General features: G+C 42.7%; 3 protein-coding genes and 1 long non-coding RNA gene across 8 annotated transcripts; 2 read left to right on the forward strand and 2 right to left on the reverse strand.

The window, feature by feature from the left end:
• Positions 1-21,971: 21,971 nt before the first annotated feature.
• atg10 (ATG10 autophagy related 10 homolog (S. cerevisiae)) lies at positions 21,972-27,690 on the reverse strand. 2 transcript variants are annotated; one of them, XR_006011398.1, is made up of 8 exons: positions 27,568-27,690; positions 25,005-25,111; positions 24,812-24,931; positions 24,593-24,737; positions 23,519-23,616; positions 23,350-23,447; positions 22,695-23,114; positions 21,972-22,581 (listed from the first exon to the last, which is right to left on the reverse strand). XR_006011398.1 is itself a non-coding variant. In XM_041993611.1 (7 exons), the coding sequence occupies exons 1-7, from the start codon at positions 27,629-27,631 to the stop codon at positions 22,985-22,987; spliced, it is 762 nt and encodes a 253-aa protein (XP_041849545.1). In that variant the 5' UTR covers positions 27,632-27,690; the 3' UTR covers positions 21,972-22,984. The 2 variants fall into 2 exon arrangements, 1 of the variants encoding a protein (XP_041849545.1); XM_041993611.1 differs by having other exon boundaries at positions 21,972-23,114.
• A 4,446-nt stretch (positions 27,691-32,136) lies between these two features.
• Positions 32,137-70,954, reverse strand: fam110b (family with sequence similarity 110 member B). Of its 4 annotated transcripts, none has more exons than XM_041992709.1 (6): positions 70,839-70,954; positions 59,870-59,988; positions 49,819-49,916; positions 45,765-46,264; positions 40,821-41,227; positions 32,137-33,670 (listed from the first exon to the last, which is right to left on the reverse strand). In XM_041992709.1, exons 4-6 carry the CDS (start codon positions 45,885-45,887, stop codon positions 32,767-32,769), a joined length of 1,434 nt encoding a protein of 477 aa, XP_041848643.1. In that variant the 5' UTR covers positions 45,888-46,264; positions 49,819-49,916; positions 59,870-59,988; positions 70,839-70,954; the 3' UTR covers positions 32,137-32,766. The 4 variants fall into 4 exon arrangements, with proteins under 4 accessions (XP_041848643.1, XP_041848644.1, XP_041848642.1 ...); XM_041992710.1 differs by lacking the exon at positions 49,819-49,916 and adding an exon at positions 64,043-64,224; XM_041992708.1 differs by lacking the exon at positions 49,819-49,916.
• Positions 70,955-95,099: 24,145 nt separating this feature from the next.
• Positions 95,100-98,106, forward strand: LOC121644748. Its single transcript, XR_006011307.1, has 3 exons — positions 95,100-95,230; positions 96,386-96,457; positions 96,627-98,106. It is a non-coding gene; the product is annotated as an uncharacterized LOC121644748 (long non-coding RNA).
• Positions 98,107-99,237: 1,131 nt separating this feature from the next.
• LOC121645280 (tissue factor-like) lies at positions 99,238-113,332 on the forward strand. The gene is made up of 7 exons (XM_041993707.1): positions 99,238-99,428; positions 99,875-99,986; positions 106,543-106,632; positions 108,474-108,568; positions 109,776-109,954; positions 111,001-111,166; positions 113,005-113,332. The coding sequence occupies exons 1-7, from the start codon at positions 99,362-99,364 to the stop codon at positions 113,145-113,147; spliced, it is 852 nt and encodes a 283-aa protein (XP_041849641.1). The 5' UTR covers positions 99,238-99,361; the 3' UTR covers positions 113,148-113,332.
• The last annotated feature ends 3,136 nt before the right edge of the window (positions 113,333-116,468 follow it).

The raw sequence follows: 116,468 nt of genomic DNA on the forward strand, positions 1-116,468 counted from the left end.
CCATTAACGCTGTGTTCATTCTCAAGTCCATCCATAGATTCACCCGGCTGATCTTTCCCATCGTGTTTCCCACCGTCATAACAGGGAAATGATGGATGTATGGGGCGTGTCCTGCCGCTCATGCTTTAATAATTTTAACGCAGTTAATTACATAAAGACACTGTGGAGTTTGCAAGTTGTCCCCGTGTATGAGTGGGTTCTCTCCGGGCACTCTGACATGTTAAGTTAATTAGTTACTCTAAATTCTCCCTAGGTGTGAGTGGTTGTTTGTTTCTGTGTTAGCCCTACGATGTACTGTGACCTGTCCAGGGCCTCATTTATAAAGCTGGCATAGGTACAAAAACCGGCGTTTGCCAAATTTAGTCAACTTTTGGTATTTATAAAAAACCAAACTTGGTGGGTGAATGTTCCAACCTCCATGAAACATTCACCAGTCGGTAAAAGAACATGTAAAAAATAAGCTTTGGTCATTTATTCTGAGATCTAGTAGAGTGGGACACACTGGAGCATCTAGAAGTGATGCAACGCTTATGAAATGCACAAGAGATGGATTTCCTTTGTTTATGTATTTATTCTTACACAATCCTTTTGTAATTGTTGTCCCAATTTCCGTCAAGACGGTCTCCATTTCCCGCATCTCCTTGGCCACCTGGTTAATGGCGGTGATGGTGTCCCTCTGCACCTGCAGGACTTCCTCTGAGGACACAGCTGCTGCGGTGCTTGCATGGAGTCTCTGGCCTCACCCTCTCCAATCACAGCTGCAGCACCACCCATCCAGCTGGAGCACCCAGGAACTATAAGAAAAAATTAACACTTCTTTTATTATTTAACACTGAATAAACTGCTACCAATCCCAGATGTATCTGTGCATATTTATTTTATACATTAAAACAAAAGACTACATTACTGGGATCATTTTGCAGATGCTTTTCTCCAGAAGGGTCAAACTGAGCCATTAGCTGAACATGACACAAAAAATTTCCATTGCATGGTTCATAAAGTTTATCAGAGTGGTCACAGAGAGGAAGGTTTCTTTCTATTTTTCTTTCTTAAGGTGATGTAAAAGCTGCTGCCAGCTATCAGCTTTTTGTCTGTGTTCTTTAGACCTTTCATGGCTGATTAAATGCATTACAAAGTTTTTCCAGACCATTTAATCCTTCTTCACTCATTTGTTTTTGTTTTCCAAAAAGGCAACAGCAAAAGCAAAAATCACAGTCTGCACTTTCACTGTAAACTAACCAAGATTTATTCACCCTCTCCCCATTTTTCATTAATGTGGAATAGTTTGCCTTGTGAAAATGAGATCCTTTTCATTTTGTGGAAAAGTGGCTGAATAATTAGGATTTTTCTGTAAAAATAATTTAAAATGTTCTCATTTGCTGCGAGGGATAAAAGGAAGCTTCCCTACTAACAAGCTGTCTCCTACATCAACAATGTTTTTGTCAAGTTTTTCTCCTTGGTATTTTATGTTGGCAAAAGAGCAGCAGCATGCAGGTATGGAAGCTGGTAAAAGAAGCGGACCAGAAATAGTTTCAGAAAAAGCTAAAAAGCCTCGGCATCCTGCTGAAAAAGCAAACAACCAAAAATGGAATAAAATGAGGATCAATATTAGAGAATCTTTTGAAAGGTGGAGAAGTCTGAGCTGGAAAAGTTTCTCCTCCACAGCTAAGCAGTGGAATTTTGCTTAAATTAACCGAAAGGTTCATCTTGATTTACAAAGATTTTAGTCTAATTTATTTCTCAGCACTCATTAAATGAATGTGTGTGACTGTATGGATGTATTAGTGGAGTAAATGGGTGGCCTTAGTTAGTTAGTTTACAACAAATGTAATGATGTTTGGGCCAAGTGAATACTGTGTTTGTCCTTATAAACTTATTAAATTACTATCAAATTGCTGCGTGGCATTTGTTGATTAATGTAGCGTTTGTTTACACTCTTTTTTATGCTAACATAAATTTGCATGTGAAATTAGTGCTAGCATTGCAAAGCATAGCAACCTACTGTGTGTGAATCATCTTTGCTCCTCATCATGATGTTTGCTCTGTTCTCCGTCCTTCATAGACTGTATAAAAAGAGCCGACCTCTAAAACCGGCAACCTGCGCGAAACTCTCCGAGGGGGAGGTGGGGGAGGGATGAAGAACGCTCTCCATGTTTTTCTCTTTCGACTGCAGTTCTGATTTGAAACACTAGGTGTCAGTGCTACTTATTTTGCCTTTAACTTGGACTGGCCCCATTTCCACAGCTGGGTGTCTACCAGCGAGCAGCTCGGGTCAGAGTGCTGGGTTGTCCTGCTGTCATTGAGGAGGGAGAGAGGGAGAAATGCTGCCACTCACCATAACTTGTGCATCATCTTCTCCGTCAGTTTGTGCATCGCTGCTGGCTGAGCCGCTTGGATTGACAGGAGGACTGTCATCGGTGATGGGAGGAGCTTTAGCTGCAACGTTAGCAGCAGGGAGAGCCTGGTTTCCCTAATAGCACGGCCCACCTCTGGGTGTAGGTGCTTTGTGAATTCTGCTTGCATCGCGGCCGCCAACAGTCCCGCTGCTACGGTTCTGGTACAAATCTAGATAGCTGTGACAGCTTTGAAACGAACTGCTGCCTTTGGTCCCTCTTTTTTTTTTTTTTTTTTTTTTGCGAACCATTTTCGTATGTCCACTTAATTTCAATTTCTGTCTTTTACTGTTTGTTGTTTGTATTTTGACTTTTCACGACGTAATTATTTCCGCATACATGCGGCATGATATGTAATATGGAACAGTCCATGTAGTGGAGATTGAAGAGGTGTGCGGTTGTAAAAAGACCGTCAAAACTTGAGTAATTGGTCAATTTAGACATTCCAATGCTACTTTTGTGAAGACATTTTGGTTGAAAAAAAGAGTATGGTGAAAACAGCATGAAGAAGGCATTTTGGGGTGCCCATGGGTCTTTTATGGGACTGGTGCTCCAGGCGAATGCCTAGAATGCCTAAGAGTAAGTAATTGCACCTCTGGGTATTGGTGCTTTGTGAATCTGGCTTTCCATCTTGCCAGTGAGCTGAGCTGCTGTCTGTCAATCATATCTGCCTGTGTATCCCGACCAAGCGAAAACCTCCGGTAGTGAAATGTGAAACTTATGCAGAAATGCAAAAACTTGCTGTTCACCCCTCATCCACTAGGGGCTCCAAAACAGAGCACATCCTCATAGACTCCCATGTTAAAAAGGCCAACTTCACAGCAGAAATAAACATGTTTAAAGCCTAAAATTCATTTTAGGGTTAATAGGTCAAGTTTACCATCATAACAACTGTGAGGGGGGGAGGGGGATTTTTTTCTAACTCATCCATTTGGATGTTATTTAATCTTGAAATTCGGCATAATTAGGGGCGTGTTCTATTGATTGACATGTATCCAATATCCACAGCAAGAAGGGAGAGTGCAGCACAACCACATTTTTTAGCTGACTTAAGGAGGACTTACCTTCCTCCTTACCTTCGGTAGCTGGTTAGCTCACAATAGATCAAAGTTGGCTCAGTTAGCTCTTAGCTACAGGCAGCTCGGAGTTTGATAGACGTCAATCATCCACCCCCACGCTCACAGCCCCCCTCTCAGCTCCGCCACTTTGCCCATTTTTGTATTTACTGGAAACGATGGCAGGCGTGTTGCTGCCAAGAAAGCGGTGGTAGGAACCACCCAATGAGCTTCACTTTTGCTCTTCAGAAACCTACAGGTGACGTCACGGAGGATCTGTCTATTTTTTATATACAATCTATGATCCCGACCCATCCACTCTCCGCCCCCTGATCCCCCTACACCTCCCACCCCAACCCCTGCAGTTTCAGACATTTTTCAAAATCGGCAGTGGGCAAAAAGTAGGGGGTGGAGTAACACTATACACCGAGTCACAACTGAGTGACACACAAAACATAAAAAAAAAAACAAACGGGACCAGCCTCACCCCACACAGTGGGTGAAAAACCAAATCCCCTACAAGAAAACCCAGAGGCAGCAGAAGAACCAAGCAGACGGGTTAGCTAAATAAATAAATGGGAATGAACCACCAATAAAAACAGATGTAGGCCTACTACAATGTCAAGGCAGTTTAAACAAAATATAAAAATGGCAAAAAACAATAGCAGTCTAACCTGTAAAGCAAATAAAAGCGTTAGTCGCTGTAAACAAAAAATATTAGAGTCCAAATAAAATAAATGAAAAAAAAAAAAGTATTCTACCTCCGGTTCGTAATATTAAATCCTCTGGCTGATCACATTTAGATACAGTAACTGCTGCCGGCAGGCACGGCTTATTAAAATCCCACAACTTAACCAAACCCGGGACAAGCAGATATCCTACCAGAGACATCCTGTTCTACTCAGTGTTCTGATTCTGGACCCAACACGTACATCTAGATCTAACCTGACATCAAGACCCAAAACAGAATGCTATCATTTACCAGATGTAATAACTCCCAGACTACTTCTATGACCACCCAATCAGAGTAGAACCTTCAGTTATCAGACCTCTCTAATCACCCTGTTAATCACTGCCTTAAACTAGCTCTGTTCCTGCTGTTTCTAAGCATGCCGTTGTACAGCCACTTCTACAAAAAATAGCCTTAACCCAATGGTTGTCTCTACTGGCCCATTTCAAAATGGCCTTTTCTCTCAAAGGTTCTGGAGAAAATTATCTTTCAACAATTTTTGACTTTCTTGGAGGAAAATGTTATTTTAGAAGTCTGGTTTTAAATCCCATCACAACACTGAGATAACACTTTTAAAATTTTAAATCACTTGCTCCTTAGTGTTGATGCTGGTGATGCTGCTGTCTTAATACTTTTAGACCCGAGACCAGAGTATTCTGTTGACCAACAGTTTCTGTTTTTGAATGTGCTTTTTAAAACAAAGGTGCCTTGCCTCGCTGTGGAACCAGCTCCCTCTATCCATTCAGATCTTCTAATCCGCCATCTTTCCTTCCTGGTTCTGGTTCTGATGAAGGTTTCACTTCCTGGTTCTCGTTCTGATGAAGGTTTTCCTTCCTGGTTCTGGTTCTGATGGAGGGTTTCACTTCCTGGTTCTGGTCCTGATGAAGAATTTTACTTTTTGGTTCTGGTTCTGATGGAGGTTTTTCTTCCTGGTTCTGGTTCTGATGGAGGTTTTTCTTCCTGGTTCTGGTACTGATGGAGATTTTTCCTTCCTGGTTCTGGTCCTGATAAAGGTTCTTTTTTTTCTGGTTCTGGTTTTAATGAAGGTTTCACTTCCTGGTTTTGGTCCTGATGAAGGTTTTTACTTTTTGGTTCTGGTTCTGATGGAGGTTTTCCTTCCTGGTTCTGGTCCTGATAAAGGTTCTTTCTTTTCTGGTTCTGGTTTTAATGAAGGTTTCACTTCCTGGTTTTGGTCCTGATGAAGGTTTTTACTTTTTGGTTCTAGTTCTGATGGAGGTTTTCCTTCCTGGTTTTGGTCCTGATGAAGGTTTTTACTTTTTGGTTCTAGTTCTGATGGAGGTTTTCCTTCCTGGTTCTGGTCCTGATAAAGGTTCTTTATTTTATGGTTCTTGTTTTAATGAAGGTTTCACTTCCTGGTTCTGGTCCTGATGAAGATTTTCCTTCCTGGTTCTGGTTCTGATGGAGATTTTTCCTTCCTGGTTCTGGTCCTGATAAAGGTTCTTTTTTTCTGGTTCTGGTTTTAATGAAGGTTTCACTTCCTGGTTTTGGTCCTGATGAAGGTTTTTACTTTTTGGTTCTAGTTCTGATGGAGATTTTTCCTTCCTGGTTCTGGTTCTGATGAAAGTTTTCTTTCCATATACTGGTCCTGGTGGAGGTTTTCCTTCCTGGTTCTGTTTCTGATGGAGATTTTTCCTTCCTGGTTCTGGTTCTGATGAAAGTTTTCTTTCCATATTCTGGTCCTGGTGGAGGTTTTCCTTCCTCGTTCTGGTTCTGATGGAGGTTTTTCTTCCTGGTTCTGATGAAAGTTTTCTTCCCATATTCTGGTCCTGGTGGAGGTTTTCCTTCCTGGTTCTGGTCCTGATAAAGGTTCTTTTTTTTCTGGTTCTGGTTTTAATGAAGGTTTCACTTCCTGGTTTTGGTCCTGATGAAGGTTTTTACTTTTTGGTTCTAGTTCTGATGGAGGTTTTCCTTCCTGGTTTTGGTCCTGATGAAGGTTTTTACTTTTTGGTTCTAGTTCTGATGGAGGTTTTCCTTCCTGGTTCTGGTCCTGATAAAGGTTCTTTATTTTATGGTTCTTGTTTTAATGAAGGTTTCACTTCCTGGTTCTGGTCCTGATGAAGATTTTCCTTCCTGGTTCTGGTTCTGATGGAGATTTTTCCTTCCTGGTTCTGGTCCTGATAAAGGTTCTTTTTTTCTGGTTCTGGTTTTAATGAAGGTTTCACTTCCTGGTTTTGGTCCTGATGAAGGTTTTTACTTTTTGGTTCTAGTTCTGATGGAGATTTTTCCTTCCTGGTTCTGGTTCTGATGAAAGTTTTCTTTCCATATACTGGTCCTGGTGGAGGTTTTCCTTCCTGGTTCTGTTTCTGATGGAGATTTTTCCTTCCTGGTTCTGGTTCTGATGAAAGTTTTCTTTCCATATTCTGGTCCTGGTGGAGGTTTTCCTTCCTGGTTCTGGTTCTGATGGAGGTTTTTCTTCCTGGTTCTGATGAAAGTTTTCTTCCCATATTCTGGTCCTGGTGGAGGTTTTCCTTCCTGGTTCTGGTCCTGATAAAGGTTCTTTTTTTTCTGGTTCTGGTTTTAATGAAGGTTTCACTTCCTGGTTTTGGTCCTGATGAAGGTTTTTACTTTTTGGTTCTAGTTCTGATGGAGGTTTTCCTTCCTGGTTCTGGTCCTGATGAAGGTTTTCCTTCCTGGTTCTGGTTAAGGTTGTCCTGTCTTTTAAAAGGTGTTAAAGTGTCTTGAGATGAATTGTTGTGAACTGGGTCTATATAAATAAAGTTTCATTTAATTAACTACGTTGTATGAAGAAGCAAATGAATCTGGGGGAACTCGGATGAAATGGTTGCTTTAATAAACCATTAATGAAAGAAATCAAACTTCTTGATCAGTTATAATCCTGTGTGTGGGATCGATGCAGACGGAGTCACCTTGCAGTCAGGCATCTTTCAAGTATCTGTCTGAGAGGTTTCCAGTTTTCCTGCTAAGCTCCAAGGACATGAAGCTCACACAGTGTAGAAACCTGAAAAGCTCCAAAGAACGTGTTTGTTGTCATGACGTGAACTCATCCATCTGCCTGAGCGTCTCAGTAAGCTGTCCAGCTGTCCAGCTGTCCAGAGCAGCCTGTGTGTTTAAAGCCTCCTGCTGGATGGCCAGAGTCTCTCCAACACCTCCAAGAAATCATGGAAAGCAGAATGCTTGTTATATGTTTGTTATATATATATATATATATTACATGAAAAACTAGTTATTTTTCCATAAAGTAGATTTGTGTGGCTGAGATTTTATTTAAAGTTGAATTTGTGCTACAAAAAAATCGCACAGGTTCCAAAACCTTTCTCTGTTTTTCTGTTCACTTTTCGTTCTTTTCCCCATAAAAATAGTGACATGATGTCATCAAACAGGCATTTAAAGGGTTAAAGTAAGTTGAAAAATGACATATTTGGTAGCAGGGCTGGACAATATAGCTTAAAAATAATATCTCCGGTTTATTTCTAGCCAAATCCGATTAACAATTTTAATATATATGTATTTTTCCTTTTCTTTGTAAAAACATATTAAACTAATTAAAAATGTTTATTTATTTGTATGAAAAAATGCCAGCAAACAGAAAGTAAATAGCTTCATAACTTTTCCACCATATACATGGCTTCATATCTTTTTCCATCTGGATCCTCATCGTACGGGATCCACTGTAAAAATAATTCCGCTGGTCTTGGTCGTCTCTCAGCGACAGTTTGTGAGCTGAAGTCGTCTTCTGCATCTCGTAGAGAGCAGTATTTCTCACTAAAATAAATAAATCGCCACTAATAGAAAATTAGATTTATCGATTTTATTGATTAATCGCCCAACCCTGTTTGGTAGTATTGACAATGACACAAGTTGATTGAGGGATTTGAGCAAAAAATAAATGAATTAAAGGTTAAAAAAATATTAATCTATAGGTTTTTTTTAATAGCAGTTTACATTGTTGTCTCTATTAGCCTAGAGATAGTGAATTATAAACCTGACACTGCGAAATGAACAAAGGCAACACATCAAAATCAGTTTTGTTTTTGTGACATGATGTAATTAAACAGGCATTTTAAAGGGTTGAAATGAAGAAAATAATTACATATTTGGTAGTTTTTTGCTATGCTTGAATTTATTCAAGGAATTTGAGCTGAACAAGGCTGTCCACAGGATTTATGCACATGAAAAATAAAGTAATCTGGATCTACTTCATGCCTTTAAATCCATAATATATATTATATTCTTTCTTTGTAATGGCAGACGTATGGTTAATCTGACAGTATACTCTGTGGAGGTAATGATGGATGTAACCGGGCACAGAGCCAGGAAGCTGAGAGCAGACCAGAGAAAAGAGGAGAGAAGCATTTGGAGCTGTGGGATGAGGGAGGATGAGGACTGTGCATTGTTCTGTGTCAGTTGAAGGGCTTTCTCCATCACGTGCCAGCGTCCTGTAGAGAGAAACCTGCTGACGGCAGAAAGATCCTCCCAGCTGGGTCAGAGTCTCCACATTTCCTGCAGACTCTGTCACAGCGCGCTAAAGACTGATGGCTGAAATCACCAGGAAGCAATGTGGTGTGAAAACGGAGCTGTTTAGCCTCAGTAGCATTAGAAAGCAGACTACAGGTCACATCGGAGGGATGAAGGCTGTCAGATGTCCTAAAAGCCAGTTTACTGGTCTGGTCCTGGTAATTATTATCATCATCACTTTGTTCAAGCTGATCTCAGTGACTGGATTAAACCAGTTTGATGTGACTCTGAATTTGACTTTGCAGAATGCTGCAACATAAACATGAAAACCTTGATCCTCTGAGGAGCGAACTGAGATATGTTTTGATCCATTGATGAAATATTTCAACCTACAACTGCATTAAACATTAGACTGTTCGGAGTTGTTATAGGGACAAACCGATTCCAAAAAGCTGGGATTCTGTGTAAGATGCAAGTTAATAACAGAAGACAATGATTTCCTAATCTCATCAACTCATATGTTTACCTGATAGAAGATAAACTACAGATAAGATAATGAAACTGAGACATTTTACTATTCTATTCTATTCTACAGTCATTTAGCAGACGCTTTTATCCAAAGCGACTTACATTTGAGAGGAAGAACAACACAAGCATGAATTCAAACAAGATGGGACGTCATAATTAAGTGTTAGTCAGACCGCTTTTGAGTCCAGTTGGACCCAGGTGCTGTCATGTAGTGCTAGTGCAGTGCATATAATTGTTTTTTTTTTTTTTGTTTTGTTTTTTTAATACAGGATCACGATTTCATCACACAATATCAACTAGGTCATAAGTGCATGATTTCATCACATAATATCAACTTGTGCATAAGTGCATGATTTCATCACACAATATCATCTTGGGCATAAGTGCACACAGCTTCTTCAGTACTTGATTGAGCCAAAAAGCTGGACAAATCTTTCTGACTCATTTAGTTAAGCTAAATGTGGAAATGCTCCTTAAACAACTGAGTCTTTAGCTTGGTCTTAAAAGTGGATACGGACTCTGCGGATCGGACGGAGTTTGGTAGATCGTTCCACCACCGGGGAACAACAGAGGAGAAGAGTCTAGCTACTGATTTTGCGCCACGTTGTGGTGGGAGCACTAGGCGTCTTTCACTGGTAGAGCGTAAGTTTCGAGAGGGAGTGTAGCTCTGGATTAAGGAGTGAAGGTAGCCCGGAGCCGTTTGGGTTATTGTTTTGTAAGCCAGAAGCAGAGCTTTGAATTTGATGCGTGCTGCAACTGGAAGCCAGTGAAGAGCAATTAGCAGCGGAGTGACATGAGCTCTTTTGGGCTGGTTGAAGACCAGACGTGCTGCTGCGTTCTGAATCATCTGCAGAGGTTTAACTGAGCATGCAGGCAGGCCAGCCAGTAAGGAGTTGCAGTAGTCAATGCGTGAAATGACCAGAGCCTGGACCAGGAGCTGGGTCGTGTGTTCAGTCAGGTAGGGTCTGATCCTTCTGATGTTGTAGAGAGCAAATCGGCAAGACCGGGAAACCGAGGCAACATGATCTTTAAAGGTCAGCTGGTTGTCTACCATGACACCAAGATTCCTGGTAGAAGATGTAGGGACTAGTGTGATTGAGTCTAGCTGCACACTTATCTGTGGTGGTAAAGAAGGACTGGCTGGGAAGACAATAAGCTCAGTCTTGGACAGATTTAGCTGAAGGTGGCGATCCTTCATCCATGCAGAGATATCAGCAAGGCATGCTGATATTCGCATTGAGACGGTTGTGTCATCAGGTGGGAAAGAAAGGAAAAGCTGAGTGTCATCTGCATAGCAGTGGTAGGAGAAACCATGAGAGCTAATGACTGCACCGAGTGAGGAGGTGTATAGGGAAAAGAGAAGAGGGCCGAGCACCGAGCCCTGAGGCACCCCTGTTGTCAGCCCATGTGATCTGGACACGCCCCCTCTCCAAGATACTTTGAATGATCTCCCTGTGAGGTAGGATGTAAACCACGAGAGGACAGATCCTGAGATGCCAAGCTCTAAGAGTTTGGAGAACAGTATATGATGGTTGACAGTGTCAAAGGCAGCCGACAGGTCCAGCAGTATAAGGACTGAGGATTGACCAGTGGATCTGGCAAGCCGTAGGGAATCAGTAACTGACAGGAGAGCAGTTTCAGTAGAGTGACCTTGCCTATATCCAGATTGATATGGATCTAACAGGTTGTTGTCTTGGAGGAACTGTGAGACCTGACTGAAGACGGCACGCTCTAGTAATTTAGACATGAATGGAAGCAGTGAGACCGGCCGGTAGTTTTCAACCTGGGCTGGGTTGAGTGTGGGTTTCTTCAGCAGTGGGGTAACCCGAGCTTGCTTGAAGGCAGAAGGAAAGACAACGGATTTAAGAGAGGAGTTGATAATATGAGTTACTGCAGATTTGACTATTTGATGGAAAATCTAAACTAATAGTCAATCTGATGGCAGCAACACGTTCCAGGGTGATGTTCAGCACGGTGTAAAAACTAGTTCCAGGGTGATGTTCAGCACGGTGGAAAAAGTAGTTCCAGGGTGATGTTCAGCACGGTGTAAAAAGGAGTTCCAGGGTGATGTTCAGCACGGTGGAAAAAGTAGTTCCAGGGTGATGTTCAGCACTGTATAAAAAGTAGTTCCAGGGTGATGTTCAGCACTGTATAAAAAGTAGTGCCAGGGTGATGTTCTGCACAGTGGAAAAAGTAGTTCCAGGGTGATATTCAGCACGGTGTAAAAAGTAGTTCCAGGGTGATGTTCAGCACAGTGTAAAAAGTAGTTCCAGGGTGATGTTCGGCACGGTATAAAAAGTAGTTCCAGGGTGATGTTCTGCACGGTGGAAAAAGTAGTTCCAGGGTGATGTTCTGCACGGTGGAAAAAGTAGTTCCAGGGTGATGTGCTGCAAGGTGGAAAAAGTAGTTCCAGGGTGATGTTCAGCACGGTATAAAAAGTAGTTCCAGGGTGATGTTCAGCATGGTGTAAAAAGTAGTTCCAGGGTGATGTTCAGCACGGTGGAAAAAGTAGTTCCAGGGTGATGTTCTGCACGGTGTAAAAAGTAGTTCCAGAGTGATGTTCTGCACGGTGGAAAAAGTAGTTCCAGGGTGATGTTCAGCACGGTGGAAAAAGTAGTTCCAGGGGGATGTTCAGCACGGTGGAAAAAGTAGTTCCAGGGTGATGTTCTGCACGGTGGAAAAAGTAGTTCCAGGGTGATGTTCTGCACGGTGTAAAAAGTAGTTCCAGGGTGATGTTCTGCACGGTGGAAAAAGTAGTTCCAGGGTGATGTTCTGCATGGTGGAAAAAGTAGTTCCAGGGTGATGTTCTGCACGGTGGAAAAAGTAGTTCCAGGGTGATGTTCAGCACGGTGGAAAAAGTAGTTCCAGGGTGATGTTCAGCACGGTATAAAAAGTAGTTCCAGGGTGATGTTCAGCATGGTGTAAAAAGTAGTTCCAGGGTGATGTTCAGCACGGTGGAAAAAGTAGTTCCAGGGTGATGTTCTGCATGGTGGAAAAAATAGTTCCAGGGTGATGTTCTGCAAGGTGGAAAAAATACTTCCAGGTTGATGTTCTGCATGGTGGAAAAAGTAGTTCCAGGGTGATGTTCTGCATGGTGGAAAAAGTAGTTCCAGGGTGATGTTCAGCACGGTGGAAAAAGTAGTTCCAGGGGGATGTTCAGCATGGTGTAAAAAATAGTTCCAGGGGGATGTTCGGTACGGTGTAAAAAGTAGTTCCAGGGTGATGTTCAGCATGGTGTAAAAAGTAGTTCCAGGGGGATGTTCGGTACGGTGTAAAAAATAGTTCCAGGGGGATGTTCGGTACGGTGTAAAAAGTAGTTCCAGGTTGATATTCAGCATGGTGTAAAAAGTAGTTCCAGGGTGGTGTTCAGCATGGTGTAAAAAGTAGTTCCAGGGTGATATTCAGCATGGTGTAAAAAGTAGTTCCAGGGTGATATTCAGCATGGTGTAAAAAGTAATTCCAGGGTGATGTTCAGCATGGTGTCAAAAGTAGTTCCAGGGTGATGTTCTGCACGGTGTAAAAAGTAGTTCCAGGGTGATGTTCAGCACGGTGGAAAAAGTAGTTCCAGGGTGAAGTTCAGCACTGTGTAAAAAGTAGTTCCAGGGGGATGTTCAGCATGGTGTAAAAAGTAGTTCCAGGGGGATGTTCAGCATGGTGTAAAAAATAGTTCCAGGGGGATGTTCGGTACGGTGTAAAAAGTAGTTCCAGGGTGATGTTCAGCATGGTGTAAAAAGTAGTTCCAGGGGGATGTTCAGCATGGTGTAAAAAATAGTTCCAGGGTGATGTTCTGCACGGTGTAAAAAGTAGTTCCAGGGTGATGTTCAGCACGGTGGAAAAAGTAGTTCCAGGGGGATGTTCAGCATGGTGTAAAAAATAGTTCCAGGGGGATGTTCGGTACAGTGTAAAAAGTAGTTCCAGGTTGATATTCAGCACGGTGTAAAAAGTAGTTCCAGGGTGATGTTCAGCACGGTGGAAAAAGTAGTTCCAGGGGGATGTTCAGCATGGTGTAAAAAATAGTTCCAGGGGGATGTTCGGTACAGTGTAAAAAGTAGTTCCAGGTTGATATTCAGCATGGTGTAAAAAGTAGTTCCAGGGTGATGTTTAGCATGGTGTAAAAAGTAGTTCCAGGGTGATGTTCAGCACGGTGGAAAAAGTAGTTCCAGGGTGATGTTCTGCACGGTGGAAAAAGTAGTTCCAGGGTGATGTTCTGCACGGTGTAAAAAGTAGTTCCAGGGTGATGTTCTGCACGGTGGAAAAAGTAGTTCCAGGGTGATGTTCTGCATGGTGGAAAAAGTAGTTCCAGGGTGATGTTCTGCACGGTGGAAAAAGTAGTTCCAGGGTGATGTTCAGCACGGTGGAAAAAGTAGTTCCAGGGTGATGTTCAGCACGGTATAAAAAGTAGTTCCAGGGTGATGTTCAGCATGGTGTAAAAAGTAGTTCCAGGGTGATGTTCAGCACGGTGGAAAAAGTAGTTCCAGGGTGATGTTCTGCATGGTGGAAAAAATAGTTCCAGGGTGATGTTCTGCATGGTGGAAAAAATAGTTCCAGGGTGATGTTCTGCATGGTGGAAAAAGTAGTTCCAGGGTGATGTTCTGCATGGTGGAAAAAGTAGTTCCAGGGTGATGTTCAGCACGGTGGAAAAAGTAGTTCCAGGGGGATGTTCAGCATGGTGTAAAAAATAGTTCCAGGGGGATGTTCGGTACGGTGTAAAAAGTAGTTCCAGGGTGATGTTCAGCATGGTGTAAAAAGTAGTTCCAGGGGGATGTTCGGTACGGTGTAAAAAATAGTTCCAGGGGGATGTTCGGTACGGTGTAAAAAGTAGTTCCAGGTTGATATTCAGCATGGTGTAAAAAGTAGTTCCAGGGTGGTGTTCAGCATGGTGTAAAAAGTAGTTCCAGGGTGATATTCAGCATGGTGTAAAAAGTAGTTCCAGGGTGATATTCAGCATGGTGTAAAAAGTAATTCCAGGGTGATGTTCAGCATGGTGTCAAAAGTAGTTCCAGGGTGATGTTCTGCACGGTGTAAAAAGTAGTTCCAGGGTGATGTTCAGCACGGTGGAAAAAGTAGTTCCAGGGTGAAGTTCAGCACTGTGTAAAAAGTAGTTCCAGGGGGATGTTCAGCATGGTGTAAAAAGTAGTTCCAGGGGGATGTTCAGCATGGTGTAAAAAATAGTTCCAGGGGGATGTTCGGTACGGTGTAAAAAGTAGTTCCAGGGTGATGTTCAGCATGGTGTAAAAAGTAGTTCCAGGGGGATGTTCAGCATGGTGTAAAAAATAGTTCCAGGGTGATGTTCTGCACGGTGTAAAAAGTAGTTCCAGGGTGATGTTCAGCACGGTGGAAAAAGTAGTTCCAGGGGGATGTTCAGCATGGTGTAAAAAATAGTTCCAGGGGGATGTTCGGTACAGTGTAAAAAGTAATTCCAGGTTGATATTCAGCATGGTGTAAAAAGTAGTTCCAGGGTGATGTTCAGCATGGTGTAAAAAGTAGTTCCAGGGTGATATTCAGCATGGTGTAAAAAGTAGTTCAAGGGTGATGTTCGGCACGGTGTAAAAAGTAGTTCCAGGGTGATGTTCAGCATGGTGTAAAAAGTAGTTCCAGGGTGATGTTCAGCATGGTGTAAAAAGTAGTTCCAGGGTGATATTCAGCATGGTGTAAAAAGTAGTTCCAGGGTGATGTTCGGCACAGTGTAGCATCTCCTCTTCTTCTAACAACTATCTGGAAAAGTCTGGGAAGTGAGGAGAGCAGTTGCTGGAGTGTTAGGAGAGGAATGTTGTCCCATTCTGTTCTGTTGCAGTATTCTAGCTGCTCTACAGTCCTGGACTTCGGTTGCTGGATTTTTGTAAATTAATTATAATTAACATGTAAAAACCCTCTAAACGACAGGTAAAGCACTCAGCTCAGAGGTGACTTAAGTAATCCTCTCTGTATCACCAATGTCATCTTAGACAGCGGTTCGCTCTTTGTTTGGTTGGCTCAATTATTGCTTTCATTAATCTTTGACAAGCAAACACCCCCTTCTGGTGGTCATCACAGCCCACTACAAGATCTTTAGTTGGTAAGTCTGCAGTCTTCAAGCTGTCAGTAATGCCTCTTCTCTCACATACTATCACCTTCTTAATACTAGTGATGGGCAGGTGAAGCTTCCCGAAGCATTGAAGCTTTTCATCAAGTGGGCTCATTCAAGGGCAAAGCTTCTTATAATAATAATAATAATAAACCTTTATTTGTATAGCACTTTTAAAAAACAAGGTTTACAAAGTGCTGAACAGCACAAAGCAAAGTAAGGTAATAAAATCAACAATAAAAAGATGCATGCACGAGTACATTTTGAAAATAAATAACGTAAATAAAAATGTTATAAAAAAGCCAGTCGATAAAAGTGTGTTTTAAGAAGTGACTTAAAAGATGATTCATTTGCTCTATTAAGTCATTGAGTGGACAAAAGATTTTACAGTTCAAGCTAACACAAAGACATCAGTAATTTACTGAATAAAATCAAATTTACTCTCCATGATGTTATGGGCATCTATTTAAGAAAAGTGTGCATTGTTTTTGTTGTCTGTGCTGTATGATTTCTACGGATTCTTAAAGAACAACGCTTTCAAGGGAAAGTGGAAATAAAGTTTATGGTGAACAGTGAACATTGAGTTGTGGGGCAGGAATGTGCTTCTGTGACTTGGGGAAAATACATTTATTGATTTTTATTTAGAAAAAATAATTTGTCAACAATTTTAGGAATCAGGTGATTCCTTTTTTTTAAGAGTATTTCTGCAACTTCAGATATTGATGGTTGTGATGACAATGAGGAGGAGGAGCTCTGTTACATGACTGCAACACATTCAGTTTTTAACGTCTTTACTGCCCTCTGCTGTTTTCAAAAATACATCAAAAGACATCAAAATGTCAGTGAGCAGTTAAGAGTCAAAGTGCATACCTTGCTGGGAGAAAGCCAATCAAAATAATCCCAAACATGGGACATCCTCTTTTTTCCTGCTGGCTTCATGAGCTCAGAGTAGAGATGTAAATAACGATCCACAAATCAGTTTCACTAGATGATGAGAGCTCCAAATGCAGGGGCCTCCTTTCTGTGTGGTCATGTGGTACATTCCACCGTCATCATCTATGTCATCAAATCACGTTTCTGGGATTACTCTGCGTGCGCCCCCGGCACCTCAGCATTGCAAGTCACATCACTACTACACTATCTTTGACGTACATGATCATTTCCCAGTTTTAGACTGAAACAGGAAGGACTGCCTTTCTTCTTCTGGCTTCTCAGGTGGAGCTTGACATTTTTAGTGTTCAGATGCATGGAGAGTTCAGCAGCTACCTAGATATCAGGGTGGAGGTCTTCCAGCATCTAAGCTAAAAACTTTACTAAAATAACTGTAATGTTTAAAATGAATCTTAGCATTTACATCCATTCACTGAGTCCACAAACATGACAGCTGCCACCATTTTTACTATGGTGTCTCTAAAGGGACAAAAAACTGTGTGTGGCGCTATAAAACTGCATTAACAGCTTTGTTTGATAGGAGTTAGAGCATCGTTTGGTATAAGCAATGCCTTAAAGCACCATAGAAGAAGACAGTACACATGTAGTGCAGTTATTGCTGAATTTGAGGCCACTGGATCCACCCAGAGATAAAAACATGTCTATGTCTGGAATATGATTGACCACTGCAGGCCACTGTACAATCACTGCTGATATATACCCATTTTCACCACTAGATGCCAGTGATTCTTACACACCGGACCTTTAAGGTGATTTACAGCAATGTGTCCTGCAGCCTGACTTGTCTTTTAGAAATGTCATTTATAGAAAATGTACACAGATTAAGCCTAAAATTTACTCACTGTCAGTTTTCTAATAAACAGTGCAATATTTAGGAGTTGGGAAAAGGATGGTGGGTTGAAGGAAGACAACATTTCTCACAACAGAGTAGTTAAACACACTACCATTGGTCAACAGGAATAACCTAGTTGTAAACATCAGCTTCTTTCAGTAACTTAGTAGAGATGAGGTTTACAGTTCTTGCTGTGTGTTCTCAGAGACTGCTGCTATCTTCTGTTGGAAAGTCTTGGTGTTTTAGACTATTTTAAATTAAGCCATATTTGTGTATTTGTGGGACGAGCAGCTGAGCTGAGTGTAGTTAGTACCCATGAAAAGCTCGTGTGCCAAACAGCTGGTTTTGCTGTTAATGTGACAAGCTGATACCAGACTGGACTCAGCTGGAATAAGAAGACAAGCACCACAGCTACTTCATCTGCAGCAGCTCTGTTGAAAATCAATTTTTTCCCCGACATTATTGATAGATGTGATAAAGATTTTCTTGGCTTCATTGTCAGCTCGCATATAATAAATTCCTTATTGATGAATAAACAAGTCCATCACTTATAAAAAGTAAAACTAATGTAGGCTGGTAAGTAACAACAAAGCGTCATTTCCAAATCATTGATAACAGTGATCCTACTGGTCAAACATGGACTTTTAGCTAGTGAGTTATTAATTTACTTTCTCATTTACACATGACATGCATTCACATTAACAGTCATGCCGTTTGTGCTTTGCAGGACTGAACACATCAACACGGAGATGCTGTGGTTGAGCTAGCTGCTAACAGCTAATAAAAACAGTTTAAAAACAGAGAGAAAGTCTCCCAAAACATTAACCTTTCAGTCAGCAACTACAAAATCATTTAACACTGAGCATGAACACATGTTTCCTACCTGGAATGGGAAGATATTCTTCCTCTGCAGCAGCTCTGGTGGAGATGAAGCATGTACAGAGCTCCCCCTCCCTGCAGGCACGAGCAGTCCTATCTGGATCATTCCTCTTACTTAACAGGTCACTGATCATCTAGAACACTTCATTTTCACAGATATAAGACATATCAGATGGTTTTACTGATCAAAAATGAAATACTTTTAATAAATTCACCTGCTACTGTCATGATTGTAGTTTTTCTTCTTCTGTGATTTACTTAGTTTTCTAGTCTTTTGTCATTTTTGAGTTCTGTCTTGTTTCTGCTTTTATTTTGTAGAGTTGTTTCCCTCTGTGTATTCTTCTTTACTTCCTGTTTCCTGCTTCTGGTCATTAATTGTCACAACTGCTTCTCTTCTTGTAATCAGCCTCTCTGAATATATGCTCCAGGTTTTCCTTTATTCATTTCCACTTATTGTGTGTGTCACCAGCCTGGTTCCCCCTCCTCATGCCTCCACCACCCTGGTACCATCTCCTGGTACCTCCTCCTTATGCTGGTCACCAGCCTGGTCACACACTGCTGTGGGATGGCATCCCAATCTTAAACCAGCATCTGTCACCAGTCAGACGGTGTTGTTGTGTTGGAACAGTGACACACAGTGGGGAGTGAGGCGGTGTGATGCTGGAAACAAGTTTACCTCATCAGACTGCATCTGACACTACAGACAGTCAAAACTTTCAACGCCATGCCTTTAAAATATTCGCACCCTTTGAACTTTTCCACATTTCATCACTTGAAGGGATTTCCCTGACAGAATCACACAACGCAGAGCAGAAGTATGAAGTGGAAAGACAATGATTGATGGTTTTCAACATTTTTTACCAATAAAAATCTGAAAACAGATCACCCGTGTGTAATTTGTCCTCAGTGGAAGTCCAGCTGTTCTGTCAAGGCTTAAGAGGTTTGTTAGAGAACATCACTAAAAAAACAAAAAAACAAACAAACAAACACTGTTGCTGCTCCTTCTCAACCTTCTGGGCTTTAAAGGTTTCACAGACTGCTTTAAACACTGTTGAGTCTCAGCTTTCTTTACAAGCTCATATTATAAATTTGGTCAGCAAACTAAAGAAGTTTGGCTCCTTCTGTTGGAATAAATCCTGTTTTCCATCAGAGATCCAAACACCTTGTCACAGCTACCTTTATGCAATTTGTTTAACATTAGAGTTTAAATTTATTCCTGATTGTAGTTGTCTCACTTAACCAAGGTGACGTCTACACAAGCCAAGTCGTCCTCTTTGAGTTCATTGAGGGACACCCACCGGTTGTTACTGACAAATGAGCTCTTCTTGGACTGTTTCCATCTTATCTGTCTTCTCTTTATTTATTTATTGATAACTGATTCTCAGTTTTCAAGTCTTACATTTAGATTTTCTTCCATCATCCGGTGTCCAGAAACGAGGCTGTTTTATCGGGTTAGGAGCTCCGCTCCGCTCGAGAAAAACTGGGATAAAGAATCAGATTTCTGTGCTTTGAAACGGCTTCAACCAAAGCAGCATATGTGGCTCTTTCCTGGATTTTTCCTGAACTCCACGTCTCACTGGGATTTCTGAAGCATGACATCACTGGGTGGCAGTGGTGACTTGTCTTACCTAAGCTGCCCTTCTGTCTGGCTTTACTGCCAGACATGCACCACACACACAACGCTGCCTAATTATTAGCTTCACTTAAAAGCTTTGCTCCACTGAAGTTAGTGTCTAGTTTAATATCCTAAGTGCCGTTGCTGTGTCACAAAGTCCCAGAGGGGCCATACCCAGAGTTTCAGTCAATACAGGCTGACAGACGCCTCGCTGTCTGTATGCCATCGCTGACATGTTTTTATGATTATGACACAAGATTCTAAGTGGAAACCTGGAACATCTGAAATGAAATCTGTGGTGGAAAACTGAATAAAAAAGAACGTTTAATTCCAGCTGCATCAGTGGCCACCCTGAAACCATCTTCCCCGTCTTTTATCAACAAAGCATGCGCAGCTCCGTCCTTCATACAGACACAAAACGAGTGTTCATCCAGTGAGCGGGTTCCCTTCAGCAAATGAGAAACATCAAGCAGTTTCCAAATGTTTTATGCAGGGTTTAAAGATCAGAGCTGCATAGCCCAGGTTTCTACATGGTCAGCCTCACCGACAACGTTACTCATATTTCTTATGTCACTCTTAAAACACATGTAAGGAGGTGCATCTATAAAACCTTTTAAAATCCACGTTTTAATATCACAGGCAAAAAGAAAAAAAGAAAAATAAAACATCTGAGGCAAGAATAAAAAAAAACAGTAAAGAAATTTAAAATGTAAAAACATTTTTCAGTTTATTTATTTAGCACCAACTATATAATCCACATTAGTCCAATTTATAATAACTGTTTTCATGTAAAAGGAGCATTTCAGACTTACAAACACAAAATCTATCTATCTATCTATATATATATATACATATATTAAGATTTTGTGTTTGTAAGTCTGACTTGAGCTTTTAAATTTGTTTTCTTTTAGGAGCCTGATTTTGTTCCATGGTTAGTAACATAAATCCTGTGATTCAATCTCTGGGCACATCATCAGTGATAGTTCCTGGCGTCATGGGGATTTGCAGGTCTTTCAACTTCAGACCCTCTTACCCAGGTGACCTGACCTGGAGAGATCACTTTCTGACTTGTGCCCTAGAACCATTTGCCAACTGTTTGTCCCTCTCGATCCAGAGCCGTCATGTGGCTGTCTCCACAGCTTCGACAGCTGAACTGATGGCTCTTCTCTTGCGGGCTCGTGATGCCCAGGAGACTGTAGGCCCTGCAGAGTGACTTTCCTGCAAAGTCCCTACCCCCGACTTTAATGGGCAAGCACCGTGCCAGCCACGCCCATTTTCTCCAACAGCTCTCAATCTTCTCCTGCTTCCTCTTACTAGCTTTCTCCATTTTCTCCTCCCAAGGCACTGTTAGCTCCAGCAGACTAGCCTCCAAAATGTTTTCAGGAAATCTCAGCTGCATCCCGGGTCCACCCCCAGCTGCCACTCATTTGCTGTTCCCAGGAGGCCTGGCTGGACTTTTGGTTGGGGAGGTGGGCGCACACCTTCGCTTATGAATAGGATTTGATGCCTTGGTGGTTGTAACCGCTTGCTCTGGTCAATGGTCAACAACAGAAGAGATTCGATGGGCTGGGCAGGACATCATAGACAGACTGGATCAGGAATTTAATGTAGTGGGGTTCAGCTCTCCACAGCTCAGGCCATGAGATCTTCCTTTCCATGGCTTCTTTCCATCTGGTCCATGCACCCTGTTGCTTCAGTCCCAACATCTGGCTTGCATGCTGCTCCTTAACCCCAGTTCTCACTTCCTTTGGACTAGGTCCCACCTTTCCCTGCCCTCCAGGTTGCTGCAGTGGGCTGATGAAATACTTCCCAGTCCTACACGGTCCCACCAATCCCACAAGCTCTCTGTGACGCAGCCATGATTCTGCCTGGTCCACAGCCTCCTGTCCACTCCACTTTCTCCACAACTTCTCACCTTAATGGCAGCTTGAGAGACTTTTGGGTCCTTGGATTCCCCTGTACTGGAGACAGCCATTGCTCTGGAAACCATGAACTCCTCAGTAAGTCTACTGAGAGGGAGTGTCAGCTTGTTTTTGTTGCCATAAAAGGCAACACTGCTAAGGCTTCTTGGCAGATCCAACCAACTAACCAACCAAAAAAAAAAAAAAAAAACCATAGCGTGCATTTTTTTTCCTACATATTTTGTTTTTGTTGCACCACAGTTAAGGTTTGCATATGGACTCCACTTTACCTTCGCCCAGCACTGGTGACATGGATCTGGTTGACATGAGACTGATAAATGTTGCCTATATTTTCTAGCGTGTCCAAACACAATTTTGGCTAAATATGTGCTGGTATGAACCATGAACTGCAAGTTTCCTCCTCACCTGAACGATAAACAAAGAAAAGCTGATCAAACTGTAATGGTGGGGGCTATGGATGGATGTTAGGGTTATGTTTGACTAGATAAACTTTTGCAATGGCATGTGAAGTGACCAGGTGAGAGCACACTTCGTATTGCCAAGGAGGACAAAAGCAGGACAAATGTCCAATAAGAAATTTATTACAAACTATTAAAATAAAATGCCCACAAAAAGTTAACTACTCATCCTAAAACTCAACCTTACTTTTGACAAGTAAACAAAAATAAGAAAAGATAAATTAGTTATACAATCTGGTCTTTGATATACTTGTGTTCTTGGTATCTGGTATGTTACAGCAGACAAAAAAGAACTACAAATAAGTTTCATTGTCTTAATTCTTAAAAAATATTATTTCAATTATTTAGAACAAAAACCATGATAAAGGTTTATTGCTTGAGGTCACATGATGCAGGACAAATTTAACCCCTGCCCACAAGTCAGATCAATCATCATGACCAACAGTATCAAGTCCTCCAGAAGATCATTGGCAACACTGAAAATTGTTTAATTATTCTTCAGTTTCTAACACTTCATGTCTGAAATCCTGGATGAGAACTTGAGCTTGGAGACGGGTCAGTAATTCACAGACAAACTGGCTTTCAGATGAGGTTTCTTCAGAAAGGGGTCGAACTGAGAGAGATCCAGGGACACTTCCAGTTCAGGGAGACAGCAGGGATGGTCCAATAACTCCACCAGTCTCTTCTGGAAGCTCAGAGTGAAGTCATAGTAAGGAACTATAGTAAGTAACACATAGTAAGTGTGTCAGTGGAGGTTCAGAAAGAGGGTGAGGAAGGCTAGAAGGGAAGTGGAATTATCATGTTATTGAGAAAAAAAAAAGATTAAATACCCTGAAAAGTCTTCTAGAGACTGGGTTACATCAGAAGACATCACATGGACTCTCATGCTGAAGAACAGGAGTGCGCAAACCATCCTCTGGCTTCTGCTCCCGAGAGTCTGAGGACACTTCAGGTACCAGAGCCTCATGTAGGACATCCCAACATTTACAAACAGATTCACTCTCATCATGGAGGTAAAACAATTCAGATGTTCCAGAATCTTCTCTGGCTTTACATTGTTCTATTGTACCACCAAACACCAAGAAGACTTTCCATGAGATGAAGAACCACAGCTGTGTCTTCAGTCCGCCTCCATGCTGCTGCTGCTGGGTGAAGCTGCAGGATGGAGCTGGGTGGAGTACTGCAGAGGAAGATCCAGACCCACCACAGGACCCACCGCACTGAGCCACGACAGCACGTAATTCACTGGCCTTTACACGCACGCACGCACGCACACCACACACACACACACACACACACACACACACACACACACACACACACACACACACACACACACACACACACACACACACACACATCTTTGTAAGTGTATCCTCCTCAGTCCAGTGAGACAGGATGAATGTTAGTCTATATTTTCTACAGCGGAGATCCTTTAAAACCACATTACTGCTTTTCTACATGTAGATAAACATCCATTGATACCTGCTGTGGTTTTGAGCTGCCTCCACCACGGGTCTCATGAACTCCTCAGTTCTGCAGGGGTGGAGGAAGAAGAAGGGCTGACCCAGCAGAGGATGCTCCTGACACACAGAGACCAGATCTGAGAGGAGTTTCGGACAAAGATGGTGATGATGAGCACAGCCCTGCTTACCTGCTGACTGACTGCGTTCAGAGGACAGCTCTGGAGATGAACCCTGAAGCTTGGATGGATGGAGCTCCACACCTCCTCCAACGTCAGACTCCTTCCCTCTGACAAAAGAGAAAAATTAAAACCAGCTCTAAAGCTAAAATACTGGAATGTGAACAGTGACATGAACAGGTTATTTAGCAGAGATCTCAGGACCAGAGGACGTTCCTGAGAGGAACACGGAGGTCCAGGAGGGCAGGACTGTCCTTCTGAGTTAACCAACTGCTGCAGAAACACAAGTCAGGCGGAAGAAGGAGCTCCATGGAGGGTCACGTGACCCATCTGGCTGGTGGAGCAGCAGAAGGTCTGCTGGGTTCAGACCATCTGTAGGGGTTTCACTGTAAGAAAGAACCATGGTCTGAACCAGGAACTGGTTTTATCATGTTGAAAAGAGACAGATGAAGGAGTAGGCGTTTGGTGAAGGCGTGGCTCAGCAAGGCCTAAGGGTTGCCGGTTCGATACTCGGCCAAGTCGAGTTCATGTCGAGGTGTCCCTGAGCAAGACACCGAACCCCTAATTGCTCCTGATGGGTCGTGGTTGAACGCCTTGCATGGCAGCTTCCCGCATCAGTGTGTGAATGTGTGAGAATGGGATGTATCATGTAAAGCGCTTTGAATATCATTCCAAGTACAGTAAAGCGCTATAAATACAGACCATTTACAAGGAGAACCAGTCATCAGAGGAGACCTGGATGTGGTCCTGATTTGTATCACTTGTGTTCTGGAGTCCAGGCAGGAGCAGTGTGGTGGTGGGGTGGGCTGCTCCAGGTGTTTCGCAGCTTCTAAAAACTCATTTCAAACATTTCCAACACTTAAATGGACTTTTGGTGGTTGACACCAGATTTTGTTTTCGTGGTAGAACAAGAACCAGAACAGAACCACCCTCCTGATCCCAACCTCTGAATGAGTGGTTCCACACATTCAGCCACCCTGGTTTCATGCTGCCTCTGGTTACCAAACTGTTCACTACACCAGGACCAACACAAAGGTGAGTGTATGCATGTGGTCATGAGAGCGTGCACGTGATCATGTGACTGACCCAGTGTGGAGGCTCTGAAGTACAGAACAGGGACAGCGTAGCTGCAGGAGTACAGGATGTGGTACTCGTACTGGAGCTGCAGGCTGCTGCCATCCTTTACCGTGCAGACATCTTCATCTTCTTCATCCTCTCTGAGGCTGCCGGGCTGTGGAGGAGGAGAGACGAGGAGTTCAGCAGCTTTCTCATATCTGTCTGCATCCGATGGAATCTGACTTTTACCTGCTCCGTCTCCTGTTCCTGTGTTTCCAGACTGAAGAGACGGGAACCTCTCTGAGGAGCCATCCAGTCAGCAGGAACTGACCTGACCATGGTCTTCCTCAGGAAGCCTTCCTCTGACCCCTGAAGCCAGATGAAGATAGCAGCATGAAGCTATGAGCATGTCTTCAGGCTGTGACAGGACCCCCCTCCTCACCTGGACCGCCTCCCAGCTCCATCCATCTCTGAGCTGCTCCGACTGCTGCAGGAGGAGCCGGCAGCACCAGCGGAAACGCTCCTCATCCAGGAAACTACAGCTCATCTCTGAAACCATAACAACTTTATTTATAAAGCACTTTCCCACAACCACAGCTCAAACAAACAACTGTACATCACTAATAAATTAAATCTAAAAACATGACATAAAACAACAAAATACAACTAAAACAGAAGTCAAAGTCCTGCAATAAAAACCATAAAATAAATAAAATCAATGCCTCATACTGGGTACTGGGTGTCTCATACTTGAGTAAACGTAGGCTACAGAGTGTCCTCCGTAGTCTACACACTTCGAAGTCTGCTTAACGTTTGTGAAATGGGACAGCCTACCTAGTCAACAAGAATTTCCCATAGCAACAACACAGGTTGCTGAATCACTTAAACCTCTGAAATTACTCAAAGGACACTTCAGTGGACGTTAGAACCGACCGGTAACCACCCCACATCATACACACCACACATAGGGCTGGGGGGTCCCCACTGCGGGATCCCCCGGTGGACCCCTGCAACTGCCTGCCCCACTAGATTTTAATCACAACCTAGACACCAATATACATTTAGGACTTCGCGGGGGAAGGTCCTCACTGGTATTTTTCCAGTTCTGTCATCTCTCTGATGACTAGGATTTCTGCCTGCTCTGGAGTCCCATTCAGTTTTATGTATACCCTGCAACCTGAAGTCCTGACTGGATGTTTGTTTTCTCATTAGTGGTGCCTGTCTTGGGATGTCTGCATGTTTTCTTGGGAGGTGTTCGTTTACATAAACATTTGTTCCTTTCAGCTTTCTTCCTTGTTTAAGCAGTTCTTTTTTTGTTTTCTATTAGTAAAGCAGATAACGATGCCGTTTTTTTATTTTTATTATTCATTTTCATTTTAGTTTTAACTAAAAAACTTATGGCTAAAAGCCTAACACCCACTCACTGTCCACTCTTCTAAAACATGGATCCATCCTGCCTTGGGTCAACGCTTCAGGCTGATGCTGGTGTAAGTGGGGGGCAGATCTCAGTCCAGTAGAGCAGCTTTGGGATGTGGGGATGTGGTGGAACGGGAGATTCTCATCATGGATGCAGCCGACAGAATAAATAATAATAAAGTGGCTGCTGGGTGTAAATAACAGGCTAATTTTAATCCATAGAACCATAAATGACTAATAAATCCTCAATCTCTTTGTTTGTCTTTCTTTGCGACAGATTTTTCATTCATTTATTATTTACTGATTGCCCCATAGACTAATACGTTCACTTATTTATCGTTTTAGTTTTATAGTGCCAGGTTGCTCTGAGAATAAAGGAACTGAGACATTTGAGCCAAATACTGATCCTGACTCAGAGCAGATCAGTTTCCTTTATCATCAGAGATAAATGAAGACACCCAGAGAGAAGATTTTAATTACTGTTTTTTTTTTAATTGTTTTTAATATGCAAGAATTGCTTTTTTTTCTAAAGCACTTTGTGTTGCCTTCAGCATGAAAAGTGCTTTATAAATAAAGTTGGATTTGATTTGATTTAATGGTGACACATGGTGGTGAAAAGGTAAGTCAGCTGACATGAAGATATTTCTCTGGAATGCAGATGAAATATTAACGTCTGATACAAAACATATAAAAGGTTCTGATGAGTGAAGGACTGAGGATGAAGAAGGTCTCTGTTGTGATGAAGAATCGTGTCAGTTAATTAAAAAAAACTGTTTTGTTTGTTTGTGATCAGAAAGCTCCATTAAAAAAATGACATGGAGACACGAGGACTTCAGTGGACAATGACCACATGTTCCGATTTAAGGTGTGGAGGAGGATCCGGTCCAGGTCTGACCGGGAACGGTTCTGAGATGGACCTGGTCTAAGGCTGCTGAGAAGCGAAATGGCTAAGAAACAGAAACTAGACCATTAGTTCAGTCCAGAACTGACAAACTGGGCCTGCCCTCAGGTGTTGTGGATGCTGTTTGTTCCATTTCTTTCAGAACCGGACTCATTCTGGGTTTAATCAGAACACCTGTATCCATACAGACTTTTATGATTCTGGACCTGCAGGTTTTCATGCGTCATCAGTTCAGTTGTCCTCTTTCTCCTGGAAAGACACCAGTACGGTTTAGTTCTGAAGTCCAAACAGAACAGTGCTCATGTAGACCTACGTTCAGGGCCCAGTTCGTTTAAATCAGGGGTGGCCAAAGTCGGTCCTCACGAGCCACATTCCTACAGGTTTTCCATGCATCCCTGCACCAGCACACCTGACTCAAATTAAATGGATCCAACAGCCTATAAGAAACTGCACAATGACTCATTAGTTTAAGTCAGGTGTGTCAGTACAGGGATGCATGGAAAACCTGCAGGATTGTGGCTCTCGAGGACCGACGTTGGCCACCCCGGTTTAAATGGCGTAGGACGTGACAAACTTCAGCGTTGATACAACCGCAGAGTGTGTGGCCTCGTGATTACGTCACTGTGACGTATATTGTTTTGGTTATTATTATTAACGTGACTAACATTGCTTCCGGTTCCCATCCTACCTGCTGTGTGAAGTTGTGGAAGATTAAATGTTCCCGGTGGGTTCTGAAATTCGTTGATCAGCATGAACAGACGGCCATGTTTTTCTTCCGGGTTTCCTACACCACGTGACCAAGACCGTGCGCATGCGCTGTCAGCCTGAACGACCCCATTCCATTTTTCTTTTTTCTTTTCTTTTCTTTTCTTTTCTTTTCTTTTCTTTTCTTTTCTTTTCTTTTCCTGATAACGGTGAAACAGAAGGAAAATATATTGCGGCACATTTTGGAGGTGATCACAAAGAAACTAAATTAACTAAAAACAAGTAGTTTGATATAAATAAATTTTGTTAAAATTTGATTAAACCAAATTTTAAGATAAATACAGAAGTAAAATGAATCATTGTTAATGTAAACTCTAAAAGAATGAATGAAATTAAATTGACAGTGGACCACAGAATCTGCTGGAGACAACATATTAACTATGTTCGGGATAAGATGGTAGGAGATGCTGTCCTGGGGAAAACAAGGCACAGAGTACTAAATCCGAGAGAATTATGTATTATAATGTATTATCATTTAAATATTACTAATATAATAAAATAAATTATTATATGTTTAAACTAAACATGTAAGAAATAATATACACACAACCGCTCAAAAGTTTGGGGTCACTTAGACATGTTGTGATTTTTTTTATAAAAAGCTGCATTTTCTTCAATTAATATAACATGAAATTAACCAGAAATACAGCCTAGATATTCTTAATGTGGTGACTGACTGTTATTGCTGGAAACAGCTGTTTTAAGTGGAATATCTACATAGGTATACAGAGACCCATTTTCAGCAACCATCACTCCTGTGTTCCATTCTGTTAGCTAATCCACGTTTATCATGTTAAAAGGCTAATTGATCATTTGAAAAGCCTTGTGCAATCATGTTAGAACAGCTGAAAACTGTTGCTGTTGATTATATATATATATATATATATATATATATATATATATATATATATATATATATATGATCATGTCATTCTGTAGCCTTAGTTTTAGTAGCCTAAATATTGATTGAACATAACTACATTGTGTGTGTGTGTGTATTCATATGAAAGTCCATGGTTAAAGCTCTGCTCTAGAATCTTTGACTATAATTATTCATTATCATTATTCACAAGTATTATAAGTATGCATTGTCATAGCTACATCTCTGGCATCTATAACAAACAAACCCAAAAAAGAAATCGCTATAAAACTGAGCAAGTTAGGGTTATTTATAAAGTGGATGTCTTCTCTGTGGAAAACTGTTCTGTGGTCAGATGAAAGAAGATGTGGACTAGTTTGTGGAAAGCATGGACGGCGTGTCCTGCAGACTAAAGAGGAGAGGGATCATCCAGCTTGTTATCAGTGGACAGGTGAAAAGCTGCATCTCTGATGGGATGGGGCTGCATTAGTGTCTATGGCGTGGGCAGCTTCCACATCTGTGAAGCTCCATCAATGCTGAAAAGTACATGGAGGTTTTAGAGCAACATCTGCTCCCATCCAGACAACGTCTCTTTCAGGGAAGACCTTGCAGATTTCAGCAAGACGATGCTGAACCACATCCTGCATCCATCACAGCAGCATGGCTTCACAGGAGAAGAGTCCGGCTGCTGAACTGGCCTGCCTGCAGTCCAGACCTTTCACCAATACACAACATCTGGAGCATCATGGAAGCAGGAATCCAGCAACCAAGGTCCAGGACTGTAGAGCAGCTAGAATCCTGCATCAGACCAGAATGGGACAACATTCCTCTCCTAAAACTCCAGCAACTAGTCTCCTCCCTTCCCAGACGTTTCCAGACATGTTAGAAGAAGAGATGCTACACCATGCTGAACATCACCCTGGAACTACTTTTTACACCGTGCCGAACACCACCCTGGAACTACTTTTTACACCGTGCCGAACATCACCCTGGAACTACTTTTTACACCGTGCCGAACATCACCCTGGAACTACTTTTTCCACCGTGCCGAACATCACCCTGGAACTACTTTTTACACCGTGCCGAACATCACCCTGGAACTACTTTTTACACCGGGCCGAACATCACCCTGGAACTACTTTTTACACCGTGCCGAACATCACCCTGGAACTACTTTTTACACCGGGCCGAACATCACCCTGGAACTACTTTTTACACCGGGCCGCACATCACCCTGGAACTACTTTTTCCACCGTGCCGAACATCACCCTGGAACTACTTTTTACACCGGGCCGAACATCACCCTGGAACTACTTTTTCCACCGTGCCGAACATCACCCTGGAACTACTTTTTACACCGTGCCGAACATCACCCTGGAACTACTTTTTACACCGGGCCGAACATCACCCTGTAACTACTTTTTACACCGTGCCGAACACCACCCTGGAACTACTTTTTACACCGGGCCGAACATCACCCTGGAACTACTTTTTACACCGTGCCGAACATCACCCTGGAACTACTTTTTACACCGTGCCGAACATCACCCTGGAACTACTTTTTACACCGTGCCGAACATCACCCTGGAACTACTTTTTACACCGGGCCGAACATCACCCTGTAACTACTTTTTACACCGTGCTGAACACCACCCTGGAACTACTTTTTCCACCGTGCCGAACATCACCCTGGAACTACTTTTTACACCGTGCTGAACATCACCCTGGAACTACTTTTTACACCGTGCCGAACATCACCGTGGAACTACTTTTTACACCGTGCCGAACACCACCCTGGAACTACTTTTTACACCGTGCTGAACATCACCCTGGAACTACTTTTTACACCGTGCCGAACATCACCGTGGAACTACTTTTTACACCGGGCCGAACATCACCCTGTAACTACTTTTTACACCGTGCCGAACACCACCCTGGAACTACTTTTTACACCGTGCCGAACATCACCCTGGAACTACTTTTTCCACCGTGCCGAACATCACCCTGGAACTACTTTTTACACCGTGCTGAACATCACCGTGGAACTACTTTTTACACCGTGCTGAACATCACCCTGGAACTACTTTTTACACCGTGCCGAACATCACCGTGGAACTACTTTTTACACCGTGCTGAACATCACCCTGGATTTTCCATAAAATTATAAAATGTTTCAGTTTCAACTCATGTTGCTTGTTTTAGGAAAAACCAGCTGAATATCAGTCGCTGTAGCTCCACTTCGTTTCTTCCTCCTCCAGAAGTCTGGACTCAGTGTTGAATGGTTGAAATTTCACCTTCAGCTCCTCTGGAACATCTGATACAGAATGTTTCTGGACTGCTGTGTTTGTGTGTGAAGATGGTTTGTTGTTCTCGGCTACGCATGAAAAAGACACAAGACTGCACTCATCTGTCTGCTTTTTAATGTAGATCTTTTTTTTTACAGATGCTGTTAGCATGAGAGGAGAAGTGAGGAGGTATACATAGCACAGCCACTTCTAAGTCCACCCACTGTTCATCATCTCCACAGAAGCTGCAGATTTCACCGCCTTTACTGGTTCACAGAGTGAGAGAACACGGATATGCACGTGGAGGTAAAATCATATACCAAACCAACAGCTTCTCACGTTCATCCTCAAACAACACTAACTTATAAAGTGATCAAACAATAATATTCTGAACCTCAGCAGACATGTATGACCCTCTTCCTGTGCAACTGGATGTGGTCGTAAGCGGGCCCAGCAGGACTCTGGTTGCTGCTGTAGTCGCTGGTTTGCGTGCAGACATTTCGTCTCATCTAGAAACAGCGAACAGAGACAGCTCTGTGGCCAGTATTAAACCCCACCACGCTCCTGTGGCTGCTTTCTGAACACACCGAGGTCCAGCAGAACCCAGGTGACCCTGTTACTGTATGAAAAAATAAAACATACATTTATCTTTTGCTGGACAGGTCACTTTAAAAACAAACAAACAAAAATAAATGGGGGTAGAAATGATTACATCCACGTCTCCCGGCACCAGGTTGCTATCCTGGATGAGGATATCGTTTTAATTATCCAGCTCATCTGTTACCGAGGAAACAGGAGCAGAGCAGCAGGTCTGATCAGGTGGGTGATGATTGGAGGACTGAAACCAGGCGACACATCATGGAAATGTCTTTTTATCTTCCTGCGGAACTTCTTGCGAGTGGTCTACAAAGATGCTCACATACACTCAGAGTTGGTTCATAATGATTTAAACCTTCATTTTTCACCAGCCGACCGACGTGGTCTTCCCCAGTCGTAAGTCTGTAAGGGGCTCACACGCTAAACCTCACAGCCATGCACTGGTTTACAGACAGGAAGTCCCATCAGAATGAAATAATAATAAAAATAAATCAACAAAGACGTGGGCGGTTCATTAAATAAATTAAAAGAATTTCTAAAAGAGAATAAATAAATTCATTAATTTATTTTTTATTTAGCTAACTATTTATTTAATAATTTATTTGTTATCTCCTTACAGAAAAACATTGGAATATAAAAAAAAGAGGAAATAAATTAATAAAAAAAAATGAAAAAAGAAAAAAAAGGGAGGGGGTCAATAAATGAAAGGAAAAAAAAATCATTTTATTTTAATCAATCAATTTATGATATTTATGATATACAGCACTTGACCCATTTTTTCTTGCTTTACTTAACCATTATTTAAAAAAAAGGGGGGGGGGGGTGTTAATTTATAAATATTAAAAACAAGGAAAAAAAGGAAAAAAAAGGGGGTAAAAGTAAAATTAATGAAAAAAATGATTTATTCAAATTTATCAATTTTTTTTGATAAAATACAGCACTTCACCAAAAATGATTTATTTTTTCATTTATTTATTTGTATGATTTTGTTTTTATTTTTATTTAATTGTGATGTTGTCGCTGCCACTCAGCTTGTACCTGGGAGTGAGACAGGTGTGTGAGTCCAGCAGACCCTGGCCCTGATGAAGACCAGATCGGTTGCCATGGTAAAACAAAAGCTTTGAATCAGCTCTGAGGAGCCTCTGATCAGCATTTCCTGCATGAAGACAGAAAGAAGTCAGACATCTGATGAGCCTGATCTCCTTTTGGGTCCATGGATGCTGCATTGCTCTGCAGACTTTATGTACACCTCTCTAAGTTTTTATGGTTCTGAACTCAGAGGATCCCAGCCCGGTTCTCCTCTGTCCCTCGATGATCAAGTGATCGTTGTGGTCACATGATGCACCTCCCGTGGATTCAGATTGTCCATCATGTGACAGGCCTAAACGTGGGAGACCTTCTGTGTCTCCCTCGCCTGTTTGATGCTGTACAGCCATTTGATGACCCTGGCGTTGCGCTCCACGGCTGAGATGCCGTAGGGCACGCGCTCCCCTGCCTCCTCCTCCTCGTCTTCGCCCTCGTCGCCCTCTGATACTCCATCATTGGAAGATCGGCGTGAGTGGTCGCAGTCGGAGGAGATCATGGAGGCCGACCGGAAGTTCAGGCTGACGATGTCCGAGTTGGCCCGCGCAAAGTTCTCTGGCCCCACGGCCTCCAGCTCCTCGGGGTCCAGGCCACAGTAATTAAAAAAGCGCTCCACGTCGGCGCCCGCTCGGGCGTAGCGGTCCGACAGGTCCGATTTAGATCTGTGCAGAGAGGAGCGCCGAGCCACAGCCGGGCCCAGCTCTGGCTCTACGTTGGAGTCAGCTGACATGGTGGGGGGGTCCTCCAGGTCACACGGTAATGACTGAGGGGTGGCGTTGTCACGGGGGGAAAGAGTGGGACGGGGGGGAGGCAGTGACAGGGAAAGGGCAGGAGGGGGAAGAGAGGCAGGATTGGGTTTGGGAGGGAGGGGAGGAGCGGAGGAGCTGCTGGAGCGAGCGGTGCGGAGCGGTTTGCCGTTGCACAGCCGCAGGAGGTCGGAAGACGAGTGGGAGGTGAGCAGCGGGGGGAGGGGGGAGTGAGACCGGTCCAAAACTCCCCGCTCGCATCCCCGCTCCTCCTGGACCCGTCTGCTGAGGTTCAGGTTCCTTCCCTGTAGGGGACTGCGACGCCCCCCACCGCTGGCTGGGGGCACCTTCAGAGAGTGGGAGAAGGATCTAAGGGAGTGTGAGGTGCTTGGGCTGGGGGCCGAGTCTGCCGGCTGCTCATTGAGTGTCATCGTAGAGCGGTAGGTCAACGGCATCCTGGAGGAGGGACAGAAAGACAAACATAAGACGAAATCCTGGACTACCACTTCAACTCTGACTGGAACCGGATCGTTACCCTAGAACCAGGTTCTCTAGCTCTGGTCTTCAGCTACTGAAGTTTCCCTCACCTGGTTCAGATGAACAGAACTAGATCAGGTGTGCTGGAGCAGGAAACATCTAAAACCTGCAGAACCAGAACCATTTTTTATATTTTATATTAATTTAAAAATTGATATTTTATCTCAAATTTATATTTTATCCCAAAACACTGGTTCCATGTGAATGAAACATCCAAATGATAAAACACCTCAACTCGTCTCTGTGTGGACACATTTAAATCACCCGACTCTGAACAGCCAAAGCATCAGGGACCCCTGTGCTCTTTGGGGGACCTCGTTGGACGAGCTTGGACCATCCTCCTCCAGCTTATATTCCACCTACCAGGTAAGGGTACAGTTGCCGTGGAAACACAATAGACATCAGGGCTTACCAAACCAACCCATCAGGTAGTGAGCCAGACCCCTTGGTGCAAACGGGGCTCAAACACCTGGTCCACCAGAACTAAACTGCTGGTCCTCTTACTGTTCTGTAAAGCCTCATTTATGCTCCATGTTAAATATGTATATAAAACAGTCTTTTGTCCTTCTGCATCCTTTATGTGCACATTTCAGCCCATTTTCAGAGAGCTTGCAGATACATGGCCAGATGCAGTAAACAGAGCAGTACTAACAGAAACCATGAGGGGGCAGTGTTGAGCAGCACAGCAGTGATGTGTCATTCATGAATGAGCTGACTCTGAGAACCGATTCTCTTTGGTGAACAAGACGACCTGACTGCGGGCGGGAAGAGACAACTCTTCAAAACGGGTGGGGCTTTATTTTGATCGGCATACCATATGGCCAATCACATACGAGGAAAGACTGGCATCTTACTATTATTTAAAGGAAGAAAGGGGGATGGGGCGTCTAGGAAGACAAAGATGGGGAGGATGGGGAGCTGTTGGCCAATTTTTGTTTCATTTGTTGTGGTTCTGTGTTCAGTTGTTCATTTAAAGTTTTGATTAAAACTTTAAATAGGAATTGTAACTTTAAATAAAAATTTACAAAAATAAGGCTTTTAATAAAAAACATACAAACCATCATAGATACTAAATGAGAAGGTCTGAGTGATAACAAATGAAGAACCATTTGGGAGCCAGAAGAGCTGAATCTGTGACAACCGCCGTATTTTTGTTTTTCTTTTCTTTTGTTTTTTAATTGTATTTATTAGGGACCATGCTGAACATGTAGGGAGCTCCTTTAAACCAGAGCAGGGTTTGGCTAACTCTTCATCAAATCAACCAGAAAAGGGGGTTTCCGGTGGCACGCTACACGGCATGGTTGCATAAAAACTGATCTCCGGCGCTAGCCTTGTATTTCCCCAGACTCGAGTTTCGTATTTGGATAAAATTGATATATTTTGGTGCAGCAATGAGTGGGGACAAAACCAAGAAAGGAGGCTACGGGCTACAACATAATCCGGACCATGAAATGGAAAAAGAAATCCTGGCTAACGAATCACCATCTGCACAACATGGCGACCGCATGGTAAGCCTGGACTTGATCCGCGAGGTTGTGAACGAGACTATAACAGCTGGGATGGCAACGCTACAAGCTGAATTTAGAAGTGACTTGCAGGAGTTTCGCTCTGGATTTCAGGAGGATATAAAGAGACAGATGGACGAATTCACTACAGAAATTAATGAAAAACTCCGAGACGCTACCAATCAGGTGGAAGAGGTGGTAGACCGTATACAACGTGTCGAGGACAATGTGGCCGATACAGAAAGATGGGACATCGGTGTCAAGGACACGCTTGTCCAATTACTGCAGAACCAGAGGGCACTACAGGACAAAGTGTCCGATTTAGAAGGCCGAGCTAGACGAAATAATATTCGAATTTATGGCGTGCCCGAAGAATCTGAGGGCACCTCAGTGACGGCTTTCATTGAAAACCTTATCAAGTGTGAATTAGGCACTGACATCGGCCCGGACTGCGACCTTGGTATTGAACGTGCCCACCGCGCCTTAGGACCAAAACCACTGGCGACTGCCTCACCACGCTCAATAATAGTCCGCTTTCTCCTGTTCTCCGTTAAAGAAGAGGTCCTTCGCGCCGCTTGGAAAAAAGGAGCAGGCCTGCGCATCCAAAACAAGCCGGTGTATTTTGACCATGATTATGCATTGGAAGTGCAGAAAAGGAGAAAGGAATACATCCCCATTAAAAGGGTCCTGAAGGAGAAAGGAATTCGCTTTCAGACGCCACTCAGCAAAATGCGGGTCTTTTATGCATCTGGCAGCGTACTGTACAACAACGCAAGTCAGGCCGCGGAGGTATAGCTGTGGAAAAACTCGCCACGGCAACCAAATCCGCCCAGATAACGGAGGAAGCACTGACGCGACTTCTACCCTGGGAGATACAGCCGACACGCCGCGGGAATTTCCAGAAGCATGTTCGGGAGAAACTGAAAGAGTTCCGGAGGGAGCAGGAAAACACACCGGTAAATAAATGAGGATTTTACGGGAGAATATACCCAGGTTACAGTTAGATATTTCCACATTGCTTAGATTTTCTCGGTTTAGATACTCATACAAGCAATGACTATGTAGCCCTGTCCTAATTCATATTCTACTAAGGGGCTGGTGCCTATAGACATGAAAGAGGGTCACCAAATAACTTTCAGACGTGCTTACTAAAGTTTTTCTTCTATTTTACTTTTTCTTTTTTTCTTATCTCCCGATGCTCGTTTTGGCGAGGGGCCCCACCTTGTGGCTAGTCCCCTCACTACCGAAGGACAATTTTGTATCCTTCCTTGTGGAAGCCTTGTTTAGTGTTGTGTGGTTTAGTAGTTCATGTTCTGATGTTATTGTTTTGAGGTCTGGGATGGTAAATTATGTTCGCATGTTAAGTCATGTCTTATAAATTCTATAATATACTGTCACTAAACGTTAATGGGTTAAACAACCCTATAAAAAGGAGGAAACTTGTCGCAAAAATGGAGAAAGAGAAGGTAGATATAGCCTATTGGCAGGAAACTCATCTCTCTAACCCAGAACATGTGAAACTGAAGAGGATGGGCTTTAGGAACACCTATTTTTCATCTCACCAAAGTGGTAAAAAACGAGGAGTGGCTATCCTAATTTCTAATAAAATCAAATTTGAACTCATATCTGAAATAAGTGATAAGGAAGGCAGATTCATTCTAGTAAAGGGTAGAATAGATCAAAAGGATGTAACATTGTTAAATGTCTATGCACCCGCTGGGAGTAATATAAGTTTTTTCAAGAAGGTGTTTGAGCTGATTACCATAGAAACTTACGGTTCTTATTTGTGCAGGAGACTTCAATCTACTCTTAAATATTAAATCGGACACAACTAACACCAGCAGAAAGTGCACTTCTACAGAGAAACGTGTAAAAAGAATGTTATCAGACTTAGGACTCGCTGATGTCTGGCGGTCTATACATGGATCAGCTCCTGGTTTTACATTTTACTCTGCACGTCATTCTGTCCACTCCAGGATAGGCTACTGTTTTATGTATAATAGGGACTTAAATAAGATAAAGCACTGTAGACTTGGTCAGAGAGATTTTTCTGACCACTCTGGAATTTATTTACATATCCACCTGGAGGCCAGACAGAGGAAAACACTGTGGAGACTAAATTCTGGTATGCTGAATGATGCCACATTTATAAAGGCAATGACCTCAGATTTGAACATGTATCTAAAGGACAATAATAACGGGGAGACAAATCCCAGTATTGTGTGGGACGCAGCTAAGGCTGTCCTTAGAGGGAAAATAATTGCGAGGTCAGCTATGCTTAAAAAGAAAAAGACTATAGAATTCTCACGGCTACAGGAAAGATTGAAAGTTTTAGAAGAATCACATTTGACAGACAAAAGTCCCACTATAACCCATCAAATTAGACAAATTAGACAGGAAATAGATCGGATATTAGGGGAAGAAGTGGAGAGAAATATACGCTTTATGAAACAGAGATACTATGAGGTAGGACCCAAAGCCTCTAAACTTTTAGCGTGGAGGCTCAGAAAACAACAAGCTGAAAATACAATCTATAAAATTAGGGACCCTGAAACTAATAAAACTGAAACCGATTTAGATAAGATCCAAAACTCATTTGAAAAATATTATAAATCTTTGTACAGTCAGTCTGAACGGATTGATGAGAATGTGATAAAAACCTTTTTGGGTTCCTTGGACCCCCCTTCACTTGGCAGGGTGACGAATAATAGGCTAACATCAGTAATAACACGTGAGGAAATAAATGGGGCTATTTCTGTTCTTAGATCTAACAAATCGCCTGGTACTGACGGGTTTCCCCCCGAATGGTATAGAGCAATGAGAGAAGGTCTGGTACCCTTGTTAGAAATCAGTTTTAATTATATTTTGAAAGGGGGACCAGTACCTCCTTCTTGGAAAGAGGCCTTTATATCGGTGATACCTAAGGAGGGAAAAGATAAATCGGACTGCAAAGCATATAGACCAATAAGTGTCTTAAATATTGATTATAAATTATACACTGCTATACTAGTCCGGAGAATGGATGCTGTGATGCCTTCGCTAATTGATGAAGACCAAACAGGCTTCTTAAAAAATAGACGGACCCAGGATAATATAAGGAGGGCCCTACACATAATTGAACAGATTAACCAAAGAAAAATTAACTTGATTGTAGACACTGAAAAAGTGTTTGACTCAGTTCGGTGGGATTTTCTTTATTTAGTAATGAAAAGGTTTGGATTTTGCAATGACTTTATAAAATGTATTCAGGCGTTTTACACGTCCCCTACTGCTAGAATAAAAATAAATGGAAGCCTCTCTAACCCTATAACTTTACAACGTGGCTGTAGGCAGGGGTGCCCTGCAAGCCCATACCATTTTAATTTGTTTATAGAGCCTCTAGCCCAAGCAATTCGCCAGGAGACTGCACTAAAGGGTATTCAAATTGGCAGGGAAGAATATAAAGTGTGCTTATATGCAGATGATGTCTTGGTTACGCTGACGGATCCTGACTCAGGTCTGCCGGTGCTGATGGAGATGTTGGACACGTATGGCACTTACTCAGGATATGTCCTTAACGTTTATAAAACACAGGTCATGACGTTTGATTTTCATCCGGAACAGGAATTAATGTCTAAGTATAAGTTCAATTGGTATTCAAAATACATACTAGGAGTATATCTGCCTAAAGATCTGTCACAACTATATGATAAAAACTATAACCATATTAATTAAGAAATAATCAGTGACCTCAGTAACTGGAGCCTGCTCCCTCTTGATTTTGGCGACAGAATACGGACGATTAAGATGAACGTTCTCCCCCAAACTGTTGTATCTTTTCCTGTCTTTGCCAGTACCTATCCCTGACAAACGGTTCAGGGAATGGAATAAACACATCTCTAGATTTATTTGGCTTAAGAAGAGACCAAGAGTTAAATTCTGTACTTTGCAGTTGCCGGGGGAGAGAGGGGGCCTGGCTCTACCCTCTTTACGAGACTACTATGTAACTGCTCAGCTGGGGCCGCTGGTTTGTTGGTGTAACCCACCCTACTATGCAAAATGGAAGACCATTGAAATGGCTCTCTGAGATGTTCCACTCCAGTCTAGACTGGGTAACATTTTCCTCAAAGGGGAAAACTTCTTCACAACCAGCCAGTGGGTGAATCTGACATTAAAAATTTGGAAGGAGGAGGTTATACGATTGCAACTTCAGGAAGAAACAAGACTTCTTAGATGGCCAGCATATGACCCTGATTTCCTCTCCGCCTCTCAGGATGTTAGATTTAGACAGTGGATATCACATGGTCTTACTGCTGTATGTATGGTTTTTGAAAAAAATAAACTTATGTCATTTGACACACTATGTAGGGCAGGGATCACCAACTCCGGACCTCTTGAGCCAGTGTCCTGCAGGTTTTCAATATCTCCATACTGCAGCACACCTGACTCAAATAATGGGTCGTTAAGAGGCTGGTGTAGACCTTGACTATTGACTATTTAATTTGAACCAGGTGTGTTGCAGCAGGGATGCAGTGAAAACCTGCAGGACACTGGCTCAAGAGGTCCGGAGTTGGTGATCCCTGATGTAGGGTGTATGACCTGGAGAAACAGGATTTTTTCAGATATTTGCAGCTCCGTGACTATGTTGGAAAAAAAATTATTAAGGGTTATGACCTCGGAGAAACCTCACCAGTTATCAGCATCTTCTTTGGAGCTTATAATTTGGCAAGTCTTAAAGCTCTAATCAGTAAACTCTACCGCAGTTTGATTACATTAAAGAAGGACTCCACAACTTACATAAAGAAAAAATGGGAAGATGATATAAATACTGTAATTACAGAGGACACGTGGACAAGGGCCTGGGAAATACAGCTCTCTTCGACAAACTCCGGAGCCTGGCGGGACTTTTGCTGGAAGAACTTAATTCGTTTCTTCATAACACCTAAACAGAAATCTAAGTTCAGTGCTGTCCCTCCCCGGTGCTGGAGAAACTGTGGGGAGCCCATGGCAGCCCATGATCACATATTTTGGTCCTGCCCGCTTATTCGGCCCTTTTGGTTGAAGGTGGGAAAAATAATATCAAAAACGTTGGGGTTTAACATCAGTTGCTCATTCACATTGCTGTATCTCGGATGTGTCCCAAATGAGCTGAATCCGGATGACACCTATCTCCTAAAGATTCTGCTGGCATCAGCCAAGAAAGCAATAACAAAATGCTGGTTACGCAAAGATCCCCCAACAATTAACCTGTTCATCTCAATTGTAGAAAGCATTAAACTGATGGAACGTATGACCTTTACTCTGAGGCTCCAGGAGGAGCTGGGAAAAAGGCGCTGGAGAAAATGGTTGGACTTTGTTGACTGTGACAGTATTAACCTTGTTTGACTACATGTGAAATACTGTATACGTTTTGAAATATGCTTGTTTTGTCTGATTGCCATCCCATGGCCTCTATTTGTTTTTGTGTCTGTTTATACATTTAAAATGTTATAAATAAAAAGTATAAAAAAAAAAAATAAAAAAAAAATCAACCAGAAAAACAGCCTGCTTTTCATAAATCAGATGTATGTCTGATGTTAGTTTACCCAGAGGGGGTCCAGCTCCGGGGCATCCCCCCCGACGACCTCATCAGCACAGCGCTCTTGGCTCCGCTTGCCAGTCCCTCAGATGCGGCTCCTGAGGACGAGGACGAGTTGAGCAGATTTTTCAGGATCTCCAGGTTCAGGTTCTCTCGCTTGCCGCTGCTGGTTGGACACGTGTCGGACTTGGCATTGTTATTGGACGCTTTGAATGGGATCCCGCCTCCACCCCCCCCTCCAGCAGACCCAGAGCCTCTCTTGGACAGCAGAGCATGGCCGACAGCAGGCTTGGCCAGGATGGGTGGTTTGATGGGCTCCTGCTTGGCGTTGATTACTTCCTGGCTCTTGACATACTTGGCCTTATCAGCTTCTAGTCTCTCTACAGCACTGAGACGTTTGGGGTTGGGGTCCACCTAAGATGTAGAGAAAAAAAAGGATTATTAGGCACCGGCACAGCAATATTTGTTGTTTAGTCCCTCTCTCTCTCTCTCTCCGGTCTTTACACACACACACACAAAGACATATATAACAACTCCCTTATCTTCCCCTGCATGACAATGACGACAGGGCAGGTTAAGAGACATGAAGAAACTACACCAGAGCAAGGCTGCAGGTCCGGTTGGGATCTGCCCCAGGATCCTGAAGACCTGCGCCACACAGCTGTCTCTGATCTTGCAGCACTTATTCAATCTGAGTGAGTCAGGAGAGAGTTCCAGCTCTGGAAGACGTCCTGCTTGGTTCCTGTCTAAGACCAACCTAAGACCGTGGTGGCAGCACTGCCTTTAACACCATCCAGCCACTGCTGCTGGGTAAGAAGCTGCTGGATTACTGACTACCTGACAGACAGGCCACAGTTTGTCCGTCTGGTCAGCGTCTTGTCTGATGTGGTGCTCCTCAGGGGACTGTGCTGCCTCCTTTCCTCTTCACCTTATGCACCACTGATTTTCAGTACAACACTGAGTCCTGCCACCTTCAGAAAGTCTCTGAAGACTCAGCTGTTGTTGGGTGTCTAGGAGAAGGAGGGGAGGAGGAGGACAGAGTGCTGGTGGAAGGGTTTGTAGAGTGGACCAGCAGGAATCACCTGCATCTGAATGTCACCAAGATCAGAGAGGTGGTAAAAGGAAGAAGAGACCTCTAACTCTGCTGAAGATCATGAGGCAGAAGGTGGAGACTGTTGAGACCTAGAAGTACCTCAGAGAGACCATCGACCACAGACTGGACTAGAAATCCAACACAGACGCTGTGTACAAGAAGGGGATGAGCAGGCTCTACTTTTGAAGACGGGTCAGATCCTTCAATGTCTGCAGCAACATGTTGGAGATCTTTTATCTGGCTCCATCGTCGGGTGCAACCTGGACGATTTAGTAACTGTGGTGGAGAGGAGGTAGTTGAACAAACTGGTTTCCATCATGAATAACCCTGACCATCCTTTCCACCACAATCTGAAAATCAACAGATTGCAGTGTGTCAAACTCCACCCTTTTGAGTCAGGTCAGTTAGATTGGTACCCCAACGGAAGGGTCCCAACAAAGTAGGACGGGTCAGCTCGGATATTAGGGTACCATTCCCAGTTTTTGCATGTGGAAACACAAAAAAATGCGTCTCGACCCGCACCCACTGGTGGAAACAGGGCTATGGACAACAGGCTTTACCTGCTTCTTTTATCCACTTGCCATTTTATTTTACTTTTTAAATTATATTTTGGTTCGGACATTGTTTTTCTTACATTTGATTTTGCACATCCTTATTTAAATTTATGTTTCTATACAGTGTTGGGAGTAACGATATTACTTTTTTGGATAACGAAGTTATAGTTTGTGCCAACTAAAGAGAAAGAAAAATGAAGCTGGAGACAGAGATACAGGCTTTTGGTCAGTGGCGATATTCACATTACTTTCAGTTCAGTCCAGTTTCAGTCCAAACTTGTGGTGAAAGATCCTGCTCGACGGTCAGTGGAAGGAGTCCTTCAGCAGCCGACCCACCTGAACAAGTAGCCGACCCGCCTAAACAAGCAGCCGACCCGCCTGAACAAGTAGCCGACCCGCCTAAACAAGCAGCCGACCCGCCTGAACAAGCACACGGTGAATTAAGAAATGGTAAAGTAATAAGTAGTGACGTTACTGTTCAAATGCAGTAATGAATAAAGTAATTTAATTAAAATTTACAGAAGTAATGAGTAACTAGTACCTAATTGTTTTTTAGCGTAACTTCCCAACACTGCTTCTATAGCATATTCTTCATACTCATTTTTTATTTTCTACTGATCTTTAAATAAAATCCCAGCCACCCAAGTCTATTTCATGAAAAATAACTCACTTTTTTATTGCTTTGTATTATTTTTTTTGTTCTTTTTCTTGTTCCTTATAAACAATGACAACATGACATTAAATAAGAACAAAAAGGGTTTAAATAAACTGAATAATTGCATATTTGGTATTTTTCATTAGGACTTAAATTGACTGATAGAACAGAACAGAACAGAACAACAGAAGAGGAAAGAAATTAATCTTTAAAATTTTTGTAGCAGTTTATGGGAGATGACTTTTTTGTCCATTAATGACCCAAAACAGTAATAAACTGAACAAAGTGCGAGAACAAGTCAATAACTATCACCAGCGGTTGACACATAACTAAACAGTTACAGTAACTGGATCAACGAACATGTAAAAAACATAATAAGACACTTTTTATGTCTTTACTGTTGTTGGAGGAAAATGTACTTCTTTTGTTCGGCGTGGCTCAGTGGGCAGAGCGGACGTCTTGTAACCCAAGGGTTGCCGGTTCGATCCTCGGCCAAGTCGAGTTCATGTCGAGGTGTCCCTGAGCAAGACACCAAACCCCTAATTGCTCCTGATGGGTCGTGGTTGAGCGCCTTGCATGGCAGCTTCCGCCATCAGTGTGTGAATGTGTGTGTGAATGGATGAATGTGATGTATGATGTAAAGTGCTATAAAAACACACCTTTTTTTTTTTTTAACCATTTTATAAAGCAGGCACTTAAAAGTTTGGTCAACAACAAGACATGGTCACATAAAAATGGTCATCCAGCTATTTTATTTTATAGTTTGTGAACCCAAATGAAACATTTTAAGGGTAAAGCTGATGTTAAAAGGTCCAGAACAGGCGACGAACAGTCTGAGAAAATATTACTGGCGGTCCTGTGGGTAGCTCATCAAAAATGACTTTACTGGACGACAGCGATTAATGATTTTAAATACAGATGCACTAATGTGCATTTTGGGGTTCTGATATCTGCCGATATCAATATTTTCTGATACCAAATCAGTTTATGTGAACATTATTGTGATTATGTTGATTATTGTTGTAATTGTGTAAGGTTTTCATCAGGCTTAATAAACCACACATCACTTCTTATTAGAGAGCAACTGATAAACAACATTAATCCAATTCAAAATTATTTATATGAAAACAATGTCTGTTGCTGCTTTAAAAACTTAATAAAAACAAAGGTAGTTATAATTTAGCTTTCTAAAAATTTAAGGTCCATGAGAATGTGCTGAAAGGGAAGCAGGATGTTTGTTAATGACCTGGGGACACTGGATTGTCTGACAGCATAGCAGACAGATGGTGGTCTGCAGGATCGGCTCAGAGGACTTGTTTCTGCTGAAGGGGACTTCTGATCATAGAAGCTGCTGATCAATCTGGCTGGAACGCCTTCACGGAGCTGATTACCTACGTTTAGTTCAATTTGAAGATCCTACAAACGGGACTGTGTTGCTCCACAAGTTTAAGTGCATTAGCGAAAGCACTGCTAACTTTTAAAATGCTCCACAGGTTTACGCAACTCTTTTGTAATGTCATGTGAGTCACACTGTCATGCAGGATTTTAGCTAGCAGACTTTTCCAGAATTTCCCTTGTCAGGTAAAGATTGACTGACCAGAATGATGAACTGGTGCAGCTTCTCTGTGGGCTAATCCTTTCAGCTTTCCCCTTGTCTGAAGACGTTTACCTGGAACGCTTCAGAAGTGTTTCCGGCACCATTTTCTCTTACATTCTGAGCTGAACATCATTTTACCCTGGAAAACTGGAAACCTGGGAAAATGGAAACCTTGCCTGTACACACACTTCAAGTTTTCGTCTTGCTTTTTTTTAATATGTATTTGCTCTGCTTTAAACTAACTCTGGTCCACTTCCACTGATAGCACGGTTCATGTGGAGCAGTGTGAGTGCCCATTCACATTCTGGTGCGGACCAAAGAAGCAAACTCGACTCGATTGAAAACTGGGGTCTCCTGAACACCAAAGTTACTTGTGGTGAATGAACCGTTTTCAGTTCTGACCAACGAGCCAGTATTTTTTTTTTCTTCTTGGTCAGTGGTAATTCCAACTGAACAGAGTTCCCCTGACTATCCTGGTGTGGATATGCGAATAAAACAAACTTAGTGACCATCTCACCATCTCGAGAAAACTAGTTACAGGACGTTGTTATCTCCAGGAGAAGTTTCTGAACCTTTCTTCATATAGCAGTACTTTTAATATAGAGATGTGCACCATACTACTTTTGAATCATTACTGAATTTTGTACATAATGTGGTTAAATTATTTAATTGATGCCCAGCAGTACTTTTAATCTAACTGATGAAAACATGTAACTAAAGTAGAATTATAAACAATAACTCATCTGAATCCATATCTGTCTGAATCATGTAGTACTCTGTAGTGTTCTGTAGTACTCTGTGGTGTTCTGTAGTACTCTGTAGTGTTCTGTAGTACTATGTAGTATAGAGGTGGAAAAAACATTTTCAGACACCATTAATATTTTACATAATCTCAAATACTATCATGAAATATTTTGAAGTTTTTAATGGATTTCTTTAGTATTTTGGCTGCACTTGAAGACCTAAGAGTGATTCTTAAATACTTCACAAATGCATGGGGTGTCCAAAAGCTTTTTTCAACCACTGTATTTGGGGAAGGTGGTCCACAGTACCTGTCTCCTAAAGTAGTCAGGGCCCTTGTTGAGGATGCGGAGGGGTACACTTGAACTGAAGGGTGTTGCAGGGCCGGTGGCCTTGCTATCTGGCAGGGCTGGGGTCAATGTCTCTGTTGGCATGGCAACAACGCGACTGGGGTGGCCGGCCGTGGTGGCAGCGGGTGTAGAGGGGGCGACAGAGGGCGGGGGCACCAGAGGACCCCCAAAGCATGAAGACCCAAGTTGTAGATGCAGCAGTCTAAAAGGAGATGAAGCTGCAGACCCTCCTCATCACCATCATCTGCTGCTGTTATATATAACTCTGCATTGGCTGGGGAGGGGGCATGGGGGTCCTGGTGGGGCTGACTGGATTCTGCCGGTCTGTAGAGCAGAGTTCTGACCAGTTCTGGCCAGAACCACAGTGCCACCAAAGCTACAGTAGAGGATGTTGGGGAAAAAGAAGCCCCACCGCCCCTCTACACTCAGTACAGCTCCACCGTCAGCTCACCTCCCCGGATCTGGAACAAAGAGAGAGAGCGAGCGAGAGAGAGAGCGAGCGAGAGAGAGAGCGAGCGAGAGAGAGAGCGTGCGAGAGAGAGAGAGAGAGAGAGAGAGAAAGCCAATGAGGTTAGAGTTAGGCTGTGACATCACACACATAGCAACTATGGCAAGAATAGCCAGGAAACACAACATGGCTGCAGGAGAGACAGATTCCAAACACACCATATAATCTGAGGACAGCTTCAGCAGCTACACCGGTCACTAAATGAACTGGTACTGGTACATCCAACCAGCCTGGTTACTGAGCAGGGCAACAGAGCTCAGCAGCAATACTGTAAATAAATCCACAAACAAAAAGTTCTTTAGATTAAGGTTTCTGCATCTACATGTAGCAGCAAATCAAACTTCCTGATCACTGATCAATAACAGTTAGCAACATGATGTAAATACGCAAGGTCCACACAAAGAGCTGGACAGAAGTGTTTACTTCAGGAAACGGGCTTAACAACTCAGTTAATAATGTTTTGTACAAATCCCTGATAAACCGACACCAGTTTGGCCATTCCTTCCAATAACTGGAACAGGGCCTGAAATAAGTCATATCCCTCCAGGCTCTATTCTATCCTCTGTCTCCTTTACTTACTCTCTTTTCCTTTGATAAGAGTTCTAGTAAAATAAACTGGTCTTGGGGAGGGTCAAGCTCTGAAATGATCATCAGGTGAGGTTTGTTATTCAGTGCATTTCTTTGTTTTTTCAATCCTCCATTGTGCTGAATCCATGCTCACATGATTTTAGGGGGTTCCTTAACAGCTTTCTTTCAATCTGATTATAATCTGCGCATCTTAATGAGTTACTTGGTGTTACTTACACTGGATTCATCCATTGTTAAGGAAAACATGACTTTTAGCACAGCTTTGTCAGTTTCTTTCAGTGTACCTGTAAATTCTTAGTGCATTTCTGGCAGATCTTTTTCATTCATGCAGCTAACATAGCTTTGAGTTTCTAGAACGATACTCCATCTTTTTCATGAATTTAAACAGATGAGAAAAAAATTCATTAGCCAATTCATTTAGTACTTAAACTGTTTGGGACATCGATAGGAAAAGAAAAGAAAAAGTAGGGGCACACAGTTTTCTTTAGAGCTGCTGTTAGAAACACCACTGAAATGACATAACACCGTACACTAAACTGTGCGGTTTATGTCGCCATCATTATGTTCAAGCCACGGATATATTCTGAGCCTGCATGAAACTATTATTTGGGCTGCATGATAACGTTGCTGGCAGCTGTCGCTACGACGTCACTGACACCACTAGTGCTGATCTTTTCTTCTGATGACTTTTGTTTGGGACCAAAGCTTGTTACATATTTTGTGAGAAGTTTGTTCTTGCCCGCAAGGTTGCAAGAAGAAAAAAAGTATGTTTTGGTCAGGTCATTTACTGCAGAGAGATAGAGAGAGAGGGGGGTCGGGTCTGTGTTTTTATGTGCAATGAACAACTGACTTGGTTATTTAATTTTTAACAACAAAATTCATCCATGGCAGGTCGGGGCTGTGCATGCTGCAATGTCCATGTCTAAATGCCACATGTGTTGTAGACATTGTTGTACTTTCTCACCACCTTAATCAGCTGTTCATTAAGACTATCCGTTCAGACTCACATCAGGGGAAATGCAGAAGCTACAACTTTCCACTTCATTTTTTTCTGCGTTAACAATGCCCACCTAAAAAAGTCAGACCAATCACACAATATTTCTCAGAGCCCAATGAGAAGAAAGTTCTGCTCGGAGGATGTGTCAAGAACAAGCTGCAAGCCTCTCCATTAACATCAGGGAGACCAAAATGACGTCATTTTGTTCTTGTGGCCTTGAAACAAGAGAAAATGTCTAGCTTTTAGTGGAGTATGTAACGGCATGGACGTTTTAGTGCGACAGCATTACAGTAGTCCAGTCTACTAAAGCTAAATGCATGGACAAGTTTTCTAAATCCTGCTGAGTCATCAGTCCTTTAATCCTCTATATGTTCTTTAAGTGATAACAGGCCGACTTCACAACTGTCTTAACATAACTGCTAAAATTCAGGTCCACAAGGACACCCAGATTTTAACTTTGCTGTTTGAAGCTGAGAACTGACTTTTAATATTTCTTCTATTGGCTCCAAAAAACTATTATTTCAGTTTTGTCTTCATTTAACTGAAGGAAGTTCTGGAACATCCAATTGTTAACCTGATCAATGCATCTGATCATTGTTTGGATTGGACTGTAGTCTCCTGGTGAGATGGTTAAGTAGATGTGTCATCAGCATAACTGTGGTAACATGTTTAGTTGTTTCCATAATGTGAGCGAGTGGCAGCATGTAGATGTTGAACAGCAGTGGCCCCAGGATGGAGCCTTGGGGAACTCCACAGGTTATTTTGGTTCAGATTTATAGTTACCTATAGACACAAAGTCGTCCGTGTCTTTTAAATAGGACTCAAACCAGTTAATTGCGATGCCAGAAAGTCAAACCCAGTTTTCCAGCTGGTCTAGTGAGACGTTCTGGTCGACTGTGTCAAATGCAGCACTGAGATCCAGCAGTACCAGGACTGAAATTTTCCCGCTATCTGTGCTCAGATGGATGCCATTAAAGACCTGAACTAGAGCATCTCAGTGATGTGGTGTGGCTGGAAACCTGACTGGTCGACATCAGAATAGTTATTTAGTATCAGGAAGTTGTGTAGCTGCTGAAAGAGCTTTTTCTAGAATCTGACTAAGAAAGGGGAGGTTTGATATCGGCCTGTAGCTGCTCATGAGGGACGAGTCCAGGTTTTTCTTTTTCAGTAGTGGCTTGATGACGGCTGTTTTTAGGGTCTGAAGGAAGACGCCTGAAAGCAGAGACGTGTTTACAACCTGGAAGATATCTAAGGCCATGCATCCTGAAACATTCTTAAAAACCCGGTTGGCAGGGCGTCAAGACAGCATGTGGTGGTTTTCAGATGGCCAATGATCCCATCCAGGTTTTTAGGACTGATTGGAGAAAAGTGTGTCCTGGTGTTCATGTCTCTGAGTGGACTCAGGGACATTTGTCCAGCCCCTGGCATGGAAGCACTGACTGACTGCCTGGTTTTCTGAATTTAGTCAGTAAAGAAAGATGCAAACTCATTCCAGGCCCAGTTGGATAGAAGTTCCGGGGTTACTGACCCAGGAGGATTAGTTAGCCTGTCTAAAGAAACAAACAAGGCTTGAGCTTTATTGCTGTTCTTAGCAATGATGTCAGAAAGAAAGATGATCTGCTTTTCTCATCTCCAGATTAGAAATCCTCAGTCTCTCTTTATAGATCTCACAGTGAACCTGAACCTTTGTTTTCCACCACCTGCGTTCAGCTTTTCCACATTCTGCTTTTCCAGCTCTTACCAGCGTGGCATTTTTTCATCGAGCTCTCTTTTTGGCAGCGATCACTTCCACCTTTGTGGGAGCAATGATATCAATAATGCTGTAATTTTACCATTGAAATGATCCACAAGCTCATCAGCTGAAGGCTGGGGGAGGGAAGGGAAGGGAGGGTTTGTATAAAGTGGTATTCTCACCAACGTACCGTGTTGTTGGTAACCTTGGCTTGGGCATTCTGTTGACATTAACAGCCCTCTCAACGATGTCTATTACTGTTATCACCTCTTGTCCAGTTATTGTTGTCTAAGGGAACAGAAGTAAAAACAGGTCAGGGGTGAACAGCCTCACTCCTGACTTGTTTAGGCAGAATCTATCTGTCTTAAAAACATGTCTGTAGTCCCAGAAGAAGTCAAAATTGTCTAATTTAAAATTAACTAAATGTGTGGTCCATGCAGCTGACAGCCATGTGTTCAGACTAAGTAGACTGCTACTCTCCCTCTGATCAGAGGGAGAGGGCCACTGATTAACAACTGGGCACCCAGACCGCGGATTCCATCAAACAGATCAGTAAAGTCCAGTTTCATCACCTCAGATTGTTGTTTCACAGCATCATACAACCCCACATGCAGCATGGGATTTTCTACAGTTGGGTGAAGCTATAATTTGCATAATTCTGTCTGTCACATCTGATACCGTATCTCTGGGAAAGCACAGTACTTTTGTATGTTTGCCACACATGTTTCTCACGTCTTTAACCCCAAAGTCACCAACAACACTGGCTCAGAGTCCGAGGCCCAGCTTTTGATTACCACCTATATGGTACAGAACTATGTTCCCACCAGTTGTGTACATAACCCCGCTACCACCAACGTGGTACATAACCCTGCAACCACCAAGGTGCTGCCACCAAAGTGCTGCCACCAGCATGACACAGAAAATGTTCGGAAAAAGCACTACTCATCCATCCATCCATTTTCTGCCGCTTATCCAGAGTTGGGTCACGGGGGAAGCTGCCTAAGCAGGGAAACCATGACATCCCTCTCCCCGGCCACATTCACCAGCTCATCCGGACGGATCCTGAGGCGTTCCCAGGCCAGCCGAGAGATGTAGTCCAACCAGCGTGTCCTAGGTCTTCCCCGGGGCCTCCTTCCGGTAGGAAGTGCCCAGAACACCTCAGCAGGGAGGCGTCCAGGAGGCATCCTAACCAGACGCCCAAGCCACCTCATCTGGCTCCTCTCGATGTGGAGGAGCAGCGGTTCTACTCTGAGCCCCTCCCGGATCACCAAGCTTCTCACCCTATCTCTAAGGGAGAGCCCGGCCACCCTGCGGAGAAAACTCATTTCGGCTGCTTCTACTCGCGATCTTGTTCTTTCGGTCACTACCCACAGCTCATGACCATAGGTGAGGGTAGAAACGTAGATCGACCAGTAAATCGAGAGCTTTGCCTTTTGGCTCAGCTCCCTCTTCACCACGACAGACCGTATGGCGTTTATTCAGTTCCAAAAGCAGCGCGCCTGAAGCGCCTGAAGTATGTGAGATGAGCGAGTAAATTAGTACCCACGAGTTAAAACACACGTCGTGAGGAGGCATTTCTGCATTGCGAGGGAATAACACCGTATTTGCAAGCAGAGAATCACCCTCGTGAGCGCTCATCAATCCACTGTGTTCACATATGTGGACCAATGTCCTCACAGCAGTGACCCGCTCGCTCTCAGTTCTGTCACTGCATGCTCGGCTAAACAGTCCTCCCTCGCTCGACTGCTGGAGTTTTGAGACTCTGGAGGAGGAGACTTTGGCTGATGTGCCTTATTCTCTGATTGGTCAGTTTGTCTCCAACAGAGCCTTCGATAAACTCAGAGTTGCGACATCGTTGACTTGGCTGTAAGAGTGGCATTGTTTTTATGCGCGCGGGCGGTTTTCAAGCGCGCTGCTTTTGGAACTTAATAAACGCCATATGACCGATGCAGAGTCCGCATCACTGCAGACACTGCACCAATCCGCCTGTCGATCACCCGCTCCATCCTTCCCTCACTCGTGTACAAGACCCCGAGATACGTGAACTCCTCCATTTGGGGCAGGACCCTATTGCAGACCCAGAGAGAGCACTCCACCCTTTTCCGACTGAGGACCATGGTCTCGGACTTGGAGGTGCTGATTCTCATCCCAGCAGCTTCACACTTTGCTGCGAATCGCTCCAGTGAGAGATGAAGATCACGGCTCGATAAAGCCAACAGAACCACATCATCCGCAAAGAGCAGAGACCCAATCTTGAGGCCAACGAACCGGATCCCCTCAACACCTCGGCTGCCTAGAAATTCTGTCCATAAAAATTATGAACAGAATCGGTGACAAAGGGCAGCCTTGATGGAGTCCAACCCGTACTGGAAACAATTCTGATTTACTGCCGGCAATGCGGACCAAGCTCTGACACCGGTCGTACAGGGACCGGATAGCTCGTACTTAGCGAGTTCGGCATTCCATACTCCCGGAGTACCCCCCACAGGAGTCCCCGGGGGACACGGTCAAATGCCTTCTCCAAGTCCACAAAGCACATGTAGATTGGTTGAGCAAACTCCCATGCCTCCTCAAAGACCCTGAAGAGGGTGTAGAGCTGGTCCACTGTTCCACGACCGGGACGAAAACCACACTGCCCTCCTCTCAAGCACCCCTGAATAGACCTTACCGGGGAGGCTGAGGAGTGTGATCCCCCCTGTAGTTGGAGCACACCCACCGGTCCCCCTTTTTGAAGAGGGGGACCACCACCCCAGTCTGCCAGTCCAGGGGAACTATCCCCGATGTCCACGCAATGCTGCAGAGGCGTGTCAGGCGTGTCAGCCCTACAGTATCCAGAGCCTTAAGGAACTCTGGGCGGACCTCATCCACCCCCGGGGCCTTGCCACCAAGGAGCTTTTTAACCACCTCAGCGACCTCAGCCCCAGAGATAGGAGAGCCAGCACCAGCTACCCCAGACTCTGCTTCCTCATCTGAAGACATGTTGGTGGGAATGAGGAGGGCTTTGAAATATTCCCTCCACCGCCTCACAACGTCCCGAGTCGAGGTTAGCAGCCCCCCATCCCCACTGTACACAGTATTGACGGAGCACTGCTTTCCCCTCCTGAGCTGCCGGATGGTGGATCCAGAATCTCCTCGAAGCCGTCCAAAAGTCATTCTCTATGGCCTCTCCAAACTCCTCCCATGCCCGAATTTTTGCCTTAGCAACCACTGAAGCTGCGCTCTGCTTAGCCCGCCGACACCCAACAGCTGCCTCTGGAGTCCCACAGGCCAAAAAGGCCAGATAGGACTCCTTCTTCAGCTTGACGGCATCCCTTACTACCAGTGTCCACCAACAAGTTCGGGGGTTACCGCCACGACAGGCACCGATGACCTTATAGCCACAGCTGGCAGCCGCGACAATAGAGGCACGGAACACAGCCCATTTGGACTCAATGTCCCCCGCCTCACCTGGGACATGGTTGAAGCTCTGCCGGAGATGGGAGTTGAAACTCTGTCTGACAGGAGACTCTGCCAGACGTTCCCAGCACACCCTCACAACACACTTGGGTCTGCCAGGCCTGACCGGCATCCTCCACCCACCATCTGAGTCAACTCACCACCAGGTGGTGATCAGTTGACAGCTCCGCCCCTCTCCTCACCCGAGTGTCCAGAACATGCGGCCGCAAGTCCAACGACACAACTACAAAGTCGATCATCGAACTGCGACCTAGAGTGTCCTGGTGCCAAGTGCACATGTGGACACTCTTATGTCTGAACAAGGTGTTCGGTATGGACAGTCCTGAAGTCCAACAACAAAACACCATTTGGATTTAGATTAGGGGGGGCCATTCCTCCCAATCACGCCCCTCCAGATCTTACTGTCATTGCCCACGTGAGCATTGTAGTCCCCCAGCAGAACAAGGGAGTCCCCGGAAGGAGTGCTCTCCAACACCCCCTCCAAGGACTCCAAAAAGGGTGGGTACTCTGAACTGCTATTTGGTGCATAAGCACAAACAACAGTCAAGACTCGTCCCCCCACCCGATGGCGGAGAGAGGCTACCCTTTCGTCCACCGGGGTAAACCCCAATGTACAGGCGCCAAGTCGGGGGGCAATGAGCATGCCCACACCTGCTTGGCGCCTCTCACCGGGAGCAACTCCAGAATGGAAGAGGGTCCAGCCCCTCTCAAGGACAGTGGTTCCAAAGCCAAAGCCGTGCGTCGAGGTGAGTTCAACTATATCTAGCCGGAACTGCTCAACCTCGCGCACCAGCACAGGCTCCTTCCCCGTCAGAGAAGTGACATTCCACGTCCCTAGAGCAATGTTTGCAGCCGAGGATCAGACCGCCAGGGTCCCCGCCTCTGGCAGCCGCCCAGCTCACACTGCACCCGACCCCTATGGCCTCTCCTGCAGGTGGTGAGCCCACGGGAGGAGAGGCCCATGTCACCCTTTCGGGCTGAGCCCGACCAGTCCACATGGGCAAAGGCCCGGCCACCTGGCGCTCGCCTCCATGCCCCACCTCCAGGCCTGGCTCCAGAGGGGGGCCCCGGTGACCCACGTCCGGGCAAGGGAAACCTTGGTCCTTGCTTTCTCATCATCATAGGGGCACTACTCTTATTACTCTGCATTTCTATTCCTTAAAAAATATAGCTCAAAGCTACAAACAGACACACACGCAGTCTTTATCCGCAGACATATGATAGTCATGATTCAGATAGAGCTGTGGTTGTAGCTGCAGGCCTGATAACATCAGCTGCTGCTTCACGTCTCTGATTCTCAGCTTGTGTTTACTGCAGGCAGACCCACAGAGTTCTGAATTCTCCAAGTTCACTGGAGGATATAAATTCATTCTGTTATATCATTACTTTGACAAAGCTGATGGTGATTTCCAGAAAAACATGTTTCTTTTTTTAGGCATGGTTATTTGTAATCCACAGAAGACAATCCACTAACATGTTGCATGTAATTTCTCCATCTACAACTACAGGGCTCCAAATACCACTTGGTCTTATAGAAGTCACCCCTCCAAACTTTAGGTCTGTTTACTTTAATGACTCCCTCCAATGCAGCAGATATCTTATAAAAACTTTGCCTCCTTGGAATATGTGTCTCTCCAGATGACATCCCCCTCTCGTGTGTTATTCCTTGACATATACAGGCCACCTAAACACTGTGCAACATTTTCTGCTGTCAGTAATCACTGTTGACTCTGACTGTGTAGTTATTGTTGGTAAATCCAACATTCAAGCTGATAACCCGGAGGACAGAGGAACCAAAGAACTGTTGCGTTCTTGATGACTTTGGTCTAACTCAGCATGTGGAACAGAGGACCCTGTCTGGATCTGATCATCTCTAAAGGCATGAATATTTCCCAGGTTGTGGTCATGGATGTTGCTCTGTTTGATCATTCCTGTGTTTTCTCTGAGAAGCTGTTATTGTCAACAAAAAAGCCCAAACAGAGGTTATCATGACACAGTATTTTGGTGAAAATACCACTGAAAACTTTCTCTCCACCCCCCCTCCCCCAGCCTTCAGCTGATGAGCTTGTGGATCATTTCAATGGTAAAATTACAGCATTATTGATGTCATTGCTCCAACCAAGGTGGAAGTGATCGATTTTAAAAAGAGAGCTCGATGGAAAAATGCCAAGCTGGTAAGAACTGGAAAAGCAGAATGTGGAAAACCTGAACGCAGGTGGTAGAAAACAAAGCTGCAGGTTCACTATGAGATCTATAAAGAGAGACTGAGGATTTCTAATCTGGAGCTGAGAAATTCAGACCATCTTTCTTTCTGACATCATTACTAAGAACAGCATTAATGCTCATGCCTTGTTCGTTACTGTTGACAGGCTAACTAATCCTCCTGGGTCAGTAACCCCAGACAGGTTTTTGGCCACACCACAGCACTGATACTGCTCTAGTTACATTACCACCTCACCAGGGGACTACAGTCCGATCAAAACTCTGATAAACTGCATGGGTCCGATTAAAGATCAAATGTGTCAGAACTTCTTTCAGTTAAATGAAGACAAAACTGAAATAATAGTTTTTGGGGTCAAAGGAAGAAAGATTAAAAGTCAGTTCTCAGCTTCAAACAGCAAAGTTCAAAACTACCAACCAAGACAGAAACCTGGGAGTAGTCCTGGACTCAGACCTGGATTTTCTACATTAAGACAGTTGTGAAGTCGGCCTGTTATCACTTAAAGAACATATCGAGGATTAAAGGACTGGTGACTCAGCAGGATTTAGAAAAACTGGTTCTTGCATTTATCTTTGGTAGACTGGACTACTGTAATGCTGTCCTCACAGGTCTCCCTAAAAAGTCCATCAGACACCTGCAGTTAGTCCAGAACGCTGCTGCTCCAGTCCTCACTAAGACCAGGAAAATAGATCCTAGAACTCCAGTCCTGACTAAGACCAGGAAAGTAGATCCTAGAACTATAGTCCTCACTAAGACCAGGAAAGTAGATCCTAGAACTCCAGTCCTCACTAAGACCAGGAAAATAGATCCTAGAACTCCAGTCCTGACTAAGACCAGGAAAGTAGATCCTAGAACTATAGTCCTCACTAAGACCAGGGAAGTAGATCCTAGAACTATAGTCCTCACTAAGACCAGGAAAATAGATCCTAGCACTCCAGTCCTGACTAAAACCAGGAAAGTAGATCCTAGAACTCCAGTCCTGACTAAGACCAGGAAAGTAGATCGTAGAACTACAGTCCTCACTAAGACCAGGAAAGTAGATCCTAGAACTCCAGTCCTGACTAAGACCAGGAAAGTAGATCCTAGAACTATAGTCCTCACTAAGACCAGGGAAGTAGATCCTAGAACTATAGTCCTCACTAAGACCAGGAAAATAGATCCTAGAACTCCAGTCCTCAGTAAGACCAGGAAAGTAGATCTTAGACCTCGAGTCCTCACTAAGACCAGGAAAGTAGATCCTAGAACTCCAGTCCTCACTATGACCAGGAAAGTAGATCTTAGACCTCCAGTCCTCACTAAGACCAGGAAAGTAGATCCTAGAACTCCAGTCCTCACTAAGACCAGGAAAGTAGATCTTAGAACTCCAGTCCTCACTAAGACCAGGAAAGTAGATCCTAGAACTTCAGTCCTCACTAAGACCAGGAAAGTAGATCTTAGACCTCCAGTCCTCACTAAGGCCAGGAAAGTAGATCCTAGAACTACAGTCCTCAGTAAGACCAGGAAAGCAGATCCTAGCACTCCAGTCCTCACTAAGACCAGGAAAGTAGATCCTAGAACTCCAGTCCTCACTAAGACCAGGAAAGTAGATCCTAGAACTCCAGTCCTCACTAAGACCAGGAAAGTAGATCCTAGCACTCCAGTCCTCACTAAGACCAGGAAAGTAGATCCTAGAACTCCAGTCCTCACTAAGACCAGGAAAGTAGATCCTAGAACTCCAGTTCTCAGATCTTTACACTGTCTTCCTTCTGTTAGTTTTCAAAGACCTGAATCGTTTAGGTCTAGAATCCATTCAGGATCTTCTGGTTGGTTATGAAGCAACCAGATCCCCCAGGTCATCTGGGTCAGGTCTACTTTCTGTTTCCAGAGTCAGAACTAAACTTGGAGAGGCAGCATTCCACATGCTCCTCCCATGTGGAACAAACTCCCAGAAAACTGCAGGTCTGCTGACTCAGCAGTTTTACATCAGGGTTAAAAACTTTTCTAGTTTCTGCCTTTTATCAGAACAACTGTTAATTCCCCACACTGAAACTTTATTTCTGACATTTCATCTATTTTACTTGAACTTTGTTCTTTCTGTTTTTCATTTAATTTTCTTTTGAAGTTTTTCATGCACTTCCTGCACCCCGCTGTAACGCTTTCATGTTTTATGTAAAGCACTTTGAATTGTCTCCTACATGAAATGTGCTATGCAGATAAACTTTCCTTTCCTTTTTTTAATTTTATTTAAATGTATTAAATTTTTTAATGTCTTTCATATGCTTTTTAGCTTGATAATGTAATGTAATTTAATGTAATGTGCACATTGTAGCACTTTGTTGTTTTTTTTAAAGTGTGTTATAAATAAAGTTGCACACCTAAAAGAAGATAGATTGGGAAGCACTGAGCAAGATGGCTGACCTCCCTGAGCTTGGTTCTAGTTCTGATAGAGATTTTCCTTTCAGGTTCTGGTCCCGAAGGAGGTTTTCCTTCCTGGATTTGAAGATTTGATCCAATCCACTGGTTTCCTTGGCTAAGTCATTATTTTATGAACTGGTGAATATGAACACAGTTATTATATAAAGACTAATGCGGGTTTGTTGTAATTGAATTAAAATTCTTTGATTATGTTCGGAAAGTGTCATAAGATTACTTTATTTTGATTTGTCTCTGTACAAATAAAGCTGAAATGAACTGATAAATACTTCTCCTTCCCCATTAAACTAAACTTTAAAGTACGGCTTTGTCTTTTAGTTCCACTGGACTTTGTCTAAGTCTCCTTGCTCAGGTGATTTCTTCTATTCTATTCTATTCTATTCTATTCTATTCTATTCTATTTCTTCAGAGAGTGAAGAACTTGGGCTTGAGCTTGGGCTGGATTTAATCTTCAATGCAGATTTCTTAACATTTTTGTATCTTAGTAACAGTTTCTTCCTCTGTTTCTAAGCTGTTGCTCTTTTTTAGTTGTTTTATTTTAATCCTGCAGAAAAATCATGATCTTACTGAGTTTTATTGTAATATCCATCCTTCTTACCCATTCAGTAGGTTCTGTTCATGCTTCAGTCACTGCTTGATTTTCTGTTATTTAAGTGGAGTCTTACTCTGTCTTTTAGGATTTCTATTTATTTATTTATTTATTTTTTAGTGAATATATTACAGGTGGAACTTTGGGGTTCACATGAATAAGACTAAATCCAGTGAGACAATCCAATCATGTCAATAACTCCTCATAGTCCCTCAAAATGTCTTTCTCTTTGTAAATCCTTTTAATCAACCCCAAGTCAGACTCCTCCTTGTGGTGATAGTTAATTTTTTTAGTCTCAGCAGCTTCTTATTAGATGTTCAGCTGGATGTTTTATTTGCCCGAATAAAACATCCATTACTGTCTGAGGCCATGATGAGTGCAGGATGCTGTCATTCAGTTTCACTGCTTCAAGTGATCAGTTGACATAAAACTACAGTCAGGGCCTGCATCAACAAGATTTTGTCTCTAGTCTTCTTTTCCACTTCTTTCACTCTTTAAACATCTGATTTGTCTGTGCTGCAAATCTAGTTTTGTGCAACTTTTTCAATGAGAATGTTTAAATTTCCTGGATTTATTCTGATCACAGACCTGCAGACTGACCAACTGCAGCAAGCAGTGTCATTCAAAGCAAACTTCAAGATCTCTGGGATCCGAATGGATTGAGATCTGTAGATATCCAGATTAAGCAAATGGAGGAGGACTGAAAACAGTGGCTGGTGCACCTTTATTCACAGCTGCCTGGTCCAGCTCTGCAACTTTCTGTTCCTTTCCAAAAAAGGTGATCTCAACATCAGATGGGACTCAACCTGGATTATCTGACACTCCCATGTAAATGGAAGTTATGATGCTTTGTGTGTTTGTGCTGCAGGCTCTGACTCTGCAGCAGAAACACCTCACACTGCAACTCTTCGCTGGGATTAGACCCCAGCTGTCCTGCACTGCATGAACATCTGAGCTGCAAACATGTCCCACAAGAAATACTCAAGACTGCTGGGTGGATTCTGCTCCATGTTAGAGATAAATATGGATTTTCCACCACATGATCTAGACTATATTGCGCTAGAGGTTTTCACATTGTTCCTGGATAACAGAAGGAGGAAGAACATCCTCCTAAAGACAACTAACACAGACAATGAAACCTCGACCTCTACAGCAACACAAATTCTAACCAGTTATTCTGACTGTGGAAAACGGCGCACAAAACACACCCGAAGAGGTGTCCTATTTCTGAGCACAGCTGTGAGACCATGCGAAAGTGTTTCCCTCTAAGACTCAGGCCTCTGTCACTGGAAACCATAAAAAACAACATAAGTGAAGAACAAATAAACATTTCCATCAGTCTGCACACTGGCCACAGCCCCGCCCCCTCCACCTGCTGCAACATCTTCACACCTTTCTGATTAACACATGCACATGTCTGCTGTCTCATTTTCATGCTAAGGTTAATATTAGAAAGGTAGCACAGAGTCCTACTAATCGTGTTCTCCAGTTCTGCAGCTGACACTCAAGTAGTTAGTGAACATAAAGAATTGATCATCAAAACAGAATATAAACAGAATTTACCTGCTTGACGCAGTTAACAGGAATCTGTTCCGTCAGCTCCAAGATTCCTTATTGGCTATTCGAGGTGGATCTGTCCTCCTTCTCCTCCAGCTGCTGCAGGCTGTCAGTGGGCGTCACACCTGATGGGAAGAAACACGTGAGTCACAGAGTGTCAGAGAACCCATCGGAGTATCAGAGAACCCATCAGAGTATCAGAGTACCCGTCAGAGTATCAGAGAACCCATCAGAGTATCAGAGTACCCGTCAGAGTATCAGAGTACCCGTCAGAGTATCAGAGTACCCGTCAGAGTATCAGAGTACCCGTCAGAGTATCAGAGAACCCATCAGAGTATCAGAGAACCCATCAGAGTATCAGAGTACCAGTCAGCAGTAAATAGAAACAAGAAACGAGACAGCCGACAGTAAATTTTAGACACCTTGTCTCAAAAGAGCTGAAAATGAAGCATGGAATGATGTTTTAGAGAAACTAGTTTCAGGTTGATCACCTTTGGAAGCAGACCCAGCTGTGGTGAAGTGGCCATGCAGCAGATCTGAGATCAGTGAGCTGCTCTCCCATCACATGGAGGACCAGGCGGAACCCTGGTTCCCGTGGAGGAACCTGGGTCTTCTCTCGGCCCCCTTGTCAGAAAACCAGGCTCCTTTCTCGACCCCTATGCAGGAATCATAGTCTTTTCTCAGCCCAAGAACAAGGATCTTTTCTCTGCTTTGTCTTTAGGAACCAGAGTCTTCTCTTGGCCCTTGTCAGGACCCAGGCTCATTTTTCTGCCTCTGTGCAGGAACTAGGGTCTTTTCTCTGTTCTGTCTGTAGGAACCAGACTCTTTTCTCAGCCTCTTTATCAGGAATCAAGCTGTTTTCTCAGCCCCTTCTCAGGTTCCGGTACTACAGTCCCTTGTCAGGGACCCTGGTTCCTGAAGAGAAACCAGACTCTTTTCTCAACACTCTCTGTAGGAATCAGGGTCTTTTCCCGTCCCCCTGTAGGAACTAAATAGACTGAAGTCAGACATTATCAGGGGTCTCATTTATAAAGCTGGCTTTCGCCACTCCCCACACAAAACTTGTGATCTAGCACCGGTACGTAAACTCCGACCCATGCGTACGGAAACGGTGCACCGGTACTTCAACTCCGACCCATGCGTACGGAAACGGTGCACCGGTACGTAAACTCTGACCCATGCGTACGGAAATGGTGCACCGGTACTTCAACTCCGACCCATGCGTACGGAAACGGTGCACCGGTACGTAAACTCTGACCCATGCGTACGGAAACGGTGCACCGGTACTTCAACTCCGACCCATGCGTACGGAAACGGTGCACCGGTACGTAAACTCTGACCCATGCGTACGGAAACGGTGCACCGGTACGTAAACTCTGACCCATGCGTACGGAAACGGTGCACCGGTACTTCAACTCCGACCCATGCGTACGGAAACGGTGCACCGGTACGTAAACTCTGACCCATGCGTACGGAAATGGTGCACCGGTACTTCAACTCCGACCCATGCGTACGGAAACGGTGCACCGGTACGTAAACTCTGACCCATGCGTACGGAAACGGTGCACTGGTACGTAAACTCTGACCCATGCGTACGGAAACGGTGCACTGGTACGTAAACTCTGACCCATGCGTACGGACAGTTTGGAGACGATGCAGGTGGTGAATTGCAGTCAGACTGCATCATGCTCTTCACACCAAACATTAGTTATTGATCCATGTTATCATAAACATTCAAACCAGCAAAGTTACCTGTACTGTGGCATTTAGTGAGCCATAACTGTTCCATAAACATCTGTCAATATGAAAAATATATAAAACAACTTAAATCTCAAACCCTGGAGCACAGAAAAGAGCCGATCTGTGTGGCATCTAACAGCTAAATTATCATCGTGGTTGTAGGCTAAACCACTGATTGACACCATCATTTTGTCAAGGTGAGAAGCAAACAGTCTCCCCCCTGGCCTCCCCCCGCCCAGTATGAGGACCACGACCCACAGCCCCCTCCCCGCCAGGAAGGCTTTACACAGGAGCAAGGATCTGTGAGGAAGTAATGCAGCATCTGAGATGAGAACAAAGGCTCATTTTTAAAGATCTTTTAATGTATTGGATGTGTCCCACATAACTTCATATGCAACAATTTTCGTGTCCAGCTTTGCATGGACCATAAATAGCTGGTTTGGGCGTGTTCAGGATGTGATATGAGATGCACACATTTCCAAGTAGTCTGTGATTTATAAAGGGGAAATTTTGGTGTTGCGCATGGTTTTATAAATCGTGATTTTTTTAGGTGTACGCCATTTTCCGCTTTTGGGCATACGTACACTTTTAGTATAGATCCTACGCAATGTTTTGGGTCTGTGAACCACAAAGTTTTCGGCTAGTCTCAACAGTAGTACATCCCTGGGCTTCTAGGTGGAAAAGACCACAAAAAAAAAAAATCTGTTTCCAACAGAGGGGTCGAAGAGACCCCACCCCCATCTCTTTTACAGGTGGCTGATGCGATATTTCTAACATGCGCTCTGTCTGCAGGTGGGAGTGGAGCTCACCTGTGTGTGCAGGTGGCAGACATGACACAGTTACATGTCAACATTGAGAATAAGATCAATAAAACCAGTTTTTATAATAAAAAGAAAAAATATAAACAGTTCCTGGTTTGAATAAAGTTTGTTGAAGGCGAAAAATCCAAATAAAGGTAAATTTAGCAGAGTTTACTGAAATCCTACTGGTGTCTTTTTATGCTGATAATGTTGAATTCATCATTTACACACTGTTTTAGAGGAGATTTAAAAACATTGAAATATATATCATGTCTTTGAATAAGGCAAAAAAAATATTGGGATATCAGTTATAGGCCATATGGCCCAGCCCTACTCTGAAGAACAGAAACATCCGGAAACTGACCTGATCAACCAGAAGGAGTCCACTGAATTAACCTGCCCCGTACATCACACCTTTTCCTGCCTGGAAAAGTCCCAGGGCAGTTTAGTTCTTGGTTCTGTCGGTGGAAATGCGTTTTTATTAGACTGAAGACGCGTGGTCACAGTTCACAACGTAAACATTTTGCTGTCTGACATTATGATTAAGCCGGCCTGTAGCTGCTGTAAGCCCAAACCCAGAGGTCCAGATGGTCACTCAGTGGGAGCTGCGGTCCAGCAAACACCCTGCCAGCAGTCCTGCAGCTACAAACCCAGCAGCAGAGGGAAAATAACAACACTGAAAGTCAACTAGGATTGAGCTGCCATGTCTTTGACTTGAGGGCTTTGAAATACCTGAACAACAGTGAGCCACCGGACCAGCAAGTCCACATTCAGTCCAACAATCATCCTTCATCATCACCAAATCTAAAATCCTGATCAGCACTAGGTCCTGCTGCCCTTTTCTGATGGACATATCGACATTCCCACCAAATCCTGGGAAATATGAAAACACTGAGCTGAAGTTCTCTAAGAGCAAACAAACCAGAAACCAGTACAATATCATCACCGCACAATTTTACAAAAGCACGATCTCCTGACCTGAGACAAATAACAAATAACATTACTGCAGCATGATGGAGACATTTAGACCAGAAACAAGCTCAGGTGCACCTTCAACTGAAAGCGATTCCCTCTAGAGAACGGTGGTCTGGTTTCTGCTCCAGCTCAGAAACTAACTGACGTCAGTAAATGAAGGCTGACCCTGGTCCGATGGAGAACCTGAGCTAACGGATGAGAAAAAAAACACCAAACAACAGTTCAAACTTACCACAGGAACAGTTCCTGGAGTTCCAAACATCGATCAAACATTTCACAACCAAACGGATCAGGAAGCATGTGATCATGGTACACATCGTTGCCCATGGCAACAGCGCATCTGCCTTTAGATCACAATAAGCTAAAAGTCAGCAAAAAATGCTAATTTCGGGCATGTCATGCTTCGTATCCGTCCAAGCTTAGTAAAGAAAAGTAAGACATCCAGTATCAGTGTTCCACAGGAAGCTTCAGAGAAACCACAGCGAGAACAGGGCAGCAGAGAAAAAACCGATTAACATAAGACACATAAGCTGATGTCTTCCTGAGCTAATGAGTTTAACAGTCTCATCCTCCACACTGCTCCACAACACCCTTCACCAGGAAAACTGCTCTGCAGGGACCACCGATCTCCACGGCTCCGTCTCAGCTGCTGGACATTCCTTACCACGCCAATCCTGCCTGGTGAAGAAGACCTCTGCAGGAGGAAGGATCAGCAGGAGAACAAGCAGCTGGGCTTAGAAGAAGCAGTGCCAAGATCTGTTCAGGACTAATCCCTCCATCACAGACCCAGAGCCAAGAGGAAAGACATAATGCTGCTGCACGTCAACTTTCAGTCCTTCGTGGGTGCTGCAGAGCCGGACAGATTACAGATTAACCCTCAGGTTTTCACTCAGGTGGGACAGAAAATCAGACACTCGCAACACTGTTTGCATGTACAGCTGATTTTCTGAAGCTAGAATAATAAAAAAAAAAAAAACATTTTACATCCCTGAAGAAATATTTATTTCAAGCTTCACACAAACCAGAGCTGCAGTAGTCCTGCAAACTTTAGTAAAGATGGAAAAAAAAATAATGGATCATTTTTTCAACGTATAATGCAAAATAATAATAATAATATAATAATATTACAGGGTGATATGGCCCAAACCATGCGACCAGAAAGCATGTCTGCTTTAAAAGAAAAACCGTGTAAGTAATGGAGCTCCAGGATGAGTCCATGAGCTCCAGAAAAATACTAATTGATTAAAATTAGGAATAAAACACATTTAGGTCAGATGTGCTGCTTCCTGCACGGAGGACCGGATAAAAGCAGCACAAAGGTTAATCCAGTTTGTCAACGCTGCAGCTCCAACACACAGCAGCCGCCATCTTTACTGAGGCAAAAACCGAGATGTTAACCCTCATCAGTCTCAGCCACAGTCACCCAACATGCACCACTAAGCAACATCCATCCTTCTGCTCTTTATTAACATGACGAATGATTTCTCCTCAAGTTACTCATGTAAAACAAGTAAATTCCTCCTCCAGAAGAAGGCTCTCCAGCTGATATTAGGACACTGGTACCAGTCATGAGGCAGACCAGACCTTTCTCTTACAGCCAGTCATTGGTTTATTAGCTGAAGCCTGTTGGGTCCTCATGCTATTAGCTGTATTAGCAAAATGTCTCTTTTTCCAAGGACGATTTCTCAGTTTATGTTCATGTTTGCTGCTCCATCACCCAACATCATCGTTGTCCCCGTCACCATGTCCTGACATATGTAACTTTACTGTTGCAGAAAACAAGCAGGAACAATGATGTTGTGTAAACTGGTAATAAACTTCTGTCCATGCAGAGACATTCAGCCCTCCATCACCAGGCATGAAGGATGGTGGTGTTCAGTTCCTGCTGCTCGCAGCTGATCCACAGCTTTCCTGTCCAACATCCTCTCTGTCACCCTGCAGCTCAGTCATGGACCTTAAAGAGTTAATGCATCCCTAAAATGTGTTTTTGAGCTGTAAACAACACAGCATTACTTAATTGTGAATAAAACCACCTATACTGTTGATAATTTCTTTAAAAAACAGGATTTTGTCAGTGAATGACTCAAAAATGACTCAAAACGCCCCCTACAGGGTAAAACCAGGTTTTGTTTTTCGTGATGTAGAGGTAAACTTGGTGCTCCTCTATGTCATGAGAAAACTTTTAAAAACCTCCCAGCCCACTCACTCCAGATGCAAATAGGTGGGTCCTCATCTTGCAGGCATAGAAGCCACGCCCACCAACGCATATGGAGGGATGTGAACTTATCTGGTGTAGATCTGCTAGTTCCAGACTTTGGACTTTTACAAAGCTTTTGATGAATTATTCCTGCAATGGGACGGATTTGTGCTTCTGAGGGTGTAAAAGTAACACCGGACTTTATTCTTTACCTGCTGATCCTCATCTGGCGACAGACAGCAGCTCAAATCGTAGCAGCAGCAACTTCCAGCTGCAACTTCCTGCAGCTGCTACAACCTGCCGCAAGTCTCCACAGCTTTCCAGAGCTGCTGGAGCTGCTGACAGGCAGCTAACAGCCATACACTGTATATAAAAGATGGACGGAGCCTCCGTGACGTCACCCGTAGGTTTCTGAAGAGCAAAAGTGAAGCTCGTTGGGCGTTCCCACCGTCGCCATCTTGGTAGCGTCAAGCGTGTCGTTAAAATCCAAAAATGGGCAAAGAGGTGGAGCTGGGAGGGGGACTGTGAAGGTGGGGGTGGATGATTGACAACCATCAAACTCCAAGCTGCCTGTAGCTAAGAGCTAACCGAGCTAACCTGGAGCAACGGTAGCTAACCAGCTAACAGAGGTAGGTGAGTTAAAGCTAAGGCACGCTGTTAGCCGGTTAAAAACCACGTTTGTACTGGACTCTCCCTTCTTTCCGCGGATATTGGATACCTGTCCATCAAATGGACACACCCCTAATTATGCCGAAATTTAAGATTAAATAACATCTAAAGGGATGGGTTAGAAAAAAAATCACCCCCTTACAGTTGTCATGAAGGTAAACTTGACCTATTAATCCTAAAATGGATTTTTGTACCAGGCTTTAAACATGTTTATTTCTGCTGTGAAGTTGATCTTTTTAACATGGGAGTCTATGGGGATTTGTTCTGTTTTGGAGCCCCTAGTGGATGAGGGGGGAACTGCAATTTTTGCACTTCTGCATAGGCTCCACATTTTACTGCCGGAGATTTCCACTTGGTAACAGCACTAACGGCTCACACTCATACATTCAGGACCACCTGGTTCATGTGTAGCTGAGGAGATTCAGGAGGGAAACGTCTTCCACCTCAAAGACGCTCTGTGGCGTAGCTGCTTTGTGAATCTCGCTTTACATCTTGCCAGTCTTGCTGACTGTCAATCATTTCTGCCTGTTTCTTCCCGACTCGCCTACTCTCCGCCCTGGTCATGGTACTTCCAGTACTACCAGCAGTACCAGTACTACCAGCAGTACCAGTAGTACCAGCAGTACTAGTAGCAGCAGTTATCTTCATGACCCCCCATACCAGGGCTTCTTTAGATCCATATGCATCCACAAACTCTGAATGAGAACTGAACTGAATTCTGGATCAGAACTGAACTGAACTCTGTCAGCTGTTGGAAACTGGTTTTCAGACAACTGAATGTATCCCAGATGTCCAGGACAGTTTCAGTGCGTGACCTTTTGGGGAATATGCAGGTTTCTACATGAGGCCCAAGGAGACGTGTGGACAAGCAGGGTTTCCTTGCAGCTGCCGGGACCATCTTTCTGCTGTGATGGCTGATCACTGCTACGGGGCAGAAATCGGTTTTGGGCTGTTTTAGTAAAATTATCTTAAAAAAAAGGAAAATAAAATGACTCATCCACATGTTTTACACTATGTCTGACAGGAATTTGTTACTAGTTGATACAACTGCCAGTAGATACACATTCATGGAGTAAAGCTTGGTATACAGGCAGTTTTGGGATGTGTGCGGTTATGTTTGTGGTGTAAAAAGTCAAACTCATTTTCTGACTGGGAATGTGAATTCAGTGTAAAAATGCTGTAGGTTCCAGTCTTCACTAACTTCCCTAATGATGCAGCTTTCATTGATATTTTAATATTTATGGCAATATTTGAAAAACTAAATGTACAAAAGAAAAAAAATCTCACAAAAATGTTTCAAAACTTGTCTGAGGAGGAAGAGACACGAAGACTCAGAGAATCCTGGTCCAGCAGGAGCTCCACTCTTCTTCTACTACAACCCTAATGCCAAAGAAAATGTAAATAAAACCAGAAAGTAACGATTTCCAGATCTCATCAACCCATATTTTATTCCCAGTAGAACATAAACATATGATGAATGGAACGGAGACTTTCACCATGTGATGAAAATATGAGCTGATAGTGAATCTGATGCAGCAACACGTCTGGAAAAAGTTGGAACAGGAGCAAAAAAAGGCTGGAAAAGTACCTGGTACAAACCAGAAACACCTGGAGGACCATTGGACAACTAATCAGGTTACCTGGTAACAGGTCAGTAACATGACTGGGTATAAAAGGAGCATTTCAGAGAGGCAGAGTCTCTCAGGTTCACCAATCTGAGACAAACTGGATCTAAAAGTTGAGGAAACTGTTCCTCAACATAAAATTGTGAAGACTTTGAAGATCCACCATCTACAGTGTAGAATATCATCAGAAGATTCAGAGAATCAGGAGGGATCTCTGTGTGCATGGGACAAGGCTGGATGCTGGTGATCTGCATTGAAAGCAGACATGATTCTCTACTGAAAACCACTGCATGGACTCAGGAGGACTTCTGCAGACTACAGAGGAGAGGGAGCATCCAGCTTGTTATCAGTGGACAGGTGAAAAGCTGCATCTCTGATGGGATGGGGCTGCATTAGTGCCTATGGCGTGGGCAGTTTCCACATCTGTGAAGCTCCATCAATGCTGAAAAGTACATGGAGGTTTTAGAGCAACATCTGCTCCCATCCAGACAACGTCTCTTTCAGGGAAGGCCTTGCAGATTTCAGCAAGACGATGCTGAACCACATCCTGCATCCATCACAGCAGCATGGCTTCACAGGAGAAGAGTCCGGCTGCTGAACTGGCCTGCCTGCAGTCCAGACCTTTCACCAATACACAACATCTGGAGCATCATGGAAGCAGGAATCCAGCAACCAAGGTCCAGGACTGTAGAGCAGCTAGAATCCTGCATCAGACCAGAATGGGACAACATTCCTCTCCTAAAACTCCAGCAACTAGTCTCCTCCCTTCCCAGACGTTTCCAGACATGTTAGAAGAAGAGATGCTACACCATGCTGAACATCACCCTGGAACTACTTTTTACACCGTGCCGAACACCACCCTGGAACTACTTTTTACACCGTGCCGAACACCACCCTGGAACTACTTTTTAAACCGTGCCGAACCTCTCCCTGGAACTACTTTTTACACCATGCTGAACACCACCCTGGAACTACTTTTTACACCGTGCCGAACATCACCCTGGAACTACTTTTTACACCATGCTGAACACCACCCTGGAACTACTTTTTACACCATGCTGAAAGTCACCCCGGAACTACTTTTTACACCATGCTGAACATCACCCTGGAACTACTTTTTACACCATGCTGAACACCACCCTGGAAATACTTTTTAAACCATGCTGAACACCACCCTGGAAATACTTTTTACACCGTGCTGAACATAACCCTGGAACTACTTTTTAAACCATGCTGAACATCACCCTGGAACTACTTTTTACACCGTGCTGAACACCACCCTGGAACTACTTTTTAAACCATGCTGAACATCACCCTGGAACTACTTTTTACACCATGCTGAACACCACCCTGGAACTACTTTTTACACCATGCTGAACACCACCCTGGAACTACTTTTTACACCATGCTGAAAGTCACCCCGGAACTACTTTTTACACCATGCTGAACATCACCCTGGAACTACTTTTTACACCATGCTGAACACCACCCTGGAAATACTTTTTAAACCATGCTGAACACCACCCTGGAAATACTTTTTACACCGTGCTGAACATAACCCTGGAACTACTTTTTAAACCATGCTGAACATCACCCTGGAACTACTTTTTACACCGTGCTGAACACCACCCTGGAACTACTTTTTAAACCATGCTGAACATCACCCTGGAACTACTTTTTACACCGTGCTGAACATCACCCTGGAACTACTTTTTACACCGTGCTGAACATCACCCTGGAACTACTTTTTATACCGTGTTGAAAATCACCTTGGAACTACTTTTTACACCGTGCTGAACTTCACCCTGGAACTACTTTTTACACCGTGCTGAACATCACCCTGGAACTACTTTTTACACCGTGCTGAACTTCACCCTGGAACTACTTTTTACACCGTGCCGAACTTCACCCTGGAACTACTTTTTACACCGTGCCGAACATCACCCTGGAACTACTTTTTACACCGTGCCGAACATCACCCTGGAACTACTATTTACACCGTGCTGAACATCACCCTGGAACTACTTTTTACACCGTGTTGAACATCACCCTGGAACTACTTTTTACACCGTGCTGAACATCATCCTGGAACTACTTTTTACACCGTGCTGAACATCATCCTGGAACTACTTTTTACACCGTGCTGAACTTCACCCTGGAACTACTTTTTACACCGTCCTGAACATCACCCTGGAACTACTTTTTACACCGTCCTGAACATCACCCTGGAACTACTTTTTACACCGTCCTGAACATCACCCTGGAAGAACTACTTTTTACAGACGTGTTGCTGTATCAGATTCGCTGTCAGCTCATATTTTCCATCAGATGGTAAAATGTCTCAGTTTCATCATGTGACATGTTGTTTATCTTCTACTTGGAATAAAATATGAGTTGATGAAATTAATAATTCACCACATTATGTTTTTATTTACATTTTTTAAAATTGTGGTTGTCTTGCTTGTTGGACTGAAACCCGGTTTGAAGGTTCAGGATGTCCACAGGAGGACCAGACGAAACCGGACCCGGGTCTGGGAAGTGGACCCTAAAGACCTTCAGATCTCATTTCTATCACGTGAAGCTCAGGTGTCCATCTGGTGGGGCCGGCTCAGCGTTAGCAGCTGACAAGCACAACATACGCGTGCGTACGTACGTGCGTGCGTGCAGTGGTGGTGCAGTGCAATGCCAAACCCCCACCGACACAGCCGCACGGCACGGCCCGGAATGTCTGGCAGCTCGGTATGCACGGCCACCTTTTAAAGCCCTCCGCACACGCGCACACGGCTTGCAGCCAAAACCCGTGAATCTGCCGGATCACGGCCGATGGACAACAATAGTCTCGACGTCACAGGACCGACTGAAGGAAAAAAAGAAAGAAAAAAAAAATAGCTCCATCACAGAGCGTGTCAGTGATGTTTAAACCGGGACAGGAACGTTAGAACCAGAACCGAATCGGGTCTCCGTCCTACCTGAACATCCAGCTCCAGAATACAAAGGATGCTGCAGCGATTTCTCTCCGTTAGATCGGTGCGTTATCTCGGCCTGACAGCATCCCGTCCTCCACCAACAGCCCCGCAGTTGTCAGCCTGCCCTTCCGGTCCAGACTTTCACAATAAGAGCCCTTCCTTAATGGCACGTTATAAAGCCGAAAATTGGTCCACGAGCAGGGGCGCATCTACTGGGGGTAACTTCCCCCCTACTTTAGGTTAGAGTTGAAGATGGCCACTGAGACATGTATCTCACTGATAAGACATGTTTCCATTTACAACCTGCAGGTGTGTTAAGAGATCAGATATGTTGAAGGTTTACTAACGTAGCCAGTTCCTTTTATCAATAATTATAATAAAAACTAAACATGATATTTTTTTTTAATAATGGAGAAACACTCTAAAACTAATAGATCATTCTAACTGTCACTCAACATTTTTTAGATATGCAAATGCAAAGATGATCATTGGAGAAACCTAGTTGTATTCTTTTTTTTTTCTTTTCTTTTTTCTTTCTTTTTTTTTTTTGGCACATTGTGCTTCTTAAATAACTGAAGTTATTCATTATAAGTGAGAGGCAAGAAATAAAGATACTAAAGAACACCTATTCCAAAGACTGGAACAGCTCCAAATGGGCATGTCATCATACTTTAAAATTATTAACTTCCTTTTAAATACTTAATACTTTTTTTGGCTTGCTTGCTTGCTTATTTATTTATTTACTTATTTATTTATTTATTTATTTATTTAAAAAGCTATTGTATTATTTATACTATTATTGAGCTAATGAACTAAAAGTACTAAGTTTCATACAATGGATTTCCTCTGATTTGTTGTGTTTAAAAAGAAGTCTACAGTATTGTGCACCAACAGCCCCATGGCACCATTTTTCCATCCTAACCTTGTTAATGTTGATTAAACATAAATACATTAATTTATTCAACTTTAATTTAAGATGAGTATTAGGAACCCAAATTTCTACTACCCAAATTTCCCTGAGGGCTCTCTGAAGGGATTAATAAAGTATTTCTATTCTATTCTAACAACTTGATTCAGATTTAGTTATACCCACTAAATGTAATCTTTTAAAACTGATGTTACCATTTACAGTGTGAGGATGACAAACACCACCGTGCCTAGACCTTTAAGCCACATATGCCACCCAAGCAGCAACCTCGGCCGTTAGGGGCTGGCTCCAAAGCAGAGCAAATCCCCATAGACTCCCATGTTAAAAAGACCAACTTCACAGCAGAAATAAACACTTTTAAATCATGGTACAAAAATCCATTTTAGGATTAATAGATGAAGTTTACTGTGACAACTGCTAAGGGGGTGAATTTTTCTCTAACTCATCCATTTGGATGTTATTCAATCTTGAAATTTGGTATAAGTAGGGGTGTGTCCTTTAGATTGACATGTATCCAATATTCGCTGGAAGAAAGGAGAGTGCAGCACAGCCGTGGTTTTTAGCAGCTAATAGTGCGCCTTAGCTTAAACCCCCCTACCTTCATTAGCCGGTTAGCTCACGTTAGATCCGAGTTGGCTCAGTTAACTAACAGGCAGCTAAGACTTTGATAGACGTCAATCATCCTCCCCCACGCTCACAGTCCCCCTCCCAGCTCCGCCCATTTTTACTTTGCCCATTTTTGTATTTTCTGGCAGCGAAGGCAGGCGAAATGTTGCCAAGATGGCGATGGAAGGAACCTCCCAACGAGCTTCACTTTTTCTCTTCAGAAACCTACGGGGGACGTCACCGAGGCACCGTCCATCTTTTATAAAGTCCATGATGCCACCACATGTAATTTTCTAGATCCTGCACTGACTGCTCCCAATCAACATTGAAACTTTGTTTACTCAAAAAAACAGTCTAAATGTTTAACTTTGGATTAAAGGAAAGGGGAAAAGTTGAACAGTTCTATTAATCATAGTAAAAACGTAAATAAATGAGTTCCACTGTTATGTTGTCTGTGCTTTCATTTTGAAGGTTAGAATCTAGCAGCTTCCGGTCAGTGTCGTCACTGTGGCGGACTTGATGTACCTCCCAGCAGCCCAAAGTCTGCAATGAGAGGGAGAACTGACCAGGAGCGCAGGCGCAGACTGACCACCGTTTCGTCGCCTTTTAAATAAACTCCGACTCCTCACATCACCAAAGCTTGACTTCCGGACCCTTTCCGTCTGATTTAGTAGTGCTAAAGGTTGAGGTGACCACATTTTTGCTGATATAATCAAGTGTTTAGCAGGACCGCCACCCCCCATCCCGATTGAAAATGGATCGGTCCGTTCATTAAAGGGCCAGTTTGCTAATTCTCTTTGCGGGTCTAGTGCCCATCCAGTTTCACAGTGGGGTGTTAATGTTCATGATAGATAGATAGATAGATAGATAGATACACACACACACACACACACACACACACACACACACACACACACACACACACACACACACACACACACACACACACACACATACACACACACACACATACATACATACAGACTTTGGGCCCAAACAACGTGGTCTGGTTTAACCAGCACAGCCTACCTGAGTATTGTTGCTGACCATGTCCATCCCTTTATGACCACAGTGGAGCATCTTCTGATGCTACTTCCAGCAGGATAATGCACCATGTCACAAAGCTCAGATCATCTCCACCTGCTTTCTAGAACATGACGATGAGTTCACTGGACTCCAACGGCCTCCACAGACACCAGATCTCAGTCCAGTAGAGCAGCTTTGGGATGTGGTGGAACCGGAGATTTTTATCAACTGTGTGATGCTGTCATGTCAATATGGAGAAAACCTCTGAGGAAGGTTTCCACCACCTGCTTCATCTATCACATCAAGGACTGAAAAGGGGGTCTGACCCGGTACTAGAAGGTGGACTTGATACAGTGGAGAAGCAAGAATGAGGTGGAAACTATTTAAGGCCACTGATCTCCTGTTAAAATCACTGTTTCATTTAATAATAGGTGGCGGCTCAGGAAGAAAAGCATTTGTCTGCCAACCGTAAAGTCAGTTTGATTGATTCCCAGCTTCCCCTGACATGGATCTTTTAGTGATGCCACAATAACATGTTTTTCTTGTGTTTTACAAAAGATGGCAGATATTGAAGTTGGAAGGAAGTGTTGGTTTTCCATATCTTGGAATTCAGAGACAGCTGGATAAGGTTTCTGCTCTCTTACTCTAAATATGCTCAAACAAAACAGTTTATGAGACCAAAGTCATCATGTGTCTTCAGAATAGCCTTTATATGCTGAAATCAAAACTGTACCCCAGATACACTGCTAAATTAATCCCAGAATAATGTAAAAAAAAAACAAGAAAACAAAAAACAAACAAACACAACAACAACAAAAAACAAAACAGAAAAGATTGTAATTTTGGCTGAATTCGCCAATAACTGAATTTCTTTATAACATTAAGTGGGACTGATTGTTTCCACTTCATATTTGTCTAAATCAAGGACAACACTGCTGTCATCAAGGAAAAATATGGTTAAGAATACATTTTTCAACATCTAATTCAACATTCACCACGTTTCATGAAGTCTATTTTTCCTGCTTTCTGACTGAAATGGCGTACCTCAAATGAATGAAATATTTAAATCTCTACAACTACAAGGTCTGTATGTTCAATACTGGTCTCAGAAGGAAGGTGAGACATGCAAGATTACAACAGAAGTGTCAAAATCAAGCTCTGCATTACTGTGTCCAAGTAAATGAAAACAGTAGAAAGACTAAATGGTTGCCTCCTCCTAAAAGAAAACCATAATACTTTAGGTGAAAACCACAATATAGCAACACAATTCATCTAGGAATTAGTAAAGAAGTCCAAGGAATAAGTAAAATAGTCCTAGTAATAAGTAAAGAAGGCCTAGGAATGAGTGAAGTAGTCCAAGGAATGAATACATTAGTCTGTCATTAGACTGTCATGGTCTTTGGGTTCAGGTTTTGGGGTTTTTGTTTAACCAGAGGATAGCAGCCCAATTCGTCTATATAAAAAGTAGCCCAAAGAATAAATTATGTAGTCTTAGGAAATAGTAAAGTTGTAGGGGAATCAGTAAACTAGTCATAGGAAGGAGTAAATCAACCCTGGGAATTAGTAGAAAAGTAGTAGGAAGTAGCTGGAATTTGTAAAGTAGTCTTAGGAATAAGTGAAGTAGTCCTAGGACATAGTAAAGTAGTAAAAAGAACGAGGAAAGTTGTCCTAGGAATTAAAACCATCCAGCCTCCATTTTCTACATCTTATCCAGGGTTGAGTTGCAGGGGCAGCTGCATAAGCAGGGAAGCGTAGACTTCTCTCTCCCATTCGCCAGCTTGTCTGGGGGATCCCGAGGTGTTTCTTAGGCCAGCTGAGAGATGTAGTCCCTCCGGCATGTCCTGGGTCTTCCCCGGGGCCTCCTCACCGTGGGACATGCCTGGAACACCTCATCAGGGAGGCATCCAGGAGGCATCCTGACCAGATGCCCGAGCCTCCTCATCTGGCTCCTCTTGATGCAGAGGAGCAGCGACTCTACTCTGAGCACCTCCCGGATCACAGAGTTTTTCACCCTATCTCTAAGTGAGAGCCCGGCCACCCTCATTTCGACTGCTTGTATTCCAGATTTCATTCTTTTGGTCACTACTAACAGCTCATGACCATTGGTGAGGGTAGAATTGTAGATTGACTGGTAAATCGAGAGCTTTGTCTTTTGGCTCTTCACCGTAACAGACCGATGCAGAGTCTGCAGATGCTGCACCAATCCGCCGGCCAATCTCCTGCTCCATCCTTCTCTCACTCGTAAACAAGACCCCGAGATACTTAAACTCATCCACTTGGGACAGAACCTCATTCCAGACCTGGAGAAAACACTTCACCTTTTGCTAGCTGAGGACCATTGTCCTTAGCTAGCAAATTATTGTGTTTGGAAACAAAGATGGATGTCTCAAGGTTGGTGTCCAGCTTCAGTCAGCAAAGTTCAAACCAACAGATCAATTCAGAAATCTTGGTGACTTGAAACTAAATTTTAACAGCCATATTAAAGCAGGAACCAAATCACCCTTTTACCATCTGAAGAACATCTAGAACAGTGGTTCTCAAACTTTTTACAGTATGTACCACATGAGAAAATATCGAGCTCACCAAGTACCACCATCATGAAAAACCTGAACATACAGTAGCAAACATATTGAGCTATAACATACATAGCTATTAGCTATGGACAGTTCATAAAGGACCTGGGCTGCACGGTGGTGTGGTGGTTAGCACCACAGCCTCACAGCAAGAAGGTTGCTGGTTTGAATCTCAGCTGGAGGGGGAAGTTCGAAGTTTGTGGCCTTTCTGTGTGGAGTCTGCATGTTCTCCCCGTGTATGCCTGGGTTCTTTCCAGGTTCTACAGCTTCCTTCCACCGTTGTGGTTGTTTGTCCCCTATGTGTTGGCCCTGCAATGGACAGGTAACCTGTCCAGGTGTACCTGCCTCTCACCGGTAATGCTGGAATAGGCTCCAGCTTACCCGCGACCCTTAATGTTTAATAATTTTATTTAAAAAATATTTATGACTTTCCTCTAAGTACCACCAAGAGGCTCTCGCGTACCACTGGTGGTACACGTACCACAGTTTGAGAATATAGGATCTAGAATAAGGGCACTGATGGTTCAGCATGGTTTGGAAAATCTTATTCATCACCTGTGTTTTTCTTTACTACTGTAATGAGATTTTTACTGTAATGAAGTTTTTACAGGTCTCTAAAAACAAACTAGTCCAGAACGTTGCTGCTCGTGTCCTTACATAGACCAAAAACATTTATCACATCTTTACACCGGTTCTGGTCCAAAAAACACCATATATAACACCAAGATTTCTAAGATCAGTCCAATTTGCTTTCCATCCCCACAGTTCAAACTAAATATTTAGTTTGTCTGCTGCTGATACCTGGAACAAACTACCAGAAAACTTGAAGTCTGATCCAAACCTGAGTTCTAATCAATCAGATGTAATTTCTTGTCATTAAACACAACTTTTTAATAAAGTTTTTATGTTAACGCATTTTCTTTAATACTTTGGTGATGATGATTATGTCTACATCTGTTTGTATCATATGTACATAGCTGTCTGTATTCTTCTGTCCAAATGTTTCTCATGATCATATACAGCAGATCTTGACTCCTATGTATGAAACGTGCTGTATAAATAAACTGGCCTCTCCTTAACTGCTGCATTTAAGCTGATAGTCGATGTTTAGCTCTTTTCCTTCATTTGTCCCATCATGACAGCAGAATGATGGCCTGGCTGTCGTGAAGTGCCGAGCACATTTGCTTTGCATAGAGGATCTTAGTGAATATGATGGGAAGAAAGCTTTATGGATTTAAAGCCCCCCCAATGCTTGAATTTTGTTCTTTATTTTGGTTATTGTTAACTTGTATGTTTATGCTGGATCTGATTGGGGGAAACAAAGGAAGGAGGAGTGTGAGGAGAAGAATAAGGAGAAAAAGATACAACACAGAAAAAGCAACAGTAACATCTGTACAACCAAAACAGAAAAAACAGACTACTGGTACACTAGTAAAACAATTAACAGAAAACATCCCAAAGCCTCTGCAATAAGACAATCACTGGGAGCACCTATAAGAAGACAAACTGAGAAGAACTGGAATAATAACACCAAAAACAAGTATAGAAAAACCTAATTAAACATGCAGGACAACACAGTGACTACAGAAGTGTGTTTGTCAGTGAATGTGTGTACAAAATATATAGAATGAATTGTGTTTAGTGTTGACTGCAATTGTGACAATACAATGGTGCCCCCTCCGAAGATAAGAAGTGGGCCCCAAGACCCGGGGAACCAGAAGCCACCACAGAGCACAAAACCTGGATGGTCAGTGTTACAGAATGCTCTAGTAAGTTACTTCTCTTCTTAAACCCAACATACTCTGTTCTAACCATAAGTAAAAATGACAGATAACATCTGGACAACATAAAGAAAACATGGTTTCTGTTCCACTGAAAGAAATGAAACAAAGAAAAACACAGATGTGGTTAACAGATCAGGGAGGTGTTCCATGAACGTAGCAAAAGAAAGCCAGGCTGTATCAGGAAAGCCTCGCTTGAACCGTTTCTGAATTAAGGCTCATGCCGTTCCACTAACACATTTCAGCTGCATTTAATTGAGGCTAATTCACGTGAGGCTTAAATAGCCCGGCTATGAGGGAGGTCCTGAGGAACGTAGGAAGCCCTGACGAGTGGATGGTGGAAAAGAGGAGCTGCAGAAAAAGAGAGCAAACCGAGAGCTTCATTTTCTCAGCAGCTTAATAAAGAATGCTGATGGAGACCAGTGACGTGCAGCGGGCTTCATGGCTGGTGAGGCACTGACTCCTCTGGAGTCACATTTACATTGTAAGAACTGAAAATAGCTTCTTATTCATCCACCAGCATGCAACTACGCCCCCTTGAGGTGAGGTAGAGTACTGCCTGCCTCACCTGCTGACTTTTCTCTGAGCTTTATTGTAGATCAGCAGGAATAATTCTCTCACACATACATTAAAGACATTACACACAGTGCAGAAAGTCATGTTGTATAGCAAATATTTCTGTAAAGTTTTATACTGGCGATATGCTGAGAAACAGAAACAGGCATGTTCAGAGGAGGCACAGCTCGCCCGGGATTTCTGCCCTGGATTTGATCAGGAAACACTCAAATTTTTGTGTAGAATCATACAGAAAATGCATTTTTAACACAGATCAGTGGAAAACATTAATATTTATTTCATGTATATTTTTCTTTTTTATCATGACAGGTGAGGCACTGCACATGCCTCTCCTGACTGCATGTCCCTGATGGAGATGTATGAGCACTTTAAAAGTGTCATCACCGGAAAAGGTGATACAGCTGTGATTAATAAAGCCAGGGAAGAGGCATGGCAAACAGCTGCTGACAGACTACATGCGCAAGTTATACAAGTTTCATGTTACTTCACTGTCCTGATTTATTTATGGTCTCTTCTTGTGTTATGAATCTATACATAAAGCAGCTGAATTGTCTCTGTATAAGATGTATGTTTATTAATAACCCAATAATCAATATTCATCATATTTTGTGAATATATTATTGTGTGTGCGTGCATGTGTGTGTGACCTACATTAATTTCAACAGAAGCATCTTACCAGGAAAGCGCACCTGCAACAGGTGGAAATAAAGTACAAGAACATATCTGAGAGTGGGAGGTAGCCTTTGAAGAAATGTATTTGTTCAAAACATGTTGAGCTGTAAATTTGTTGCACTGTAGATACCAAGACGACGTCAGAAGCCACTGCTACTGGTGGGAGTCCTCCCCCTGAAAACCTGGGGAGCTGGTGGCCTGAATGTGCTTTGAATTAAGCGTAATGCGCTCTCTGCAGGGTCATCAATAGAAGGCCAAGCCATGTGTAACTGTAGAGTTGGGCAGTAATAAAAGACTAGTCGTAACGTCAAAGACGTGCCTTTAATGGTGCTCACTCCACACTAGTACAACATATCACATCTCTCCATATTTCCTCTCTATACTTGATCTTTTTGGAAGTTATCAGTCCTCACAACACCACCTAGAGGAATGGAGTAACAGCATCAGAATTACAAGACACAACATCTCCTCTCTCTTTAAAAGAATACACTTCCTTTCCAAAGAATGTTAGCAAGACAGTGAGAAGCAATGATTTAACCTGTAACCTTTAACCCATTCAAGGGGTAATCTAGTGTGGCAAGTGTAAGGATGTAGCGGTTTAACAGCAAAAGATGATGACAATGCCAACTGGATACTCCAGTAAAAGTCTATAGTGACACATCCACTACCTCAAGACACAGTTGGTACCATCTGTTTGACTGTGTAAAAATAAAAGAAGCCCGGATCAAAACAGCAGTGTTTTCCTCTGCCGGAACCCGATGTGCCCCAATGCGCACTCATTCATCAGCCCGTATATATAGATTCCCACAGGAGGAGGAATTAAGCAGACACAGTACTGCCAACGATCTTCCCCTTACTTGGCCGCCAAATGACTCCTGCGGTTAACCTGCCCAGGGTAACACCAACCTGATCAGTTGTCCGCCCAACAGCTAATGTTCAGCTACTTCTGCCATGACAGCTAGAGGTCCACCAGGGCCACCCAGAAAAGAGGAAATCCATACCGACCAGCAAGCTCCTGTTAAATATACAGGCACTCAGCTCCGCCCCCAGTCACCGCTAATAGGTTGAACCTGGGAAGTGCAATTTAGGGGGAAGAGGGGACAAGGTGAAAACCTTTCCCACCACACTAGCAACAAACAGTATAACTTAACTTTGTAAGGATTAGCAAATAACTTCAACTAAGTAAAATCTGGAAAAGTATGTAGCTTTACAACCAAGTATAATGAAATTAGCTTTTCTGTATCAGTAACACTAACACGTAACATTAAGTAAATGAAATTTGCTAGCAGTCCTGGCTTGAAAAGTGACTGTGGTCACCTTGATTTAAACACATTAAGGTTTATGGCTTAATGTAATCCTTGTGCCAACTAGGCTTATATCTGACACGCTGCAGTTTCTTGGAAGCAGAGGTAGAATCACCAGTTTGTGGAAACCCAGTATTGTTTTGGTTCGGTTCAGTCATTTTAGGAAAGTGGGCAAGGTGCGATGCATTCCAAACCTTTCCATCACTGACCAAGAAGGAATGTTTGCCTTTGGTCTTCCTCACAGTTTCAGGGGGTGTGAACCTAGGATGGGCCTTAGCCGCATGATGTGGCAGAAAAAGCGGCTTTCGTGCTCCACGTTTGGCATCAGCGTAGCATTGCACGTTCATCTGTCGCACACGAACCATGCGACGTACAAAGTCATCCCGAGCAGACTCAGCAGGGGACAAGGGAAGAATGTTAAGTTTCGTACGCATTTTTCTACCATACAAGAGTTCATGAGGAGAAGTAGAAATTGTTGCATGGGGTGTTGCATGATAGATGTGGAGCCAGTCCACGGCAGTGCTTGTTGGATTGCAGTCTGGATGCCATGATGAAACCTTTCAATGGCCCCAATGAGCAGCTGGGTAATATACAGACATTCTGCTGTAAGATATGCCTCTCTGCTGAAGAAAGGAGGCAAAAGCTTCAGAGGTAAACTGTGTACTGAATCACAGCACTGGTTGTGGCAGTAGGTGAAAAGCTAACTTCAGGCCACTTAAAATAATTATTAGACAGTGTGATGGCAAATCTGCAGGCAGGATCAGTTGTTTCAAAAGGTCCAACAATATCTAGACCAGGCATGTCAAACTGGTCCAGCAAAGGGCCGTGTGGCTGCAGGTTTTTGTTCCAACCAAGCAGCAGCACACCAGATTTGACTAATTCAATCAACTGATCTCAGTCTTCAGACAGCTGATTGGTCAAACTGTGTGCTCTTGGCTGGTTGGAACAAAAACCTGCAGCCACACGGCCCTTTGCTGGACCAGTTTGACATGCCTGATCTAGACCAAGCTTTTTCCATGGTCCATCAGGCAGTGGAACAGGCTGAAGTGGAGCAGGGTGTGTGTGGGCAGTCTTGTCAATAAACTGGCAAGTAACACATGCAGCTATGAAAAAGTAAATGTCAGAGTCCATTTTTGGCCACCAGTAGAGGTCTCTTAAGCATTGCTTTGTACGGACAATCCCTTGGTGACTCTCGTGAGACAGAGTGATAAGTGCAAGTCTTATGAAATCGGTACAATAAGTCTGGAACCTCTGAGAACATAGTTATCCACTGTTGAGAGTTCATCTCTGATCTTGTAGTAAGGGGCAAGCGTGTATGAGAACGGTATTATGGAGGGAGGCCAGCAATTTTCAATCTGGGCAGACAGTTCAAGGCAAGAAGAAGCAGAGTAAAAACTCAGTCACAGAGAGTGAAGACAAAGTAGCAGAAATCTGTGCTACCATTTCAGGTTCTGGGTCCAGAGTGGAGTCAGCCGACACAGGTAAGGGAAGAAGGGAGAGACAGTCAGCTGTGTAGTTCTGAGAACCTGGGCGATAGATGATGTCATAATCAAAACACAGCAGGCGGGCCAACCAGCGAGCGATACACATTCCAGCTCAACCCATTGCCTTTGTACTCAGGAGCATTGTCAGCGCCTGGTGGTCTGTATGGAGAGTGAAACTTCATCCCCAGAGGTATGTACATCATTTCTCTGCAGCCCACACACAAGCAAGGTCTTTCTTTTCAACAGCTGAGTACTTTTGCTCAGTCACACTTGGCGTGCAGAAGGCAAAAGCCACTGGCTTCTCTGTGCGTAGTCACTAGCGTCTGTGGAAATGACAACATGGACGGAAGGATCAAACATTGCTAGTGCAGTGATGCTCACAGGGAGTTTCTAAACCTCCTCAAAACTAGACTGTGCTGCAGGAGTCCACGTAAAGCTGTCCTTGTCGTTGGCACATGGGGGCCTCAACAATTACAAAGTTGGGCAAAAACCTAGAGTATCGGGAGACCAAACCCAGGAAGGATCTTAGAGCAGCAGCTTCCGAAAGGAGAAGGGCTTTCAGAACAGCGTCAATATGGTCTTGATCAGGAAGTATTGCTAAGTATTGCTTGGAAATGCAGCGATTGTTTGCTAAAATGATATTTGTGCTCACTGAGCACCAGTCTGGCTTCTCTGAGCCTCTGGAGGACAGCACTGAGGTTTTGGTTATGCTCTCAAATAGTTTTGCCAAAAACAATGAGGTCATCCATGTAATTATGGACACCTGGGAGGCCCTTTAGAATTTCTGCCATCATCTTCTGGAAGGCCGAAGGGGCGGAAGCAAGTCCATACGGAACCCTACAGAATCTGAATAGACCTTCATGTGTGATAACGGCCGTAAGGTCTCTGCTATCCTCATGAAGGCAGCTGGTCGTATGCATTAGCCAGATCAATTGTGGAGAACATTTTTGCACCTTGTAGGTTTGTGAAAATGGGTAGCAGTAAGTAATGATGGCTTTATTTGGTTCCCTCATGTTTGTACCCATCTGTATTCCACCATTTTTATGTCCTGTTACTACAATGGGTAAAACCCAGGGTGAAGCATCAACCTTTTCAATGACACTAGCCTTCTCTAAGCAGGCCAGTTCTGCAGATACAGATGCTCTCATGGCAAATTGCAGGCGTTGTAATTTCTTGTGAACTGGTTTGACTGAAGGGTCTATTTTCACTTTATGAACAAAGGCATGTGTACAGCCAATATCAGGAGCAGCTGAGACGCAAGGTGGAGGTGATGAGTCTGTGGCCAGCACAGGTGCAGGAGAAACCTCATGTGGGGAAAGAACAGTATTGCCTGAAATGCAGATGTTTAAGGCTTCCATCAGGTCACGTCCGAGTAGAGGTGTACCCTTTTTCACAACAAAGAACGTAGCTGAGGTAGTTACAGGACACTTAAGCAACCTGTTAATGGAATTTTCTTCCTTGTGTATGTCACTAACTGAATGCCTGGTGGGCACAGTGGTGTGCCACTGAATAATTTTGAGTAGATGTGATGAGGCAGAATTGATACTGCAGAACCTGTATCAACGATCAGTTCACTGTCTTTAGCAGGGCAAGCAGGTGTGCTGACTTTAATCCCACATTGCAGTTTCTTGGGCATGTGCAAAGGGTCTCTTAGATATAGCACAGTAAGGTCAGGTAGATGCACTTCCCAGACTTCTCCGGTGTTGGAGAATGACAAACACAAGCAAAGTATCCAATGTTGTGGCATAATTTACATGCAGCCTTAGCAGCAGGGCACTGGGGAAAGTTAGCAAGATGTTTATTTGAACCACACCTAAAGCCGTTCTGGGCAGGCTTAGAAGCAGCAGGGGAGCTACGCTGACCAATATTAGGTTTGCACAGCTTGGACTGAACTACTACGGTCCGCAGCTCTCTTTTTAGCTTGATGAGCTGAAGATTCCATTTGTATTGCAAGTGTAATGGCTTTATGTAGCGTTAGATCCGGTTTAAGCAAAAGTCTTTCTCTTATGCTAGGACTAGTGACATGTTTAATCAGCTGATCATGGATCATTTCATCCGTTTTGTCTTTGAATCCACATTTGGCAGCAAAGTCACGTAATGCAGCCACATACTGTACAACAGTCTCATGTAAGGCCTGTGCTCGCTTCTGGAAAGCTTGTTGTTCCACAACAACATTAACTTTAGCTGAAAAGTGCTTTTCTGAGGCAGCAACAGTTAAGGAAAAACGTAGCTTCACTCGTCGCCAAATTGTTGCGGTGGGCAGTAATAAAACACCAGTCATAACGTCGAACACGTGCCTTTAATGGTGCTCACTCCACAGTAGTACAACTCTCCATATTTCCTCTCTATACTTGATCTTTTTTGGAAGTTATCAGTTCTTACAACACCACCTAGTAGAACGGAGTAACAGCATCAGAATTATAAGACACAACAGTAACCAAAAAGGAACCCTGTCTCTATCTATCTATATTTTTCTCTGTCCATCTCTTTAGATCAGCTTTCTCTTTCTCTATCTCTCTTTAATACCCTAGGCCTGTATGGACGGGGCTCAGCTGATCCGAGTTTTACTGTTAGCCAACCAGAGGCAGTGGAGGTCGTGTGTTCCTGAAGCTGGGGAGGGGGTTTAATAAGGTATTAATTAGTTTTAATGAATATCATGCTCTTTTTAATTTAATTTCATGTTCAGTACTTGTATAGTTGTGTTTCTTTAGTTACATTAGCACTGACAGATATTTATTGATTATTCAAGACAGTCAAAGTAGTAGTGATATGATAACAAGTGTTTCTTTTTCTTTTACTTTTTTTACTTTTACACTGATGCTTCAAGTTATGGCTCAGACGTGGGTTCAGTGTTTTCATCATCAATAAAAATGAAGGGCTTAAAATGGAGCCTTGGGGAACTTCAAATGTCTGAAACTGATGGTTTTCTCCTTTTATTTCTTCACTTACCTTCACATCAGTTGTGTTCCCCACAAACTATCATTGTGCTCAAAACATTTCATTATGAAAAGTTTTAATAGGAATTTATCTGTTTATGAGAGAGAATATATTAACTGCTAACAAAGTAAACACCTTCTGCTTCACAGCAGAGACAGACTAACCATCAGGAGTTTTAAATCAACAAAAGACAAATAATTATGTTTGTGGTTCAAATAAAGGTAAATATTTACCTGCATATTTTGAACTGCCAGTTTGCTTTCAGCCCTGTTGAGTCAGTCATTTCTTTAACTAACTTTTTAAGTCATTTTTTTTCTACCAGAGAGATAAATACCTGACACCCTTTCCACCGAGTCAGTTTTGAGCTTCATCTGAAGCCATTTTCTGACTGCAGGGTTACATCATCAGATCCCTCAGAGTAGAAAACAGCTCGGTGTGCTCTGCAGCCTAAATCCAGACGTACAAATGTTCAGCTGCACTTTGAGTCAGAGGAAGAAATGTCAGGCATGTGGACAATTGACTATCTGTCAGAGTCTGGTCTTAGATTTACCTCAAATCTGTGTCATCACATGACAGCATGCTGAATTTTCTCATCCAACACACTTCCAGGAAAATGGAATTCCTTACATGAATATCACTCAAAAGGTTTCTACTCCCCCAAGATAAGAAGGACATTCAGAGGAATTCCTGGTTTTAGCTGAACATAAAGGTCTGCACAGTTCCTGTGTGGTGTTTTTATGTCTCCCATCCCTGATGTAACAGGGTTAACATCAGGGAGGCACCACTGAAACCCCTCAGGAGGGGACTAGACTGTTTCCTGCTTCAGAGTCAAATTGCTCCATGTTTTATAGTTGAAACTTTAGTCTGTTTGTGGGGCCAGCAAAGAGCAGAGGAGCAACAGCAACAATTTAAGGAATGAAGTTCAGGAAAAGCCTTTTGTTAGTATTCAGTTCAATTCATTATAATACAGTTAAAACAAATTCATTATATGATTCACATTTGTTCAGTTTAAAATACCTATAAACCAATTCATAAAATAATGACCAAGCTAAGGAACCCAACAGATTGGAGCAGATCTTCGTTGATTCAATCCTCCATCCTGAGCTGCACGAGGAGACAGTGGAGAGGAAAACCTCCATCAGTACCAAAACCAGGAAGGGAGACCTCCATCTGTACCAGAGACCAGGAAGGAAAACCTGGGGATGGAGAGGATAGAGATACCTGCTGAGAAATAGGAAGAGAAACACAAATTAATGACAACAATGTCAGATATTTCTAGATGGAGATTGAAAGTAAGGGTATCCCGAGACAACTTTTCCACTTCCGACAAAATAGCGATATTGCAGCCTTCGGTATTGGCCGATACTGATATCAATCCAATACGGCATCAGCACGAATCATACATTTACTTATTTTGTAGTCCATAGTGTAGTCCAAATGTGAGAAAATCCTTGATCAAGAGATATAACTCAGAGAACAACAGTCAGCAACAGATGATATGAAAAAAACTGGCTCACTTATTATTAATCATGGGTAACATTAATTAACCTTAAACATTAACCTAACATTAACATTAACCATGAATGAACCTTAAACATAATATACAACAAATGAATAAAATAAATAAACAATAAATTAGACGATTTTGAAAAATAACCTCAATTTATACTATAAAAACTAAAGTGCAAAATAACAATTCAAAGCCACTTCAGTTATTCTTTTACTGTCAGTATAAAGCAGGAACATCTGATGGTGAGGACATAAAAGAAACAGAAGTTCTGATTTATAAGTGGAAACAGGCGCTTCTGAAAGTTTTTGTGCACCACATTTCCTTTTTTCCCTACGTACGTCACCTGTAGTCATCATTGCTACACACAGTTCTATAAATGAGCCCCCCGGTGGCTGCCGATCTTGGCCTGCCAGGGCCTGAGCCTCATGACCGCGGGGGCTCGGCTGGGGCCTTTCTCTGCCACCCTCGAGGTGGGTCCGGGGTAGTCTTAGTGGTGGGGTGGCTTGGGTTCATGCTCCAGGATTGCCGCTGATGGCCCAGGTCTCTGGGCTGCCCTGGCCTGCCTCTAGCCTCCGTGGAGGTGTGGTCACATTTGCAGGATCACACTCATCTCTGATCCCTCCTCATTCCTCATCCTCTGCATGCTGACACAGTCACTAAGATGTCCAGAGGGTTTATACACTAAGAGATACTTTTGTTTTAAAAGCGCACCACTTACTCTTTTCTGTTGTTCCTGAAGCACTTGAATCCCTGCTGGGTGATAAAGTCTGTGAGGATTTACAGCTTAACTACTCATCAAAGTTTGCTCAAAACTCAAGAAACAAACAAAGAGTGCTTTGGAGTTAACAGTGAGTCAGAATCCATGTGTCCATTTTCCACAGACAGGAATACACAAGGTCCAAGTGAAGAGTGATTAGGAAGCCTGAAAGACTGGACCTGTGAAAAAGAGACAGTTCACATATTCTTGTAGTTTCAGACGTATATTGTCAATGTTATGGTTATAAATAAGTAAAAAAAAACAAAAAAACAAAGCACATATTATGTTAAGACCTAGTGAGAAACCGTGCTGGCATCCTTTGTTTTCTGTTACTGTTTATTATGTGATGATCAAGTAGTTTTACAGCTTACCACAAGGGGTCAGTAAGGGTTTGTTACTGGACTGTGGTTACATGTTTTGGGTTGCAAGGAGCGAGAACAAGAAAATAAGAAAGCCATGTGGCAGCTGTACAAAGAGGAGCAATGAAGTTGTTTGATAAGTAAAACAAAGACAGAACTGTGTCATAAAACATAAACAAAACATGGAACGCCTGAGAATCTGTGTAGAAAGTATTACTGGCTGCAGGATTTTACAGGACACGTAACGATCTGGATGTGACTCCATGTACAGATGAGAACATCACTTTCCTCCACCAGGTTGTGATGTTTGTTGTTCTTTGATTAACACGAGTCAAGTAACACAGATAAAGTTTTTTGGTATCTTTTTATTGTGCTAGCAATTCATTAAATAGATAATTTAATTATGTATATTTAGATGTGTCTTTTCCTTTTATAAATCCCAAAATAGATTTATCAGAAATTAATCCACACAGATGAGAAGAATATATTTGATTTCAGAATTGCAATATCAGAACAATAAATATAAAATGTACATTTTCAGTAAGACGGCACCGTTGCAGCTGACCATTGGGTTGGAAAATGGCTGCAAGGTCATTTAATGATGAGTAGTTTATAAATTCATGTAGGAACTTCTACCAAAGGTAAACACTGACGTCTGAGACTGAATTCAGAGTCAACACATCTAATTAATAATAATAATAATAATGGATTAGATTTATATAGCGCTTTTCAAGGCACCCAAAGCGCTTTACATTGTGTGAATCCATTATTCATCCACTCCTCACTCATACCTGGTGATGGTAAGCTACGTGTGTAGCCACAGCTGCCCTGGGGCAAGCTGACGGAAACGTGGCTGCCAGTCTGCGCCTACGGCCTCTCCGACCATCACCGAACATTCATCCACACATTCATACACCAGCGATGCCAACACTGGAGGCAAGGAGGGTTAAGTGTCTTGCCCAAGGACACAACGACAGATGACTGCGGGAGCGGGAATCGAACCGCCGACCTTCCGATCATTGGACGACCTGCTCTACCGCCTGAGCCACTGCCGCCCCAATTCTGAACTATGTTAGCTGTTGGGCTGTTGTAACAACTCTTTACATCTCGTAACCTTATCACGGTGTGGATGTTCGTCTCTTGTGCTTAACCATGTTTTAACATAGTTTACATCTTATTTTCCAGTTAGGTGGAACTTGAAAATATACACATATATATGTATAGATGTATATATAACCGTTTTCTTTAGAATCATACATGGGAGGTATCAAAATCAGCAGCTGCATATTGGTTAACAAAATTAGCTTTCTGTTTTTATTTGGACTATTTGCAGCATCTATCTGACTGCAGCTTTGTTTTAGATTTGCGTTCCTAGTAATGGGGCAAGCTGAAGAGTGCGCAGTGGTTGGGATGTTGGTAGGTGCATGAGTCCTTTTGAATTTTTTTTAAAAACCTATTAATAATCTGTCTTAAGTTGGGTTTTACATAATGCTGCTGGCTGGACAATTTGTGTGTGTGTGTGTGTGTGTGTGTATTTAACTGCTCATTAATAACCTGATTGACTCATGCCAGCCACTGTGATTGTGGTAGCCTAAAAAATCAAAAATCATAAAACTGGCTCAGATTACCCACCTTTTTTCTTTTTTCTTTTATCTTAATGAATTAAATTTAGAAATTTGGTCAACAATCTGAACCTGCATTTGAATATATATATATATATATATATGTATATATATATATATATATATATATATATATATATATATATGATGTCTTGCACGTTTCATCTGATGAAGACACTGGAGAGAATGATCCTGAGACACCTTCGCTGCACAGTGGGATCCTCCATGGATCCATCGTAGTTCCCCTACCAGCCTAGCATTGAAGTGGAAGACACAGTTATCCTTCTGCTACACCGTCCTCTGACTCATCTGGAGAAGCCCGGCAGCACTGTGGGAATCACATGTTTTTATTTCTCCAGTGTCTTCATAACTATCCAGCTGGTGCTCCTGAAAGCCAAACTGGAGAGGGCTGGGGTGGACCTTCACCTGGCATAGGGGATTCTAAACTATGTCACAATTTGGCCCCAGTTTGTGAAACCTGGGACTGTGTCTGACCTCCTGACCTGCAGCGTAGGTGTCCCCCAGGGGACGGTGTTGGCCCTGTTTCTCTTCACCCTCTACATTGCAGACTTCAAACACAACACGGACAGCTGCGTTCTGCAGAACTTCTCAGATGACTGATCGCTGAAGACACCCACATGGTATATAGAGGACTGACCCGGAACTTTGTGGACTGGGGTCAGCAAAACCACCTCTTGATTAAACGAAGGGGAAAACCGAGGAGATGGTGATGGATTTCTGCAGACCTGGTCTGCTGTCCCCTCACTGGTGAACATCCAGGGAACAGACATCGAGAGTGAACTCTTTTAAGTATGTTGGTGTTCACCTAAACAGTAAACTGGCCTGAAATCACAGCATGGACACACTGTACAGGAAGGAGCAGGCTCTATCTTCTGAGGAGATTGCAGTCTTTTGGCGTGAAGGGGGCACTCCTGAGGACCTTCTCTGACTCTTTCTGTACTGTGAGATCTGCTGGAGCAGCAGCATCACAGAGGGAGAGGAAGAAGCTGGATAAAGTCATCCGGCTCTGTCCTGGGCTGTTCTCTGGACTCAGTGCTTGAGGTAGGTAACAAAAGGGTCCTCCATGCTGGACCATGACTCCCACAGCATGGTTCATTGTAGGAGACATGCTCCCCCTGTCGACTATTGAGTCGCCCAGGTTTAGAAAATTACTACATTAAATGATGATGAGACAAGTGTGGCCATTTCTCCCACAGACAGAGATGTTGTTCTTGTGGTTTTAAAGCCATTTTGTTGACAATATACAGTAAACATTCTGCAGACAGGCAGCGATGATTCGGCTATGATGTTTGTCCATGTCTACACGGTCAATTACGAAATAAGTAATTAAAGTAAAAAAAAGTAATAAGTAGTGGCATTACTTTTCAAATGCAGTAACGAGTAAAGTAATTTCATTACAATTTACAGCAGTAATGAGTAACTAGTAACTAATTACTTTTTTAGAGTAACTACCCCAACACTGTGTGTATATATATATATATATATATCAGCACACCTGACTTAAATTAAATGGATCCAACAGCCTATAAGGATCTCCACAATGACTTGTTAGTTTAAGCAGGTGTGTTGGAGCAGGGAAATCTGGAAAACCTGCCTGATTGTTGCCCTCGAGGACAAACGTTGGCTACCCCTGTCCTAGATGTTCACTGGTGTTGAGAGGCAATGGCAGAAATCCACCACCAGTTCTTTGGTTTTCTCCCTGTTGATGTGAAGGTAGTTCCAGAACTACCAGTCTACAAAGTCCTGCATGAGTTCTCTGTACCGCCATCATGCCCATCTGTTAAAAGGCTGACGATAACAAAGTCGTCTGAAAACTTCTGCAGGTGACAGGTGGAGGTGTTGTATGAAAAATTTGCAGTGTAGAGAGAGAAGAGGAATGCAGTCAGGATCGTTCCCTGTGGGGCCCCCACACTCCCGACAATGGTGTCTGACACACAGTCCCGTGTCCTCACATACTGTGGGCAGTTGGTGAGATGGTCCAGAATCCAGGATGTGAGGTGCAGATCGAACCCTGTCTTCTCCAGCTTGTTCCTCAGCAGTGTTGGCTGTATAGTGTTAAGAGCACTTGTCACGTAACCAGAAGATTGGACTCATAAAAGATCAGAACCCCAGGGATAGGTGAAGGAGTTTTATTTTACAGATGACCGAAGTGCTAGATAATACAGGTACTGACGGTGATAAGAGAGTCCGGGTGATGGAAGGCAGTGACAGGTGCTTCCGTGTATACTGACGGAGCGGAAAATCCAAGTCTGTGATGGCTACCAGTCCAACCATCACTGAACATTCATCCAAATTCATTCACCAGTGATGCCAACACTGGAGGCAAGAAGGGTTAAGCATCTTGCCCAAGGACACAACGACAGTTGACTGCGGGAGTGGGAATCAAACCGCCAACCTTCCAGTCATCGGACGACCTGCTCTACCACCTGAGCCACTGCTGTCCCATAAAGGTGTGACAGACTGTGGTGACATGTGCGATTTAACCCATTAAGGCCCGACCCATGAAAAAATGGTGAGAAAAGTCCATTTTTTTAAATATGAGGTCTTTATTTGGTCCTTTAACAAAATGTAACAAAAAAATTAACATTTTCTTGGGAGGGATATCTACCATTTATTACCATGTGATACATTAAAAATATAATAATGTGATATTCCGCTTCTGGGTATCTATTAGGGGACAGAAGACAAGGATCAGGTTGTGTTCAACAGGATTTTGAACAAAGTTTATACCATAAATTGTAACATATATGTAAGTATATGTATGTGCTCTTATGGGTTAAAGACACGGACACTGTCGCGTGCACAATCCCTCCCTGCAACAAATTTCTCGCTTCTTGCAGAACATGTAACAAGATTAAGTGTAAAAGGAGGGGAGCTAGTGGTAGAGGTGTGTAGGAGGATAGGGCTATCAACAACGGGAGCTACAGCAGAGATGACTGGGCTGAGGGATCATTTGCCTGCGTATGATTCTTTATACCCTGAGAGTACAAAGAAAAGGTCTCTCCAAACACCACTGATGTCACTGCGTTGCAGCCGTTTCTCCATCTTCCTCTTGTAGTTGTTCTTCACCTCCATAATCCTCCTCCTCAGCTCTCTCTGTACTTCCCTTAGCTCATCTCTATTTCCTATCTTGAAGGCTCTCTTTTTCTCCTGTAGGATAGCTTTAATGTCAAGAATTATCCACACAGCAGTTACTTTTTGATATCGATGTGCCTATGGTTATTTTATTTATCATTGAGATATGCTGCAAGCCCTCCACCTCTTCTCTAACCACTCTCCCTTGTTCCATCCCCCCGTAGCAGCCTGAAACCGTCAATCGTAGTGGCAGTGTCAGGGGTCAGCGCAGTTAGCCATGTCTGTAACTATCATGATGACTGCATGTCTGATTCTCCTGCTGATGTTGGATTAAAGCTGTTAGCTCCTCCATCTTATTGGAAAGCGATCTCACACTTCTCAAAGGCTTAGCAAAGAGGTTGCTGAGACAGACCAGATCATAGTAGCAGGCAGCAGATGGAGGCAGTTAAAGTGGATGTGGAACTCTATAGCCAGGTGGATGAAATGGTGGTCAGGAACATCTGTAATGAGTTTATATTGGAAGTACTAGAGTCAAGATGGGGATAGCCCTTTTAGAAAAGGTGGTGGAGATGACTTCCAGATCCAGACCAATAAACTGGTGAAGGCTAACAAACAAGCCATTGTGGTGGTTGAAAAGCTGCAGAAGAAGGAAGCAGTGATAGATGGAGAGGTCCTGAACAACAGAAACATTAAAAAGAAGAAAGACTTGAACCTGGAAAACCACCAAGATCTGTAAGAAGAAGAAGAGGAGAAGATTAAAGGTGTAAAGGCAATGGTGATGCCAGTGGGAGAGGTGGGAGAATGATTTAAACTGTAAAAAAATATTATTTAACACTAAATAAACTGGTACCTATCTCAGATGTATCTGTACATATTTATTTTATACATTAAAATAAATGACTAAAGCACTGCCATCAGTATTGTCATTTAGCAGACCCTTTTCTCCAAAGCAGTTCACCCCTGGGGGGATTCAAACTTTGGTCTCCCGCATGAAGACAGGTGCCTTACAAACTGAGATATCCAGCCGCACATTCCAATGCCTCTGATGTGTCTTGCCCTCTGACACGGCGATGACAGCATCTGCCACCTGCTGCCACTATTGTGCCTTTCTGACACAAGTAATGCCCACGGCGTGCCCACCAATTAAACATTTTTATGTTTGTGTTACGACCCCCAATAATTCTAGGGGTGCAAAGGGATCGTACCCAAAATGAGTTGGAGTCAGATACTTAAAATAAGATCAGTTTATTTACAATAAAACTAAAAGAAAAAACAACCAAGGAGTCAGATCTTTAGTATCTACCAAGGAAGCAAAAAGGTAACCAAAAGTTTCCGTTAAACAAAACAAACTCTGACATAAACAAAAAGATCAACAAAAGTAAAACAAAACTCAACTCAAAGTATCCTGTTATAGGTAACCATGCCCACAATGGCAATTTAACAACCACAGTTTGATAAATAAGGTCCCAGAGGAGAAAGGTGAAGGTCTGTGGAGGCTCATTTAGCAGCAGATTTAGTAAAGTTTCAGGTAAGAGATATATAATTATAGGCTATTAGTGTTTGGATTACCAGGGAGGATTCCCTGGCTGTTGGGGGATTTTGGAAAAGTAAAGTTAATTAGATGGCCAAAGTGCTGTACAAAACAAATAAAATCCCTAAGTCAACAATAAAATAAAATAAACAAATTAATCAATAAAACAAAACATGAGTAAAACAGCACTATAATACAGTAGATTAAATACATTAAAATAATATAAATACCTATCAAACATAGAAACATAAAGCCAAATGACCATGCTCAAGCTGGAGAAAAAGCCAGTGAGAAAACATGTGTTTTACAGTAATGATTTAAAATGATATGCGCTCTGTACAGACCTGATATTAAAATGCAGAATGTACCAAAGTGTGGGAGCAGCAACAGAAAAAGCTCTGCCCTTTTATTTGGTTCTACTAAATGTCAATGCTAAACTTAAGCCTGGTACACACATAAAGATTTTCGGGCTGTTTTTGTCCTGATTTTGCCTCTTCCCGACCACGGATGGCAAACGCCCGATTATCCCGACTCTCATAAGATTTTTCTGTACAATTATCATTTGTTCTGAGGTGTGTTATGAGATTTGTCCAGGTAATCCGCTTCAAAACGGGCCGTAGCCGACAATCGGAAATATTGAACATGTTCGATATTTCAGAACCGATTTCTGAGGAACACCAACAACTCGTGCATTGACTATGTGGATGGTCACTTGGTACAGAATGTAGCCAATCAGAGAGCAAGATGGCTGGGGAACAAGCAGGTAAATAAAGTCAGTGTTCATGCCGTCTCCAGTTTGTTATTGTTTTCAGCTCTGGCTTTTTCTGTTAACAGTAGTCCCAAGACCACCTTGTCCTATTTATCCCCTTCCATGCTGGGTGTTGTGTTTTCCGGGTGCTGCTATGTTTCTTCTTCTACCTTTCTGTTGGATCACGTTTGGTCACGTGAGATTTCTGGCTTGGAGGACTAGATTGTAGATCAGTTGCGGGGCAGCATCATTATGTGTGTGTGGTTCTGTGATTACATTATCAGAGCCACCACACACAGTACGATCAACATGTTTAATGCCTGATTTTTTATCTTCACGTGTGAGGTCTCGACCAGATAAAAATCTCATAAGATTAAAAAATCTTTACGTGTGTACCAGGCTTTAAATGCGAAAACCTTTTTTTTTTTTTTTTTTTTTTTTAATAATATGCATGCATGTAACGGGATAGGGATTTGGGATGGGGAAACATTGAAATCAATTTTTTTTGTTGTTGTTTTTTTTCCACAGATCTTTATAAGAAAAAAGCCTGCAACCCCCCCCAAGCTCCAAAACATGTATTTTATGCAGCTGGTCCTGGCAGCGGTGTGGGCATGTCTCCTTTTGCAGGCAGGTGGAGCTACTGGTTTCTGACAGCATGTTTCCAGCACAGCTGGCAACAATCATCTCATTACTGCCTCAGTAACTCTACTACGGCCTGATCACCAGCCTCTACCAGATGGGTGTGGCATGCCTGTACAGAATTGTTTGTCTCTTTGACTCAGTTCTGTTCCTCTCTGTCTAGAGGTTCCCCTATTGACCAGCTGCTCCAGTGTCCCAGCTGTTTCCTGCCTGCTCGCCTGCCAGCCAGCCTTAGTAAGTAAGTAAGTAAGTAAATGTTTATTTATATAGCACCTTTCACGATAAAAATCACAAAGTGCTTAACAATAAGACAAAAGACTAAATAACAGTAATACAGAGAGAATAAAAACAAATAAAACTATGTAAAAGCAAGTTTAAAAAGATGTGTTTTTAGCTGCTTTTTAAAAGAGATCATGGAGTCCACAGATCTCAGGCTTAGAGGAAGGGAGTTCCAGAGGACAGGAGCCACTGCTGCAAAGGCTCTGTCACCCTTAGTTCTCAGCCGTGTTGGTTTAACACCCAGCAGATCTTGATGACTCGATCTCAGGGACCTGCTGGGCACGTAGAGCTGTAAGCGATCCCTAATGTATTCAGGTGCCTGGTCATGTAGGGCTTGATAGGTTAAAACCAGAATTTTAAAATGCACCCATAATAAACTTCCTGCTTATCAATTTTCAGCCCTTAATAAATTGTTCTTACTCCAAAGTTTCTCTTCGGCTTTTTGGTCCTCTTAACTTCCCATACAACAGTTTTCTTTTTTTCATAAATATAGTGACATCATGTGACAAATTAGCATTTAAATGGTTAAAATAATGTGAATAATTAAATATTTGTGACTTAAACCACAGTTTTTAATCTGTGATTTATTTAGTTATTTTTACATCTGTGTTTGGGAGAGAACTTTTTTGTCCTGTACTGAGCTGAAAGGTTTAAAACACACCCGACCTTCTGCTACTGTCAACTTTGACCTGATTTAACCAGATGATTCGACCTGCTTCATGCGGATGAAGTGGTAGTAAACGATGAGTCATTTATTTGTCACTTCAGTGAATTCATAACGTTCCTGGAAGGAAACTCAGTTCCAACGAACTCTTGAAATGAACTAAACTAGTTTTAGTGGTTGTTTGGAAGGAAGTGACTGTGAGTTACTGTGTGGCAACAAAGTCTTACTAGAGTCAGATGGTTTCTAATTACTAGCAGCAGATTTTGCCTACATGACAAACACTCCAACAATGTTCCCAGAGAGTTGTGTAATACCAACTTATCCTTCTGAGAAGCTCTACATATTCCCTGATTGCATATAGTCATAACCTTAAATAGATCCTGGATGTAACAGATTCCCACAAGAATCTAAAACAGTTTTTGCTGTAACTCTGATCTTTTCCACTTTATTTTCTCCAGAGCAACATTCCTTGGCTTAATTCCCGGCTCTCCAGCCCCAGGAGGGCCTGTGAAATGGAGAGCAGAGGGCAGGTAAAGTTGGAAACTTTGTTTGCATACCATAAAGTGGCCTAAGCAAACAGTGGAGCCTCTGCTGGAAGAAATGAAATGATAGTGTGTCGGTAGCAGGGATGAACACAGCAGCTTCATCACTGCTCATCACTTTATATAACTGATGGTTCTGCTTTCCATTCTGCTTTAGAACCTCTAGGAACCACCAGCAAACCTGCAGTCTGGGAGTGAAGTGCTCTGTTGGGAACATCTGGAACTCTGATCTTTAAAATCCAGTGGATCTTGGTCACTAAGAGGAATTTTAAATCCTAGTTTGTAACAGGAAGACGATGAAGAGAAGATCAAACTGGAGAAACCTGATCTCTGATGGTAATTCTCATCAGCATGTTGGATCAGATGGAGACTTTTCAGAACATTTCTGAGACAGAACAATAATCAGGAATTAGAGTCGTCCAATCTGGAAGGAACAAATTTATGGGCTAGTTTCTCTGCTTCACTCTGAGACAGGATGCTCCTCATTCTGGGAATATTACGATGGAAGAAGGAGCTGGTGGGGTTTTACAGTTTGTCTCAGTCGCTTTGATGCATTTCTTACATCAGAATTTACATTCTCATAACTATTTGTTCAAACTCCAAAACAATTAGTCATGTGTGCACATCGGAGTAGCATTTCTCATCGCATTGATCCCACTGCAAATGCATGTGGACATGAAGCATTTGCTTTCATACAATTCTCTGCAATTTCATGACATTATTGTTTGCTTTGGTCATATCAGTCAAAATTAACTATACTTACAACTGCAGAATAGTCAAACCCCATAAAACTAATAGTCCTCATTTCATTGCTTGAGTCATTACACACACACAGTTGTCAAAATCTGTCAAGCAGAAACATTTCTTTGTAATATTTTCCTGGAATGTCTCCTAAATTAAAGAAGTGATTTCAGCTGATCGTTAGTTTCACTAAATCCAATAGAGGAGTTTACAAACCTGAGCAAAACAAAAACTTTACTTTTTGGTAATCACAGAACTAATCTAATTTACAGATACAGCTGGATGGAGTTGAAAGAGCAACAGAAATACAATTTTAGGGGTGCTGATAGATGAAAAATCTGTTGGAGTTCACAAAGTAAACATGTACAAACCAAAATTTTGAGATTCATCGCTGTATTAAAGCATAAGAGGCACCAAATCATAAATCACTGCATACTGTACTGTTCATTAGTTCTTCCACGTCTCATTTACCGTGCAGAAGTCTGGGGTAATAACTACATGAGCACAATACGGATCATTCACGGGGCAGTAGACGGAAACACATGGAGCGGGGTGAAAACGTATAACTACAACAAGGAAAACCTTCTCTTTCAGTTTGTGGGTTAAATTGAGGAACAGTTGGAGGGGACGTGCAGGGAATGTCCAAATATTTATAAAGACATTATTTTTACAAGGTACAGAAATGAAGAGGGAATCTGATTATCACTGGGTGTTTACTGTTTAAAGATTTGTTATTAATGTTTTTTAGTGTAATCTTCAACTCCTTCAAGTAACTAACTAACTAACTAACCAACTAACTTAGTTGTCCAGTGCTCCTCCAGGTGTTTCTGCTTTGTGCTTTTCCAGCCTTTTGTTGCTCCTGTTCCAGCTTTTTCCAGACGTGTTGCTGCATCAGATTCACGACCAGCTCAGAGTTTCCATCACATGGTGAAACGTCTCAGTTTCATCCTCTAAAATGTTGTTGTCTTCTGCTGGGAATAAAATATGAGTTGTTGAAATGGGAAATCATTTATTTTGGTTTTATTTACATTTTAAACGGTGTCTCAACTTTTTAAAAATTCAGGTTGTATTTTTAACTTCACATAAAGCCTAAAACAGTTGGTTACTGGAGCTTAAAAGATTCACATTAGACACAACAAATACATTATATTTAATTATAAATATAATCATGATTGTAATTATTACTGGTAGTATATCATTATATTTTGATTATTTTCTTATAGATATTAAAGCCGTGATTGTTAAGTATTAATGAGAACTGATGAAATATTCAGTCATCATAGTAATTATAACTGTTACTATGGAAATATTACATGTGTAACGTGTTGTAGGAATATCTTCTTTTTACTCTTCATTTTAGTTTGTCATTTTTGTATTATCCTCCCTCATTAGTATCATTATTACAGTTTTACCATTATAATATTATGATGGCACCATGTCTCAGTCCGCAGGACTGGATTGTTTATTTGTTCAACATATTTTATGTCCAGTGAATGAAAATGAAGTCAGGTGTGTGTTACTGGAGGAACACTGACTCTCTGATGGTTTTGGTGGTTTAATGGAGCTCCTTGTGTAATGCACAGGAGGGGTGAGGGGTGCATGCTTCAACACTGGTAAAGATGCCACACACATAAATCCTTCATAGTTGAGTCTTTTTAGGTCAGACAGCAGTGAGTCGGTCTCCTGGCAGCACCGGAGGTTGAAGAGAATTTCACCAGCCCACTTGGACAAAGCCTATCAGTTGTCATGGCAACAAGGCCTAAAGCTGTTTGGCTCTCACAAAAACCCCATTGACCAGATGAGCAGACTGGTGTGGTCTTCCATCCCACAAAATAAAAGATGTCAGCGAAATTCCTAACTTTTCCTAGTATTCCTGCAGCTTTCTAACCTAGAGTCCCAGATACTGGACGTTTGAAATGCTTGTGTTTCAGCCACAAGACTCTCATGTTCTTCATGCATGCCTTCGTCAGAGTAGAGGGAGGAGGAGGAGGAGGAGGAGGAGTTCAAACTGAGCCCCATGAGCAGGCAGTCATGAGGGAAGGATCCCCATTCCCACCCCCATTCCCACTCTCTGCTGAACGGAAGCAGCTTTCAGACGGAGCAGCTGCACGAAGAGGAACGTCTTCCTGAACTTTTACAAAGGAGTTAAAGATGGAAGCTGTGAAAACTTTGCTGTGTGTGGGAGTGTGTGTGTCGGCGTGGAGCATCACCACCGCAGGTAAATCTACAGACAGACAGATAGATAGATAGATAGATAGATAAACAGATAGATAAACAGACAGAAAGACAGACAGACAGACATCAGTGACTAGCGTTTTCCTCTTTTTTTTCTCTGCTGTATCAGCCGGTACCTGCAGCCAAAGGATGATCAGTCATCATGTGTCTCATTGTGATGAAACTCAGTCATGATGTAACACGTCTTCTCAGACACGTTGGAATGTTATCACAACTCATGAACCGAATATGTTTCTCAATGTTCTTCCAGAGGAATGTGATGGGGATGAAGATTGTTCCTGTTCAATGCAGTGTCAGAACCACAGACTGGTGCTGTTACATAACAGAGTCCAGCTCTGCAAAGTCTAATGTCTCACACTAACACACAAAGCAGGTTACTCAGAGGTCATGACAGGAGCTAACATAGGTGTGGTGTTATTTGATTGACAGGCAACAGCATCCCCACAGCAAAGAATGTCCACTGGATGTCCGTGGACTTCACCACCATCCTCAAATGGACTGTCCAACCAAGTGACAACCTATACAGTGTTCTATACTCGGAGTGAGTACACACACACACACACACACACAACTATTATCTCTTCTTGGGTAGAGCTCCTGTACAGGAGGCAGTCCAGAAGCAGGCACCAGGAAGCATCAATGCAGAAACTCAGCTAAAAGACTTTACCAAGCATTGGCATCCAAACCAAACAGTTCAAACCCCAAGCAGTTATATGGGAATGTAAGAAAACCACGAGAGGAGCTCTGTCCACTTTAGAGTTTCTGCTAATTTCTCCACTTCAAGCAAACCACACAAACAAGATGTCACATGAAAGCAGAGACCCTGCTGATTACAAAGATGTCTGTCTCATCACTGTGGGACAGAAACTCTGGAGTTAGCTGCCAGAATCAGAAGTCATGTCTTAATCTTGCTGTTATGTGGTGAATAGTTAGATTTCAGCTCTAAAACTCTGCTAACGTGTTCTCCTACGACTCTGCTTTTGTTTGACATGAATCATGAAGGTCCTGCTCGTTTCCATGGAGATGAAGTAGGTTTTATAGTAAAGGATTCACTCCTCGTATCATAGACTATTTTGAGCTGTGTCCCAATTCAGGGTCTGCACAGTTTACTTATTCCTAGGATTTACTTTACTCATTCCTAGATGAATTGTGTTGCTATCTTCTGGTTATCACTGAAAGTAATGTGGTTTTCTTTTAGAAGAAGATAAACATTTACATTGTCTACTGTTTCCAGGTGAATTTACTCGGACACAGTAACGTCTATCTTCATTCTGACAATTCTGTATCTCACAGGGCTCATTTTCTGTGTTTTCTTCAGTTCAAGTGGTGTTTTGAGGAACAAGCTGTTTATGTAAGAAGGGAACTAACAGCATTGTTTTCTTTAACCACAACCAGAGATTTTCTTTCTAAATTATTCCCAGATGTTTCATCATCCAAACCTTTTCGTGCACATACAGCCAGAGAAAAGGTAAAAAAGAAAAAGAGTGAAAACCAGTCAGGATTTACCTCAGAGTATAAATGTAATCCATAGTCCTTTCAGGGGTTCAGCTTGACTGGCTGCATCATGTGTGTGTGCATTCCTGAGCAGCAGCGTCACAGCTGCATGTGTGTGTTCCCACCTCAGAATTTACATTGCTGCTTCTTACACATACACGGGTTTCCTACACACCATTTATTCCTGTAGTTTTCCATAATTCAGCTCAGTTTTGCTGATTAAAGAAAGAGAAATGAAAGTCAGAATTTACAAGTTAAGGTTGACACAGTTTTCACCACAGTTAAGTCTTTAACTTCAGCAGCTTTCTAATATTCTTATTTTTTATCTAATTTGTTAACTTGATTCATTCATTTATTTAATTTACTGTTATTTATGTATATTCTTTATTAATATTGTTATTTACCCCTTGACCAAATACCAAAATAGTTTATTTTATTTAGATAATTAATTAATTAATTTACATTAATTACTATTATTTAAGTAGTTATTTATCATTTATTTGTTTTCATTTATTTATTGTTAATAATTTATTTACCTTTTAAGGATCCATTTATCCATCCATCCATTTTCTTCTGCTTATCTGGAGTCAGGTCACGGGGGCTTGTGACCATAGGTGAGGGTCGGAACGTAGATCGACCAGTAAATCGAGAGCTTTGCCTTTTGGCTCAGCTCCTTCTTGACCGCGACAGACCGATGCAGAGTCCGCATCACTGCAGACTCCGCACCGATCCGCCTGTCCATCTCCCGCTCCATCCTTCCTCGTGAACAAGACTCCAAGACACTTGAACTCCTCGACTTGGGGCAGGACCTCATTCCTGACCCAGAGAAAACACTCTACCCTTTTCCGGCTGAGGATCATGGTGTCGGATTTGGAGGTTCTGATTCTCATCCTAGCCCAGGGGTGTCAAACTTCAGTACTCGAGGGCCGGTATCCTGCAGGTTTTCATTGTTTCCCTGATCTAACACACCTGACTGAAAAAAAATGGGTTATTGTGAAGAATTTCACAAGAAGCTGTTGAATCCATTGGATTTTATTCAGGTGTGTTGGAGCAAGAAAATAACTAAAACCTCCAGGATAGCAGCTGTTGAGGACAGGAGTTTGACACCTCTGTCCTAATTGCTTCACACTCGGCTGCAAATCGCTCCAGTGACAGCTTAAGATCACGGCCCGATGAAGCCAACAGAACCACATCATCCACAAAGAACAGAGACTCAATCCTGAGGCCACCAAACCGGATCCCCTCAACACCTTGGCTGCACCTAGAAGTTCTGTCCATAAAACTAATGAACACACTCAGAGACAAAGGACAGCCTTGGCGGAGTCCAACCCGCACTGGAAACGATTCTGATTTACTGCCGTGGATGCGGACCAAGCTCTGACACTGGTCATACAAGGACCAGACAGCTCGTGCAAGGGGGTCTGGCACTCCATACTCCCAGAGCCCCCCCACAGGAGTCCCTGGGGGACATGGTTGAATGCCTTCTCCAAGTCCACAAAGCACATGTAGGCTGGTTTAGCGAACTTCCATGCCCCTTCCAAGACTCTGAAGAAGATGTAGAACTGGTCCACTGTTCCACGATGAAAACCACACTGCTCCTCCTCAATCCGAGGTTCAACCACCCGATGGACCCTCCACTCCAGCATCCCTGAATATACCTTATCAGGGAGGCTGAGAAGTGTGAGCCCCCTGTAGTTGGAGAGGGGGACCACCACCCCAGCCTGCCAGTCCAGGGGAACTGTCCGGGATGTCTACGCGATGCTGCAGAGGCGTGTCAGCCAAGACAGCCCTACAACATCCAGAGCCTTAAGAAACTCTGGGTGGACCTCATACACGGTGGCCTTGCCACCGTGGATTTTTTTAATCACCTCCGCGACCTCAGTCCCAGAGATGGGAGAGTCCACACCAGGGTCCCCAGAGAGATGGGAGAGTCCACACCAGGGTCCCCAGACTCTGCCTCCTCATCAGAAGATGTGTTGGTGGGAATGAGGAGGGCTTTGAAATATTCCCTCCACTGGCCCACAACATCCCGAGTCAAGGTCAGCAGCCCCCCATCCCCACTGTACACAGTGTTGATGGAGCACTGCTTCCCCCTCCTGAGCTGCTGGATGGTGGACCAGAAAACTTCTTGAAGTCATCCTGAAATCATTCTCCATGGCCTCTCCAAACTCCTCCCATGCCTGAGTTTTTGCCTTAGCGATCGCTGAAGCTGCGTCCCGCTTAGCCCGCCGATACCCATCAGCTGCCTCTGGAGTCCCACAGGCCAAAAAGGCCGATAGGACTCCTTCAGCTTAACGGCATCCCTCACAGCTGGTGCCCACCAACGAGTTCAGGGATTACTGCCTTGACAGGCACCAATGACCTTATGGCCACAGGTCCAGTTGGCCGCCTCAACAACAGAGTCACAGAACACAGCCCACTCAGACTCCATGTCCCCCGCCTCCCCCGGGACATGTTTGAAGCTCTGCCGGAGATGGGAGTTGAAACGTTTTCTGACAGGGGACTCTGCCAGACGTTCCCAGCAGACCCTCACAACACACTTGGGTCTGCCAAGCCTGACCGGCATCCTCCCCCACCATCTGAGCCAACTCACCACCAGGTGGTGATCAGTTGACAGCTCCACCCCTCACCTCACTCGAGTGTCCAAGACATGCGGCTGCAAGTCCGCCGATATGATTACAAAATCGATCATCGAACTGCAGCCTGGAGTGTCCTGGTGCCAAGTGCACATGTGGACACTCATATGTGTTTGTTATGGACAATCCATGATGAGCACCGAATTCCATTAACACAACCCTGCTCGTATTCAGATTGGGGGGCCGTTCCTCCCAATCATGCCCTTCCAGGTCTCGCTGTCATTGCCCACATGGGCATTGAAGTCCCCCAGCAGGGAGTCCCTAGAAGGAGTGCTCTCCAACACCTCATCAAAAGACTCCTTTTAAGTATATCGGTTTTTTATATCTTTTTGGTTGTATTTTTTTCTTATTTTTAATGTAGTTGATGTGATTCTGAATAAATTCAAGCATTATGGGGTTAGTTTAAATCTGTAAGAAGACTGAAGTAGTTGCTGGACATTCATTCAAAAGTATCTCAAACATCCCTAAATTTTATGTCTCATGTATCAAGAATGAAACATATTTTACGAAAAACTGACTAATAATGTAAAGATAATTATTAGCTGCAGTCGCATCATTTTTAGTTATCTTATTCCATACAGATTAAATTCATAATAATTCATAACAGAAAATACAGATTAATTAAATTCATGTAATATGTTTTGGTGGAATTTTTTCAGATTATTTTAACCACTATGAAACATACCTTCACAAGTTTGCTGTATATGAAACAAAATCACTTTTGCCCTTTTTAAATTTATCTTTTTATTTCATGAATTTATTTATTTAGATTTACTCTTACTTATCTTACAACCCTAATCTTTTTTATCTATTTTTATTGCTGTTAAAATAGTCAGTTATCCCAGTCAATTAATGCTTTGTTTAATCATGATTAATAGACTAAATAAATTCAGGCATTTAATCGGTTAAAATCTACAAACTGAGTGTAAACTCTTTTTATCTGTTGGATTCTGTTTGTCTCCTTTTACGTGTCTCTTTCCTGAAGTAGATTTATTTAACAGGACCGTGTTGACGTGACAGATTCATACTCATGGTTGTTGTTAACTGGACCGCCAGCTGGTACCAGAGTTCATTCATTTTACACACAAACATCTAAAAACTTGTTCCTACAGACCCAGAACTTTCCGGATGTTTCCACAGCATCAGATTACAGCAGATGGGTGTGTGCTGGTTCACCACCAGGTTAATGTGTGTGTGTGTGTGTGTGTGTGTGTGTGTGTGTGAAAATACATTTATATAGTAAGAAGTTACGGTTGTCTGCAGCATTTCATGTGCAACTACAAAAACTATTTGTTTATTAATTCACTCTTTCAGTGAAGTATATTTATCATAAATAAAGAGGTTTTCTTTTGTTAGTCGAACATTTTACATTGTCAGGATGACAGATGTACTTTTTATTCATTTGTGGGTGAAATGTTGAGATCGGTTTTATAAACACTGGTGGCGCAGCTCATAAAGTATGAAAATATTCTTCAGGTTGTTGCGTGGTCTAAGTTCAGCTGCTGATGTCACTCTGAAGGAGTTTTTTTTCCTTGTTACTGGATATGAAGGGGGGAAACTACCCGTCCTGAGGGAAATATACACCATGGTCAGAAGGAATAAGAAAACAGTATCCATCTTAAGTTGTTACAAGGTTTCCTGAAACCATCGTGTCAGTTGTTACCCTGATATGCACCACCATCCCTACCAGCTGCTTGAAAGACATTCTGTATATTCCACACCAGAGCAGATTTATGGTGCAGTATAAGGGCCAAAATTAACTCAGTAGTAACAACTAAGTTACCAGTAGGTGGCAGCAGTGTACTGCTTGGTATGTTATTAAAGTCCTGTTGTCCTCGTGGTCACAGAGGTGAACCTGGACCTGCTCCCTGAGCGCCGACATATGGCAGCCCACTGCTCATCTAAAAGTAAAAGTTATTATTAAAATAAAAAAGAAGACATGCTAAAATAGCAGCTAATTTAATTAGCTTTAGCATGTTGGTAACCAGAGCAATATGTGATTTAGTAGGCCATCCATTTAGTATAATAGTGACCAGTTTCTTAATGTAAATGCCCGGCCTATCCAAACTTATAGATGGGACAGGAAGTATCTAACCCTGTGAGCCTAGCCATGCTAGTCAGTAGCCTCTCTAATGCTAACAATAGAATTTCCTCCTTAACTGAGAGCTGAGGGAGTAACTGCAATATTGTTTTTTAAATAGCTGAACATATTGTATTAAGTACTTTAATAAATTGTATTTTTTTCAGGTCAAGTAGAAAATAAAATTATGAAATCACTGTAATTTGCTTGTCTGAAACAAACACCTGCACAGAGAGTCTGCAGGTAAGGAGATGTCAGTGGAAACAATGGAGTGGAATATTAAACTACTTTAAGAGGTGTTACGACCCAGCATGGCTGGGGAAAGGGAGCAAACAGCATAAAATATCTAAGATGGAGAGACGGGAAGTTGATTGTCCCAAGCGGTAGCCAGAACTCAAATCAAACAGGAGTAAAGAGCTGGTGGTGTTACTCAAATCCAAGAAAGAAACAAAAGTAAAAAGGGAATTCTAATAATGAATAAATTAAATAAATAAATGGTCCAATGAATAATAAAAAGAACAGCATCAGATTTCCTCCACCATTGATGACCTGGGTTAATGCCAGGCGGAGGAGCAGGCGAGATGGAGGTCATTACCTCTACATTTACTCATTCCACCAATCAGGAGGAAGTTTGATGATGCTCACATTCATGTTAAAAAAGGCAAAAGTTTAGTACAATGCTATTCTTTTATTTGTGTTTTACAAAGCAAGAATGTTCATCTATTAGAAACGTGTTCTGTGTCATATGTGTGTTCAGTTAACCTATTTTCCAAAAAAAAAAAAAAAAAAAAAACAAGTAGATGAGATGAGATGCTTGATCAAGTTAAAATCTGAGGAGATTTATTTAGTGTTTGTTCATATTTGTGTACCTCATCATTTCTTGTAAGGGCTGATGGCGACTGGACGGAAAGTCATGATTGCAGCGAGATGTCTGGGACTGAATGTGACCTGACCACCCACCTCTGGCCTCTGGACAGGTGAGAACACACAAGTCAAGCCCTGTGTCGTATTTCTATAAAACTCCTACATCTGCCAACCTTTCAGTGATTTAAGTTCTTCACAATTATTTCTTTTCTCTTACATCAGAAGTCTTTTACAACATTAATTAATCTCACCCAGCGTGACTGTGTCAGACTGCAGGGACATCATTAATACACAGCAGACAGTAGTCATGTTCATTTGTGTTTATTTCTAAACAGGCTCCTTATACAGAACACCAAGCTGTTCAACAGATGTTGCATGGCTTCTTTTAGAGAATCCAGTTGTCCTAGGCTGTCTATAGTTGTCTATAGTTGCTTTTGATTATGTGAGCATGACTTTGAAAATTGTTTGTGTACAATCATCAGAAACAACGATCTTTGCAACTGCAATATGTGAGTAACCAGTGGGGTCAGTTTGACCAGATGTGAGGTCACAGGGTTGACAGCACTAAAAAGGATGGAAGGTTTAGAAGACAAGTTTGTTTTTTTCTGATCTACTTTTTTGTATTTCAAAAATTATACATAAAGACATACCTGAAGACAAAACTCAAAACACTGACATTAAAAGGGAAGAAAAAAAAAGCCACTTGGAGTAGTGCAGTAACCCAGTCTTCCCACCCCCTGTTCCCCCTGGATCTGAGCCATCTACCACCCTACACTACCTCAGAACATCCCGGAGCGTGATCAAAAGAGGGTGCCAGGCCTCCACTGTACTGATAACTCTCTGAGTTATTCTACTGCAACTGAGTATTGGATCATGTCTACGAGCAGAGAGCTGATCAGTAGCAAAAAAGTGGAATAAAATTCAGACAGAATTCCATCTGGGCCTGGCAACCGACCTTTGCGCATGTCTCCATCAGTTTTGCATTCCTCCAGCGTGACAGGTCAAACAGAACAGCTCCTGATAAAAGGAAAAATTTACTACAGCTGACCTGACACTCAAATAAAATAAAATGGTGAATACATTTTGGGTGATGTAGTCCTTTAAGAAAACATTACAACTATCTACAGACTCACCATCACCACAGAGCCATCCCATCTTTAATTACAAAAAATGTCATCAAAATGCTCATCTGTCCGAAGCACTTACTAACCTCTTTGAATATTCTGGAACAAATCCCTTGAGGAAAATATGTAATCTAACCTTGAAAAGGTTTTATGTCTTCCAGCGTAGAATGAAAAGTCTTCTAAAGATGGATTAATCATTTGTCAAATGTCTACCATGCCTGTAAGGGAGCGCTTCAGTTGCCAGATGCTGGTCCCCAGCTTCAGTTCCACCAATGCTGCCGTCCCACACTGCATTAAAATCTGCCCCTAAAATTAAATGAAACCCTGTGAAACCAAGCAGAGATTCAGTTAAAAGATCGTAAAAAGCAATGTCAAAAAACACTAGGAGCATAAGCTGAAATAAATGCAATGTTTTTTCCATCAATACAGATCTTAGCAATAGCCATCTGGCCCTCAGCATCTGCCCAGGAATCAAAAATATAACATTTTAAATTCCGTTTACACAACACTAATTCCCCCTATAGATTTTGTAGCATCAGGAGTGAATGCAATACGGTGACATTGCAAGCTCTGTCCTTATTGGCAAATCTACAAGCTTCTTTGCACAATGATGAACCACATTTCCTTTATGGAGATGCTCTAATACAGTGGTCTTCTTATGTCAACAGTCATACCTTCAGTAAGTTATTGATGTTAATCATGGAGCAGCATTTGTAGTTAATACAAAATAATTTTTAAAATTTTTATTTAAAGTTACAAGATTTTTAATATCATTGTCTACTAAAGCAAATCCTGGAGTGTGAAGATATTCTTATATTTCTGTCTAACAGGAACTACCAGGCTGACATTAAAACAGAGGATCCAGACTATGACTTGGAGGACGTTCCCCACACTTATTCCCCACACTTCAACCCCTACAGAGCAAGTAGGTATCGCTTCTACACCCATCCTCCCACCAGCCTGTGAAACTATCCTCACTAAGACCTTTACACTGGCTTTTATTCGTCATGTCTGGTTGACTTAATGCACAACTACAAACCGGTTCATACCTAAACGCTCATTTCTACTCCCATTACGTAAATAAATCTGCTGGATTGTTACAAACCTTGTCAAGCATCACTGTCCACATACTCACATCTGTCCTTTACTTTGGTTGGTTGTTAGTCAATACGTCCATGTCAGTTTCAGACGATAACAAACATGGTGATGATGGAGAGGCAGCTAACCTTTACCTAACCTCAGCTTATACCCGAACCCCCGAATCCACATGAGGATCCACACATAAAGTTTCTGCCTCTTCAGCACCGGGCTGCTGTCAAGCTCTGTGATGATTATAACCAGGGATCTAAATCAACTTTTCTAATCACTAACCAATGTTTCTGATACCAGCCCATCAGAATTTCCACAAACCAAACTTTTTTAGGAAAAATAATCAAAATAATAACTGTGACTGAGTGCATTTAATCAAACATCTTTTTTTTTAAATGACTTTTTACACAAAAGCAACATCCTCGTACTCTTTGTCCTCAGGCAGACTTTGGGCAGTTTTGTGGTTTTTCATAGTCTCCATCTTAAAATTGTCTGTTAAAATTGTTTGTTTTATTTATTTCTTAAATGTAGATGTAGCAGTCCTTACAGAACATTACAGATTACTCTCACAGACCAAAGCTCACTTTGTGTCAAACATCCTCTTCATATTTGTCTCATGTCCTCTCTCATCGTGGATGTCCTCTCCTACCTCCTGTCTTCCTTGTAACCAGACTCATTCTTTCTATTGTCCACCCACCATCACACCTTCATTTTTCTTTGATGTCCCTTCCTTTAAACTTCTCTCCTCATTCAGCTGCATGTGTTCAGGCAGCAGCTGGTAAACGACACCATGAGCCGATGGAAAGATCAGACCAAAGAACTGGAATTATAGGATTCATTCACCACCTGCTGAACTGGACAAGAAGTTTTCATTGAAAAACATGAGATTAGCTCTTGGTGGTTTTGGTTGGATTGATGTTCCCACTCAGCCTCTAAGTGTGTAAAAACCTTGATAACGAATAACTGATCCATTAGACATGTTTTAACCCTTCACAATCATCCTGACAAGAAGCATCATCTCCACTGCTAACTGGTCTCCACAGGTAATATCAGCGCGGTGAAATTCACTGTGCAGGAGGTGGATGTGGGCACAGCGACTGTCAACATCACGGACTCCTTGACCGCCATCCATAAAGGTGGAAAACCGCTCAGCATCAGAGACATCCTCAAAAAGGATCTCCAGTACAAGATCAGCTATTATAAGTCTGACAGCACCAGAAAGGTAATCATCTGTAAACACTGACTGCTACTTACACTCACCGTCCTCTTCATCAGCCTCACCTGTTCAACTTCCTTCTAATGACCATATAATAATAAATATCTAATCAGCCAATCACATGGCAGCAGCTCAATGCATGTAGCCACGTAGACGTGGTGAAGACGACTTGCTGAAGCTCAAACTGAGCATCAGAATGAGGAAGAAAGTGGTTTGAACATTGCATGGAGGAAAATGAGGGTACAGTTTACACAGACTATCATACCGAGCAACATTTCTCCATTTCAGCTCCACAAACTGGTGGTAATAGTTTAATCCTTAAAACTCCACCAGATCTCCGGCACCCCTGAGCACTATCACTTACAGCATATCATCATCAGTATCTCAGGAACGGTAGTGTGTAGCTTTGTGGGGTAAATTGTGATGGATAGTTACCCTTTAATTGATCTACGGAAGTTTTCCAGGCATTTCTATCCCATCCAGGAGGTTTATTAAGAGACTCTATGTGGTAAATCCACAATGAGTGACCCATGATATTCATGATAATTTTCATCATAAAAACAAAAAAAAAAAAAATCACTATCTCTATCATGTTGCTAAGAAACCTTTATTTTGATCCAGAAATGATGATGAAGCCACTTTCTGCCAAACTTTTCACCAATCAGAGAGATTTAATGGATGATGATGTTGATGATCAGGAGCAGCCAAATATCAACAGTGAGCAGAAAGACATCAAGAATGAGGCAGTTCTGAAGGGAAAAGATGTTCCAGTCCAGTACTAGAAGGTGGACAGTAAAGTGGACAGTGTCTGACGGTGTCATGGTGTTAGCCATGACTCTGACAGAGATTAAAATTAGAAGGGAAAATAAATCAGTGTATTATACAGCAAACCATCTTTATGCATATATCTCCTATAAATGCATTAATTACTATGTGTGATGTTTTACATTTATTGAATGTGAGTCCATCAGTGAGCTGTAAAGGAGCATCTCACACCAGAGAGATACATCCATGTTGAAGTGAATGACTGAAATGTTCTTGTTATCTCCCAGAGAGACGTGGTAACTCAGACTAGTGTAACAAATGTGACGGGGCTGGATGCAGGACAGAGTTACTGCTTCATGGTTGCAGCTTACATCCCCTCCAGACCCAAAGCCACCCAGCATGGAGCCTGGAGCACACAGCAGTGCATAGATGGACACAGGAATATTGTGCAAGGTGCACGCACGCACGCACACACACACACACACACACACACACACACACACACACACACACACACACACACACTCACACACACACACACACACACACACACACACACACACACACACACTGCATCACACAAAACCCCATTTCAGAATGATGTACCAGCCTGTGAATCTATACTAACAGGGTGTTTGAAGGAATTAACTGTTTGTTCCCAAAGGTAGATACAAACATGTAGAGATGCACATGGACACATCATCAGAGGGTCTTTGAATGGGTCATTTGTGGTTTTAGGTCTTTCAGCCTGCCAGAAACCTTTACACGGAGGTTGTAATCCTGGTTTGATTACTTCTAATACCTGAAATATTCAGACTCAGTGAGCGGCTGGGTGGGGTGGGAGGTGGAGTATGCTGATTTTTTTATGAGTATTACAATTATCTTTTGTCTAATATTTATTTTGACCAGAGTAAAATGATCTGAAGCTAATGGGATGTTTAAGGTTAAAGTAAATTCTCAATGTGTAAATCTTCAGGTTGAGCAGCAAACATGGCGTCAATTTATTTTTTATTCTTTTAAAAGAAAAAACTAAAGATCTTTAAACTCCAACAAACAGCTGAGAGAAAAGCTGTTTTAGTGGAGGAACATGAGACAGACGCCAGAGTCCGTCAGTCCTAAAAACCTGGATCTGAACAACATGGGCAGGTCCTGCCCTCTGCTGGACAACGTACCACCATACACCCGATTTGTTCAGGTAATAAAGTTACACAAAGTTAGATAATTATTATCAACAATCAATACTTTTAGTTTATTTAGCACTGCTTGAAATACACAAGACTAATTAAAAATATCCAGGAGGAGACAACAAGCTTAGAAGCTTTAATGCTGACAACGGCACATGAAACAAAATACACCATCAATAACAACATAGAAACAGTCAACAGCTACGTTTACATGGACAAATATTTCATCTATCGACTGAAATCAATCTGATCGGATATTCAAGCTGACATGTTTACATGGACACTGGACAAAGTGATCAGTTGTATTCACCTAATGAACAGTTTTAATACAATCGTAACGCTGTTAGAAAGCCTAATGCCGAAGTCAGAAGAAAGGTTTACTTTTTTATTTTTAACCTTTTGACTGTAGAAATGCTGAATAATCCATAACTCGTTAATTCTCTAAAAATGTTGCATCCATCACAGTCCCGTTCTGCTTTGGTGTTGTCCTCCCTGAAACTCATCACGTTGCCCCCACGTCGTTCAAGCATGAGCAGAGACGACACCGCCCACAAAATGATCAGAATGAGCGTAGACATGATTATTTTTCCTTCTGGTCCGATCAAAGGTTTAAACCGCCCTTCTTGATCAGATTGATAATTCCTCTCAGTCAAGGCCGATCGGATCAGCTGACGTGTTTACAGAATGCATTTTTATTATGATTGGACGTTCGATCGGATCAAAAGTGCTCCATGTAAACACAGCTAGTGATGCATGAGCGAAAATATCTAATAAGAGCAACTAAATGGTAAATGGTCTGTATTTATATAGCTTTACTCGACCTGGAATGATAGCAAAGCGCTTTACATCATACATCACATTCACCCATTCACACACACATTCACACACTGATGGTGGAAGCTGCCATGCAAGGTGCTCAAACACGACCCATCAGGAGCGATTTGGGGTTCGGTGTCTTGCTCAGGGACACCTCGACATGAACTCGACAGGCCGAGGATCGAACCAGCAACCCTCAGGCTACAAGATGACCACTCTACCTACACTATGAATGTTCTTTTACAGTGTGTCAGTATCAAACAATGTCTAACCATGACTCTGTCCCCTCAGATCTGAGCCTGGAAGCCTGGGTCGGTATATTCTTCGTCCTACTTGTTGTCCTCGTCATCATCGTCGTGGTAACCCTCCTCTGCTACAGATGCCGACATCAAAAAAACAAACCTCAAACAAGTCAGACCTCAGCACCTGTTTAAAGTCTATTTTCAGTGTTGATGTGATCGCCTTGCAGCACAGGGAGCACCTGGTTTCCCTTCATCCATCCATCCATCCATCCATCCATCCATCCATCCATCCATCCATCCATCCATCCATCCATCCATCCATTCAGTCATCCATCCATCCATCCATCCATCCATTCATCCATCCATTCATCCATCCATCCATCCATCCATCCATCCATCCATCCATTCATCCATCCATCCATCCATCCATCCATCCATCCATTCATCCATCCATCCATCCATCCATTCATCCATCCATCCATCCATCCATCCATCCATCCATCCATCCATACTACATCATGTTTGGGAGGACAATGTGGAAAATGATGAAATTCAACAGCTGGTCATTTTCTTTTTATATGCTATGATATATTCTGTTTTTTGTTCTATGTACCCTGAATCATGGTAGAATAGTAGAAAACATTTTCATTTTTCTAACCATTATTATAATATATTTTAATATTTTCTAATTTCACAAAATTCAAACTGTACATGTCACAATTTTTAAAGATTTTAAACTGAAAACCTTTAGATTTTTGTCTTTTTAATAAAACCACAGTAGTTTGCACTGTAGCACAGGATTCAGATTCTGGGTGTGTGGGGCCATCAGGAACCTGGTATGCATAGCTGGGCTCACCAAGGGCCTTTTGTCTGGTGCAGATTTATCTGCATGAATCATTCTGTGTTTTAACAGTCTGGTGTTGATGAGGTTCAGCTGTGATGCTCCAGAACATCTGGACTGACAGATGCAGAGAATTACCAACAGAGCTGTTCAGCCTGCTTCATCCTCTTTTGGATTTGAGATGTGGTGAAAAATTCACTGTAACCTGCATTAATAATAAAATACTAATACTGCAGCACACAAATGACGTATATTGAGCTGGAGTGTTTCAAAAACACTGTAAAATAATATAAAATTCCACAATAAAAACACATTTATTTCTTTAACTTTTAGGTTATTTTGTTTAATTTATGGTTTTTAAATATTTGATAAAGGCTGTTATCGTGTGACATAATAAAAGCTCAAACAATAAATATCATGCTTAAAATTGCAGAGGATTGCTGTGATTACCTGGGTTTTATTTTGCAGTTTATTAAAAAATGATTGTCTTTTCCAGTATTCCATGTAATAAAACCATATGTCACTAATACATAATTTTGTTTTTAATAAACATCTAAATACAGTTGTTAATGTTATCATGGGTCCGAATGCTTAAAGTTTTTCTATTTCATGAATGTATGCTGCATTTAAAGAAATGTGTCTCACTTAGGAGAAATGCACTGTGACCTTTGGTGATTCATTGGACATAGTTCAAGAAATTCATAAAATAAATAAATAAATAAATAAGCTCACGTTTCTCCCATAGAAATGAATGGAGTTTTGGCAAAATGAGTGAAAAATCAAGCCCTAAGACCACCTAGAAACTTTATTTAAATTTCATATTGTTAAAATAGGTGACAATAAACCAATCTGGACACTGGATTTGGGGTGGAACCCTCCATGCAGGGTGAACAGCTTCTGTGTTTTAGCATCTGTGGTCTGAACTTTAACCAGCTTATTATCCCAGCAGGGTATCTGATCACTGGCAGGGCAGAGCTGTTAATTGCCCTGATCTTGTTCTTGCCTATGAGCTGACTTCTCAGGCCTTAGTCTTTGCAGATATTTGGCTGTGGCTGTTTTCTTGTGGCTTCTTCATGGTTACCATTTGCTTGTGGTATGCCAAGGTACCAGTAGCTCTCCTCAACATCTGCTATTCTGCCCTCTGAATGAACTGTCTTCCCTCTTTGTTGCCTTTGGCCACATTTCTCCTGTCCAAATGATGTTCTTATTTCCCTGCTGTAGATCCTGGTGGTGTGGGTCAGTGAGTCAATGTCTCGCTCACTCTTGGCATACAGCTTGATGGCATCCATGTAGAGGAGGTGACTGATGGTGGCCCATTTATGAGGGGGACCGACTGCTTCCAGCCAGATGTTTACAGACTCCTTCAAATAACTGACGAGTGTGGATTCACTGCACAACCGGACCAAACTCTCTCCACAACTTCATTTGGATCTAAACTAGCTGGCAAAATAACCTCAAGGAATCCCGACAGAGTACAGATTATTGTTTATGTACACTGGTTTTCTAGGTGATAAAGTCCACTAACACATACTCTAACACGAATATCAAATTAAGATGGAAAACATCTTTCTCAGGCTGAATCTTTCACTTTATAGGGTAGCCATAGCCAGACTTGTTGATTAATTGGCGGAGGGGGTTCAGGCCTCTGCAGAACAGCTGTGGGGACAGAGCCTCTCCTTGGTATATGCCACATTAGATGGAGACTTGGGCAGTTGGCTTGAAGTTGGCCTCCAGGATGGTCTGCCAGAACCTTAGTGAGTTTGCAATGAAGGCTCTTAGTGTTGTTGTTCTTGTACTGCTTCAGGCGTTCCAGGATCCATGTATGTGGCATTGAGTCATCTGGTGAGTATCTCACCTGGCAGCAGCTGCATTAGCACCTGTAGCCTACGCACTGCCACATACACATTTACTATGATAATTAACAGTATTGATGAAGCTAGGCTAGATCAGAAGTTTCTAAGGTCAACTCAAGGAGGATCACAGTTGTAAATAAATCACACACATCGAGAGGACAAGAGTGCAGTAAGTGAAATGTATTCACATATATACACTGTTTACACACTGACACAGAGAAAGAACTGGTTCTATATTGAAATGAACTTTTTCTGCTGAGCATAGTTCAGAAGCTGGTTTGATCAAAGTCTTATACGCCTTTTTTGGACTGTCTTTTAGTTGACGATAGTTCATACAATAAGCGTACTGCAGTGCTTCCTACCACACCAAAGATAGAACCATGTGCAGTTCACATTCCTGATGCTTTCAGAATCAATCCCTTCTGGTAGCTCGCCATCACAATTTATGGTAATGCTGTATGAGTAATCCTGGATACTGGGCCTGGAGAATCCAATCTCGAACCCTGGGCTTAAAACCTGGCCTTGAAACCTGGTTTTGACACCAGGCCAGTCCCCAGTTTGTAGTGGCCATGTACCATGGGATGGTATCAGATACAGTATACACATCTACACCTGCAGAGATCTACGCATTTCCCCCACAGTCTCGCGCCAAGTCTCACAGGAAACCCCGCGAGAGTTTACACTTAGACTCTGAGAGCATCTGAAACACTGGGTTACACACCCATCTCATTTTCTTCAGAAATTGTTGCAGTTGGGTTTAGAGTGAGGGAAATAACCTGTTAATGTGACATCATACAACCTGTGAAATGAGTTTGATCT

This window comes from Melanotaenia boesemani, chromosome 8, assembly GCF_017639745.1.
Source record: "Melanotaenia boesemani isolate fMelBoe1 chromosome 8, fMelBoe1.pri, whole genome shotgun sequence".
NCBI classification, from domain to species: domain Eukaryota; kingdom Metazoa; phylum Chordata; class Actinopteri; order Atheriniformes; family Melanotaeniidae; genus Melanotaenia; species Melanotaenia boesemani.

Excerpts from the sequence above, each read along its gene's own strand:
- atg10 (XM_041993611.1), bottom strand. The coding sequence starts at position 27,631 with ATGCTGATCAACGAATTTCAGAACCCACCGGGAACATTTAATCTTCCA. Across the intron at positions 24,738-24,811 it reads AGGAACAGGAGACGGAGCAG|CCCGGCAGCCTCAGAGAGGA; the intron begins GTAAAAGTCAGA and ends CCTCCTCCACAG. Across the intron at positions 23,448-23,518 it reads TGAACGCAGTCAGTCAGCAG|GAGCATCCTCTGCTGGGTCA; the intron begins GTAAGCAGGGCT and ends TCTGTGTGTCAG.
- fam110b (XM_041992708.1), bottom strand. The coding sequence starts at position 45,887 with ATGCCAACAGAGACATTGACCCCAGCCCTGCCAGATAGCAAGGCCACC. Across the intron at positions 41,228-45,764 it reads CTGACTACTTTAGGAGACAG|GTGGACCCCAACCCCAAACG; the intron begins GTACTGTGGACC and ends TCTACATCTTAG. Across the intron at positions 33,671-40,820 it reads CGGAGCTGGACCCCCTCTGG|GATGCCGTTGACCTACCGCT; the intron begins GTAAACTAACAT and ends TCCCTCCTCCAG.
- LOC121645280 (XM_041993707.1), top strand. The coding sequence starts at position 99,362 with ATGGAAGCTGTGAAAACTTTGCTGTGTGTGGGAGTGTGTGTGTCGGCG. Across the intron at positions 99,987-106,542 it reads TACAGTGTTCTATACTCGGA|GGCTGATGGCGACTGGACGG; the intron begins GTGAGTACACAC and ends ATTTCTTGTAAG. Across the intron at positions 111,167-113,004 it reads ACACAGGAATATTGTGCAAG|ATCTGAGCCTGGAAGCCTGG; the intron begins GTGCACGCACGC and ends CTGTCCCCTCAG.